The 121896-nt window shown below is 48.4% G+C and overlaps 2 protein-coding genes across 6 annotated transcripts; both read left to right on the top strand.

Moving 5' to 3' along the window:
* The first annotated feature begins 1223 nt into the window (after positions 1-1223).
* UBE2D2 (ubiquitin conjugating enzyme E2 D2) lies at positions 1224-48922 on the top strand. The gene is made up of 7 exons (XM_080674169.1): positions 1224-1831; positions 31722-31785; positions 37934-37965; positions 38045-38122; positions 38209-38314; positions 44077-44170; positions 47253-48922. The coding sequence occupies exons 1-7, from the start codon at positions 1808-1810 to the stop codon at positions 47296-47298; spliced, it is 444 nt and encodes a 147-aa protein (XP_080530295.1). The 5' UTR covers positions 1224-1807; the 3' UTR covers positions 47299-48922.
* Positions 48923-67118: 18196 nt separating this feature from the next.
* CXXC5 (CXXC finger protein 5) lies at positions 67119-100131 on the top strand. Of its 5 annotated transcripts, none has more exons than XM_080674163.1 (3): positions 67119-67677; positions 96580-97650; positions 99093-100131. In XM_080674163.1, the coding sequence occupies exons 2-3, from the start codon at positions 96739-96741 to the stop codon at positions 99135-99137; spliced, it is 957 nt and encodes a 318-aa protein (XP_080530289.1). In that variant the 5' UTR covers positions 67119-67677; positions 96580-96738; the 3' UTR covers positions 99138-100131. The 5 variants fall into 5 exon arrangements, with proteins under 5 accessions (XP_080530289.1, XP_080530290.1, XP_080530291.1 ...); XM_080674164.1 differs by lacking the exon at positions 67119-67677 and adding an exon at positions 67770-67840; XM_080674165.1 differs by lacking the exon at positions 67119-67677 and adding an exon at positions 68549-68896.
* Positions 100132-121896: the final 21765 nt, after the last annotated feature.

Genomic DNA, 121896 nt, shown 5'->3' with positions numbered 1-121896 from the left:
TCCAGTGAGAGTGTCTCCAGCCAGATAGTAAGCACCTCCCAGCTCAGGCCTGGCCTTATATCTCAATGGTCCTGGTGTAGGGCTTGATACAGAGTAGTTGATCAGTGAATTAGCTTTTTGCCTCCACCTCCCAAAAAAAACCCCTCCAGAATAGGTTTTCTAGGCTTGCTCCTGATGGTAATCTAACCCAGATTGGTTTTCTCTCTCTCTGCCCCCCACTTCTCTCTAAAAATCAATCAATAACTTTAAAAATATTAAAAAATAAGAGCAGAAATCAATAAAATAGAAAATAGGCAAACAAGGTCACACATTTTACTGGAGCACACATTTTATTTTATTGTGTACCTTTTTCCCCTCCCCCTGAGGTAATAGGTACAGTACTTGTTTCATCCATCCATCCATCCATTCATTTTAGTGAGAGAGGAGAAGAGAGAAACAACCACTGATTGTTTGTTTGTTTTTAAAATATATTTTTATTTATTTCATAGAGGAATGGAGAGGGAGAAACATCAATGATGGGAGTCATTGATCAGCTGCCTCCTGCACTCCCCACACTGAGGACTGAGCCCGCAACCCAGGCATGTGCCCTGACCTCCTGGTTTATAGGTCCACGCTCAACCACTGAGCCATGCCGACTGGGCCTTTGATTGATTCTTTTACGTGTCCTGACTGGGATTGATCCACAACCATGGCTTATCTGGGCGTTGCTCTAGCAACTGAACTACCTGGCCAGGGCGGTAGAGTGCGTGTTTGCAACAATTTACCAAAGTGAGGTCTGGGCACTTCTACGATTGCCATGTCTGAGACACATTCAAGTTGTCATCTAGCTGAGGCCTTGATCAAAAAAGCCATCTCAGGGCTGCCCGTGTTATAGTGGAGGAACACATTCCTCGTAGGTGACCAGGCTGTTACCATGCGGTTCGGGAAAAGGATCTGGCGAGTCCCAGTTTTGCCACTGTGGAACTGTGTGACCTTGGGCAAGTCCCTTCTTCCTTCAGGAACGCTGCAGTGGGCATTAGTGCTTCCTCCCGGATCGGTCTATGCTATGGGGACGACCAAGTGACCTGGAAAACATTCTACTTTGAACGTTTACTGATCTCTGAAGACACTCGCATGGGTGACCAGAAGAGAGAGAACCCAGGATCCCGGCGCGTGAGGTCCCTCGACCCGCGCAACGGCTCTCGCGAGATCTCCTCCCTGAGCTTCTTGGCGTCAGCCTCTCCGCGGCCGTGGCGGAGGCACGTAAGCTACTCACAGGGGCGGCCCGTATCCCTCCGCCGCCGGCGCAGCCCGGCCCTCCTTCCCTTGGCCCGCCAATCCCCGCGCCTCCCGACCTGCCCCTCGGCCTGGGCCCACCCCGCGCTCGGGCGGCCCCACCCCGGCGGCGCCGCCCGCCCGTCCACCCGCGCGTCCCTCGGTCCACCTGCAGCAGGCTGTCCCTCCGGCTGCGCGACCGGGAGGCGCCGGCCGAGCCCGAGGCCTGGGCTCTTACTCCACGGCGGAGGGATTCGCGACGGCTGAGGAGGCGGCGCTGAGCTAAGAAGGAAGAGGCCCCTACCGCGGCGGCGGTGGCGGCGGCTGCTCGGGCGGCAGCGCATAAAGAGGCCGCTGCCGGGTGATGCGGTGACCGCTGCGGCAGGCTCAGGAGCCGAGTGGGCCTCGGCCCTCAGTAGGTCCCGCCGGGCCCGCGCTTCCGAGCCCTCCATCTTCTCCTGTCGACCCGCGATCACCGAGGCGGCCTCGCTCTCCTTCGCCCCTTCCCTGTCCCCGTCCCCGCTCCGGGGGCGGCCGCCACCCGCCTCCCACGATGGCTCTGAAGAGAATCCACAAGGTAAGCGACCGAAGGTCGGCGGTGGGTTTGGGCCGCTGGGCGGGCCAGCTGAGCAGGCTGCGGCCTGCACTTCTCGCCGTCGCCTCCGCCGGGCTCGCGGCCTCTTCGGACACGGCTATGGGCAAGGGCCTCGCCGGGCGGCCTTCACACCCCACTCCTAGTGATGGCGCCCGCGAAGGCCCCGGCGCGCACCCCGCGCTTAGGCCGGAGGTGCGTTCGTCTGCTCAGCGTTTCTCCCCAGCCTCCTTTCTAGGTTCTACGTGGTATGGTGTCCCAGGGTCTCTCTCGGGCCTGGGACTGCTGCGCTAGAGGGCCATTGTCCGAGCTGCCAGGAGGGAGGGGGGGGCTGGGGCTGGGGCGTGGGGCAGCCCCTTCGACCGAGGTCGAAGGCGCTCACCCCATCTTTGCCCGTTTCCTGGCCCCCTCCACAGAACCACCTGAGCTTGGGGCCGGTATCTCAGATAGACTGAGAAAGCCTTTTTGTCCGATCCACAAGTATTTCTTAAGTTCTCTCACCTCGAGGCAGCACACTTCGGTCCACTCTACTTGTCCAGAAACTGTTAAGAGTGGGAAGTTCAGAAGGAAAAAAACATGAGTCTTTTGATGGGGAGGGAAATAGAGGGAGAAGCATTTTATTCCTTGAGATTGCCAAACGTAGTCAGAAATTAACACTGCAAGTTTGCAGGAATTGATCCAATAGAAAAGCTGTTAAGTTGGCAAAGGTAGAGGTAGAAACCTGAGCATTGAAAGCCACTGGAGAAAATTACGCAATTTTCTTTTAAGATTAAATTAGGTGATACGTTCAGAGAGACCGTTTTAATTTAGTAGAAGGGATTTTGTTAGATTTTTTCCATTAGAAAGGACTTCTTTGCCCTTTAAGACAAAGGGTTCGGTTCTTTATTTAGTTATTTATACGGAGGTTTTCCTAATACTGCTTCTAGAATATTGGCTTGGCTTAAAATTTAGGGTACCCCTCCCCTAATATTGTAACTTCCTAGTGCCTTTCACTATCTTCTTTTTTTTTTTTTTTCCCTTTAAGGAAGTGGGGAAGTGCCACTGGTGATTTTTGTTTGGTGTTTCACTTGACTGTATTAAACCTATCGACTTAGAAGTAGATCCTGGGGTTATATGTCCTGAAGGATGGATGGAGATACAAGGGGAAGAGAACCAGTTTTCACTTTGCCTTAAACTCAGTGAAAATGCAGGTTGTTGGACAATTTAAACACTGCAGCTTAGCAGTTGTTTAATTTCATTCTTGATAAAAGACCTTTAAAGTGAAATTAATCCCACTGGTTACTGTAAATTAGGTTAGATGCATACCAAATTCTTTTGGCTTCTTTGATTTCTAACAAATGAAAAAAGGGCAGAATTTAGAAAGAGTAAATCTTGTACTGAAACGAAGCAGGTTATTTGTTAAAAGAAGCTTGAACCTTAATCAAATATATCTTAAAGAACCATTCAAGGGGCAGGAGCACATGGAGGAATGGTAATCGAAGTAAAAATGTATATGCATTATTTTTAAGGCTTTTAGGAATTACTATGTTCCTATAGAGGCTAGTTGGGAAGTTGTCAATTTAAGATTCTACCTGTAGAAAATTGTGCACTTATTTTAAAACCTGAATAGGAGTGAGTATAATGTGTGATAACTTACAGTCAAGAAATGTAGCCTTTCATCTCTACATTGATTGATACCTGTGTTTCTTTCAGAGAGGAGAATAGCTCTCAAAACATGAATTTTAATTTTTAGGTATATTTGCCCCCAGTATTATGGTTTCTTTGAGTTACTACATATTCTCTAGATTTTCTCTAAAATATGGCCATATAAAGATTTTAATAAGGAAAACCAAGGTTATTCAATGATAATTTGAATTTTTGAAACCCAATATTAACCTTTTTTCTCCCTGGTTTATTACCTAGAGCCTTCCTTAAGTATGGTTCAGCTTCTGAGACTACCAGGGATTAGAAAAATAAAATTTATTTGGTATACTAGTCAATAAGATTGTGAAAACAAAATGGAGGTTTTCCCCTCAAACTTTTTGTGTGACACCAATTTTAAGTTGCAGACTTACCTAGGTATGGATGAGATCATCCTATCTTATCCTCAGCCCTAGTAATGTATCTACAATGGAATCCCCAAAAGACTTAGGTTTAGGTGGCTTATATAATTTGATTTGGTCTTGAACCTTCCCAATTATCATTCTCTGGAAAAACTAGTTCTATTTGAATACCCTCTCAACTATCAGAACTGCTGCATCAGGGTTCTAATAAAATTTTGCTAAGAACAAGTACATTTGACATGTGGCATCTTGAGGAATTCCTTATCTTGTTTCTTTGACAGAGGGAAATAGTATTCTGTGAATTTGACAATGCTGTGTCTTACTTGGAAAAAGCTTTTGATGGACTTCATTTTGATATACACTTTAAGATATCCTGACCTATGTTTTAACAGTGTACCAAAGAGGGTCATTGTGAACATCCAGTGTAGTTTTGTGCAGAGATCGGGACCCTCTGGGATTGTTTGTATCTACAGCAAATGGACCCAGCCTGGTATGTTTTGAGGTTTTTCTGCTGACTTTATAAGTCTTGAGCTTTGATTTTGTTGCTTTGAGTGTTTGCCTCTAGCAGCACCACCCCCAGACTTTTTCTAGTTGGCTGCATCTCATCTGTTGTGGGCTGGGAAACCAGATCACGGAGCTTATTAAAATTATGTCTAAAATAAGATCCAGTAGGCTCTGAATGAAGAGGGCTTCATGTATTCTGTGAACTATGTGGTCTCTTTGGCTGATCAGAGATCGCTTCCTGTTTTTCTTTTTACTTTTGTTATACATATGCAGGAGGCTTTTTGGTGCTCTTACAGTACCATAAGATTGAAATACAGGGTTAATTTCTTTATTCTTGGGAACAGTTTAAGGCTGAATATTTTGATTCCTAGAGGAGTTAAAGACAGATCAGTTAGAATACTAAAAACTTTTCTTAACATCAACAGTGCCTTGTACATTTTAATGGTATTCTGCTAGTTATAGTTAACATTTGTTATACATAGCTTTACTGCCAGGATCATTACTTGACTTAGTCTATTTCTTTTTTTTCCCTTCAAAATATGTTTTTATTGATTTTAGGAAGAGAGAGAGACATGGATCGCATATTCCCTACTGGGGATCGATCCCACATTCCAGGTATGTGCCCTGACCAGAATTGAACCAGCGACCTTTGGTAGATTAGACAATGCTCAACCAACTGAGCCGTACAGGCCAGGACTTGATTTAGTCTGTTACTATGTTGAAGATTTAAAAAAAATATATCTTCCAATTACAGTTGACATCAATATTTTTATTAGTTTCAGATGTACAACATAGTGACTAGACATTTATGTACCTTACAAAGTGATTACCCCTATACCTGACACCATACATAGTTATTACAATATTATTGTCTGTATTCCCTATGCTGTACTTTATATCCTTGTGACTATGTTTATAACTGGCAGTTTGTATTTCTTAATCCTTTTCACTTTTTTTCACCCATTCTCCCAATACCCCTCTCAGTGACCATCAATTTGTTCTCTGTAACCATGTTAAGATTTTTATGACTAACTTCTGTTAAGGCTCCTTAAGAGTCAATAAATAAATAAATACATACATACATACATACATACAATTCTCAGTAAAATAAAGATTTCACACTCTGATGGTTATAAAGGACAGGCAGGTAACCCCAGTGAGCAAAGAGAATTGGGGGGGTGGGGGTGGAGGTGGGAGAGCTATAAGTTGCATGTGCTGTCAAAAGAGGGCAGCTGCTACCCAATCTCTGCAAGTGTTGCTATTGCCAGAATCTGTGAGCCTAATGTTGCCAGATCTGTCTTCCTCCCCTCACCTCCCCTCCCCGGGAAGCTGCAAATCCAGATTTTTGACAACCAATTCAAATTTTAAAACAGCCACCACATTCTTTTGGTAGGTTGGTAGGCACCAGTTTAATATGTGAATTAAAAATAACAAAAGTGAGGTTCAGTAAGTAATCAAGAGTGTAAGAATTAAATAATTTAAACAGTATTTTCTATCTTTTTAAAAGTTTCAAAGTATTGCTTTATGTAGATGGGCAAGATTAGGTAGTTTACGTAAACTTCTAATTAACTTTGCTTAGGTTTTATATGGTTATGTGTAAGGTTATAGGGAAAGCCAACTTAGTAGATGCACTGATTCCATAGAAGAAGTTTACATCTTTTTTTTTAAAATATATTTTATTGATATTTTACAGAGAGGAAGGGAGAAGGATAGAGAGCTAGAAACATCGATCAGCTGCCTCCTGCACACCTCCCACTGGGGATGTGCCCGCAACCAAGGTACATGCCCTTGACCGGAATCGAACCCGGGACCCTTCAGTCCGCAGGCCGACGCTCTATCCACTGAGCCAAGCCGGTTTCGGCAGAAGTTTACATCTTAATCTTAACTTCATTATGATGTGTTCATGTTATGAATCATCTTTCTGTAGGCTGCATACTTTCAAAATGTCTAAGATTTGGACATTACTAAAGGATTCTTAGAGATATGGGAAAGGAGTTGAAACACAAATATACTAAATTTTAAAAATTTTAAAATACTGTACTAGAAGTGTGATACAAGTAGTATTACATTAATATTATCAGAGGTAAGGGTTGAGTGAATTCCAGTCAAAATGATGAAACAAAATTGCAATAATCCCGTGGAGTACTGGGAATCTTAATGTAATCAATGGTTGGCTGAAGATAGCTGCTTGAATTAATTCTGTCTTGGAAAGCAGACATACTGTCTTACTCAAAAAGGTAAGCTTCTTGAAATCTCCAGGAAGTTATTATTTTTATTTGTTTAGAAAAGGATGCTTTGCTTTACAAAAATTTCATTGAATTGAAAAACTTCCTTTGCCTTTTCTAGTTTGCTATTTACATGTAATTTAAATAGCCATCATTGAAGAAGAATTGTTACTAAATCTAGGTTTTCTTTTAAAAACATGTATATATATTATATATATTTATTGATTTCAGAGAGGAAGTGAGAGGGAGAGAGATAGGAACATCAGTGATGAGAGAATCATTGATCAGCTGCCTCTTGCATGTTCCCTGTTGGGGATAGAGTCCACAACCCGGGGATGTGCCCTGACCTCTTGGTTCGTAGGTCAATGCTCAACCACTGAGCAACACCATCCAGGCAAATCTAGATTTTCTTTAAAGTCTCCCCTGAGTATAACTGTACTGTTGCCTGATAAAGAGGAAGTATTGACAAAGTCCATTTCTGGATATTTTAGCCCAGAGAGAGAGGACTGCTAAAATATCCTAGGCAGTTCTTAGGATAGGAATACCTGACTCATGCCTGATGCTGCCAGGAACATCTGCAGAAATGCAGAAAGCACACTTGTTTTTTCTGTAGAAATAAAATTTTGCTGGTTAGGTTCCTAGGCTAACCTTCAAAGCCATAATAAATGATAACAGAAAAATAAAGTATAATTTGTTCTTTTGACTACAGAGTCATCGAGATATCAAGTAATCTATATATATAAAAGCCTAAGCGACCCGCCAACTGGTAGCTGTGACACGCACTGACCACCAGGGGGCAGATGCACAACACAGGAGCTACCGAGCTGCAGTGACTTGGCAGCTGTGGTTCTTAGGTGATGCACCCGGAACCAGAGAACAGGGAGCCTGATTCCGGAGTGCGTCACCCAAGAACTGCTCTCTCGCAATCCGGGACCCCTCGGGATGTCGGAGAGCCAGTTTCAGCCCGATCCCTGTAGGCCAGGCCGAGGGACCCCACCAGTACACGAATCCATGCTCTAGGCCTCTAGTAAAATCATGAATGTTTAGCACTGCAACACATCTCAGAGCTGCTTTCTGAAAAGGCCATGTGACTTACTAGGGTTGGATCAAGAACCTGGATTTCTTGACTGTGTCCAGTGTCTTTTTGGCAGGCCGTGTACCCCTTATATAGCAGTTAAGTTAGGTATGTAAATAGAAGATGCAATCTTTTTCTTTTGTTCAAACAATTGGGTATTTAAAACTATGCTCTGGAACCAGAAGATCTTTTCCTTAACATCTCTTTATTGTTGGAAAGGTATCTCTAACTCCCTTAAAACTATGCAAATTTTGGATGTTGTGTCCTCCATATATTCATGAGTCAAATGAGTTTTTTAATCTCTCTAAAAGATTAAGAATCACTTTCTTGCCTCCTTAAACACTTTTAATCTCAGTAGGTGACCCAATTACCTATTTTACAGAGAAAATAGAAGATTTTTAAGTGTGAATTTTTTTTTGGATTTCCTTTGAGGCCTTTCGAAACAAAAACAAAACCCCACAGCTACCATATTTAGAGTACTCTGTATCAGAATTACTTAATCTCCTGAATATCCCTATTAGAATTCTGTTTTCCCTGGTTAGATGAGACAATGGCGACTTGGAGAAGTAAACAAACTCGCCTATCTATCATTATATGGTTATGGTAGGAAGAGCCAGGATTTAGATTAAAGCATTCTCGACTACAGAGCCAGCCATTGCTCGAAAATTACCTTAATCATTGTTCTTCTTTCTCTTTTCTCCAGCCTCTTTTCTCTGGATAAGCTATACTTTCCCCTTTGCCAAGCTAACTTTGGTTTCCATTTTTTTCTTTCTGCCAGATCCTGTGCTCCTAGTTCCAATATCTTCTCTACTAATTCCCCTCAGCACCCAAAGTTATCCAGGATTTCCCTCAACCTAAAAACAAAACAGACAAAAAAACCTTTAACTCCATTCTCCCACTAGAGCCAATGCCTTCCTCTTCTTTATCCTTCCCATCTCTGGCATTTTAGTGCTAAAAAGTTATTGAAAGAATAGTCTGTTCAAGTTTAGTAAGGTTACTTAATTGCCAGATTCAGTGGATACCTCATTTTTTATTTAACTTTTGTAACATGGTTATCACTCATTTTCCTCAGATCGTGATAAACTGTCTCCTCTTTCCTCATATCTAGTGTTTTCCAACTTTATTAGAATACTTTTCAAACTATTATTATTGATGGGTACAAATGAGTTCATGAAATAATGCACACTTGGCTTAAAATTGACAGCACAGCCCTAACTGGTTTGGCTCAGTGGAAAGAGCGTCAGCCTGCAGACTGAAAGGTCCTGGGTTTGATTCCAGTCAAGAGCATGTACCTTGGTTGTGGGCACATTCCCAGTAGGAGGTGTGCAGGAGGCAGCTGATCGATGTCTCTCTCATCGATGTTTCTAACTCTCTATCCCTCTCCTTCCTCTCTGTAAAAAATCAATAAAATATATATTAAAAAAAAAATTGACAGCACAAATGGTACCAGGTAAATTAATAAAAATACATAATCAAAATATCACAAGCACAAATTTAAGTAAATTATTTAAAAACAAAATGTATTAAGATGGACCTTCATTCATTGTTGTTTTGTTATAAAATAAAATACACTTGAAGAATAGTGTTTTCTTATGTAATAAAAGGGATCCTCATCAGGTTCTGCATTAAATATGTTATTGTATATTGTTTTCATTATAGTATAATATGAAAATTTGTTTCAAACAGGTGCATTGTAGCAAAAGAATGAAAGCTGCAAATTTCCAATATTTATACAATTAGTCTAGTACCAAAATTGTTTCATAGGCCACCTAGTTTAAAAAAAGAGAAGTCTATGCTTTGCTCATGTTTATCTTAAAATAATCTGACTTTGAGTTTAAAAATCGAAGGACTTTGATTTTTATTTACATTCTTTTTAAAAATTGAATTTATTGGGGTGACATCCTATATAATAAAAGGCTAATATGCAAATTGACCATACGGCGGAACTACCAGTTGCTGTGACGTGCACTGACCACCAGGGGGCAGACGCTCAACGCAGGAGCTGCCCCTGTGGTCAGTGCGCCTCCCATAGGGGGAGCGCAGCTCAGCCAGAAGCCCTGAGCCAAGCTCATGGCTGGTGAGTGCAGCGGTGGTGGCGGAAGCCTCTGCCACCTCTGTGGCAGCGCTAAGGATGTCTGACTGATGGCTTAGGCATGCAGCTGTCAATTGGACATCCCCCAAGGGCTCCTGGACTGCGAGAGGGTGCAGGCTGGGCTGAGGGACCTTCCGCCCCCAGTGCACAAATTTCGTGCACTGGGCCTCTAATTAGTTAATAAAATTACCAGGTTTCAGGTATACAATACAACAATACATCATCTGTATATTCTATTGTATGTTTACCACCCCAAGTCAAGTCTCCTCAAAAGTCACATTCTTCTAGTGGTTCCTGGGTAGCCCCAGGTTAGAACCACTTCTTGGTGACATTGAGGTGGCTGAAAGGGTCGACCAGCATCCTATGCTGTGGGAACTTGGCCTTGCTGGATGCCTTGATGGGCCTGGAAGGCGGCTGCCCTGAAGGCGCAATGTACCCAAACTCCTGCGCACGGCCAGTAGTGATTCTCTGCCTCCATCTCCAAGCAGACCAGATTCTGCTTCGCATGGAAGGACAGATTGCAGTAGCTGCTGCTTTTTGATCCACTGCTGGCCAGGAATGCGGTTGTGGCGTGGGAGCGCTGTTAGGAACATGGTGCCAGTCCTGTGCCTCTGCACCCCGGCTGATGCACCGCTGAAAGTGCCAACTTTGATTTTTATTTAAAACTTCCATATTCTAGCTATAAGTCAGTGGGGAATGGGTTACTATATTAGAAATATTTAACATACAATAATTTTATTAAATAACTTCTCAAATGTATATTGAATTATAACAAGAAGTAAGAGAGATTAGTGGAGTCAAATAGTAAGGCCTATGATTAAATGCTGTTTGTGCATCAGAACATTGGTTATCATTTGCTTTGTGTGTGCAAGTTTCTTGAGGCAAGTTATTCCTTTAAATCTGCAGAAATAGGTAATATTTCTTAAAAACATATTAAAAGTGGCCCCAGCCAGGTGGCTCAGTTGGTTGGAGTGTAGTCCCTCACACCAAAAAGGTTGCAGGTTGAATTCTTGGTCAGGGCACATATCTAGGTTGCTGTTGGATCCCCCAGTTGGTTGGGGCGTATAGGGGAGGAAACTGATTGATATTTCTCTCTCTCTCAAATTTGTAAACATCCTCAGGTGAGGGTGAGGTTTTTTGTTTTTTTAAGTATTAAAAGTGGACAAAATTTTAGGGCAAAAAATATTGCCACCTTTATTCCTGTAATACATATTAGTATCTCAAGAGAAATATTACTGTAATGGAAACAGTTCTAATTGGTCCTGCTGAGAATCATTTTCCTATAGTCATTGTACTTTTCCTTATACAGAGAATGTATTCTGCTGAATTCTTTATTCATCATTGAAGATCCAACAGAAATGGCTTCTCTGTGAAGTATGCCCCAGACATGCAGGCAGTACGGTTCCATTTTATAACTGTTTCTTAGTATTTGGACATGATTGATTATTCCCCCCTCTAGGCTGAGCTCTCCTGGTCAAAGTCTTAGTCGTTATATTCCCTTCATATTACTAAATGTCTGATGCATAGTAGGCATTCAGTTTTGCCAACAACATTCAGGAAATGCCAACAGCAAGTGGTGTGGTGGGGACAAAATAGTAGGATTTTGGAGCACCATGCTTGCTGAGTCATATTCTAACACTGTGGCCTTAGGCAACTCACTTAGCTGGTTTTCTTTAGCCTCAGCTTACTTGTGTACAGAATGGGGATAATGTCACATACCCTGCAAGCCTGTAGAGGGTGAGTAGAAAGAAAATATGGACTACATAAAAGGTAGTTTTTGTTTTGAAATCCTTACCCAGTGATGTTTTTATTGAGTGTGTGTGTGTGTGTGTGTGTGTGTGTGTGTGAGAGAGAGAGAGAGAGAGAGAGAGAGAGAGAGAGAGAGAGAGAGAGACAGACATCCATGTGAGAGAGAAACATTGAGAGAGAGAGAGAGAGAGAGAGAGAGAGAGAGAGAGAGAGAGAGACAGACATCCATGTGAGAGAGAAACATTGATCAGTTGCCTCCTGTATGTGCCCTGACCGGGAATTGAACCTCAGCCTTTTTGGTGTAAGGGAAGACACTCCAACTAACTGAGCCACGCGGCCAGGGTAAAACGTAGTTTTTAATATTAATTATCTCTGTGGCTTAACTGCCCAGTAATGTTGATCCATGGAATTGGTAGAATCTTGAAATCTTAGGTGTCAGTGTTGTCTGTTTAGCATTTCACTTCATTGCTACCCCAAACAAAAAAAGAAAAGAAAACACCATGGTGTTGTAAAAGTAATGTCTTATACTATTTCTAAGTGGGAAACAGGACTGAATTCCAAATTTTTTCTTCAGCAAACTTCAAAACATTATCTCCTGAATGTGTTTCTAATACATGTGATATTTTTGTTGGTTTAGAAGTGAATAAAATTCTCTTTAACATCTTGTAATAGAATTATCTGCTGCTGTCTTTTGAGCACTTCCCCCTATCACTTGTAGAGCATCATGCCAGTATAAATGATAGTATTCCTTTGCCAACTTCTTAAGGGCTTATATCAGATGGCATTTTAAAAAAATCAGAGTTGTTTTAGAGAAGTGGCAATGATATCTGTTTAGAAATATATTCTTTAAAGTAATAGTAAACTAATGGGAATCATAGATTTCCTTTAGATTAAATGTCTCCTTATTTATACCATCTATATTAGTTTCATAGGGCTGCTCTAAATTACCAAATAACTAAATGGCTTAAAACAAGAGAGTTTATTCTCTCACAGTATTGGAACCCAGAAGTCCAAAATCAGCAGGGTTACACTCCATCTGGGTTACACTCCTTCTGGTGGCTGGCTGTTAAGCATTCCTTGCTTCCTTAATTTGTAGCAACATCCCTCCAATCTCTGCCTTCATCCTCATCACCGTCCCCACTGTGTGTCTTCTTCTCTTTTGCCTCTTATAAGGACACTGATATTAAATTTAAGGCTTACACATGTAATCCAGGATGATCAGATCAAGATCCTTTATTTTTTTTTTATTTTTATTTTTTAAAATATATTTTATTGATTTTTTACAGAGAGGAAGGGAGAGGGATGGAGAGTTAGAAACATCGATGAGAGAGAAACATCAATCAGCTGCCTCCTGCACACCTCCCACGGGGGATGTGCCTGCAACCAAGGTACGTGCCCCTGACCGGAATCGAACCTGGGACCTTTCAGTCCGCAGGCCGATGCTCTATCCACTGAGCCAAACCGGTTTCGGCAAGATCCTTTATTTTTTTTAAAAAAATATATTTTTTTATTGATTTCAGAGAGGAAGGGAGAGGGAGAGAGATAGAAACATCTTCCAATGATGAGAGAGAATCATTGATCAGCTGCCTCCTTCACACCCCCTACTGGGGATCGAGCCCACAACCCGGGCATATGCCCTTGACCAGAATCAAACCTCTGGGACCTGTTAGTCCACAGGCTGACGCTCTATCCACTGAGCTTAAGGGGTCCTCAAACTTTTTAAACAGGGGGCCAGTTCACTGTCCCTCAGACCGTTGGAGGGCCGGACTATAGTTAAAAAAAACCAACTATGAACAAATTCCTATGCGCACTGCGGGCCCGGGACGAGTCGGCTGCTAAGTAGGACAGGCAGCGGCAACCGGCGGTCCGGATAAATGTCCTCGGCGGGCCACATGTTGTCCTGATACCCCAAGGTTGCAGGTTCAATCCCTGGTCAGGGCACATACAAGAAGCAACCAGTCAATGCATAAATAAGTGGAATAACAAAATCAATATCTCTCTCTCCTTTTCTCTTTAAAAACCAATAAGTAAATTTTAAAAAAATCCTTAATTTAATTACATCTACAAAAGACCCTTTTTTCCAAATAAGGTAACCTTCACAGGTCCCAGAAATTAAGATGTGCCACATATCTTTTTGAGGACCATTCAATCCAGTATATTCTCTAACTACAACCCGGGCATGTACCCTGACTGGGAAACAAACAGTGACCTCATGGTTCATAGGTTGACGCTCAACCATAGCCATACTGGTTGGGCTAACTTTCTAAAATTTTGAAACAATTTCAAACCTACAAAAGTTACAAATACAATACTTAGAATATTTTTTCTTTAACCATTTTAGAGTAAACAGTCAACATGATGCCTCATCTAACCCATATACTTTAATGCGTATTTCTTACAAACAGTGACATTTTGCTACACAATCACATGACAGTCATCAAATTAGGAAATTTCCATTGAGATCTCACTGCCATCTCATTCCCAGATCCCATTCAAGTTTTGCCAGTTGTTCCAATAATGTCCTATATGTACAGGAAAAGATCCAGTCCAGAGTTACCTTGCATTTAGTTATCTGTCTTTAGTGTCTTTCATTCCCTTAGTTTTTCCTTGTGTTTGTGACCTTGATACTTTTAGAAATTATAGTCCAGTAATGTCGACCCCATGAAATTGGGGGAATCTTGAAATCTTAGGTGTCAATATTGTCTGTTTAGCACAGTGGTTGGCAAACTCATTAGTCAACAGAGCCAAATATCAACAGTACAACGATTGAAATTTCTTTTGAGAGCCAAATTTTTTAAACTTAAACTTCTTCTAACGCCACTTCTTCAAAATAGACTCGCCCAGGCTGTGGTATTTTGTGGAAGAGCCACACTCAAGGGGCCAAAGAGCCGCATGTGGCTCGCGAGCCGCAGTTTGCTGACCACGGGTTTAGCATTTCACTTCATTGCCACCCCAACTAAAAAAGAAAAGAAAAAAATAAACACCACAATTCCATGGTATTGTAAAAGCAATGTCTTATAAATATTTCAGTTATTTTGGAGAATGTCTCTCAGCTTGGGTTTGTCTGATATTTTCTCGTGATCAGATTTAAGCCATATATCTTTGGAAGGAGTATCACAGCAGTGCTGTATCCCATTCTTCGTATCCTATCAAGTGATGTATGATCTTGGTTGGATTCTCTCAGGGGGTATGCAGTTTTACTTTGACCCATTACTGGGAATTTTTACTTCCATCAATTGACTAAGGTGATGTCTATCTGTATTCCTCTTCCCTTCATAGTGAATAAGTGATTTATTAGGAGACATGTACTTAATCCTGTTTGTATTTTTTTAAATCTAATCCTACATAGGAAAGTACCCAGAACTTAGCTGCTTAAAATAACAAGCATTTATTGTCACATAATTTCTGAAGATCAGGAATCTGAGAATGACTTAGGTCAGTGGTCGGCAAACTGCGGCTCGCGAGCCACATGCGGCTCTTTGGCCCCTTGAGTGTGGCTCTTCCACAAAATACCACAGCCTGGGCGAGTCTATTTTGAAGAAGTGGCGTTAGAAGAAGTTTAAGTTTAAAAAATTTGGCTCTCAAAAGAAATTTCAGTCATTGTACTGTTGATATTTGGCTCTGTTGACTAATGAGTTTGCTGACCACTGTCTTAGGTGGTTCTAGCTCACAGTTGCCTGGGGCTACATTTCAATACCACAGGGCTTACCCTATAATTCTTCTTTTCAGTATGGGTATTCCTTTTCTGACAGTGAGAAACATGTCTTCTATAGTTCGTAATATATTTATTTACTCATTTGATCAGTTCCCCTGTATATAATCAACCTCCCATTGCTGTGGCTCACCTACATAGATACCATTCTTGCTTTCCGCAGATGCCCTTTATAACTCTGTCCTGACTTGGACATCCCGTACTGGGTCATGCCCATCCCTCTGTGGATGTCCTCACCATTTATTTTTTATTTTTTATTTTTTTTAGAGAGAGAGTGGAGGGGAGGGAGGGGGGAGAGAAACATTGATGTGAGAGAGACACATCAATTGATTGCCTCCCGTTTACACCCTGACCTGGGCCTGGCATCGAACCTGCAACTGAGGTGTACATGCCTTTGACTGGGAATTGAACCCTTGACCCTTCAGTCAGAAGGCTGATGCTCTAACCACTGAGCAAAACCAACCAGTGCTTTTTTTTGTTTTTTTAATCCTCACTTGAGGACATGCTTAGAGAGAGGAAGGGAGAATAAGATAAAAACATCAATGTGAGAGAGAAACATCTATCAGTTGCCTTCTTTACGTGCCCAGACTAGGGATCGATCCTGCAACCTTTCAGTGCACAGGGCAAGCTCAGCCAACTGAGCCAGTCGGACCAGGCACCATTTTTAAAAAACTAAGTAAAACATATGATTTATTTGACATAAATAATTAGATTAAAAACTATTTAAAACAGTAGTGCTAGTCATGTAGAATATAACTTAAAACAGAAGTTCAACCCAGTGATGGTGACCACATAGTACTTTTCCAAGCTAGGGAACATAACATTTTCTATAGCCCATTCTTGGAGAAAACTAAGACCATAATTTTAGTTTAGTATTATTTTTCTGACACAATTTTTGGTAACTCTAGTAATGAGTAGTCTCCTAAAAATACCTGGAGTCCCGAAATTTATCTTTTTTAAAAATATATTTTTTTATTGATTTCAGAGAGGAAAGGAGAGAAAGATAGAAACATCAATGATGAGAAAGAATCATTGATCAGATGCCTCCTGCACACCCCCTACTGGGGATCGAGCTCGCAACCCAGGCATGTGCCCTTGACCGGAATCAAACCTGGGACCCTTCAGTCTGCAGGCCAATGCTCTATCCACTGAGCCAAACCAGCTAGGGCCCGAAATTTATCTTTCATTACGAAATATTTTATGTATAAAAAAGGTTTTAGCACAGCCAGCATGGCTCAGTAGTTGAGCATCGATCTATGAACCAGAAGGTCATGGTTTGATTCCTGGTCAGGGCACATGCCCAGGTTGCAGGCTCAATCCCCAGTGTGGGGGCGTGCAGGAAGCAGTCAATCAATGATTCTCTCTCATCATTGATGTTTCTCTCCCTCTCCCTTCCTCTCTGAAATCAATAAAAATATATATTTTTAAAAAGGTTTTAGATACTGATATGGCCAATACCTATGTACTTTCTGCTTCAATTTAAGATTCACACCTACCTAATTTAGCTTGAAGTGTTAAAGTTTAGTCAGAGCGATGGCTTCTTTTGATAATTAACGAGCTTGACATCTGCATATTTAGAAATATTCATGTTTTGATAAGGGTGCATTGTTTTAAGTGATGGGGAATTACTTCCCCTACTTTACTTATTGCATTAAGGCAATAATATATCATCACTTAATTTAGTAATAGGCCAGATTCCTGTCCATTGAAAGGTTATTTTTATATTTAATCATTGTGCTTCACTTTTGTGAATAATAAATAATAAAAACTTTTAAATTATTGATCTTACCGGGACTATATCGTATGTTTGTACGCTCTTTTTAAAATTGTGAATTGCTATGATAAGACTGATTAAATTGGCTTAAGACAGAAATTTGAATTTCTTTTCAAGAGAGAAATAGTTATGACCTTTATTTCTGTCATATAGGACAAACCTCTAATAAAATCTGTTTGACTTACAGTGGCAATCCCAAAACATGCTTATGCAGTACCTTTTTATTTTTTCAGTGTATGTGTGTTATTTTCATTCTTTGTTGAATCTATAACTTGATGTGGAAATTAAATTGTATGAGGTCACATACAAATAAATAGTATTCCATTGATAGATGGTTAAGAAAATTGTTCAGACTTTGAGGAACAACTTGAAGCTAGCAATGCTTATTGGCGTTTGGAAAGGAGCCAGCTATTAGTTTCTTAGGCTGCACCACAAACATAACTTGATCTCTCTAATCTTAGAGCCTGAAATAAGACCACCAGTAGTGGTGGCATTGTTTTTTACTTTTGTAGTCAGTGTTTTCATTGTCTTCTAGTTTCCAGTATTGCTGTTCAATCCAAAACCATTCTAGTTCCTGATCCTATATATGTGAACAGTTTCATTTCTTTGTCCTTGGTGTTGTAAAATTTCATGATGTGTGGTGGTGTAGGTCAATTTTCATTTATTTTGGGGGGTATTCAGTTGATCTTTTTTGAGCCATAAATGAATGTTCTGAAGTTTTGAGATCTTTTCTTGAATCATTCTCCCCCTCCCCCATGGTTTCATTAGCTTCATTTTCTCTGTTCTCCCTTTTTAAAAACTATTTTTGGATGTTGGACTTTGTGGACTGGTCCCCACCCCCACCCCCACCTCCACCCCCACCCCCCCATTTATTGGGATTTGCTTATTCTGGGTATTTCATATAAATTGCATTATACAATATGAGACCTTTTGTGTCTGGCTGCTTTTGTTCAGTGTTTTCAAGATTTAGCCAAGTTGTATGTATTAGTATGTAATGCCTTTTGATAGCTGAATAATAATAGTCCATTGTATAGATACAACACATTTTATTGTTCCATTTATGATCTGATGTGCATTTGGGTTGTTTCCACTTTGTAAGTATTAAAAAATACTGCTATGAACTTACTTTTCAAAAATTTTGTGAGCATTTGTTATCATTCCTCTTGGATAGATACCTACGAGTGGAATTGCTGAATCGTGTGGTCATTCTATGTTTAACTTTTTGAGAGCCAAACTGTTTTTCAAACTGGCTGTACTATATAACATTCCCACCATCAGTGTATGAGGTTTCCAGTTTCTCTACATCCTCACCAGTTTGTTACTTTATTATTATTATTATTTTAAAATATATTTTATTGATATTTTACAGAGAGGAAGGGAGAGGGATAGAGAGCTAGAAACATCGATGAGAGAGAAACATCGATCAGCTGCGTCCTGCACACCTCCCAATGGGGATGTGCCCGCAACCAAGGTACATGTCCTTGACCAGAATCGAACCCGGGACCCTTCAGTCCGCAGGCCGATGCTCTATCCACTGAGCCAAACCGGTTTTGGCTATTACTTTATTATTTTGGTGATAGCTTTCCTAGTACATCTCAAGTGTCACATCATTGTGATTATGGTTTGCATTTATCTAATGACTAAATGATGTTGAGCATCTCTTCATGTGCTCATTTGCCATATACTAGTATATCCTCTTTGGAGAAATGTGTATCCTTTGCCCTTTTTTAAGTTGGGTTGCCTTTTTATTGAGCTGTAAGAATTTCTTATATATTCTAGATACTAAAACATTATCAGATATGTAATTTGCAAAGTTTTTCTCTCATTTTGTGGGTTGCCTTTTCACTTTATGGCTATACAAAATTTATCATATTCATAATATTTATTTTTACTTATGATTTTAGGGAGAGAGACAGACAGACAGATACCCATCAACTTGTTGTTCCACTTATTCATGCATTCACTGGTAGATTCTTGTATGTGCTCTGACCAGGGATTGAACCCACAACTTTGGTGTATCAGGACGACTCTAACCAACTGAACTACCCAGCCAAAGCTATCATACAATTCAGTGGTAATAAGTACATTTATATTGTTGTGCAACCATTACCACCATCCATTTTGGGAAATCTTTTATCTTTCACAACTGAAACTGTATAGAAACAATAACTCCCCATCCTCTCTCCTCTCAGCCCCTGGCAACCACCAATCTACTTTTTCTATTTTGACTAGATTTCTTATAAGTGTAATCATACAGTATTGAACCATTTGTGACTGACTTAGTTCACTCATCCATTTTTTAAGGCTAAATAGTATTCCATTTTATGTATATACCCCATATTGCCTATCCATTTATCTACTGTTGGACACTTGGGTTGCTTACTTTTTTTTTTTATTTATTTACTAGAGGCCCAATGCACGAAATTCATGCAAGGGGCTCGGCCCTCACAGTCCCCTGGCTTCGTCCAGAAGGACGTCCGGCTATCCAATTTATTTAGCATATTATGCTTTTATTATCATAGATATGTTAATCCTCAGGCAAGGATAATTTTTCCATTGATTTTTAGAGAGAGTGAAAAGGAAGCGACTGGGACTGGGAATCAAACCTGCAACCCAGGTATGTGCCCTTGACCAGGAATTGAACCTAAGACCTTTCAGTTCACTGAGCAACTCTAGCCAGGGCTGGATTGCTTACACTTTTTAGGTATTCTGAATAATACTGCTATGAACATGGGTGTGCAAATTCTCTTTTAGACACTTCTCTTGGGGTATATACCTAAAAGTAGAATTGCTAGATCATATTGTAATTCTATTTTTAATTTTTTGAGGAACTGCCACACTTATTTTCCACAGTGGCTGTACCATTTTACATTCCCACTAACAGTGCACAAGGGTTCCAGTTTTTTTACATCCTCACCAACAGTTATTATTTTGTGTTTGTTTATTTGTTTTTATAGTAACTATCTTTATGGGTGTGAAATGGTGGTCTTTTATCTATTTTACGTTAAGTTTCGTAGATGGTGTGAGGTAGGCGAAGTCTCAATTCATCGTTTGTATTGATTAGTTCTCCTAGCACCATTTGTTGAAAAGACTGCTCTTTCTCCCACTGAATTGTTTTGGCAGCTGTGTCAGAAACCAGTTGGTCATTGATGTATGGTTTTATTTCTGGACTCTCAATTCTTTTCTGTTGCTCTCTCTGTCTGTTCTTATGCTAGTACCATACTGTCTTGAATATTGTAATTTATATTAAGTTTTGAAATCAGAACTGTGTGTCTTCCAACTTTGTTTTCCCAAAATTGTTTTGTGTTTGGGTCCCTTCCATTCGCACATGAACTTGAGGATCAGCTTGCCATTTCTATAAAATAAAACAGCAAAAAAACAGTTGGAATTTTTATGGACATTGTATGGTTTTGGACTAGTCTTCCTATATTTTCATTTCTACTTTCCATCTTTGTCTTTTATCTACTTTTTTTTTTATTTTTCAATTACAGTTTACATTCAATATTATTTTCTACTAGAGGCCCAGTGCATGAAATTCGTGCACTCGGGGAGGGCAGGGGGCAGTCCCTCAGCCCAGCCTGCGCCATCTTGCAGTCCGGGAGCATTCAGGGGAGGTCCAGCTGCTGCAGAGGCAGGAGAGGCTCCTGCCACCGCCAGTGCACTGTGAGCTCGGCTTCTGGCTGAGTGGCGCTCCCTCTGGTGGTCAGTGCACGTCATAGCGACCGGTTGTTCCGCCGTTTGGTCAATTTGCATATTAGCCTTTTATTATATAGGATTAGTTTCAGGTGTATAGCATAGTGGTTAGTCATATACTTTACAAAGTGGTCTCCCTGATATTTTATTTTATTTTTGTTAATCCTTATCCAGATATTTTTCCATTTATTTTTAGAGACAATGGAAGGGAAGGGATGAGACAGAGAGAGAGAAACATCAATGTGAGAGAGACACATCGATTGGTTGCCTCCCATATGTGCCTTGACCAGAGCTGGGGATCCAGCCTGCAACCAAGGTACGTGCCCGTGACTGGAATTGAACCCAGGACCCTTCAGTCCATGGATTGACGCTCTATCCACTGAGCCAACTGGCTAGAGTACCCTGATATTTTAAGCACCCACTTGGCACTGTACAGTTATAGCAATATTATTATTGACTATATTCCCTATGCTGTATTTACATCCCCATGACTGTTTTATGACTGCCAATTTGTACTTAATCTCTTCACCTTTTTCATCCAGCCCCCCAACTCCCCTCCCTTCTGTCAGCCATCAATCTGATCTCTATGAGTCAGTTTCTGTGTTCTTTGTTTGCTTATTTTGCTCTTTAGACTCCACATGTAAGTGAAATCATGTGATATTTATCCTTCTCTGTCTGATTTATTTCACTTAGCATAATACACTTTAGGTCATCCATGTTGTCACAAATGTAAGATTTCATTCTTTCTTTTAAGGCCAAGTAATACTCCATTGTATATGTACCACAACTTTTTTATCCACTTGTCTGTTGATGGGCATTTGGGTTGCTTCTATAACTTGGTTATTGTAAATAATACTGCAAGTCTTTTATCTATTTTCTGTAAGACTTTCTCATTTTCAGAATATAAGTTTATTTGTTTTAAGGATTTTGTTCTTAATTCATAGGAGCAATAGCTTTTCTTACCCTTAAGGGTATTTATGATAGTTTTTTGTTTGTTTTGGCATATTCTTCTCCCTGTATGGTCTTTGTTTTCTTCTGCTTTTTTCCTCTGCATTGTTTTGGTCTTTGAAGGTGTTGCAGATGAATCATTTGGCTAATTCTTTAAGAGTAGGCCATAACAAGCTGATTAAAAGGTCTGAGCACATGGGGATAAGGTTTGGCAACTGTGGAATACAATTTATGGTTTACTGGCCTGGAAATTTCTCCAGATGAACCACTAATGCCAGTAAATTGTATAGCTCTTTATCTTATGTTGGTTAAGTTTTCGTGAGGATCGTCTAATCTCCTGCCTGGAAGGTATAGGCTAGGCCAGTGGTCGGCAAACTCATTAGTCAACAGAGCCAAATATCAACAGTACAACGATTGAAATTTCTTTTGAGAGCCGAAAACCGACTTCTGCGCATGGGCCATGAAGTTTCAATCGCACTGTACGTGCACGCCCACACGTGGTATTTTGTGGAAGAGCCACACTCAAGGGACCAAAGAACCGCATGTGGCTCGTGAGCCGCAGTTTGCCGACCACTGGGCTAGGCTTACAGTGTTCTCAGAACCACAGTGAACAAAGTGTGTATGGAAACATTCACTTAACCTTCCTGTTTTTCATACATCTTCCATGCCCTTGTTAGTGTCTCTTAGTCCTAAGACCTGTTTTATCCTCTCCAGAGAACAAACCCTCCAGCCTGTTGCTTGGGTGGGGAGGGCATTCACTGGAGGAGTCCAGAGTCAGAGAAGTGACATAGACATCATTTTACTAGTTTTACGTTTTAAAGTTTTAAGATTTTTATCCATAAGCAACATAGTGTTGTTTTGAATGTTATCAAAATTTACATAGATGTTAAGGAAATATGCAGATTCTCCTCAATTTACAATGGAATTTCTTTCCGATAAACCCATTGTGAGTTGAAAATGTCCTTTTAAAAATGCATGCAAGTCACCTAGCCTACTGAACATCATAACTTACTTAGGCTAGTCTCTCTTTTTTTTAAAATATTTTTATTGATTTTTTACAGAGAGGAAGGGAGAGGGATAGAGAGTTAGAAACATCAATGAGAGAGAAACATTGATCAGCTGCCTCCTGCACACCTCCCACTGGGGATGTGCCCACAACCAATATACATGCCCTTGACCGGAATCGAACCTGGGACCCCTCAGTCTGCAGGCCGACGCTCTATCCACTGAGCCAAACCGGTTAGGGCTAGGCTAGTCTATCTTATACTTGCTCAGAACACTTAAATTAGCCTACAGTTGGGCACTTATCTTGAGTTTAATCTCAAGAGTAATTGCCTTCCTCTTCTCACCAGAAACAGGAGACACAGGTGGGTGTTTTTAGACATGATGGGATGTAAAAACCCAAAACAATATTCAGAAAATGATAGCAACACAGTACACTGTAGAATATTGGTTGTTTACCCTCATGATCATGTGGCTGACTGGGAGCTGTGGCTCACTGCCACTGCCCAGTGTCATACCACATGTTGCTAGCCCAAGGAAAAGATCAAAATTCAGAGTACGGTTTCTAATGAATGTGTATCACTTTCCCACCATTGCAAAGTCAAAAAAATTGTAAGTGGAACCATTATAAGTCAGGGATCATGTGTATACATTTCAAATAACATGCATTTTCATGGAACACAAATACACCACCAATATATTTTTTTAAAAATTCTTCTCCTATGATAGACATTTGTTTCCAAGATTTTGCTACAAACACTTAAGCTTCAATATTCCCCATACATGTCTCTTAGTGCACATGGGTGTTTCTCTCTATAATCAGTAAAATTGTTTGGTTCTAGAGTGTGAGCCTTTTCATTTTTTTGTAAGATATTGCCAAAATGTTTTCCAAAGTTTTTCAACAACCAACTACAGGATATGAGAATTTGTAATTAACTTTTTAAAAAAATGTTCCTTATTACAAACATAACACACTATAGGAAAATACATAAAGTAAATGTCCAATAAACTGCAATAAGATTTTCAAGCACGATTGAACATTGAGTGTTCCATAACAGATTTCTATGTGCCCTATAATCCATTATTTTGTGTTAATTCTAAATTATCTCTTCTACCCTCACTGGATTATTTTGAACCAAATGTCATATGGTTTTAACTGTAAATAAGTCAGAATCCTATCTAATCAAGAGGGAATATGCTGACCATCACGCCCTCACAAAGATGGTGGCGTCCACAGCCAATAAGGAGGGAATATGCTAATTGACTGCCACGTCCTCAAAGATGGCAGCACCCAGTCTCCTCAGCCCCACTGGGGCAGCAGGCTTGCAGCATGGCTGGGCCCGCCCCCAGGCGGGTCCATCTGCTCCATGTGCCTGCCTCCAGAGTCCCCCAGCCCCCTCAGCCCCCCAGCTGCCCAGGGCCGGCCCGAGGCGCAGGCAAGCCTCGGATGGCGGCTGCCCAGCTGCCCAGGGCCGCCTGAGGCTCAGGTAACCAGGGCCAGCCAAGGCTTGTGCTGCTGGCAGTGGCAGAAGCAGAGGTGTGATGGGGGCATTGCTTTCCCCTGATCGCTGGGTCGCTTCCTGCCCCTGAGGGCTCCCGGACTGTTGAGAGGGGGCAGACTGAGCTGAGGGATCCCCCACTCCAGTGCATGAATTTTCATGCACCGGGCCTCTAGTGTATTACTAAGAGAGATAAGCCAGTGGTTCTCAACTGGGACAAGTTTGCCCACCAGGTGACATTTAGCATTGTAGACATTCTTGGTTTTCACAACTGGAAGACTACTAGGTACTACTGGCATTTAGAAGGTAGTGGCTAGGATGCTGCTAAACATCCTACAATGTATAGGAGAGCTCCCAAAAAAAGAATTATCTGGCCCCAAATGTCTGTAGTACCAGATTGAGAAACCCAGAGATAAGGACTCTAAAAAATTACACGCACAATGCAATGATTATATATATAATCTATACTAATAAAAGGGTAATATGCTAATTAGACTGGGAGACCTTCCGGACAAAGCCAGGAGGGGAGGGTAGTTGGGGGTGATCAGGCCAGCAGGGGGCCAGTTGGGGGCAATCAGGCTGGTGGGGGGGGCAGTTGGGGACAAGCAGGCCAGCAGGGGGGGCAGTTGGGGGTGAGAAGGCCAGTGGGGGGGATAGTTGGAGGCAGGCAGGCTGACAGGCAGAGTGGTTAGAGGTGATCAAGCAGGCAAGCAGGTGAGCGGTTAGGAGCCAGCAGTCCCAGATTGCGAGAGGGATGTCCGACTGCTCTGTGGGATCAGGCCTAAACCAGCAGTCGGACATCCCCCGAGGGGTCCCAGATTAGAGAGGGTGCAGGCCGGGCTGAGGGGACCCCCTCCCCCCGTGCACAAATTTCATGCACCAGGCCACTAGTATGAACAATAATTTCCTGATATTAAATGTCCAATCAGTTAAAATTTTTCTCTTTCAAAAATGATTTTTTTTATATTTGATTGGTTTGAATCAATATATAAACAAAGTCAACTGATTGGTATCTTTTAAGTCTTTGCTAATATATAGCTTTCCTTCTTTTTTCATATGCTTTTTTTTTTTTCTCTCTTAATCCTCATCTGAGGACATTCTTAGAGACAGAGACAGAGACAGAGAGAGAGAGAAACACATTGATGTGAGAGAGAAACATTGATCCATTGCCTTGTGTAATTGGGGACCAAACCCAAAACCCAGGTATGTGCCCTGACTGAGAATCAAATCGGTGGTGCACATGACAACACTCAACCAACTGAGCCAATGGGTCTGTGTCACTTTTTTTAAAGAGAAACATGAATATGATAGCAAAACATCCATTAGCTGCCCACTGCACTCCCCCTACTGGGGATGGAGCCTGCAACCTGGGCTTGTGCCTGGACCGGGAATCCCCAAGCCAGCAACCTTTCAGTGCATGGAGGATGCGACCACGAAAAAACTAAGCCAGGGCTTTTCATACACTGTTTTTATTGTTGAATAAAACAGGTCCCTTATCCTGTATGCTGTCTCACATTTTGCAGATACTGTTGATTGTATCCTCATCTACTTAAACAGACTTGCAAGCAGTCCTCCTGTTTTTATCTCTACTTCTAGGAGTTGCTTGCCCAATCAACTTCTGAGCCTTTGTAAATTAAATTTGGTTCCTTCTTGAGTTTTTCCCATTAATTAGGATTCACCTTCTTTTGACTGCTAAGTCACTGTCACTTATCAGTCTCCTTTGTAGCTTCCAAAAGTGTTGCTGCTGTTATCTCGCTCATTCTTTGTACTTGTGGGTTAAGCCTTAAATTTTTTTTTTCAGTTTCCTCTTATTATAGTAGGATTTTGGGAAAGAGTAAAAGTAATGTTTGTCACTTTGCTTGAAAGTCTGAGATACTTTCAGTGGTTCTTCCTGTATGTACTGTTGTACCAAAATTTATATTTCTAGGAATTCTAACTCTAAAGAAATTGTATTCAAAAATCATAAAAATAGTCCTAGCCGGCTTGGCTCAGTGGATAGAGTGTCAGCCTGAGGACTGAAGGGTCCCAGGTTTGATTCCAGCCAAGGGCACATGCCTGGGTTGCAGGCTCCATCCTCAGTTGGGGGCATGCAGGAGGCAGCCGATCAATGATTCTCTCTCATCATTGATATTTCTTTCTCGCTCTCTTTCTCCCTACCTCTCTGAAATCAATAAAGAAATATATTTTTAAAGAGTCATAAAAATATAGAACCCCTATGTAATTATCCTTATGTAGCTGGTAAAAGTATTGGACATTTACATATTTTATTTATTTTAAAGGCTCAAAGTGGGAATCTCCTATTTTTAAAAAAACACTTTTTTTTTTTTCTTTAATTTCAGAGAGGAGGATGGGGCACGGGAAGGAGAGAGAGAAACATCAATGATGAGAGAGAATCCTTGATCAGCTGCCTCCTGCACGCCTCCAACTGGGGATTGACCAGGGCATGTGTTCTGACCTGGAATTAAACTGTGACCTCCTGGTACATAGATCGACACTCAGCCACTGAGCAACACCAGATGGCAGTTACAACTTTAAATAGTTATTTTAATCCAAATTTACAGTCAGGAACTGGACATTTATTTTTCAAATAGGAAATAAATACACTTGTTATTGAATTTAGAAGGTATAAAAGGACTATATAGTTCCCATTCTTACCCCTCCAAAGTAGGCTTCCTTCCTGAAGGCAAATACTGTTAAGTAGTTTCTTACATATTCTTCAGAAATACTTTATGCATATACAAAGATGGGTGGCTATATGCTTTTTAAAAAATAAACAGCTTTGGAATGTATATTACATACAATAAAATTCAACAACTATAAATACCAGTTTGAGTTTTGGTAAATATATATTTAATTGTGCAATCTCTACTAAAGTCATGATATAACTTCCCACATTTTCATTGTTCTTTATAGTCAATCTCTCCAACTCCCTCCCTCCCATGAACTATTATTGATATTTTCTGTCAATGTAAATTTGCCTTTTCTTGAATATCGTATCAATGGAATAATACAGAACATATTATTTTCTTTTTCAGAATGTAGTCTTTTTATGTCTGACTACTTGCACTTAGCAGAGTGCTTGTGAGATTAATTCATATCTGTGCCTTGAAACAAGGAAGTGTTGAATGAGTGTGTTAAATGTCTATTAGCCTAAGTTTGGGTTAGGTTTTTTAAATTATATCATATTGGCTCATGAAATGGACTAATGAATTTTATATTCATCTTAAATAAATTTAGCTCTCATTGTTAAACCTTGATGTCATTCAGCATGGAAAAAAGTGACTTAATTTGAAACAAAATATTAAGGATAAGTCACAAGTAAAATTTTATTTAATGAACATGGTAGGACATCAGCATAGCTTGTTCAGTTCAATTTTTTTTTTCAATCCTCACCCGAGGATTTGCTTATTGATTTTAGGGGGAAGGAAGAGAAACATAGATGTGAGAGAGAACCTGGCTTGGTTGCTTTCCTTACATGCCCTGACCAGAATGGAACCTGTAAACCTTTTGGTATATGGGACGTTGCTCCAACCAACTGAGCCACACCAGCCAGAGCCAAAATATATTTTAATAGTAATCTATTGCTGTATTAGTAAAAAAAGATAAGATAATTTTTGCATTTTAAATCAGGCAAGCATTCTTGGTTATACTGACCTTTATTACAAACATTTGGGGATGGGCACGGTATATATACTTTTTTCTTGAGTTGGGTATGGAATCTTTTTTGTAGAGAGGTACAAAATCCAAAAATTGAGATACTTGAGAAAATAAATATTGTTAAATCTTTATCTCAATCTCAGCACTTTAAAAAGACAAATTTTATTTCTATACTTTTATGCTTTGTACTCAAGCTTACAGATAGGATAAAACAGAATAATTTAATGTACCTTGAACACAGAAAGGGCTAACATAACTATGGTACTGCAAATTTAAAAGTATATAGTATTTGGAATATTAAAGTCATACCTTGGTTAACTAATTAATAAGATTCTAAACAGTTTTTATTGTACTTAAAAATATTGGATTTTACTGTTATATTTTATTTTTTTTTCTATTTAATAAAAAAATTTTTTTATTGATTTTTTTTTTACAGAGAGGAAGGGAGAGGGATAGAGAGTTAGAAACATCAATGAGAGAGAAACATCGATCAGCTGCCTCCTGCACACCCCCTACCGGGGATGTGCCCGCAACCAAGGTACATGCCCTTGACCGGAATCGAACCTGGAACCCTTCAGTCCACAGGCCGATGCTCTATCCACTGAGCCAAACCGGCTAGGGCTACTGTTATATTTTAAAAATAAAATCTAAACTAGTCCTTCCCCAGAGCTTGATTTTATCTCAAATACCAAGCCAAGGGGAAAGGTAATACAGTATGATTTCCTGCCTTGAATTTTTTAGGCATCTCCACCCAGTAACAAATCTCAAGTTTGTGGGCTCTTACGTTAAAACTAGAGGCCTGGTGCACGAATTTGTGCACATTGAAAGGAAATTAATTAGAAGAAATATTTTAATATCACTATTCGCCCTTTTTCTATAATAAAAGTGTCAACCAAATTCACGATCGACAATGACAGATGGAAACACACACGTGAGATTGGTACCAGCGAGAGCTTTATATCTATACTAGTGGCCCGGTGCACGAAATTGGTGCACGGGGGCGGGTGGAAGGGTGTCCCTCAGCCCGGCCTGTACCCTCTCCAATCTGGGACCCGTCAGGGGATAACTGGCCGTCATACATCCCTCTCACAATCCAGAACTGGCTCCTAACCGCTTGCCTGCCTGCCTAATTGCCCCTAACTTCTTCTGCCTGCCAGCCTGATTGTCCCTAACTGCTCCCCTGCTGGCTTGATTGCCCCTAACCACCTCTGTCTCTGCCCCGCATCCGGGACCCAGAATTCCCTCCTCCAGCCGACCACAGGCACCCGGGATCCGGGCTTCCCTCCCTCTGGTCAGCCATAGGTGCCAGGCTGGCTGCAGCCACAGGGGATGGTGGGCAGGTGGCTTTGCCTGGGCTGCAGCCGCAAGTGCTGGCACCCGGGACGGCAGGGTGGGTGACTTCTCCATCTCCCAGGCCACAGCCAGCCACAGGTACTGGTGCCCAGGACTGCGGGGTGGGCGGCTTTTCCATCTACCAGGCTGTAGCCAGCTGTAGGTGCTGGCACCTAGACCACAGGTGGGCGGCTTCTCCATCTACCAGGCTGTAGCCAGCTGCAGATGCTGGCACCTGGACCACAGGTGGGCGGCTTCTCTGTCTTCCCTGGGATGCAGTGTGGGCGGCTTCGTCTCCTGGGCTGCACCCAGCCTTGGGCACTGGGACCTGGTTTCTCCGTCTCCCCCAGGACGTGGGGCAGGCGGATGTGAGGCTTCTGCTGTTGGCTGCGGCCTGGGATCATGGTGCAGGCGGCTTGTTCGTCTCCCGGGCCACACCCAGGCACTGGTGTCCGGTTTCTCCTTCTCCCCCAGGACGCGGGGCAGGTGGACGTGAGGCTTCTGCTGCTGTCTGCGGCCAGGGATCATGGGGCAGGCGGCTTCTTCGTCTCTCGGGCTGCAGTCAGCCTCAGGCGCTGGCGCCCAACTTTTCCAACCCCCACAGGACCAGAGCGGCGGGGGGCGGGGGACGGGGCTGCTGCCATGTTTTCAGGTTAATTTGCATACTCTGATTGGCTGGTAGCGTAGTGGAGTGACAGTAATTTCCATGTTTCTCTTTTATTAGTATAGATATATAAAAGCCAAAGTGACCAAATGACTGGTCGCTATGATGCACACTGACCACCAGGGGGCAGACACTCAGTGCAGGAGCTGCCCCCTGGTGGTCAGTGCGCTTCCATAGCCAACCTCCCGTGGGTGACCAACCTCCCGTGGTCCCCCTGGCCGGCTGGCCCCGATCACTCCAATAGGGACTGGGTGAGATGTTCCGATGGGTCCCGATCACTGGCCAGGCCAAGGGACCCCATCTGTGCACGAATTTGTGCACCAGCCCTCTAGTATTTAGATAAACTTGCTTAAATAGACCTGCTTTCTGATTTAGCTAAACTTTTTCCAGCCCAGTGAAGCACCCAAACTTCTCTTTCAGGTAGTTGTCAGCAACACAGCAATAAATATCAACATGAAGCAGATTATTATTGCAGATCACACAGGGAGAACAGAGGGTGAAATATTTGTAGCAGTGTTTGACTATATTCTGTGCAATGAGAAAACCTGAAGTTATTTTCAAGTTCCACCATTTCTTCTTTTCAGTCAGGTCAAGTTTCTAAAATTTCTAAATCTCCGTTTTCCGGCTAATGAAAAGAAAATAGGATTCTACCAAGTCTCCTATCTACCTACTCCAGGACTTCTATGAGGATCAAATAAGATGAGGCATGTGAAAACACTTCACAGACATTTGGTTAAAGTGTAAAATTTTTGCACCTGGCTATAAAGCAAGTCATGTTCCTGGGCTGAAGAATCTTCAAGGAGACTAGTCGCTAGGGAGAGGAAGCCAGGCGTTGCTACATGACATCATTACCCAGGCCCATAGCCATCATTTCTAGGCTGGGCTGGGCTGTGGGCTGCATTTTGTGCCATGGGGTCTTGGCAACGTTGGCTGTAATTTGGTGGGGTGTTGCTCCGGGGTGGAAGTGGGGCCTGTGTCCCATTTGGGGGAAGCTGAGTGTTGTTTTGTGGGCACCAGATCCGTAGTGCCATTTATTGTGAAATGGCCTGTCACTAGGGAGAGGAAGCCGGGTGTTGCTACGTGATGTCATTACCCGGCACTCACAGCCACTGTTTCCGGGCTGGGCTGGGCTGTGGGCCGCATTTTGCACCATGGGGTCTCAGCAACGTTGGCTGCGATTTGGTGGGCTGTCGCAGGGTGGTGGTGGGGCCTGTGTCCCACTTGGGGGAAGCCAAGTGTTGCTTTGTCAGTGTGCCAGGTCTGTGGTGCTGTTTCTTTATAAATGGCCAGTGCGTGTCACGGCAGCTCCTGCGTTGAGCGTCTGCCCCCCTGGTGGTCAGTGTGCATCATAATGACCGGTCGGACGGTCGGAGGGATACTTAGCATATTAGCCTGTTACATATATAGATAGCTAAGAAGCTAGCATCTGGTTGTAGAACATTACTACAGATAGACCATCTCTGATTATAAAACTTTATGACAGGTCTTATTACTTCAGCCAGCGTTTTTAATGTATCCTTTTTAAATTCTTTTTCTACTACCTTTGGAACCCTGGTAGTAGATATCTGAAACATCAATATCTTATTAGATGGACTCATATAATTTGGAATATTAATGATTTCAAGAGCTTTAAGTGTAACCTTATAGTTTTGTGACTCTAGTCACATAATCATGCTAACTTATATTTACTTACTGAACTGTAAGTAAAAATGATCCACTATTTAAAACATACATCTGTACTTAAGAATCTAAAATACTTTAACCTGCCCACCCCTCTCTGACTCTGAAGGAGTGTTCCCAAAAGAGCTTTACTGGTGGGACAGAGAATATTGTGATAGTGAAAAATTGTATTAATGGGTAAGAGTTAGATTTATGTTGAATACATTTCTTCTTTCTCCTTTCTTAAGGAATTGAATGACCTGGCACGGGACCCCCCAGCACAGTGTTCAGCAGGTCCTGTTGGAGATGATAGTAAGTATTTAAAAGGAATGATGGAGTAAAAGAGTATAATAACTTGCCTCTGGGAACTTGAGAACTGATGAATTACCTCCCCTAAGGTTATTTTGGGTGAAGGATAATTTTGCTTTAGGAAAGAGGTAGTGTTTACCCTTACTTGTCCATGATAGATGCAGTTCTATGTATATCCCATCATCTTCTGTATTGTTCATTACATTTTGAATCTCTTTTGCCAGACATTGTCTTTGTAATTATTCTGACCCTTTCCTATCTACCTTTCACCCCATCTGGGTATTTTTTTTTTCTTTTAATCCTCACCTAAGAACATGCATAGAGAGGAAGGGAGAGAGAGAGAAACATTGATCAGTTGCCTTCCGTTCGTGCCCCAACTGTGCCCTAATTGGCAATGTAAACTGGCAACCCAGGTATGTGCTCTGACCAGGAATCAGACCGGCAACCCTTCTGTACACAGGATGATGCTCAACCAACTGAATCACTCCATCTGGGTAATACTAGTATAACTAGGTATTGCTCTTTAAATAAGATAATACTAAGGATGATTGTGTATATGCATGTGTCTCTCTCTCTACTGGCTCATATTTGTGAATATGGGTACAATTTGCTTCTTTTGTTATATTTTTTTAATCCTCACCCGATGATTTTTTTCTCATTGATGTTTAGAGAGAAGGGAAGAGGAAGGAAGGGAGGAAAGGAGGGAGGTGGGGGAGAGAAAGAGAGAGAGAGAGAGAGAGAGAGAGAGAGAGAGAGAGAGAGAGAGAGAGAGAGAGAGATCGGTGGTTGCCTCCTTTATGCGCCCAGTGATCAAGCCCACAAGTGAGGTACGTGCCCTTTACTGGGAATCGAACCCTCGATCCTATGATCCACGGGCTGACACTTTAATCATTAAGCATACTGGCCAGAGCCAGTTTGCTTATTTTTAATGTCCAATGTATCTGTTTAATCCTGTCTAAAATAATTTATTAAATCATACCACATATGTTGGATAATAATTTTCTTTTCATTCCACTTTGTCTCAACATAGCTTCCCCCCCCCCCCCCGTATACCATCATCTAGTCTTTTTAAAAGGGAAGATAAGTGAATGAGACTCATTTTTTACACAAAACTCACCAAAAATAAAACATTTAGCAAATAGAAAAAATGAGCATACTTGGAAACATTTGTGTAAGAGAAGTGTATAGATTAAGACAAGTAAACATGAAGCTATATATTATCTTGTGTTTAAAACCTATTTTTTCCTGATATTTCTTAAGAATGGTGTTTATAGCTCTTGCTGGTGTGACTCGGTTGAGCCATCCTCTGATATACCATGAGGTCACTGTTTCCGTTTGATATTAGAACACATGCCCAGGTTGCAGGCTCGATCCCCACTTAGGGGGTGTTTAGGAGGCAGCTAATAGATATTTTTCTCTCCCTCTCCTTTCCTCTTGCTAAAAATCATTAAAAACATATTTAAAAAATGCTGTTTTTAGTTTGCTAAATCTATAAGAATCAAAGTGAGGCCCTATTATAAGAATTGTTTTACAGATAAAACAGATAGATGTTATCCTATATAATAAAAGCCTAGTATGCTAAGTGTCTGGTCGTCCGGTTGTCCATTCAACCAATCAAGGTGTAATATGCTAATGATATGATAAGGCCACTCAACTGCTCGCTATGACATGCACTGACCATCAGGGGGCAGACACTCTGACTGGTAGGTTAGCTTGCTGCTGGGGCCCAGCTGATTGGGACTGAGCGAGATGGGCCGGACATACCCTGGAGCCCTCCCATGGTCCCTCCCTGGCTGGCCAACCTCCCGCGTCCTTCCCCAGCCCCGATTGTGCACCAGTGGGGTCCCAGGGCCTGGCCTGCGCCCTATTGCAATCCAGGACCCCTCGGGAGACGTCGGGGAGCCAGTTTCGGCCCGATCCCGCAGGCCAGGCCAAGGGACCCCCCACTGGTGCACGAATTCATGTACCGGGCCTCGAGTAAAGTATGAGACCAAGTGCATGTGATAAAAAATCCCATTTACATTATTATATTTAGACCTGTCCAGTATGAGTAACTATAGTACTTGATACTAAACAGGATAGGCCAAATACTTAAAAAAATGTTATCTCATTTAAGCTTCACAATAATAGTTTGGATGAGTGGAGTTAGAAGTTGTAAACTATTGTAGAGAAAAATCTAGTGAGAGATTCATAGAGGTTCCCAGGGTAGTCTCATATTTAGGTTTTCTGATTCTAGTTGTCATTCCACAGTATTATATAGTGTACCTGCATTTGTATGGTCTTTCAAAAGTGGTTTTACTTCAGACAAATTCCTCAAAGTTGAGAATAGCTAATCTTTACTTGAAAGTGTTTAAAGTCTGGGGATTAAATTTCATTTTTTTAAGTTCTCTTCAGTGTGCTTAAGTAATTTTCCTTTGCTTCCAAACTAGCTAATGCTATCACATTTCTTTCTCAGATAGAAAACTTGTTACCTCAGAGAGTTAAATAAAACTCTCCCAAAGTATAAGCAATAAAAGAAAAAAAAAGAGAAATTAGAATCCATCAAAACTTAAAATCTAGGTGCTGCAAATGGTATCTTTAAGAAAGCAAAAGACACAGTTTGGGAGAAAAATTTTGCAGGTCATAATTTCTGATAAGACACATTTATCCAAAATACATTTATAAAAACTAAAACTTAACAGTATAAACAACCCAATTTTAAAAGGGGTAAAGGATCTGAATAGACATTTCTCCAAAGAAAATACACAAGTGGCCAGTAAGCACATGGAAAGATGTTCAACATCATTAGTCATTAAGGAAATGCAGATTTCACTTTGTACCCACTAGGACAGCTAGAATAAAAAAGACAAATACAGTGGAACCTTGTTTCTTGAACATCTCCCATCTCAAGCAATTCACTTCTCAACTGACAACCGTTTCATGCTGATACCTGTACTAGAGGCCCGGTGCACGAAATTCGTGCACGGGGGGGGGGGGGGCGGTGTCCCTCAGCCCAGCCTGCACCCTCTCCAACATCCCTCACAATCCAGGACTACTGGCTCCCAGCTGCTCGCCTGCCTGCCTTCCTGATTTCCCCTAACTGCTTCTGCCTGCCAGCCTGATCACTCCCTAACCACTCCCCTGCCAGCCTGATTGATGCCTAACTGCTCCCTGTCAGCCTGTTTTCCCCTAACTGCCTTCCCCTGTAGGCCTGGTCCCCCCCCAACTGCTCTCCCCTGCAGGCCTGGGTCCCTCCCAACTGCCCTTCCCTGCAGGCCTGGTCACCCCAACTTCCTTCCTCTGCCGGCTTGGTCACCCCTAACTGCCCTCCCCTGCTGGCCTGGTCCCTCCCAACTGCCCTCCCTTGGAGACCTGGTCCCTCCCAACTGCCCTCCCCTGCTGGCTATCTTGTGGTGGCCATCTTGTGTCCACAAGGGGGCAGGATCTTTGACCACATGGGGACAGCCATCTTGTGTGTTGGAGTGATGGTCAATCTGCATATTACTCTTTTATTAGATAGGATAGAGACCTGGTGCACGAGTGGGGGCCAGCTGGTTTGCCCTGAAGGGTGTCCCGGACCAGGGTGGGGGTTCCCTTGGGGCGTGGGGTGGCCTGGGTGAGCGGCCTGTGTTGGTTTGCAGGCCGGCCACACCCCCTGGCAACCCAAGCGGAGGCCCTGGTATCTGGGGTTTATTTATCTTCTACAATTGTAACTTTGTAGCCTGGAGCGGAGCCAAGCCTTCTGCTTGCTCTGTGGCAGCAGCCATTTTTGGGGGGATTTATGTATCTTCTATAATTGAAACTTTGTAGCCTTAAGCGGAGGCCTGGGCCAGCCAGGGCTGCAGAAGCTTGGCTTCCTCCATTGCTGCGGGCAACCCTAGCCTCCTGCTCTTTCCAGCTCCGTGGCTGCCGCCATTTCTGTTTGGTTTTATGTATCTTCTATCATTGAAACTTTGTAGCCTTGAGTGGAGGCCTAGGCCCGCAAGGGCAGGTGGAAAGCTTGGCTTCCTCCATTGGCGGGGAAACCCAAGCCTCCGTCCTGCTCTCTGTGGCGGTAGCCATCTTGGTTGGGTTTATTTGCATATTCACTCCTGATTGGCTGGTGGGCGTGTTTTGTGGGTGTAGCGGAGTGATGGTTAATTTGCATATTACTCTTTTATTAGATAGGATGATCAGTCATGCACCTCTCAGGTGACAGAGAATGCATGAATATGAGTCAGTTTACCACTATTAAAATTTCAGTATATTGTGCTGTGAATATTTTCATATTTTTTTGCTTTTGTCGCTGCTTATAATAATTGTTAAATTTTCAATTTTTATGGTTCATTTCCTTTTTGTTAATTTTCACTTACATTTCATGTTCTTTTTGTTTTTAAAGTGTTTATAGGTTAAACAGTAAATACTGTGTATAAGAAAGGTTAAAATAGGTAATCATTGGGGGGTCTGGAATGGCTTAATTCAATTTACATTATTTGTAATGTGGAAAAATGATTCGGTTTTTGAACGGCCTTCCGGAACAAATTAAGTTCAAGAAATTGGGTTCTACTGTAATACCAAGTGTTGATGAGCAGATGGAGAAATTGGAACCTTCATATATTGCTGATCAGAACACAGAAATGGTACAACCAATTTGGAAAACAGTCTGGCAGGTCCTCAAAAAGTTAACACATATGTGACCCAGTGAGTTCACTCCTTAGGCATATATCCAAGAGAAATGAAAACATATGCTCACACAAAAACTTGTATGTAAATGTTCATAGAAGCATTATTTATAATTGCCAAAAAATGTGAACATCCCAAATATCCAACAACTGATGAAGGGATAAACAAAATGTGGTATATACATACAATGGAATATTATTCAGCCACAAAAGGAATGATCCCCAGTAGGGGGTGTGCAGGAGGCAGCCATCAATTTTTCCATCTTTCTCCTTTCCCCTCTCTCTAAAAATCAATAAAATCATATTTTTTAAAAAGTTGATTGGCAGCCCTAACTGGTTTGGCTCAGTGGATAGAGCGTCAGCCTGTGGACTGAAGGGTCTCGGGTTCAATTCCAGTCAAGGGCATGTACCTTGGTTGCGGGCACATCCCCAGTGGGGAGCGTGCAGGAGAAAGCTGATCAATGTTTCTCTCTCATCGATGTTTCTAATTCTCTATCCCTCTCCCTTCCTCTCTGTAAAAAAAAAATCAAGTAAAAAATAAATATTTAAAAAAAATTGATTGGCAGAAAATGGGTATCTAAGAAGGGAAGCCTCAGCAATACCTGTCCTTCATTTTTATTTGTAATAAACAGGCTATTTGTGGGTTCATGCCTCAATGAGGAACAAAAAAATCATAGTCATAGTTTCATATGCAGAGGTAGAGGATATGGGCTGACATTCCAGTGGATTTTCATATGACTTCTTAGTTTTCACATTTCCTCCTTGTGACAACCTAGCTGATTTGGGTTGTTCACATGTAATCTCAGTGATAACTTCTCTTAGTTTGCCAAGATTTTAGTTTGAATGATAAGTGCTGAGTAGCTTGCTTGTAAGTGAAAACTCTGGCTTTTTGGTCTCTATACTGTACTTAGTTACAACACCTTTGAAATGGAACAAGCGTCATTTTTTGCTGTTTGAAGAGAATATTTCATTATTATGCAACTTTATAATTTCTTTGGCTTATCCTTAGAGCTTATAATTAAGCTTGAAGCTTTCAGCTAATTTTTTTAAAATTGCGAAACCAATAATTCTAGGGATCTACACAGAGAGCTTTTAGAAATTGTTTCTCATTTGTAAAAACTATTCTTTCCTAATTTGAGTATTATCTACTTTGGAGTAAATTATATATATTTGTGTTGGGGAAATGATATAACACATCAAAGAATTGAATCTTTTGGCTCTCTTTTACCCTTTGAGCTGAGGAAATATCTGTTTAAAAGTGGAACTTTGAAGCTTGTCAAGAGTTCTGTCTCCTTGACATGAATTTTCATGTTTCAGCCCAAATACTTTTTCATTGAGCATCTTAGTGGGCTAGACCATGCTAGTCCTTTTTCTCACTTCAGGCTCAAAAGATTTGATTTAGATTCCTCATCCAGCCCAAGACTCATCATATTTCTTATAAATGAACAGATTATGATGTAGGTACAGTGTGGATATTGCTTCATGGTAATTTTGTTGTTGTTCTTTTCCAGTGTTCCATTGGCAAGCTACAATAATGGGGCCAGTAAGTATTCACATTAATTTCAGAATAAATAGTTTATGTAATTCATTTATTTTAATCCCACTTTTCTTGTTATCAACAGAACGACAGTCCCTATCAGGGTGGAGTATTTTTCTTGACAATTCATTTCCCAACAGATTATCCCTTCAAACCACCTAAGGTAATTGGGATATGTTAATTGCTTTTAATGTGTTTCCTATGATACTAATAAACCAGTTTACAAAAATGTTTTTCTTTTTTCTTTAGGTTGCATTTACAACAAGAATTTATCATCCAAATATTAACAGTAATGGCAGCATTTGTCTTGATATTCTGCGGTCACAGTGGTCTCCAGCACTAACTATTTCAAAAGGTAATGGAATGGGTATTCAATATCAAGATAAAGCAACTGTGTTTTAAAAGTCTTTTTAAGGTTATTTTTTTAAAAAGATTACTTATACTTATTGTAACAGGAAGTAGCAATTCCCCTTATTTTTAAATAATAGATCTTGAGACCAATGGAGAGCGTTGGATTTTCAAGTATATGTATTCCTTTGTGTTGTGACTACTCTGTCCATTTTGCTATTCTAAATGCTATAGGTTGGAAAAGAAATTTTTATTTGAGCATCTTAACAATCTTTGGTATATAGTTGCCTGTGTGTATAGAGAAAGTTAGTTACTAATTTTGTAATGAAAGATCCAGTAGCTCTTCTAAATAAGACATAATTAATTGCATGAGTGGATGGGGGATTTTTTTCACATTATAACATCTTATTTTTCAGTTACAGTTTACATTCAGTGTTATTTTGTATTAGTTTCAGGTGTACATCACAGTGGTTAGGTAATCATATACTTTAAAAGTGGTCCTCCTGATATTTCAAGTACTCACCTGGCGCACCATACATGGTTATTACAATATTATTGACTATATTCCCCATGCTGTACTTTATATTCCTGGAACTGTTTTGTGACTACAAATTTTTAGTTCTTAAGCCTTTTTTACCCAGCCCTGGGATTTTTTTTTTTTTTTTTTTTTTTATGTCAGTGAGCTGATTGGGTAGTTAATAAACTTTATCTGATGTGTTGATTTGAACTTGTGCAACCCTTCAATATCATACTTAAATGAAATCACAAGTGGATTAAAGTTGTCAAAATACAAATATAAGCCATAGGCCATCCTGCCGGGGTTCTTGTTCCAGCAAGAAGGGTTCAGCAATCTGGAGAAAGGCTGTTTGTAACTGAAGTAAGAGTCCAGAGACAAAAGATAATTTTGAAGGGCATTGAGGTTCAGAGGAGCTTTAGCTAAAGGAGCTAAGTTCTTCTTGTCTCAGGACTCCTTGCTTTTTATTAACACAAATTGTCCTAAGGCAAGGTGGAGATACACTTCAATCAAAGGGTAGGGTTTCCATACAGAAGCAGTCAGAATGGGGAATAGTCTACAGCTGCTCAGGTGTTTGGCCAACTGGAGGCAATAACATGTAGATTAAGATGCCCTGAGCTGTCTGGCAGCAAACAATCATCCTATTCAGGTTTGGGGGAAATGCCTTCACCCATTCCCAACAGGTGATAACATATGTGACTCAGCCCTTGTTGAGTCCCCAAGTTCCATCAACCTTTTGATGAAATTATGACATGCTGGAACTGGCTTCCAGTACCATCCTATATAATAAAAGCCTAATATGCTAAGTGTCCGGTCATCTGGTCATCCATTCAACCAATCAAAGCATAATATGCTAATGATATGCTAAGGCTGCTCAACCACTCACTATGATATGCACTGACCACCAGGGGGCAGACAGTTGACCGGTTGACCAGTTGCTATGATGTGCACTGACCACGAGAGGCAGACGCTCCAACTGGTAGGTTAGCTTGCTGCTGGGATCCGGCCAATCGGGACTGAGCAAGACAGGCTGGATACGCCCTAGAGCCCTCCCATGGTCCTTCCCCGGCTGGCCAATCTCCTGTGTCCCTCTCCGACCTCAATCGTGCACCAGTGGGGTCCCAAGGCCTGGCCTGCGCCCTTTTGCAATCCGGAACCCCTCAGGGGATGTCGGAGAGCTGGTTTCAGCCCGATCCCACAGGCCAGGCTGAGGGACCCCACTGGTGCATGAATTCATGCACCAGGCCTCTAGTAAATAAGATAATGGGCTAATATGTTTATAATACAAATAACATATATAAATCAGTAAGAGAAAAAAAACCTAGATTCCAGTGGATGAGAGGACAGAAGGGAACAAAATAAAGAAATATATAGTTTCCATTATTCACCTTTTTAATTAACAAAGATCTTTCAAAAAGAAAACTAAGTGCTGATAAGGTACATTACAATGAGTGTTCATAGACTATAGAAGCATAGGTTTGTATAGCCCAGGATGTATTAAGAGATGAGACTTAATAATTAATACCCTTTGACCCAGTAATTCTGGTTTTCTTAATTTGTATTAAGAAAACAACCCCAAATAATAAAAAAGCATTGTGTTCAAGTACATTTGTGGCAGTGCTATTTATTTCTGAAAATTAGAAATTATTTACAGGCCCAACCATAGAGGAAGAAATAAATCAGTTCTAACACGTGCATTTAAAAGAGGATTGATCCTTACAGATATTGTGAAAATGGGGAAATGCTGTGTTTGAAAAAAGCAGAAAAGATAAAATTAATGTACACTAACTTAAGTTATATAGAAAAGTATGTTAAATAGGTGCAAAGAAACAGTTTGGGTATTTGGGTGCTGAAATTTGATGTATAAAAATATTTTTGTTTTCTATCTTTTAGTTTATCATTTCTTTAATGTACACATTTAGACAAGAGGCAGCATAGTTTCATGTTAAAGAACATAGATTCATTCTGGTTCTAACTACCCATATTCAGATATCAGCTTCACCTCTTATTGAATGAGACTTTAGACAAATAAGCTTCTGTTTTCTTTCTTTCATCTAGAGAATAGGGATGACAATTACTATTTTATTGTTATTATGAAGATTGAAAAAGCAAAAATGCACTGTTATCTGATTCCTTATAAGCACTCAAATAACTGGGACAAAGGTACTATTGTAGAAAGTGTTGTATATTTGTCATGTTATAACTATTATAAGACTTATATACTCTGACATGAATTTTTTAAAAGGAAACAAGAACTCTGGGGCATTAAATTAAAATTTGTATGTGGGGTGTTGTAGGCAAAAATAAAAAACAAAGAACTAGAGGACCACGTTTTAAAAGATTGTAACATAGTTTATCAGATAAGTAGCCTCTTTTCTTTTTGTAGGCCCCTTGCAAGTCTTTTCTTTTTGTAGGCACCTTGTGAAAGTGTTCATATACTTTCCTTGTGACTTCCTTGCCTGCTTGCTCTTCCTTCACAAAGTAGCAGTTAGCAGTAGAGAAATAAATCTAGTAAAGTTATGGGACCAAGAGAGGTGGAATAGTGTGTATGTGGAGGTGGGGGGGGGGGGGGCATGGGGAGGTCTATATAGCTGAAATTGTTACCACATATTATTTTTTTTCTTCCTCTTCTGTGCCTAGTGTTGATTTTTCAGTTACTCTCAATCATAAGGGCTGCTAGTTTTATTTGACTTATAGCTACTCCTTCTATCTGGGTAGCTATCTTTTAAAATCATTGCAGTGCCATTTTAGTGAATTTGATTATATCAGGGTATCTAGGTTTAATGTTTTAATGATTCCCTTTTGTAAATGGAATGTATGAGCAAGCAATTCTGTGGAAGACCTGAGTCCTGTTGTAAAAATTTTTTCCTCCTTTTTGTTTGTTTGTTAATCCTCACCATAGGATTTTTTTTCATTGATTTTTAGTGGAAGGAAGTGATGGAGAGGAGGGGAGAAAGAGACAGAGAGAGAGAGAGAGAGACAGACAGACAGACAGACAGACAGACAGACAGAGACAGACAGACAGACATCGATTGATTGTAAACCAAGTACATGCTCTTGATAGGGAATCAAATATACAATCCTTCAGCGCTCAGGCCAACGCTCTCACCACTGAGCAATACCAGTCAGGGCAATTTTTCCTTTAATATAATCTGCTTTCAGGGGCCATAATTTTGACTCGAATTTCTCTCTACTTTGACTATATATGTTAGATATCTAAATATATTGAAAACTTAAGCAGATAAATGTGCCATAAAGCCTCTTTGTTATATGTTTTTAGAATTGGAAGTGACTGGGTTATGACACTAATGAAAATGAATATATACAGATGAAGATGTATACATAGGTGAAAAATTAGTTATTTCAGTGAAGAGTCTATACAGGTTGTAGAAATAGGAGTTAGTTTCTTTACAGCGAAAGAAGGTATATAAGGCATTCAGTTTAACATACTGAATTATAAGGCAAAATCAGTTTTCTGAGAATTAAAGGAACTAAGTAGTATACTAAGAATCCTTTTACCAGGTCCAGATAACCACCACTCCAGCTTCCTTTCCTGGAAAGAAAGTAAGACAAGTTATTTCTTTAAAATGTATCTTTTAAAAGTAGTCTTATTGAAATAATCGGAATTGTAAATAAAGAAAATTTTTACCCCTAGCAGGTTTGGCTCAGTGGCTAGAGCGTCGGCCTATGGACTGAAGGGTCCCAGGTTCGATTCCGGTCAAGGGCACATGCCCCAGTTGTGGGCTCAGTCCCCAGTTGGGGGGTGGGGTGCAGGAGACAGCTGATCAATGATTCTCATCATTGATGTTTCTATCTCTCTCTCCCTCTCCCTTTCTTACTGAAATCAATAAAAAATATATTAATAAAAAAAAAGGAAATTTGTAACTGATACTGTTTTGGTAGTATGTCTAATTTTAGGTGAAGAATCAGTTGTACTCTAATTTTAGGTGAAGAATCAGTTGTACTCTTCCCAGTTTGATAGGCTGGACAAGTTTCTTCTTTTTATAGTCAGTAATTTCATGAACATTCAAAAATCTATTACTCCCTGTTGTCATTTCCAGGAAATACATGAAATCTTTCCTAATTGCTGTTAGGATGTTCTGTGCTTGAAGAGGGCATCAGGTGATACACCTGACAATGGGATGAGAAGATGTTTTGGGAATGCCATCTGCCAGAATTGTGGGCAACAGGAATGAAGAGTCAGAAAACATCTTTCCTGATGTTTTTTATTTTCCATATATTCTTAAGGCAAGGAAATAGCTTTTTTGTTAAACTGAATGATAAAGGGCATGTAAACTTTTTCTTTACCTCTCAGAAGCCCTTGATCTCTAAAAAATAGATTTGATAGGAAAATGAATAAATCCTTTCCTGCTGAATTGATGTTTTGGGAATAAAGTGGGATCAGAATTATTATCTCTTGCTGCCAAACATTAAAGCTGAGTTCTGTTAGTCTCAGAATAGAAGGATTGGGATTTATTTCAGTATACCAGAAGCCAGTGTATTTTATGTAATTAGTGGCCTTGGCTTCCTTTTTACATTCAATAAGTACATAAATTAACAACAAATTTAACAGAGGAAATTGTACTATTGAGATTTTCTGCTATATTCCAGGTTGTCACTGAGGAAATGGCTTAGATGAGATTCTAAATCGTCACTGAAAAGAATTTGAGACTTTAGTAGAAGTATATTGTACCCTCTGTAATAAGTATGGCTAGCCCCATTTGGGGGCAAATACTAGCCTTTATGTTCTTGGACTAAATTGTTTTCAACTGAAAATGAAACAGATCCATTGCATCTGAATGTAATATCTGCCATTGAGAAAGCAGTGATTGTTGGATTTCATGTTGGTTGTTTCTGACTAAGAACATTTCATTAGTGTGGTTGTCTTTGGAATTTTGAAAGCCATTTATTCCTGAACCTGGGCTTCTAAAAAATTAAAGTTTATTAGCTCTGAAAAGTGTCATTGGTCTCGGATTTGGAAGACCTGGATTCTAATTTCACTATAATAACTAACTAATGGGACATTGGGCAAGTCACTTCACCAGCCTGGGCTAACTTCCTTAGGGATTTAAGCATAGAGAAATCTTATAATCTTTGTTGATTACTGTAACTATAAAGTTAGGTAGAGCTTAACAAATCTGCTAGGCACTGCAATATAAATAAATTCTTAGAATTTTCTTGTGTGTTGGCACCTCATGTTTCTTTGAATTCTTTGCTTTTATTCTCTACTAATTTATATGTTTTCTTCATTCTAGTACTCTTGTCCATCTGTTCTCTGTTGTGTGATCCTAATCCAGATGATCCTTTAGTGCCTGAGATTGCTCGGATCTACAAAACAGATAGAGAAAAGTAAGTATGGCCACCAGACAGAAAAGTACCTGTGGTAGGGTACAGATGTTTGGGACTCAAATCTTTCTTATAAGGGCTGGGTATGGGTCAGATATTTAAAATGAAATCCTAATACACTCACCTGGGGATAGAAAAGAGGAGTATTTGCATTGAGTATCATTATATTTAGATGACACTGATACTTTTTATTGATTTCAGAGAGAGAGAAACATTAATTTGTCACTTATTAATGCATTCGTTGGTTGGTTTTTGTATGTGCCCTGACCAGGGATTGAACCCACAACCTTGATGTATCAGGCCGATGCTCTAACCAACTGAGCTTCCCAGCCAGAGCTGGTATTATCTCTTAATTATTTCATATGACTCCTACTGTCTAGAGCAGTGGTCACCAACCTTTCGGACCTCACAGACCACCAGTGGTCCTCGGACCACCAGTTGGTGACCTCTGCTCCAAAGGTTTCCTTAAACTAGCGGTTGCCAACCTTTCGGACCTCATGAACCACCATGAGGTCCGAAAGGTTGGCAACTGCTGGTCTAGAGAAACTTTTCTGCATTATATTTTCAACAGTTTTATGTCTTCTTGGCTTTTGATATATAGCTCATTTTGCATCAAGAGCCCAATTTTCTTAGGTATTTGAAAATTAATGGGGAAAGAAAATTTTTTTTCTACCATTTGGTATAATTTAAAAAGAAAGAGAATAAATGCCACCAGACATGAAAACCCAAAATTTCCTTCAAAAAAATAAAACTTAATGTAAAATTAACATATTTTGGAATTGTACTATGAACTATTAAGAATGGTCAGGATATCCAAAGAAATAGGAACTAAAAGTATTCTGATCTTTTTTTTGGGTATATTCATTAAAATAGGAGGGAATAGATGGGGAAAAGTGGATAATTTTCTAAAGTTAAAATATAAAGAATTATTTAAATTCTGGATAAGAGAGGCATATAGATACAATTTGTGTGTGTGTGTGTTTTCTTGATCTTTACCCAGGGATTTGTTTTTTGATTTTTAGAGGAAGGCAGAAGTAGGGGGTGGGGGTGATGGGAGGGGAGAGAGAGAGAGAGAAAGAGAAAGAAAAACATAAATTGGCTGCCTCTTGTACTCCCCCCCAGTTGTGGACTGAAACTGCAACCTAGGTATATGCCCTGACCAGGAATTCATTCTGCAACCTTTTGGTGTATGAGACGGCACTCCACCCAACCGAGCCACACCAGCCAAGGCTAGATAACATATTTTTAAGTAGGGCATTGGGGGATTGTAACAGCAGTTGGTTATTAGTTTTGTCTGTATTTAGGTCTGAATAGTCTCTGTAGTCATGTATTTCTGGCTACATTCAGAATAAAATTAGATCATGCTTTTTTCTATTTGTGAATTTATTCAAATACATTTTTTTTTTTTTTTTGGAGAACCATTTTGTCAATATCTGGAATTGTGGACATAAATAAAAAGGCATTTCCTAAGACATTGTGGTTGTAATGTTCAGAAGAACTTGCCTGCATTCCTTTTTATTTTTTTAATCGTTTTTTTAAGTATGTTTTTGTTGTTAATCCTCACCTGAGGATATTTTTCCATTGATTTTTAGAGAGAGTAGAAGAGAGGGGGAGAGAAACATCAATGTGACAGAGACACATCAGTTGGTTGTTGCCACACGGGTCCTAACCAGGGTGGGAATCTAGCCTGCAACCAAGGTACATGCCCTTGACTGGGTATTGAAACTGTGACCCTTCAGTCCATGGTGCCAATGCTCTGTTCACTGAGCCAAACCAGCTAGGGCTAATACGTTTTTATTGATTTCAGATAGAGGAAGGGAGAGGGAGAGAGAGAGAAACATCGATTGCTGCCTTCTGGAGGTCCCCCCTTCCCCCTCCCCTCCTTCACTACTGGGGATGGATCCTGCAACCCAGACATGTGCCCTGACTGGGAATTGATCTGTGATCTCCTAGTTCATGGGTTGACACTCAATCACTGGGCAACACTGGATGGGCCTGCATCCCTTTTTAAATCAAAGAATTGTAGAACCTTTTGGCCTCCTTATTTTTACTACTAGAATGTTCTGGAGCAATAGACCTATTCATTTTATTTTTTTAATATTTTATTGATTTTTTACAGAGAGGAAGGGAGAGGGATAGAGAGTTAGAAACCGCAACCAAGGTACATGCCCTTGACCGGAATCGAACTTGGGGCCTTTCAGTCCCAAAGCCGACGCTCTATCCACTGAGCCAAACCGGTTAGGGCAGACCTATTCATTTTAGAAACCAAATTGTTAAAATACATTCTGCCAGAACTAGTGATTTTATTGAGACAGAGGAAATTATTATATCAATTTAATCACTATGAGTATATGATTTCAAGAACCATACAATGTAGAAGTATATAGTTTGAAGAACTCCAAGTAAATGAACAAGGGTTGAAGATCTTTCCTAGAAATAAGTCAGTCAAGTGTAGAATAAGGGTATGCCAGCAAATGCTAAAATTGAATCAGAGCCCTCTATTACAGAGGCCGCCAACCTTTCAGACCTCATGGACCACCAGTGGTCTGCGGACCACCGATTGGCAACTGCTGCTCTATTAGTAGCATTGACAGGACATTGTTTTTCTCTTAACAGCTTTTTTCCCCACTATCATTGAATAAACTGGGGTAAAAGGTGGTTTCACTTGAATGTACATTTTCCCCCTCAAGTTATTCTATGGATTTTTGTTTGTTTTTGTTCATCCTTACCGGAACATTTTTTTTCCCATTGATTTTTAGAGAATGGAAGCAGGGGATGGAGGCGGGGGCGGGGAAGGGGGGAGGAGAGAGAGAGAAAGAAACATCAATCAGTTGTCTCCTGAATGTGCCCCTATTGGTGCTGGGGATGAACCTGCAACCCAGGCACGTGCCCTTGACTGGGAATCGAACCTGAGACCCTGTGGTGCTCAAGTCAGCACTTTAACCATTGACCACACCTGCCAGGGCACTACATGGGTTTTTAATAAAGAACACTAGAGAGGATAAAAATGTTACTAGATGGGATAATGAATGATGCCTTCTGACTTCTCACCTGTGTTAAGCTAAGCTTCTCTTTGTGTGTACAGGTACAACAGAATAGCTCGGGAATGGACTCAGAAGTATGCGATGTAATTAAAGAAATTATTGGATAACCTCTACAAATAAAGATAGGGGAACTCTCAAAGAGAAAGTCCTTTTGATTTCCATTTGACTGCTTTCTATGAGCCCACGCCTCATCTTCCCCTGTGCACATGTTTACCTGATACAGCAGTGCTGCGTGTTGTACATACTTCGAACAACAAATAGAAATACTGTACTTCGGTACCAACATTGCCTCCTAGCAGAGAAGTGTGTATGTGACAAGCCAGTTCTTCAGACATAACCTAGGTGTGAGACTAAAAGCTTTCCTATTGACTTAAATTTGGATAACTGCAAGTTGAGGGGTGGTGGGTATGTTGTGTGCTTGGATGGGAAAGAAAAGCCCACTGACCTGTAGGAGATGTTTTTTAAGTGGAATCCTTTTAAACTCAAAACAGATATGAAAAGCAAGGCGAAGAACATGAAGCTGTTTCTGTATTCGTTTTATGCTGAAGGACCTACGTCTTAGGTGAAAGTTATGGCCAACCAGATTAAAATCTACCCACATCCTGTATTTTAAGGTCTAAGTTTAACTGGATTGGAGCTATTAGTATATAAAGTGTGATGGGCTTTGTTCCCACCTCTTACATTTCCCCACCCTTTAATCCTTGTCCTTTCAGCCCCTCTTTCTCTCTTCCATATTCTTTGGTTTGTATGTGGTTTCTCAGTTAATACATAGCTAATAGCTCTTATTTTTCTTATGTTTTTAACTGCTTAGGTCTTTCTGGATGTAAGGGTGAAAATTCATTTGATGGAAATACTTGTGTATATTTAAAGACCCAGTTGCTCCTCTGGAGCTTGTACGTTCAAGAATGATTAATCTGTGTAATAAACTGATTACTACAGTCATTACATATAATTTTGTGTGAATAGGCTTTTTGATTTTAAGAACTTTATCTAGCTGAAATTAGTGGTGGATTTTGCCCTTATTCTTTAAATGTCCACTGCTTTTGGTTTTCATTTATACTGGTTACATTTCAAAATCATGAAACAATTCCAGTTTACATAGTAAAAAGAATATCTTGAAAGTAATTTCACTGAACAAGATAAGGGCATAAGCTTAAAAGCTTTTCCATGAAATTTATATGTATAGTATTCCAGGAACATGACTGTTAAACTAAATAAGAAATTTGCTTTATTAATGAAACCAAGCTGCATTTCACCAAAACCTTGTGACATTCCCTTGGTACATAGGACATAAAACAAAGGCATTGCTAGTTGGTAAGTTAAGCTTCTGTGATTGTAAAAGAGCAACATTGACCAAACCTGGGAAACATGAGCACAATCTTGTATTGGAGAGTCTTCATAATTACTTTGCACTAACATTGCAGGATGTTCATTCAATTTTAAATTGTACTGTATGTGGCTTTTTTGAAGTCTTCCCTTGACTCTAGTAAAATGTAGTTTGAAACTTGTAAACAACTGTGTTTGCCAGAAACATCATTCGTGTGAACTAGGCAAGTTACCTTTTTTCCCCTCCTTCTAATCTAATTGTAAACCTGGCCAGCCTGAAGGCCATGGCTGGTGCTCACTAGCCATTAGGTTCTTTCAAATGCATCTTTACACTCTTGCACAAAAATTGAGGAATAAATGTCCACTGCTTTTGGTTTTAAACTTGTTCAACTTGTCTTATCTTCCGTGTCACTACTCTCCCATCTCAGAACTAAAGTGTGACATAACCTGAAAACTATTAAAGTGTTGCATTTTAGCTGCTGACTACTTATTAGTATTTATAGCATTCTTGACCTTGCAAAGAAGGTTTGACTGTTAACAGTTGTGGGGAAAGGAATTAAAATTGAGCTCTAATTTAAAATTATCTTGTATTCTCATTATCGTGGGCAGGTGGGAATTCATCAATTTTTGACTTGCTATTAACTATACTGTTGACTATGGGTCAGTTGCACACATCCTTAAAGCTGATTCTTTGTTATCTTAGAGAGCTGCCAGTTCATTACTATTTATTATGTCAAAATGTAAATATTTTTACAAAAGGTTCCGTAAGTATTTTTTTAAGTGCTAAGTAAGACATCCTGGTGTGCAAGTTTCTGATGAAAGGGTTTACATAGTCATAAACATTAGACTCTTAAATGCAGTTTGGTTTTGCTCATTTGAGTATGGAGCATATTTGGTCCAGTTCATATATATATATATATATATATATATATATATATATATATATATATATATATGCCTTGGTCAGAATGAAGGCTCAGTCAGGGAGGCCACCTTCCCCACTCACTAAATAAATAAATAAATGTGTCACTCAGGATGGTTTTCACATTGCTTTTTACAGGAGTGTTTCAGCTTTATCACATGTGAAAGCTTGTTTGCAATAACCCTGATTAGCTTAGCGAGGCAGTGGTTATAAGGGAATGTCAATTGTATGGTTTCCCTTTGCTTTGCTTTGCTTCTCAATTACATGGAGTGCTGGGTCAAGTTATAGTTGGAGTAGTTTCTTTTAGTGAAACTACATGATTTCAGATACTTACATGGTCTGTTATTGGCCAGTGGTCAAAGTTAGCTTTGTCCTGCTGGTTTCTATACTTTGGGTAGTACAGAGACTTGGAAGAAAGGCTGTTGGGGTAGGGAGTGTCAGGGAGGTCTGTAGAGAGAAGGTTATGGTGGTGGTCAGAGAGAGGGATTCATGTTCTCTGTCCTGATCTAGCAATAGAGGCAATCATTGTACTTCCTACTGCTCCAGTATTACACTTTTTGAGTCATTCTTTGCCTCAACAAATTATTTTGAGCCCTAGGTAGATTGTCATGAGAGATGAATTATTTCTACATTACAGCTGTAAACTGTTCCTTATTTGCAATTAAGGTGAAACTGTGGGTTTTGTTTCAGTCTGCTCTACGGTACCCCTTAACACCTGGTGGCTAGATTTTAATAGAACTTTCTTCAGTTCTTGGGTCTTCTGAATTATGAGCATATATTTTCTTCCTACTCAGAGATAAGCATCTTTATTGCCCTTGCAGAAAATAGTCACCACTGTTAAGGACCCATTACCTCTTGATTTCATTTGTGAATACTCTTTATTTCAAGTGATGATGGGTTATTTTGTTGTGTGTGATATTATATAAGAGAAAGCAGATTTTTAATATGAAAATAACTGTGAAGGTAGTAGACTATCAAATATGCATTCATACACATCTAAGGAGAGAAAATAGACCTTGGGGATATTCCTGGAGCCTGTTCCCTATTTAATTTTTCCTTATGTGTTGTGTATGCACTTAGATGAAAAGTGGCTCTGAGTTTGCTACCTGACAAAAGCCTTTCTTTAAAATCTTTTTCTAATCATACTTAGCCCTGGCTGGTATAAGTGGTTAATATTCAGGCCCTCTGAATATTTCCAGGCCAATTCCTGGGATGGGCTTAGAAATACGAAAACTGGCCATGGGATCACTTTGCCAGGGTTAATACTTACAATATTCATTCCCCCATTGTTGCCATATTTTATCTTAGTTAATATAAGTAGGGAAGTTCAAAAGATGGGACTACTAAAGCTTTAAGGCCTTGGGTCTCAGTGGCTGAATGTATAACAACACAGTCACCAACCAGCTTTGCCCTTTCTCAGTGATTGTTCCTGGACTGGTTGAGACAGGCGACATTTTTCTTATAAGTGGTCACTTTTCATCTTTGAATTATTTGTGGAGCTGCACCTGATTGAAGGCAAAGTATAATCTGCCTCTTAGCAGGTGGTAGAGTTATGAATATCTTAGCATCAAGACAGCAACTTAATAGTTTTCAATTGAGTGAGGTTTTTGTTTTTAACTTCCTGTGTAAGTTATTGGTAGAATGCCTTTTCCAGGGCTAGGGCTCATGATTGCCCTACGGTGTACTCTGAAAGCAAATGGTTGACTACATTTGGAAAGGCCGAGAAAAAGCCACTAAGTGCCTGGCCAGGCCTCTGGTAACTGCTGTCCAGGGAAGAGCAGTGCCAGCCTTGGTAAATGTGCTGTGTATTATTTTCAGACTTCTAAGGATATGAGTGGTGGTAGCTACCATTTTTCCAGGAACTAATCTCTCCTTGCTTGGGGTCACTTGTTCTTCTGTTGAATTTCTTCCTAAGTACTGAAAAATCTTGACTGCTTATTAAAGGGTACACCCCTGCCCTAAATTGTAGGACCCCTAGGGAACGAATATGAGTAGGGAGGATTTAGTTTTGCTGACCTCAAGACCAACCACTCCCCAAATCGCCAGCTTTCTCAGCTTTTGACGTTTTCCATAAGAAATTAGGGTAGCTTTGGAAGCTCCAAAGTTGGGGCTCCTTGGAGGTTTTCTAGAACCAGTTCACAAATACAACCTGACCCAGCACCATCTTGGGTGACAGCAAAAGCAAGGCTGCCTATCTGTTAGAAGGGGCATCAGAACTTCCCCCAGCTAATTAGAGGCAATACTGGTTAGATCTTTCTCAGCAGTTTCCCCTACATCCAGTCAGCATCGCTGCCTTCTTTGAAAGGTGTGAGTGTTTGCAGGGTGTTGTACTGATTTGAGGGGAACTGAACTTGTTTCAGAGGACACCCAGGATTTCAGTGTGACAGGAAGAACCAGGGAACTAAAGCTTTTTCATCCTTTTTGGAAGGATGGCTCCAGGTCATCTCAGTCTATTCCTCCTTTGGGAAAAAGAGAAGGGCATAAGAGAAGGAGTGAGGGGAGATTATGGGATAGGTAGTTTCCTTGAGGGTAAGATCAACCTCCAAGCTGGATAGAAAGGATACTTTCTTTTGAAGTTTCAGGTATAAATTTTGGGGAGAGGGGCTTAGTGATTTCTCTTCTGATGCACTGTGTCACTGGGTTCATTCTTGCTTATTCTGCCCCACACCCACTGACTATAGATGATAGATGGGTTGAAGTTTCTGTGCCCACTGATGGAGAGGATGTATCTGAAGTGCATTTGCTTAAAGTGGATGCTAGTACTTGAGTGGCCAGCAGAGGGCAGTGTTGACCCACAGCTGTAACAACCGTGAGGTGGGTGATCAGTAAATCTGCTTGGATAGAATCTGAGAGGGGCTTTTGTTGGGGTGTGGAAGCCTGTTTGGGCTTGGCTTTTTTCACAAGTTTATCTAGAACTGGGTGAGTCAGTGCCTACCTCAGGGAGGCTCCATCATAGGCTTAGTCAGGAAACAGGTTAATATTCTAGCCTTAAAGCCTGCCAGAAGAAGTATCAAACTGCTAACCTTCCTCTCCCCTCCCCATTAGTATAGCAGCCATATTCTTGTGTGTGGATAGGTTAGTAAGGTCCAGACCAGGACCTTTGCCCACTTGGCTGCAGGTTGCATGAGGGCAAAGGTCTGTCCATTGCTTTATGTGAACAAGAGGACTCTTTATTTCTGGCCGCTCTCTACATGGTGTCACTGTTGCCTTTTGCCAGAGGAAGGCAGTCCCTGTGACTCCAACTTAGCCCAATCTCATTTGCCTGCCCACTTATTTTGGGCAACCAGAACATAGCTTTTCATACCCTGAGGGATGGTGGCCTGGGGACTGGAGTAACAGAACTGGGGGCTAGTGATAAAGCCTAGGAAATGTTCTTGTCCTTTCAATCTATCTTGTGTTTTGGGGTCCTGGGCTCCCCAGTCTTCTAGCCCAACAGCTGTGAGCCTCCAGAGCCACTACCCATAAGCCAGCTGCCTCTTCTTGGGGAATTCTTTGAAATTCCAGACTTGGCCATCTGGGTATGCAAATAGCTCCAGATCTGCTGAGTTCGCCAAGTGGCTGTATCCCAAACAGAGCTGTGAGAATTAACCCCTACTACCCCCAGATGGGGAAAGCTGCCTTGGGGCTGTTGGTGCCTGGAACCCAGGCTTTCACCTGCTGAAAGATTCTTAAGCGGGGAGGGAGAGAGGAGTCCTGGAGACTCACAGATCCTGCTCTAGCTCCTAACTCTATAAGAGATTTTACATCCAAAAGGTGGGTTGAAAGACTTTCTGGAGCAGAAATTCTAGACCTAAGAAAGTCTTTGAAATAAGGAAGAAAGCCTTGGGTCTTCTAGCCTGTCTAGAGAAGTGGAGGATCCCTGCAGGGAAAGCTAGCTCCTACCATGCCATACCCAGGCAGTAGAGCAGTGTTTAGGCAGTCCAGAGTAGGGCCTGCAGCTTGGCCCCCAGAATGCCTTGCTCTCCCCCTGGCCTCCCCTTGGGGCTGGTTATCTGGCTGCAGCAGGAATGTGTGCTCTGAGTAGGGAGGGGGGCGGGGGTCAGGGTCAGGGCGGAAACCTGGGAATGTGGACTGCCTGCCCCTGTCCCTGTTGGAGGGAGGGAGCCGTGGAGAATGTGGCTGACAGGCCTCAGGCGTGGGAGAGTGTAGACTGTGTGTGTGTGTGTGTGTGTGTGTGTGTGTGTGTGTGTGTGTGTGCGCGCGCGCGCGCGCGGGGTGGGGGGGCTGCTTGTGTGTATAGGAACTTGTAAGAGTGTGAAAATTGTGAGCATGAACATTCCTTAGTGTTTATGCATATGGGTGTGAGCCTAAGCTGTGTAGCCTTTGAGGAGCAGGAATTAAGTCTAGTTTTAAATTACAGGCCCATGACTTCAGTTGTATATTCTTAGGCAACTAATTTATTTCTCCTTTGTTTTTTCATCTAGAAGATACTCCTCCTTCCATCCATAGGCAATGCTTGGTGGAAAATGTCCTTATCAAATTAAAGGGTTGTGGCTTTGGATGCCTGTAGGTTACGGGAGGTAGGCATGGACAGTGGGGCATCTTTCCTGGGTTCCTGTACAAGCCAGAGATTTGCTTCTCTTGGAGCAGGACTAGCTCCTGGCATACCCAGGGACCCTAAAGCAGGCTGTCCAGGCCCTTTTGGGACCCACTTGGCAAGGCTTGTAAATATTCACAAGCAGAATGGGTAGGCATTTGGATGGATAAGCCTAGCCATCCTGTGTGACTGTGACCTTGCCCAGGGTCTGTCTGTTCATTTGCTTCTCTTGGGGGACAGAGGGAAATCCAGCTATCTCAGTAAATAAAAGCCTGAGCTGGTGGTAGGAAGAGTTGCCTCCAGCCATGGAGGTAAGGGGGTAATATGAAGGGAGGCCAGACTTATTTGTTTCCCAGACCTACCCTGAAGGATGAGAGTAAGGATAAGCCATGGATGATGTGTAGCATTGCCTACAGCCCAGGATCCTTGCATTCCCATCCTAGGTCACAAGCCACCTAGTGGACCTACAACTCTCCCTGGTTAGTGTGTGTGTGTGTGTGTGTGTGTGTGTGTGTGTGTGTGTGTGTGTCTTGGATCAGCAGGCAGGATTTGGGATCCAGGCACATACAGTTTGGGGAATTAGCTAAGGTCACAACCAGGCAAAACTTGGGAATCTTGGAAGTCTTTCCAGGTAAAACCTTAAGGGGGAGCACCCTGGCTGCAAGGGACTCCTGGAAGCCCTTGGGGAGGACCCAGGCCTTAACTGGAGGAAGTGGCCCTACACTGGAACAAACTACAGGAATGGCCTATAAGGGTGTGTTGAAGGAATGATCATCTGGCTCTGCTCCCATGCACATGCACCACTGGGAATGGGGGTTGGAGGGGGGATGGCTGAGATCAGGAGCTACTCCAGTTTCCTGCTTTGGATTTGGACTAGGGAGTGTTTTTGATTTTTTCGGAGGGCTCTAGAACTGATGCCTCAGTTTATGCATGGGGAAATAATGGATTACAGAGAGTGACTGGTTAGGGATGGTCCTTAGTAAGTTTATGTGGGAGGTTCTGGGACCCTATGTAACTGGATCACTGTTGGGTGGGAGGTGCTTTGTGTTCTATGACTTCGTGAGAGTGGCAGGAAATAGGGTCAGTAGCTATGTACCTGGTAAGAGATTAGGGGTGGTTTCCCTAACAAAGTCCCAGAGAGTGTGTGGCTGTTCTGACTTTACTAGGGGAAGTGATAATATGTGGCTATGTGGATGAGTGCAGCAGGGCTGCCCCACACAACCATAAAGTTGGTCACACTGTCACACAACCACTGAGTTGTGTTTGTGACACTTGAGTTATGTTTTCAAGGTGTGTGTAATGGTAGATTATTATGATATGTATAATAATGGTAGATCCTAAGACCCTCTGTGTTTTGAACACTTACCAGGTGCCTGGCCCTGTGAGTTGATGCTAGTTTGCCTGTGCCACAGTATTTGTTCATTGTGCCATGTTATACAGGGTGTCCCCCAAAAATGTGTACAGATTTTAACAACTGATAGCTCAATTTTGAAAATGAAATGTATTTTAATAAACACTGCCTTTATAATTATTCCAAGTGTATGTATAGCCTTAGCTGGTTTGGCTCAGTGGATAGAGCATCGGCCTGTGGACTGAAGGGTCCCGGGTTCGATTCCGGTCAAGGGCACATGCCTGGGTTGTAGGCTCGATCCCCAGTGGGGGGCGTGCAGGAGGCAGCCAACCAATGATTCTCATCATTGATGTTTCTCTCTCTCTCTCCCTCTTCTCTGAAATCAATAAAAATATATTTAAAAAACAACAACAAAGTGTATATACATTTTTGGGGACACTCTATATTTGTGTTAGGGGATATGAAACAGCTGCATCTGTGTCTTAGTTGCGGGGGTACAATTTGTGCTGTATGGCTCTGTTTTGGGCTCATGATCCTGTGTTGCCAATATGGGACACCATTGTATTGTTGCATAGTGTGATACCCATTTGACTGTTTTGTTTTTAAATTGTGGGGATGATGTATAATTTGGCTGTGTAACTTTTTTGCTTTGTTGTGTGACTTTGTTGTGCAGCCAAAGTATATAACTCCCTACTGTTGTGTGGTTGAGACCAGCTAGTGGAATGTATGACTCATTTTGTGTCCTGGTGATGTAGGTGTCTGGTATAGGGTAATCCATTGTGGTATGAGGCCCTGTTGTGGTGAAGTGAACTGTTGTGTGATAGTGTGACCAACTGAATAGTTGTATGTATGTGACCCTATTGTATGTATCCATGTGGACCATTTGTTTGACCCCAGTTGTGTCAGACTGTTGTGGTGTGGTGTAACTCCTTGTGGTGAATGTGCCTCCTTTGTGGTGGCAGTGGCCCAAATTGGTGTTTCCCTATACAGATTGTGTGTCTGTGTAACCCCTCTGTGCTGCTGTTTCCCTTTTCGGGTCTGTGTGTTGTTTGACCTCAGCCCCTGTCGCCCCTCCCCCGCACTGTCCGCCAGAGCCGTGCAGCAATCGATCGCCATTGATTGTCCCTGACGAGCTGCTCCACTTTCCAGCCAATGTCAGGAGGGGGGATCTCCGCCGCCCTGGCGGTGTCATTTCCACACACTCCCTGGGCTGCTGCCAGTGTGGGCGCTGCCAAGAGCAGGCCTGGATTGCCCAGAGCATGGACCGGAGTGTCCATCCGGTCCACACCACCCGGACAGCATACCGACCCTTGCCTGCCTGGCCTGCACCCAGGCCCCTCCCCTTCTCTGGGTGGGTGTCTGTTGTCACCACACCAGTTTGGGCGGGGCCTTGGAGGGGGGTGCTAGTCCTAGTGCTTGCCTGGGTGGGGGCAAAGCGGGCCTTTTCTTGCGGGTGGAGGCTCTGGCCAGCCAACTTTGCTGTGGCCTAAACAGATGCTAATGATTTTCCTGGAGGCTCTGGTTATCTCTGGCCTCAGCCAGCCAGAGTGCAGGCCTGGGCGGGCACAGACTGCTCCCCACCCCCTCCTCACCCTCCTGACCAACTGGCCCCAGTGGACAGTAGGGGTCACAGGCTGCCCAAGGGCAGCCCCACACAACCATACAGTTGGTCACAGTGTCACACAACCAGTTCATCCCACCACTCTGGCTGTGTGGGAATGTTTGCTCTTTATCCACCCAGTATGCTATACTGTATCCTCTTTTGAGCCCCTTCCCAAAGCCGTTGCCACCCACCCACACAGGAGAAACTGAGGCTCAGAGAAGCTTGGCCCAAGGTCATAACACCCTTTGCCTGCTTGGCTGAGTGGGTCACCCACTCTTTAGCCCTCCCTGGTCCCCCATTGCCCAGGGGCCAGAGTCAGTTTCCAGGCTCCCCGTGGAAGTGCTGACGTGGCTCTGAGCAGCTGTCTGGGGCCAGGAAGCAGGGCAGATGTCACAGTGCCCAGGGGAGGAGGTGGCTCCATGGGGAGGGTAGGCAGGGCCTCTTGCCTGGCTAGACAAGTTTCCTCTCCCTCCAGGCCTGGTTGGCTGTCTGGGGTTGGGGCACGGCCATGGGCCAGGCTGACCTGCCTCCAAATCTAGCTCCAGCTCCTCTGTGTAGCTGCTGACAAGTGTTGCAACCTCTCTGAGCTTCCTTCCCTGTCAGAGGAGAATAACAGCATCTGCTTTGGATAGGTGTGAGCCTCAAATGAAAGCAGAGATGTGCAAAGCTCCCAATTCCATGCTGGGCACTCTGTTCCTGCTCAATAAATGTCAGTTATTATTGTCTTTGCAAGTGAGAATTTGGTGTGTCCAAAGGTAAAACTGGGTCCTTAGGGTACCCGCTGGCTTCAGAGGTCATTCTAGCCAGCCTCTTGCCTTGCTGCCCCTGGCCCTCTGCATTTCTCATGCCTGTCTAGCTTTGTTCCTTCTCATTGAAGTGTCAGTCCCCCTCAGTTCTGCCTGTTGCCAAGCTGCCCCCAACCACTCCTATCGGTGTGGTTTCCTCCTATCTGGGCTACACATAGGGTCCCTCAAGCAGCACAGCCCCATGGGAACAGCAATCGATGGCGCGGAACAGCCTCCCTGACAGATGGATCCACGGAAGCTGGGCTGCTTCAGCAGAGCTCCCTAGGAAACCAGAGACAAGAGCTGAGCCACCATGACTGCCTCCTAAATAGAAATGGAAGATGATAGGGAAATGAGGAGGAGGAGGCCAGAACTTCCAAACAGCCACAGGTTGGGCCAGCCCTCTGGGAATGGGAGGGGCAGGGCAGCCCCTATTTTTTTCCATAGGCCCAGAATCCTCTTGGGGAGAGGGCTCTGTAGAGCTTGCCTAGTGGGTGGGATATGTCTGAGTCCCCCTCCATGGGCAGGTAAAGAATTTTGACAGCCTTCTCACACACACATTGTGGGCACACTTCTAACAAACCCAGAGGTTGGTGGGTGGGTAGTTGAGCAGGCAGGCTGCACACCACATTCCGCAGTCCACAGGCCTTTGAAGCCAGAATGGCAGAAGGACCCTCTCTGATTGTGGGGTGGGAGATGATGAGCCTAGCCACTGTGTATGTGTAAAATACCTCCTGCCTTCTACCAGTCTCCCAGATTAATCAGGGAAGTTCTTCCCAAGGTTTTTCAACCTCAGCACTATTGACATTTTGGGCCATTTAATTCTTTGTCTTGTGCATTATAGAATATTTAGCAACATCCTTGGTCTCTACCCATTAGATGCTAGTAGCAGCAGTTGTGACAGACAAAAATGCCTCCAGACATGCCTCAATATCCCTTGGGAGGCAAAATCAATTATAGTTGGGAACCATTGGTCATGAAGACAAGCCCTCCAGGTTGGAAGGGGCAGCCAGGAACCTTGGGAATGCCAAAGATCCTCTGCAGTGGAGGGGAAAGTTTCAAAAATGGCCCTGTTCCTAGATATCTCAGGCCCAGGAGGGTGAGAGACACCCTTTTCCCTCAGCCTCCATGGCCCCACCTGCCAGGTTGGAGGGAACTATGCTTGTCTGTGATGGCAGGGCTGTTGGTGTCACTGCTCAGCTGCACCAGGCTTGGTGCCAACAACTCACTGCTGGACTACACAGCAGGGGGGTGAGGAAGTGGGTGCAGTCATGGGGGTACTCAGCCTGCCTGGACGCCCTTCTGTCCAGCCAGCTTGAGGTGGGGGGAACAAGCATGGATGATTAGCCTCCTCACTTCCCTTGGTGCCCTGGCAATGTCTGCTGGTGTTGGGCTGGGTAGGGGTGGGGCTGACAGGCCTCAGAGCCAGTGGGGGCTACTGCCTAAAGTAGAAGGATTATAGACACAAGTCCAGCAGGCTCAGCCAGCTGACAGCTGGGCCACCTGAGTGCCAATCTGTCCCCTCCAAGAAGGGAGTGGGGGTGGGGTGGGGGAGGGAGAAAGGCACAGTGGGCTGGCTGAATGGTCCCTGAGTCCCCTATCCCATAAGTCCTTGAGCCAGACTCCCTCTGGAGTCATCGCCTTCCTTTTCCTGCCCAAACTGACAGGCAGGCATTGACGTGAAGGAAAGTTCTCTAGTGTACAGTCTCACTGCTGGGAGGTCCCTACTTATATCTAAACTACTTCCTTTCCTTCTATAGCATCTACCCTATCCTGGCCTGCATGCTCTGGCCCCCACAGTCAGAGTCCAACATTTCAGTTTCTGTGGCCAGAGTGAATCCTTAACTCTAGTGGAAGAGAACCCTTATCCACAGGGAGATTCAGTCAGAATACAGGCCAATGGGTCCCTCTGTGGGTAGAGGAATGAGAGTGCCTAAGTGGGCAAGACTAAAGGAATGGAGAGAGGCATTGATGCCAATTGACAGACTAAGGTCCACAGAGAGAGCAGGGTTGCCCACATTGAACCCAGTCTAGGGGGCTCCCAGGGTGGAGAGGAGGAAGTGGCTGGGAGGTGGGCAGTGGCTTTGTAACCAGAGATGGGCCAGGCTGGCTGAGGTGGCAGTTTGGGGCTGGGGTTTAAAATAGAGCCTCGGCCTGGCCGGGATCGGGTTCGGGTCACCCACAAGGCAGCGTGGCCACCACCATCCGGCTCGAGTTTCTTGCTTTCCTTGATGATTTGATGGAAGCGAGGGCTATCAGGCAGATGGGCCTAAGAAAGGGGGTCTAGGCACTTGCCATTACCGTCCCCTCACCAGGCTCTGGCCCATCTCCCTTCTCCACACCCACTCTCATGGGACCGATTGCCCAGCCCCTCCTGATTTTCTCCCTCCACTTCAATAAACATTTAACACCAACTGGGGACCAGGCCTTAACCAAGCATGGAGATGCATAATAAGACCTTGACCCTGTCTGAGGCCCCAGGAGTCCTGGCCTCTAAGATTGCACAGAATTGGGAGGGTGATCAGTATCCAGCAAGGATCTTCCATGTTTCACTAATGCCCTGGCCTCTGAAAGCCCTAGGCATGGGGAAAGCAAGGAGTAGAAAGACCCCTGCAGGCTACAGGACAGGAGGGTTAGACCTCAGATAATATGCCTGCGACCAGAGAAATGAAGGTGGCTACAAGGGGAGGGAGAATGTTCTCTTAAGAGCTAGTGATCATCCTTGAAAACTGCCCCCCCAACCCCACCATGGGGGAGGGGGTTCACTTCCCCGTTTTCCCTGGAGAGAGGAACCAAAGGAATGACTTGCCCTCTTCCCCAAGGGCAAAGCCCTGAGATACAATTTTGAAAGGGCATTCTGGTCCTGTGTCCAAATAGGGCACCCACTTCCTCAGGTTGATCCAAGAATTAGGGGAAGGGGTCAGGGGAAATGAAGGGGGTCCCCTCTTTAGTTTTTCAGGGCAAGTATGTAGTTCTTGCCCTGCTACATCCCATTATGCTATTGGAAAGGGGAAAAGCTCCTTGAAACACTAAAAAGTTCTGCTTAATCCTAATCCCTTCTACTCCACTCTCCCTTACTAGAGTCTCTGGGCTCCTGGGGGCAGTGGCAACCTCTGGACAGTGGCTCCTGGGGCCTGGCAAATAAGCCATGGGTCTGAGTGGGAGGAGGTGACACTGGAGGCCAAGCGCCAGCTCAGGGCCAGATCTAACTGGAGCAGTGGCCAGCCCTCCTGATAGAGCTCACATATATCTAAAAAATTGTCTTGTATATCTTAATGATTTCTCAACAGCCCCTGATTGAAGCATGCCCAATTTAGCCATGCCGTAAGTAACTTTTTATATTTCCTCAGGGAATCATTTCACTTATGAATCTTTTCTGAATCTGCAATCTTGATTAAAAGTTGAATTTTATTTATTTTTTGTCTCCATCTCTTTGCTTCTGAGATGGCTCCCTAGCGAAAAGGGTGGTAGCACCACCATTAATCCTTCCTCATTAACTTGTCTGGGGCAGGAGAATTCTACTGGGGGTCTGGGGAGCAGCAGTCAGGCCTCCCCTGTGGTAGCACCTGGGGGTATGTGACCTAAGGGAGGGAAGATGGCCCAAAGGAGAGGCTCACAGAGAGTGGTGGGGGACATTGCCAGTCTCCTGCCCACTATACTCACCTACCTGCCCCATCTCAGCTCCTCCCCCACCCCACGCACACAAACACTACTGAAGCGGATTAACTAGCCCATTTTGCCTTTAGGGTGTCTCCTCACCTGTAGTTTAGTAATTTGAGGAGACAGAACCCTTCAAGGACTCAGCTTGAGAGTACAAAATTGACTAAAATCCTGGCCTTGATCCTGTACAGGTGACACAGCTTGGGTAAGTCACCGCTCCTCTCAGAGCCTCAGTTTCCTTATCTGCAAAATGGGAATGTGATTGCTAAACAGATTACTAAGCAGGTAAAGGGTTTACTTAGCACAATGCCTCTAGAAAAGCAGCCTTTATTATTTCCCTTGGAGGACCCCAGCACCAGGAAGCAGGGTTGGAACAATGCTAAGGATCCTATCCCAATTCTGACCAGTATCTAGTTTTTTTGCTCAATCCATTCATTATGTAGTCCTGGTGACACTCCTTGAGGTAGAGTGAGTGGGACTGGCATAATTATCTCCTTGAAGAAAATAAAGGTCTGATGGGGTTGGGACTTGCCCAGGGGCTGCCCTAAGAGGCAAAGGTTAGGGCTGCAGCAGGAAGGCTAGAGGGCAAACTAGGATGAGAAGCTCTGAACTTAGAAGTGCCTTCCCCATAGGCACCCTCCCTTCCCCTCTTCCCCCATAGTTGGAGGAGGGTCTTGCTCAGGTGCTGGGACCTTTGGCTTTTACCTCTAACCTCTGACTTCTGGCCTGGGGTGGGCTCTTTGAGAGCCAGAGTCACAACTGGGGGTGGGGCCCAAGGGGACAGGCAGTGGAGGTGGCAGCTGTGGGAGTTAACGATTTACGAGGGGCCCCTTCCTGAGGCCTCCCTCCCAAGCTTGGCAGGCAACCCGTGACTTCCCAGGCGGCTAGACACAGAACCAGTCCCGCCAGTTCAAAGAGCAGTTCATTCCGGGCCCACCCCCAGGCACTGTCTGAGCACCCCATTCTCAGGAATCTAAGGGGAAGGTAAAGTAGGGGCTGGTGCGTGGAGTCCTCTGATGCGAGGAGAGAGGCTCAGTTCTGTTTTCAAAAGTCCCAGTGTAAGGGGCATTTACCACCCTTCCCTGCCTTTCGGGCCTGGTCTGTAAGAGGAGGTTGAGACTCACCCCTTCAACTTCAGCAAGCCTTCCCCATTCCACCCCACCCTAGTCTACAGGTCTTAGGTAGGACACTCTCAGGCCTGGCTGGCTTTTGGATGCCCAAGGCACCCCTCCCTTTGGGCCTGGTCTGGGGCCTCCAGGTTTGGGACACTGTGCCCTCCCCCAGGCCCCATTCATTTACCCCTAGGCTCCTCCCTCTTCCTGACAGGGAGGGGATGGGCCCTGGAACCACAGCTTTGGTCTCTGGGAACACGCTGTCCATTCCTATAGGAGAGACAGTTGAACCATGATTGTGCATAGAAAAGTCAAGAGTTACTGTCAGGGACAAGGCGCCCCCCCCCCTCAAAAGAAAAACAAAAAACCTGCCCTCACTCCACAAACAGGCTGAATTCCCTGTGTCTGGCAGAGATTGGGGCTATGTCTGGTTGTCTGTGGCATGTATGTAGCTGTGCATGGGCTAGGGGAAATACGAAGTGTAAATGTTGGCCTGATCTCTGCTCCCTCCCAGCCTCACCCAGTCATTTTGTTCTGGAACTGGAGTCCCCCTCAGCTCTCCTCCCTTCCCCCCTGTTTACACAGCTCAGGGCCAGTCTTGGGCCACCAAACTAACTTCTCAGGAATGGATGAGCCTTGGCCTCCTAAGAGACAGACCTGACTTTTCTGATTTTCCCCTCTAGTTTCACAGATCTTTTGTCCTTTCAAAGATCATGGGGGCTGGAGTAGGAAGATTTAGGACTAATGGCACTTATGTGAAGGCTGAGGCCCCAAAGGCCCGAGCCTGTGTCTTTTCCCCTGCCCATGATTGCACTCCCAGGCCTGCCCTGGGATTTTGGTTGAAGTAACACAGTACACTGTGACTCCACTGAAGACTTACTGTCCTGAGTCAGGGTTCCAAATGACCCTGTTCCCATCCTCTGTGTTACATTGTGGGGGTGGGGGGTGAGACTGGGGCCCAAGAGGGGTAGACATTAGGCCAGGCTCTGGATTGGCTATCTTTATTGGACACTGTAACTCCTATACTTCTCTTCATGCAGCCATTTCCCAGTCATTGAATGTTTAATCAATGACCGACATTAGCTGATAAATGGTGGTCGTGGAAAAGGCAGATCCCTCAGACAAGGCATGGATTTAAATCCTGGTTTTGCTACTTGGTAACCTTGAGCAGGTGTCTGAGCCTTATGATTAAGTAAGCATATACATGTAGGGTAATTAATGTGATGCCTGACATATAGAAAGTTCTCAGAAGATGTTGGCTACAATTGTTATTAGTGGTACCTACTTAGTGCCCAGGCTCCAGGCCCAGGACAGGTAGATTTTCCCTTACCTTCAAAGAATTTTCATGGGTGGTGGTAATGAGGGGGTGGGGAGACAACTTAGTAAATAAAAGCTATTTTTGTGCAGTGTGGTCACTGTGGCCATAGGAGGGAACAGATGAGGGGCCCCAAAGCCTGGCCAGAGAGTATAGTTCAGTGCATGCACTGCAAAAAGGCCCCTGACAAAGGACTAGGAAGATTGAAAGACAGTTCATGACCTGCTGCCAAACGGGTGCGTATATCTGCCCAAAGGGAGTACTGTTTTCTAATTTGCACAAAGGCTAATGGTGGCCCTGTAGATATGGGCCAAACAGGCTGGGAATCAGAAGTTCCCAGTGGAGGTGACACATGCTGTTGGTCTTCATTGAGGAGTTCATGAGATGGGCTTGATTATGGCCCTTCTGGGCAGAGGGAGCATGTAAAGCCATGGAAACTTGAAGGAAAAGTTTTGGGGTTTCTGAGGGAACCACTAGTGTTGGGTGTTATTGGTCAGCAGGGCCCAGGGATTTCAGGGAGGCATAGGGCTGGTTAGTGAAGCCAGGTCCAGCGGGAAAAGGGGCTTGGGATGAGCCTGCTGGGCTCTGAGGAATCACTACAGAATGTAAAGCAAGTGAACCTCAGGGCAGATCTGTATGTGAGAAGCCTCACTAGGATAGCCAATCTCAGAGATTAGGAGAACAACTTTGGTTCCAGTCTCACTTCAGTTTCCTCATCTGAAAAATGGGGATGATACTACTGCTGGGCTGATGTAAGGCTTAAATGAGATAATGCACCTTAGCTGTTTAGCACAATTCCCTGCCCCGAGAGAGCATTGTGCTAAACATACTCCTTCCTAGAAGACAGGCCCCTCTCTTCTCCAAAGGTGCTGGAAACTTAAGGAATTTGTTTCCTGAATCTAAACTGACTGAATAACAATGTGAAACTTAAATATTTCTCTTTGGAGGCAGGGAGTAAGGATAGAAATAGTGAATCAGGGTGGCTTCACATCCTATGGAAGGGGGCTAAAATGGGGATGATCTCCCCAAGGCCAGACTGGCACTGGATCCTTCCTGGGTGTCCCCCACTTGTCTCATTTGTGATGGTGGAGAGTTCTGTGTGGATGGTTTGCACGTGACATTTCCTGTTCATGTTGCATTTTCCATGTCAACAATTCTGCCCTTCTCCCCTCTGGTTCCTACCTGGGTGAGATACGAGAGGGTCTGGATCTCCCTCCAGTTCTTAATTTCCAGGAGCAGGGGAAGACTCCTAGATCCATCCTCTAAACCGGGCCAGGTGTGCACCAAAACCCCTACTCCGAGAAAGTCACCTTTGGAATCACCTGGCTCATCTCTATTGCAGCCTGCAGCCCCATGGCTTTGCTCTTCTGAATTGGGGGCAGAAGTCTCCAGTAAAAAAGTGGATAATACTAATTCCCTAAGGTGGAAGCCACTATCCACCCTCCCCCATGAATGCTAGCATGAAGCTTCTTTTAGGTGTGCAGACCTGATTCTGCACTGACCCTTAGCTTCAGGAACTCTGCAGGATTGAGCTTCATTTCTTGGATCCTAATCCTCTGAGGCCTGCTGCTAACTCTTGGGGAACAGGTGCCTCCTCACAGTCTGTGCCTCAGCTTCCCCAGAAAAGGTAGATGGAGGTGGGCTAAGTGTTTGGAGATCTGGGACCCTCCCTCCTTTTTCTTTGTATGGTCAGTGCCAACATGGTACCTCACATCAGGGTGGGACCTAGAATGTGTTTTTAAGTAGTTTAGGGGTGATAAGAGGTGTTCACTTTTCTTAAAACTGTGTTCCCAGAGCAAGTACCTTGCTTTTGCTCACATAGTATGTTTGCTTGGGTTGACTTTGAGGAAGGGTGCTGGAGAGGAGAGGAAAGGCTAAACACCTCCCCTAGGGAACCATTCCTTGAATAAAGTTAAGAGTACACTTGGAATTTGTGGAAGGAAGGGAGGAAGTGTCCACAATGTTTGGGGAGGGACCACTCCTTATGGCCCAGGTGGCCAGTAGGGGTAGAGAGGCAACAAACACATTCCAGGTGAACTCTGCCCTTTGACACCTCTCTCACTCCCCTACCTCCTGGCTAAGTAAGTCAAGGTCCCAGCACCAAATTTAGATTTGGAGGGTGGGCAGTTGTCTGCTCCCTTAAAAAACCGGCCTCAAGGCCCTCCACTGCCTCCTAGGAGACAGGCAGGCTGCACAGAGGAGAGGAAGTAGCGAGGTGGGAGCTGGTTTCGCTTCTCCCAGGGCTTCTCTCACAGAGGCCAGGCTGGGAGGCCTGTGGCTGGAGGCACCCGGGTCACCAGAGTTAACTCCCTGTTATCTGGGCCCCAATTGATCTAGGGTTGCAACTGTTTAACTCAAGGCATTCTTCCCCCAACTGCTCTGCTCCCTATCCCCCCAGGGTCTGGAGTCTGGGGGCTGTGTTTTCTCTGCCTCAAAGAAACACAAACCCACCCCCACGAATTCCACCGAATTACAGAAATTTTTCACTTTGGGAGTATCTGCAGTTTGGAATTACAGCAGCCCGGGGCTTTACTCTATGGATCCCTGAGATGGCGAAAAAAGGACTTCTGCCATATCATCAGCCCGGCATGGATATGCTGGATTAAATCTGTACCGGATGGGTTTTTATAATCTCTTTCAATCAGTGTCTGCTGCGCGCAGTTTTAAGATAGGCGCTGTTTTATCCTTGGAGTTTGTAGGCCACGGTTTCAGGGCACCACAATGTGAGTGCCTTAGCCCCAGGACTCAGGGCTTCGGGCTGCCACTGGCGGCATAGGACGCAAAATGTCTTTTCTTGGGTCAGTTTCTTTATCTGTGAAATGGGAACAGGAATCTCTGCCCTTTTTCTCCCTGGGAACCAGAGCCCACCCAGTTCAAGAAAGCGCTCTGGAATGGTGGGGGTCTTTGAACCGCGTCTAGCTCCAAGAGACCTCCGCTAGGAGATACCGGACCTACAAGCATCTGATCTGAGGGGCACGGCTGAAGAGGGACGGCAGATTTTAAAGTATGGTGGGTGTCCAAGCCTATGCACCCCTCATAAAACGGGGAGGTCCTCTTATTTTTGTAAAGTTGTGGGGAAAGAGGTGAAGACGGGGCGTGATAGGGAGCTGAGCCTGGGCCAATTCGTCAGAGCGCGGGGAGCTGGAGGCGCCGCGACTGCGGCTCGGGCCTCAGAGCCTGCGGCGTCTAAGTGGCCGGTGCTGCGCTGGGAGGGAGGTGGAGGGAGGAGGGAGGGGAGCGGAGGTAGCGGGGGTGGGGTGGGGGGGGGAGGAGCAGCGAGTCCGGTCCGGGTTTTGCCGGCAGCCCCCGGGCAGCGTTCAGAGCTCCTGCCCGGGCGGGCGCGCGGCGGCGGCAGAGGCGGCGGAGCCTGAGCGGGGATGTAGAGGCGGCGGCACTGGCGGCAGCAGAGGCGACGGCGGCAGCGAGAGCAGGCGCCCAAGCCTAGCGAGAAGAGCAGCCGAACCTTGCCCCCGAAGCCGGGCCCCGCGTCCCAGCCCAAGCCAGCCCGAGTCCAGCCATGCGCGCCGCCTGCTGAGTCCGGGCGCCTCACGCTTCGCCCTCCGCCCGCCGCGGCGCGCTCTGCTTGGGGGTGATTAGTTGCTTTTTGTTGTTTTTTAATTTGGGCCGCGGGGAGGGGGAGGAGGGGCAGGTGCTGCAGGCTCCCCCCCCTCCCCGCCTCGGGCCAGCCTAGGCGGCGTGACTCCGGCTCCGGACCCGGGCACGGCGGACGACGGAGCTGGAGAGGAGCGCACCGCGGCGGCGGTGCCCAGAGCGGAGCGCTGCTCCCCGCCCCGCCCCTCCCCCTCGTCCTCGCGGCGGCAGCGGCGGTGGCGGCTTGGACGACTCTGAGAGCCGGTAGGTGTCGAGCCACGGCCCTCCCCCGACCCCCCCAGAGGCCGGCCCCCTCCCCTTCCCCGCCTACCTCCCTCTCCTCCCTCGGGGCCCGGTGCGCGGCCAGGGCCGGAGTTCGCTGCAAGTCGGCGGAAAGTTTGGCGGCGCGGGCTCCCCCGAAGTTCAGGTGCGGAGAGCCAGGGACAGGGAAGGAGGGGTCCGTGTTTGGGAGGGGTGGGGGACGCCTGCAGCCTAAGTCCTGGAGCCCCAGAGGCTGGGAACCCTAGCGCCTGTGATCGCTCGGTGGCCGCTGCTGTACCCAAGCTTCCCCTAGCCGCAGTTGGCGCGGTCGCAGATCACTGAGTTCAGACAAAAAGAGGGGTTTTAGGGTCGGGACTGCGGGTTGGGCGCCCTGGATTGGGGCTGGTGCTCTCCCTGCGGGGGTACCGTCCTCTTCCCAAGTACTCAAGCTGGAGGGCGTTGAGGTGGCGGGACCCGGGGTCCTCACCTCGCGGTGTTGGGCGGGCGCTCCGCCTGCGGGGGCGGCTGATTGGAGATCCCTGGCGCGCACTCCCCCATCTGACCCCACTCTTAGCCCTGTGTTTTGGGGGCGACGGTGACTGTCCTGGACCACGCGTGGCTGAGTCTCCCCCTCCACTTGGAACGGGCGGCGGCCACATTTTCCCCTCCGGCTCTTCCCCACTGCCCTCAGGGTGCCTGGCGGGCTGATCAAGTTTGACCTTTTTTTCCCGTCAGTGTATCACGCCCCCCCTTCACCGCGCCCCGCGGCCTCCCTTCCTCTCCAGCCTGGCGGGGGGGTGGTGGTGGTGGTGGTGTCTTTCAGGCTGTCTCCCGAGCCCCGCGTGGCCAAGCAGCGCGCAAAGCAAGGGAAAGAGAATGGGGGGTGTTCCTCTCCCTGCGGAGCTGTGGGAGGCGGGTGTCCCAGGCTCCCGCCTCGCGGTTCTGGCCCCACATTTACTCAAGAAGTTCGGCCCCGAATCACCCTCCTCTTGGGTACCCCTGAGCGGGAGCGGGGCGGGGTGGGGGGGGGGGCTGCGTTAAGAATGTGTTAATTTTCTTGCTGGGGGAAGTTGTCCTAGCCTGGAATGGGCTGCTTTCCGAAGGGGAGTGCGGGGTGCGCCTGGCTTTGTTTATTTGTAGGATCGACAGAAAGTGAGTGACCCCAGTTTTTAAATGGGGGGCCGCCTCCGGAACCTGTCAGAAGAGCTGAAGCGCCCGATGTGTGAGCAAGATCGCATTTTGTTGTTTTTTCCCCCCCTCCCCTCAGGAATCGGAAGGGGTGCGCAGAGTTGGGTTCGTGTCATGATCTTCAAGGAGGCACCGGCAGATTTGGAGGGGGGGGGTTCTGTAGATACTCATTCGGAAAGATCCTCTCTTGTCTCTTGCTACGGGGGTCTGTGGGGTTGGCAGCCGCGCCCTACTTTGCCCCTGGACGCTGGGTGGTCTGAGAGTTGCGTCTTCGGATGGGGGGGCTGCTGGGGATCCCGGCGAACCAGCCTCTTGACCTCCGCCTTTCCCCGTGCCGCGGGTGCTGTTCAGTTTTGTAGCCCGCCCTGCCTTCCCTCTCCGCATTTGCGCAGGAAGCGCTGGGGAGGGGGGCGTGTGTGATGGTTCAGCCCTCGCCCCCGCCCGAGCTGCCCCAGGGCGGCCGGCAGAGTCCCTTTCAAGTTTTCCGCTGGGGCCGCCTGGCGGGGGCTGCGTGCGCGGTCGTTGCGGGCTTGTTTGGAGCGCTATTTGAAAGCCCGGCGCCACCTCAGCTGCCCCGGCCCGCGGGGGCGGCGGGGGGGGGGTGTCCTTCGTGCAATTGAGGAGCATTTAAATTAGACGTTTTAAGGGGGTGTATTGGCCTCAGCTTGTCCTGATCCCCTCTCCAAAGACCCCGACCCGCAGTGGGAAACCCAGAAACTGGGACCTGAAATCTCCCAAACCCCTTTTTGAGATCGCTGCGGAGAGACTGAGGCCGGCGTTACCTGCTACTGCGTTGTGTTTGATTTAGCAGTTTCTCTGGATGAGACTCAAGCAAGACAGGGGGAGGGGGGCCGAAGGGGGTTAGTGGCCCGCTCTGCAGCTGTCACCCCCCCCCCCAGAACGGAAATTGTTCTCTCTCCTTGGGGAGGAGGGAGAGGGGATGATTTTTGCCCTGAGAAGGGGTGGGAACTGCTTAGGGAGTTTGGTCTCTGGAGATCTTGGTAAAAGCCCCCCTAACCCCCAATTCTGGCAGATGCTGAAGCTCTCCCGGGGAAGCCCCTAGCCAGCCTTGCACCTCCCTCCCCCATGCCACCTCCTTTTTCAAGGTTCCTCTGCAGAAGACAGACCCTTGGCTGGCTGGCTGGCTGTCCGTTGGCGCCTTATTTATGTGTGTGTGTTTGGGCCCGGCTGTTTTCTCGGCTCAGCAGGTGACCCTGGCCCAGGCCTCCTATCTCCCCCGACAGAGCCTGTTGACTTACCCGTGGGCCAGCGGCCTCTTCTTTATCACGTGAGGCCTGGAATGTCCACCCGGCTGGGCTGGGCTGGGCTGGGCTGGGCTGGATGGGGGAAGGGGAGGGAAGGATTCTGCATCCAGGGCCCAGGCCAGTGCAGGCCTATGTTCTGTGGGCTCTCACTGTGACCCACAACTCTTGCTGCCTCTTTCCAGCTTTTAGCATGCCTTCTACCCATTTAACAAGTGTGGAACTGAGGCTCATAGGAGTGTGGGGGTGGGGTGGGCAGAATTGCATCTGTATAAAGAACCAAGTCTTTGGGAATTAAATTCCCCACCTTCTTTAGGATCCCACCTAGTTATTTATGGAGATGGGGTTCTCCTTGGGAGCGAGAATTGTGGGCTTGGCTGAGGCCACCTGACTTTCCAGGGTGCAGGATAAGGTAGAAGAGGGGAGGATCGTGATGAGCCAGACCTAGGCACGCTTCCTGAGCCCCTGTCTGGAGGGATGACCATGATGCCAGAACTCCCCAGGCCTGGCCAAGGATGGGGTGGGGCTCACTTATTGTTATTACTGTTATTATTGCCTGCTCTCTCTATATAATTCACTTATCCATTCACTGGCCCAATGTGTGTTTATCCAGCACCTACTTTGTGTCAAGCCCCACCCTTCTGAGGGGTGCAGAAATGAATCACTGACTCCGCCCCTGCTCTGGAGGCAGGCCCAGGGTGGAAGCTCCACCCTCTTTCCCCACCTCCTGAAGTCCTGATTGGGGCTTTTCCTTTTTCCTTCCCGCCCCCCCTCCCTCTTATCCTCATCACCTGGTCCCATTCTAGCCTCAGCCTGTGTGTGTGTGTGTGTGTGTGTGTGTGTGTGTGTGTGTGTGTATGAAGTGTCCTTGATTAAGTGTATTAATAGTTAAACTCTCACTCATAGCTGGAACTCACCAGACCACAAAAAGCCTCCCCTGTTACTCACGCACTACTGCCCAACAAGAATATCCCACTCAAGTTTTTTTTTTTTTTTTTTTTTTTTTTGCTTTCTCTTAGTTCCCTCTTAATTCCCCCCAACTCTGAGCCCACCTCCCAGGCTTCAGGCAGTGAGAAAGGACTGGCCCTCTCAAAGACCCAGGAATCGCCAACCATTCCACCTCCTCCCTACAGTCAGCCAGGGTCAGCTGCTGGATAAGGCTGTGTGGGTATAGTCTGTTGGCCTGGGGTGTGGGAATCTAGGCTGCCGGTGTGCTTATGACTCAGGACATGTAGATCTGTGAATGTGTGTCTGTCTTGGGGTGTGGTAGTCTGAGCGTGTGTATCTGAGGCTCTAGGAGTTGTGTGTGTCTGCATTGCATTTATTTGTCCCTGTGAATATGGGAATTTGTATATTCTGAGTTACGTATGCTTGGAATTTTGTAGAGTGTATATTTATGATTCGTGTATATCTGTGTGTTTGTATATGCTTGTAAATCTGGGAGTGGCTGATGCTCCCAAAGTGGTGTGTCTGAATTGTGAAAGTGTGAACATGAACCTGGGCGTATCTGAGCTGTGAGGGCTTAATCTATGTCTGTTTTTGGTGGCTGGTGGCTGTGTTCCTTTCTCTTTCTGTATCTCTGTCTTCCAGTCTGTCTTTCTGAGTCTCTCCCACCAGGTCCTTTCTTTCCCCTGCCCTCCCTGGCAGTAATTGGGCAGCTTCCCCGTCTGCCTGCCTGCTGGGAGTTTTGGAAGCTGTGGAGGGAGACAGGCTGGGGCCGGGGTGACAGCACGTATCCACGTCAATGGCAGCCTGTGATTACAGGAATAAAAGGATTTTAAGGTCATGGGTGTTTTTTCTTTAGTCCCCCCCACCCCCACCCCTTTGGAGCCAGTGGCAGCAAAGGGCCAGAGTTCTGTGTCTGCTGGTTGTGACTCTGCCTCCATACAAGTGAACATATGTGGGGCTTTCCTGGGAATATGAACACATATGTGTACATGCATGAACAGAGCCTGTGAGAGCATGTGTTCCTATCTGCCTGCTTCCTATGTGAGAGTCCACAGGGCTCTTGGGTGTTAAATGGAGCTGTCCTCTGTGTGCTGAGGAACCTTCTGGCTCCAAATCCTTTCCTACCTGTCTTCTGCAACCCTCCCAGTAGGGTGTCTCTGGCCAGAGACTGGCTAAGCCCAGTCACCTGGGCCAGGCCACATCTCAGGGTGTCAGTGCCCCTGGCCCTGCTCCAGCCCCTGTAATTGCATTCTGCCGCCTAATCCCCCGCCAGCTCAATTAGATCGCAAATTCTTCTTCATTTCCTGCCTCTGATGCTGGCCTCCCTCTGGGCTTGGAGGGCCTAGAAGGGAAGGAGGGGATCCTGCCCCCCCTTCCGCTAGCACTAAGGGCTCTTGGGTGGGGTTAAGATTAGTTCCTGGCACACTAACCCTGGGGTGCATGTTGGAATCTTGGGGATCAACAGGACAGGTTCTGATGGTCCTTTTTGGACTAGCCTCAGTATCCCCAATGCTTGGAGAGGGGGCTAGTGTTATCTGGTACACAGGCTGTGGGTAGATCAGGCAAATCACTCTGGCCAGGCCCCTGGGCAGTGCCCTCACCTCCGGCCTCCACAGACTCTGCCCATCTCTTGTTCCCAGAAAAGTTGCTGGCCATTCCCCTAGCACAGGGGTTATGACCTTGTTTTTACTTTTTCGTATCCATTATGGGGGCCAACAGGATCACTTAGCTCCCTCCCCTCTACTGAGCCCTCCTCACCCAGTCAAGTGTGTTTGAGCTCTGGCTCTGGAGTCAGACCTAGTTTCAAATCCTGGCCATGTATGATCTTGTGTTCTGTGATCATCAGCTTCCTTATCCCTGATCTGGGATAATAAGAGTGCCTGATCCACAAGACCATTTTCAAATGGGCACAAAGATGATGGTGCAGTGCCTAGTACCAGTGGCTAACCCACAGTCAGCATTCAATTGAAGTTGGCTTTTATGGAGAAGAGGACTTCATATACCCCAGTGAAAAGGAAGAAAACAAACACGAGGCTCAAATTTAGTCTTTTGGTTTCCCTTATGTTAATCATCAGGTGTGTGACTTTGGGCGAATCACTCTACCTGTCTGAGTTTCTTTTCCCCATCTGTAAAATGGGACTGATGATAGGCTTGACCTCACAGAGGCTTGGGAGGATTGTCTACATGCAGGTACTTAGTCCCAGGTGCCCCAGCAGGTTTTCAACATATTACTTACCTTCTTTCTTTCCACTCACCATGCCTGGGTTGGGTGGGGCTGGTGAAGACACAGGCTCAAGGACAAGGGGACTGACCAAGGTCATGAGGCTGGTAATGGGGCGTGGGTGGGGTGGGAGGGCTAAGGGATGACCTGCTGGCTTGCTCGTAGGCTTACTCGCTGGCTTAGCTGAGCTTTGAGGTATGGCCTTCCCTCCCCGCTGGTCTCTGTGGAAAGTGGTAGCTTGGCTGATTTTTTTCGTAACCGAGAAGCTGGAAGTCTTACCCCTTCCTCCCCCAGGAGGCACCGTGGCAGTGGCTGTGCTGACAGGCCTCCTGGCCTTGCTAGGGTGGCTGGCAGCTCTAGAAGGCCGCCTGAGCACAGATCAGCCAGAGGGAAGAGGGAACTGCAAAGGTCCCTTGCCATCACTAATCCCCATGGCCCCTCCCACCCTCAGCCCGTCCTCTAAGGGTGGAAAGACTGAAAGGAGCCACAGCAGGAGGAAAGCTGGGGAGACTGGCTCTGCTGGAGGTGGTGGAGAGGGACAGGTGGTGTGGGGCGGGGGTCCCCATTTTCCCTGGCAAGCCTCCTTATTTCTATGACCTCTGTCACTCATTGGCCTAGGATCTTTAATATTTCATGGCCCATGGAGCCAGCCCCCTGCCCCAGCCCACAGGCCCCCTTTGTCTGCCTGTCGCTGAATTGCTGAATTACTGACCAGAGGCTGCCTCTGCCTTCTCTCAACTGGCCCTGACACCTTCCCTGTCCCTCCTGACCTGCCTCCCTGACACCTCTACTTGTCACACCCCCCATGTCTCATACTTCTCCTCTCCCCTTCTGACCATCTCTTTGCCCTCTTTCTCCATTTTCCTCTTTTGTTGGCCTCCTCTTTCCCAGTGGAACAGAAACCTCAGCAACTGGTCTGCCTGCCTGCCTGCCTCCCCTCTCCTGGGTCCACCCCTTCCTGCCCCCTTTCACCGCTCCCCCCAACCACCACCCCCCCCCCCCCCCGCAGCAGTGCTGGCCGTGAGAGCTGGTTTTATTTATTTTTCTGTTTGTTTGGGAAGAGGGCAGTGGCAGTTCTGGGCCCTGGCTGCTGTGTTCTGCCTAGAGCAGCGGGCAGGCTGGCCGTCCTGGCCTCCCAGGAATGTGGCCGGGACGCCCCGCGCTATATTTACTCCCCTCCAGCTGCTGGCCCCAGCAGGGCAGAGCCAGGCCTGCCTGGTGGCCCCAGGGGGAGCCCAGTACCCACCCTCCCTGTCTAGCAGACCCCACATGGCCCTTGGGCCCACTGTTCCCTCCCTTTCCTATGACCTCCTCTGACCTCTTAGGACTTGCCAGGCCTACCAGCAGGAACACTCTTACGTGGTGCCAGTACAGGCATAAAGTGTGGGCTCTAGAGCCTGATTCGTGTGGGCCAGCACCTGGAAGTGCCTTCCCCAACCCCCACCCAGGGCCTAGCCTAGGCCTGTAATCTGGTGGCCAGAACTATGTAAAGCATCTTTCCAGGCCTCTCCCCACCGGGCCTGGTCCTTGCTCTTGCCACATCCCCTGATCACAGGCAGGGGTGGGGTGGAGTGGAAGGGGGAACCTTACCTGGTGTGAGCAGCTGTGTTCCCTGTACTGCTGCCCCACTGCCACATAATTTGCCCTCTGCTGGAACTCCCAGATCCCTCACATGCACAAACATCTGCACATCTAAGTGTTTGTACATATATTGCAACATGCATGAACATAGGCTGGATTGTACCTTCCTTGGAGACAGGGCCATGCCTCCTGTCATTGACTCCCTCATCCATCAGATGCTTGTGGGATCCTTTGAGCCCGCTCCTTGCCAGCCTTGCAGTGGGATGTGGCAGTGATTGCTTCCCGTTCTCCTATGCCTGGCACTAGCTAAGTGTTTGAAGAGCTCTAGCTGTTGCTCTAATCAATTGCTGTCCCCCCAATTATTACAATAATAAGTTGTAACAATGGTAATGACAAGGGCTAACTGGCACTGTGTTTCTAGTCTTCACTTCCTCTAATCCTCACAAGTAGCTCATTGAGTTGGGTGCTGTTAGCATCCCCACGTACAGATGAGGAAACAGGCTGGAGAGTTTGTGACTTGCCCCAGGACATGCCACTGACAAGTGGAATTAGGTCCTAGCAGAGCCCTTGCCTGGCTGTGAACACCATGACAGCCAGGGGTGGTCTGCATATGGTTTTTCCTACAACTTCCACACTGCCTGGCACACAGCAGGGATTCCCTGAGTACTTGCTGACTTCAGGCTTTACACTTTCCTTCTTGAGATCCCCATATCCCTGTCAAGGGTCCTGGCATATGGTGGGGAAATGGGCTGATTGACCAGTTAGGTGAATGAAAGAATGAATTAATGAATGACCAGATGATTAGTTGTGGGAATGAGTGCTCTCAAGTGACACTGGGATAGGAGGTGTGCTTATGATCAAACTGGTATGTAGAGAACCACTGGTCCTGTAGAGAATCCTGGGAAATGAGGCAGGGGACAGGGCTGAGAGATGTGGCCAGCTACCAGTAGGCTGCTGGGGCTGAGCACTTGGGGCAGGTCACATCTTCTCCCTGGACCTGTTTTTCTATCAATGGGCTTGGGAGCCTTTGCCCTGGGGCTGCGTGCTGGCCTGAGTTGGGGCTAGCCTGGGAGCCTGAGAGGTGAGGGGACTGGTGGGAAGGAGGAAGTAGTGGGTGGTGAAGACAGGAAGATGAATAGTGGAGCTTGGCTTGGAACCTGAGAAGCAGAGACCAGCCCTGACCTGACGCCTGTCCTCCCTCTAAGCTGCAGGGTGGGGGTGCAGCTCACAAACCTCTAGTTACCCACTCCTGCTCTGACAAGGGCTGGGCTTCCTGACGCCTGCAGTGTCAGTGGCTGTGTGTGCCCTGAGGAGCTGGTCTGTTCTCCAGGACTAGACCAGCTATTATCCACAGGCCCTCTCTCCCCAGCCTTAGGTCCAGTTCCTGTTGACCCTGATGGGAGAGATCCAATCTCTCACCTCACCCAAAGCTAGATAGGAAATTGATTAGCTGGATCCATAGCAGGAGGTGGTAGTGGGCTTGGCCATCTTTATTCCTTTGAGTGTCAGATTTTGGTGGCCTAGAGTTTTTAGTCACAGGAATCTAGAATCATAGAACACTCGGAGCAGAGGAATTCCTGTTCTGGTGGGATTCTAGAATCACAGAACCATGGGTTTTACTGCTGTAGGAAAGCATGAATGGTTTCAATCTTGTTTGATGCTAGGGGACATTGAGGCTCTAAAGGGAGGGGCTTCCCTGTGGTGCCCTCAGGTGACATGAGTACATACCTGAGACAGAAAACCCAGTTCTGTCATTGGCCTACTGCTCTTTGGAGATCTATCCAGTGTGGGGAGTGGGTTGTGTGGGCCCAGTGAGGCGAGCAAGGGGATGTGGCTGACCTGCAAGCACAGTGGGGGTCCTCTTGGTGGTACCCGCCTACCTGCCGCCCACACTTCCCAAGACACCAGTATGAGGAGGAAATGTAGGCTGTTGCTTCCAGCGACAGCCGGCAGGGCCGGGCAGCTTCCCAGCTCCCCCTCTGATTCATGGCTGTCTGCAGCTCCCCCCTCCCCTGGGGGCCTCAGCAGCCCCATCTGTGCAATGGGAGAGGAGACCATCCTATAGTCTAGCTTCACAAAGACCGTACAGTTGGAATTCTTTTGTGGGAGAGTAGTCCAAATTAGCCAGCTGGACATTTGGACCCAAAGCACAGAGATACCCTTCTTGGAGTCACCCTAATGCCTGCAGTAGCTTGGGAGGGCTGAATTGGTTCCTGGGGCAGAAAGTGTTGGTGTGGGGTAAATGGATAGAGAAGGGACCTGCAGTTAGAGTCTCTCTCCTTCAGGAAGAAGAGCAGTGAAGGGTGGGCTAGCTTTCCAGGCTATCTCCTGACCTTAGTATAGCCATCTCTAAAATGGAGGCTGTTATTCCATGAGGTCATTCATTCAGGGTCTGCTTTGTGCCTGGATATGTGCTGGGTGCTGTGGATACTGGGGAATGTCGAGGCAAGTGGCAAAGTGGTGGGGCGGGAGGGGAGTTCCTTGGCTGTAGACATGGAGTGGGAGTGGGATTTGGCTGAAGGGGTGACTCTGGGAGAAGGAATGAGGTGGGGGAAGATAAAAGAGCTGGCCAGTCAGGCAATGTCCATCGGAAAATCCCTGTGGATCTCAGGAAGTGTTTCCTCCACTGGTCTCCTGGGAAGGAGGCAAGGCAAGCAGGAAATAGGGTAGCTGGGGGCAAATAAGGCCCCCCAGGCAGTCCCAAGTGAAGACATGCCAGGCCTGGCAGCTGGGCGGGTGTGCCCCTCATACTGCGGGAGGGCTGGAATGCATTGCCTTTCCCCCCTGCTCTGAGGCTGGGCCTTTGGTGGGGGGCCAGGGCTGCCATCAGGGGCAGGGCCATAGTCCAGATTTCAAAGCCTTCCCCAGGGGCCTCTTGTGCCCCCCCACCCTGTCCTACCCTGTCCTGAGCTGCAGCAGCGGGGGTGGCAGATGCTGTTTCATCGGCTGAGGCGAGTGGGAGGCCTCCGGAAGGTCCTCCTGGGAGGTTCCGGGGGGCAGTGGGGGCGTTGGCAGCTGCCTCCCAGCCAGGGCTGGCTCTAGTGGCCTTCCAGGTCTCTCGGTCCCCCAGGCCTGGGGGTGGGGGATTGGCGCCTCAGAATTTAGACTGGTCCCTCCTGCCTTCAGTCTCCCCACTGCCCACCAAGCTTCTTGGCTCTGGCCCCCTCCCATCCCTGGCTGCGTCTGCAGAGCCCCCCTGGGGAAGGCAGGGGAGGAGGCACAGCGGGCTCAGAACAGCGGGTGCCCGCGCAGCCAAGTATTTGCTCGAGCTGTCAGAGACAGACAGGCATGTGGGGAATTTGGTGCGTGTGGGACTGGGGGAAGCAGCCGGGTGGGCAGGCAGGCAGGAGGTGGGAAGCTGGGGCTGCCTCCCCCGCCTGTTGAGCCCTGCAGAGACCACCATTCTCCCAGTCCAGATCAGAAGGTATATCCAGCAGCTTCTTTCTTCCCGTAGCAGTATAGCGAGGGGAGTGGGACTGTGACCCTGGCTGGGCCTGATGACAGAGCTGACATTGGGGAAGGGAGTGCCTTGTTAAGGGCCTGATCCTGGGAGAGGCTGTCTGGTAGAGTGTGGAGCCAGGCAGGAATCCGGGTTATGCCCGATGGTGGCCTCCAGGAAACAGCAGCTGTCATGCTCCCAAGTCCCCTCTCCCCCTCCCCCCCAAACCTGGCACAACTTGTTTCCTGGCCAGGGTCTGGCTGGGGTAGATTGGAGGAACCTGGTATTGCCCAGCCTGGGTGAGGAACAGGCAGGGTAGAGGGGGCCATGTTTATAAGCCTAAAGGTACTTAGGCTGCGGGGTAGGGGCCCCCCCCCCACCCCAGTTATTATTTTGCTGAAGCAGATTGGAGTCATTTTGGAAGAGGGGACCACAGCCCTTATCTCCCTGGACAAAGACCCCAATTTAGTAGCCTTTGTGGTCTCCTTTCCCATAGTGCCCGTTAGGCAGGTCAGTACCTAGAGCTGAATAATACTTGGTGTTTTATAGCTGAGAGCCCAGAGAGGCGAAACACTGGCCCAAGGTCACACGGTGGGCTCCCAGCCTTCTTCCTATCCTCATGTGGGTGGAGCCAATGGGAAGAGGTGAACATTGGGGGTGGGGGGGGCTATATTTAGTCAGTCCTTTAGAGCCATAGGGCCCCTGGGAACAGCTGTTGGTGGTGGGGGGTGCAGACAGAATCCTGGAGCTGCATTTAGTCTGGACAGAAATATCCTCCCCCCACCCACCCACCCACTGGCTCGGTGGCCAGGCTGCGGGCTTGTCCCCTGAGGGGCAGCTTGCCTGGGCCTGGCGGCCGGCGGGACAGGCAAGATGACCCGATAGGCTTTTCCCAGCTCAGGTTTCGATGAAACAGGAACCGGAGCCGCAGCCTGGGCTGTGGGGGCCAGGGCAGCCGGAGCCTGGGGGGCCAGGGCTGCCTCCCCCTACCTCCTCCCCCTTCTCTCTGTGATGCAGCCTCCCTTTCTCGGAGGCCTGGGGAAGCAGCAGGTTATTTATCAAGCCAGCCTCCCTGCCGTGTCTTGCGCTGGCGGCCATGAGCCCAGCAGAGCAGGGTGAGCTGGGCGGGCGGGCGGCAGGATGAGCTCAGGAGACGTGAGTCACCCCATCCCCAGCAGCCCCACGAGGCCCTTCAGCCTGGCAGGCAGAGCACACTCACGCACTCTCCATGTGGCACACCCAGGGGCACACACTTGGGACAAACATAGTCATTTAGCTCATACAGTTCCACATGACCTGCACACACAACTGACACACATATTATGGGCTTGATCACCTTTGCCCTGGACATTCCAGAAGCACACTCGCTGTTACACTCACAGCCCCAGCCTCTGGTGCATACACACAATGGCATGTATATCAGCAAATGGACATACACAGTCATACATGTGTGTGACATGCCCCTGGGGGGACCCCACACACTGCTCCATAAGGCAGTTGTGCGTATGCCCCATCCTGTCACAGGCTCAGGCAGTCATCCTCAGGCCAGAGCTCACACGCAGATGGTGCCACAGCGTTGGATCAGGAGCACTCACACAGTAGAGCCTGGCACATGCACACGAACTGGTTGGGCTCCTCTCACCCAAATGCCCCCTGTTTAGGCTCACAGAAGGGAGGCTCAGCAGCTGAGTTCTGTCAGGTGGGTGTGAGAAGGAAGACGTTTTCCCCCAGTCTTCCAGACTGGCTGGCCCTCTCTGAGGAGGAGGCCCAAGTTTCAGGCATGGAACTGTTACACCCAACCCTCTCTCCAGGATGGGGCACTCTGGCCATGGCAGAGCTGGTTGGAGTAGATGGGGAGGGATGCAGAGGAGCTAGGAAGAGGACACCCTAGAAAAGGAAAGCTATGGAAAACGGATTTTTTTTCCGGGAGTGCCAAGTGATCAGCTGCTCCTTCCACTGTTGTGCGGTCTTTGGGAGATTGGGGAGGCCAGCGATTGGGACCCCTTTGATCTAATGGGTTGTACCCCAGGAATCTTGTCTTCCCACCCTCCCTGCTTTCCTCTGTCCCCTTCATTTCCAAGTCCCTCATTATTTCCCCCCAGTTCTTAGTCTGTTGGCCTGCAAAATGGTTGCAGAGCTGGGCTGCTGGGTTGGAGGGATGCCTCTAAGCTTCTGCTGCCCACTGGGACTAGGACCTGCCTTCCCTGGACTAGGCAGAACTGGGGACATACCCATTTTTCATTTACTCAAAAATGTACCATTTTTCAAATGAGAGAATTGAGTTTAATGGGGATGGCTTCATAGTCACCCAACACCCAGACTACACATTATTCTGGGCCCACTGGATTGAGACAACCCAACAGGGGTCAAGGAGCAGGTGGCTGTAAGGCCTCAGCCCAGGCTGGCTTCCACTTTCTGGTCAAGTATCCTGAGGAAAACAAATGACAGTGGCCAGTCAGGGGGACTGGATGTCCCCTGAGCCATGGATTCTTGAGTTGGACAGGCTTGGTCACTGCCTGCTGTGCAACCGTGGGCCAGTATGCTAACCTCTCTGACTTCGCTTTTGCCACTTATAAAGTGGCTATGAGCCTTATCTCCGTCTCAAAGCTGCAAGACCTGAAGTAGATGGTGGGGTGTGGTTCTCATCATGTCATACCTGAATCCCTAGCCTTCCCCCCACCCCCTCTCCCGTCTGCTCCATTAAAGCTGGCATTTTCCTGGGAGTGGTACCCCACAACATGGACTCTTTAATTAGAATGTCTTGGATTTAGCCTTCTCAGATGGGGATGCTGAGGTGTGGGAGAGAAGAGGCTGACCTTTGGGCCACAGGGAAGGGGAAGGATAGGAATTGGTTGGACCCAGGGCAGAGGGACCTAGGTTTCTTTGGTGTCTGATCATTCCTGGGGGCTTCAAAGTATGAAGAAACATAAAGAGCCAAGGCTTTCTCTGTCCCCCACCCCCCAACACATAGCAAGGCCACATGTTAGTTTCAAATAGGGACTTCCAGGTGGCAGATGAGGCCTTTGCAGGGTAGTGAGGAGCTTGGCACATGCCTGTGTGGAAGAGCTGTTGGGACTGTGGGAGATTGAAGTGCTGACAGAACAGACAGGGCTGAGGGACCAGGGCGGGAAAAGGAAGTGTAAGCCTAGACAGCTGAGTGCTGCCCTCCTTTTAGCCTTCAGACCTCTCCTGTGTGCTCATCTCCCCATGTTCTTGCAGGTAAGAGGCTGGGGAGGGGAGAATGTTTATTTGGGCTAAGGAAACTGAGGCACAGGGATTGGCTCAGATTCAAGGGCAAACAGTGGCAGAACGGGCCACAACCTAGGTTCCCCAACACTCCTGGCTTAAGCTGTCCTTGACACTCATGCTGGCTGGTGATGACACTAGGATGGAGCCTGCAGAGTGGAAGAGGAACCTTGACTCCATAGCCCTGTGGGCCCTTTCATGGCCTGCATCTGTGCCTTCGGAGGCTCCCACCCATTCCCAATGATCACACACTATGAGTAATGTTCCCAGCTGGGCCAGCCCCCTCTTCACCTCTGCCAGGTCCATGACGCTCTTAGGGATCTCTGCTATTGGCACTCCCCAGGTTGGAACCAAAGGGCTTTGGACTGCTGACCCCTTAGGCCTGGAAAGAGTGAGCCCTGTTGGCCTTGACTTCAGAAGAGGTTCACTGGGAGTGGGTCAGTGAGTCAGGGATGCCCCAGGGAGAAGTTTGCCGCCATGAGTGATCTTGCAGACAAATTCTGGGACATTCAATTGTGAGAGCCACCTAGGGGCCTGATCAGGGTCGCTCACTGTCCCCATCCCCCAACCTCCCATCTTCCTGGGGGCTCCTTTCCCCTTCTGGGGAGCCCTGCAGGGAGTCGTTGAGCAAGTGCCCTTGAGATGAAAATACCTTCCTTTTTGTACACAGGGATAGTCACAGTGACCCCCACACCCACTCCTGATCAGTGTGCTGGTTAGCCAGAGATAACCAGGCACCATAGTGGCCCTGGGTTGGGGCTCACTAAAGGTCACTGAGTCAAGTTTATGTTGCTGGAAGTTGGTGCTATCCTCAAATGGAGGAGCAGACTCTGAGTTTGGGGCCTTATGCCGTGTGGCAAGTCACTTCCCCTTTCTGGTCTCCGTTTCTACATCTGCTCTGTACACTCTCTGAGGAAGGACACACCCACATGCCCTTCCACTGGTGTCCCCAGGTCTCCAGGCTCCTGCAGCTCCTGCTCGCGAGCACAGGATCCAGGGGCAGCTGGGTGGCCTGTAGAGTTGAGCCAGCCTGGATTTTAGTCTCCCTTCCACCATCTGCAACTTGGGTGACTTTGACTAGTCACTGCCCCACTCAGCTCTGAACCTCAGTGTCCTCATCTGTGACATGGATGGACCGTGATGCCTACCTCTTTGCACCTGGCACAAACTTGATTGATGGTAGTGACATTGTAACACTCCCCCGCGCCTCCTCCCCCCCCCCCCCCCGGGGTGGCGGCTGTCCTGGTTTTGGTCCCCCCAGCCTTGGTCTCAGGGATTCTGGGAAGGAGACAGTGCCAGTCTGCTGGCTCAGCCAGCTTGGCCACTGACCTTCAGAGCACCCAGGCTGTCAAGGCCACCTGACTGCCTGCTGGGCGGGCGGTGGCAGGGGTGAGCGTCAGCCAGCTCCTCGCCTGACACTGCCCTCCCCTGCTCCCACTCTCTCTCTCTGCGCCTGTGTGTGAGCTAATTAATCTCAGCCCCTTTGGGAAATTAGAACGCTGCAGCCGAGGCCTCCTCAGCCTCACAGTGCCTGTGCTGCTTCTGGTCCCTGCCAAGATCCACTGTGGTTTGGGGGCATGGGGTTAGGGATGGGGGCAGCAGGAAGAGCTGCACAGTCATGGGTCTCCCTGAGCCCCCCCACCTCCTGGCTGGGAGGGGTGGCTCTGGCTTCTCAGCCCCCTCCCCTTCCAGACAGCATCCATAAGGACATGGGGCAGTCCCCTGCTTTGATGAAACCCAACCCCCAGCACCTCTCTGACCCGGTCCTGGGACTGGTATGGCTACCCCCTCACCCTACATTCTATCTCATTGTGGGGTCCTCTTACCTGCCCAGCTTGGACTGAGACAGATGTAATTATGGAATTTTGCTTGGGAAATTAATTCAAAAAAGTTAATTAATTGACAGTTCCAGAGGTGGCAGTCTCCATACCCAGCCAGTCCTACTGACATGAGTGCTGACCCACCCAAGCCATGCAGCTTCCTGGGCAGGCTGGGAGCGGGACCCCAGGGGCCTGGCGGGCAGCCCTGGGACAGGCAGCAGATGCACAGCGAGGAAGAAAGCACAGACTAGTGTTGTGACCCAGAGTGGGCACCTGGAAAGGGTTTGTCAACTGAATCTGCTGAGATAAACTTGGCATCCTGAGAACTCAGCCACTTGTTTGTATAGTCAACAAGCCATTGTCAAGCTTCTACTGTACACCGATCCTGTTGTCTCAAGTGCCCCCGCTGACATAGACCACTGAATGTTTTGTCCAGGTCTTCCGAATCCCTTTTCTCAAGGAACCCTCTAAACCTGTACCGAAAGTCTTTTCCAAACGGCTCAAGGGACATTGTTGGGCCCATTGTGCAGATGAAGCAACTGAGGCTCAGAGAGGATGTGACTTGCTCAAGTCATTCAGCTGTATCCTCCAGCAGGATGGGGTAGGGGTTCTTCCCAAGGGCTGAATGCTCCCTGATCCACCTGGCAGGCAGTGTTCTGAGTGTCCAGCCCCTCCCAAGTGTCGGTGACAGGAGCCTTGAAATTGACTCTCTTTCCCAAGGAGAAGGCCAGAGAATATGACCAACCCTTTTCACCCTGACACTCCTGGAACTATTGTGTGCACCCCCCCCCACACACACACACACATCCCACCCTCATATATTTCTGTGTACATGTAGGGGCTTCCCCGTGACCCCACCCCACCCAATCTTTAGGATGACCCAGCTAGGCTAAGGCAGGAAGCCCCATATCCTAGGGCTCCCTCAGTATACAGGGGCCCCACTTCCAGGGCCCCTCATTATAACAGCCCAACTAAGTTCATGTGTCTGGAGGAGTGTGGGCTTGGTACAGTCTTATCCAGATAGAAGAGGGTCAAGGCTGGGGCAAGAGGTGGCTAGGCCAGGGACAGGTCAGAGATCCTGACTGCAGGAGGCCAGCAAGGTGAAGAATTGGGCTTTCAAGAGGTTGTGTGACCTTAGGCAGGTCCTTGAGCTTCTCTGAGTCTCATCTTCCTCATCTGAGAAACAGGGATGGCCATATATACCACTCAGAAGGCTCTGTTCAGGTGCAGGGAGGTATAACTCTTTGAAGCATCTGACCTTGGCACTGGGCTTAGTGGGACAGCAGGGAGCCAATGGGACAGCAGGGAGCCATGGCCAGCAGGTTTGGGAGCTAACAGCCCAGAGACCTGGGGCCTCTAGGGGGAGTCAGTCTATACAGCATCCACTCAGATTTGTTTGATGCCATACAAAGTTGTCAACTTAAAAATTAGCCTGCTGTACTTGGTCAAACATTTAATTAACTCACCTTTAATGCCTTGGTAGGGCCAGGCCAGATGATTTCACGGGCTTTATACAGCCTGTGGGCCAGACGTTCCCCAGCCCTGGTATAGGCCTTGCCTGTCATAGTGGTTCAGAATAAAAGTGACCATCATCAGCAAGCTAGCTGAGCACTTTGTATTCCATATCATGGATGTGGTCTGTAGTTCTGGGTTTCTTCAAGGACTGACCTCGAGTCTTGGGTTTAAGTGGGACGTACCCACTCCTGAGCATCCTTTGAAGCTTCCTCTGCCCACCTCACCTCCTCCAAATGCCCTCATTGGCACCAGCACCAGCACCCACTCCAGTACGTTAGGCCATTGCCTGAACACTTGGGTTTCTCTGCATAGACTGTTAACCCTTCTCTGTGTATGTCTGTCCATTTTCCCCCTAGACTGGGAGCTTCCTGAGGGTGGGGTCCATGGCATCTTTCTATAGTCCCATGCCTAGCACAGAGTTTGTGCTGGACTTGGATTATAGGGCTCCTGTTTTCCTGTTTTACAGTTGGCCCCGTGAGGATGTTGCTCAGCTAAGGTTACAGTTTTTTGGGGGCAGAGCTAATTTGGCCAAGATGGTTGTGAAGCTGCTGGTTCCTCTGGGGTCTTCCTGGAGACCTCAGGAACTTCCCAGACTTCTTTGGGGCCTGCAGCTCCAGATCCAGCTGGCAGGCAGTGTTCTGGGTGTTCATCCTTGAGCCCTGTGCTCCTGAGAACTTAGGGAGTGAGGGGATTTTTGACATCAGGTGGCGGGCCTTCGTTTCTCCCAGCCTCTGTTTCTTTATCTGTAAAATGGGGATCCTGGTACCTCTCTGTGGTAGTGCTTGGTAAGGAGGGGATTAAAATAAATAATGGATGCCTGGAACTTAGTAAGAACTCCTATCGTTATTATTACTAACACTGTTGTTGTTATTATTTTTTTTCCCATCACATTATTATTCATGCTCCCAGGGCCCTAGCAGCTGCAGTGGCTCTGGGCCTGGGCAGAATTCTGGTCTGCAGAGAAGTTGGTTTCTAATTAGTCAGTGCCCCAAGGAGAGGGCCTGGATTTTTATTTTTGCTGGAGGATCCCACCTGCCCAAGGCTTCCACAGCCCGACATACACTGGGCTTGGGCTGTGCCCCCTCTCCAGCCTCAGGTAGGGGGCCTGGCTCCAGGCAAAAGCCTCCCCAAATTTCCCCTGCCACTCCCTCTGCCTCCCAGACCTCCAGGGCCATGAATCATTTATGAGGCAAAAATGAAACCAATTAAGGACAAACTTTGAAAGCCTCTAATTGCTGTGCCTGGTGGCACCCAGGAATGAGGGGAGGCAGGCCCGCCCGGTGCGGAATCTCCTTGGCCCGGCCTTCCCAGGCCTCCTGTCCCACCGCGTCGCAGGGCGCCACGGCTCCCCGCCGCCTCCCGGCCGGCCACGGACGTGCCTGCGCGGCTCCGGCGGCTGCTGCTGCGTCTGCCGCCCCGGCGCCCGCCGCCCGGGTCCCAGGCCGACTAATTAGGGCCGTCTCCCCTCCCCGCGCCGCCCGCCAGGCCCGAGGTGATGGCGGCTGTTCCTGCCGTTCTGGGGTCTGTGACCCAGAGCTGGCTGCGTTTCTCGGGCGGGAGCCAGCTCTGCTCGCCTAGCTTAACCCCGACAAGCCCAGGACTTCCTGCTCCTGAACTAGGGAGGCTGGGGCTCCCTGTGCCCCACTGTGGGGTACAGGTTTGTGTAGGCTCTTGGTAGTGCTGGGGTACATGGCTTGGACAGTTCCATTCAGTCTCCGGGAGAGAGATGCTCATCCACCAGGAGAGCAGAGGGGGCTGGGAGAATAACTGATCAGATGGAAGCTGGAGGGACACAGGGGAAGGGGCGGGATGCGGGGTGGTGAGCTCCTGAGGTGGTGCCTTGGTGCAGCGGGATTTAACTCTTCCCCTCAGCTTTGCCACCAACAAAGTGACTTACACAGGTTCCTCAGCCTCTGTTTCCCCGTTTGTAAACTATTAGGGCTGACTCGTTTTCTTCTGGATTTGGAATTTGAGGAGCTAGGTTTTATTTGCCCCCCACTCCCCTCTCTCGGGGGCTGCTGAGGAGGTGAGGTCAGGGGCTGGATATGGACCCAACAGGGCCTGCCTGGCTGCCAAGAGCTCTGGGCACCAATGACCAGCCTGCTCTCTGTGCTGAGGGCCAGGCAGGCCCTGGGCACTCAGGCACGTTGTTTGCTGAAACCGAATTTCTGTGCTTGTGTTTTTCCATAATTATATTAGCAGGTGGGATTTTTCCTCGGGGAAGCGGTGGGAGGGGGAGCGCCATGGCAGTGTCCCCGCCCGCTCTGAGCATGAGCTGGGCTCTGCCCGCCTGCCCGTAATGATTTTTTAATTATGCAGCCAGTGCTCGGAATTGCTAATCCACCTCCAGCGCGCATCCCCTCCTGCAGCTCACACCCCAACCCCTCACTGGTGTCCCCAGAGTGGTGGTGCCCAACCCCACGCCCTTCACCGATGCCTGTGCTGGGGACCGCCGCCGCCGTGGGCGAGGGTAGAACAGGAAGGGCTGAAGAGGCACCTCTCCGGCTGCTAGTGAAAGAACTTGGTGGTGGTGGGGCCTGTGTCTCTCTTTGCCTCCCCTGCCCCCAGCATGGCTTGCACCCTCCAGGACAGCTGTGGCTCTGGAAGGGGGAAGGGGAATGATCAGTGCCCACCCCTGCGTGACGTGGCCACACCAGTTTCAGGGACATCAGCCCATCTCCCCAGCCTGTGTGAACCCCAAAGACACACAGAAGTATGATCTTTGATTTTGTCACACTCAGTTTACTCCCTTTCCCCACACACACTCAGCCTCACAGTTACACAGGCACAACATCACACTCTTATGTTTCTCGTATGTAGAGCCATACCTGAGGACAGGGCACCCTCGGGAGACCTCACTGCTGCTTTCCCTGCCCTGCAGTGGCCCTGCCCCCACTCCCCTGTCTCCATACCCTCCCACACCCCCACCCCTTACTGGGACCCATTCAGGTCTCCCCGCTCCCACCTGGTGGGGTGGCTTCCTGTGGCTGGGGCCTGCCTGAACCTCCATCGACCTGGCCTGGGGGAGGTGGAGGGGGGTAGGGGGATTTTGCAGCGCTGTGGCTGCAGCTCCTCTCCAGGCGCCCAGCTGTGGCATCTGTCAAGGTCAGATAGCGACTCCGGAACCAGCCGGCTCGGCCCCACGGCCCCTCTCGCCTCATTATTTTTGTGTTCCGGGGCTGTGGCGGCAGCGACACCTCCCTCCTCCTCAGCCTCCCGCCTCTTGCCTGCCTCCCCCACGCCTCTGCAGGGAGGGCCTTCGGTCTGGGGGCTTTTGTTTTCCAGTGTTTTTTCATGCTCAGGCCAGGCAGGCGGGTAGACGCTGGCCAGAGCTGTTGGGTTTTGAATGCAGACAAGGCAGGTGCCTCCCTCACGGCTGTGACAGGCTAGTGGAACCCTGGATTGGTTTCTCAGGGGGACAAACTGAAGCTGGGTGGAGCCCAGCCTCACCACAGCCCCAGTGCACCTGTGAGCAGCTTCCTGTTTCCATAGGGGCCCAGCACCTGGCATCAGTTCCTGTCTTCATCATCCCCAGCCCAGTTGGGCCTCAGACTCACATCCCAAGACCCCTTAGAAGCCCCGATACTACTCACAGTACACACACACACACACACACACATACACTGGTGTGCACGTGGCAGAGATGTGTTGACACCCACAAGCCAGAAGAACCCACAAACATACATCTATCCATCATGTAAACCATTATACTTGTACGCATATTCTCGGGCATTCAGGTACATCACCGATGTAGATGGCACACATTTCACTTGTACACAGGAAGGTCACACAAAGACCTCTACCTACACTGGTATACTGTATAAGCTCCATGTACACATCAATGCTGAAGCCCACATGCACCTAGGCACACCCACAGTCCCCGGGCACACCCACAGCACCCCAGACACACGTATGCACGCAGCATGCCCGGGTGTCTGACACACCTCCCAGGTGGACACACAAAGCTGTACTTGTCCATAGTGCTGCTCCTCCCAATACTCCAACCTGAGCTCACTCCTTGGGGCCTAGTGTTCCTTGCGCACAGTTATACCACCCCAGGGGCTTTTGTCCCCTGAAATGCTGAAGTGAGCTTGACACCTCCCCCTTGATGTGCTCTGTTTCCAGGAAGCCCCTGGACAGTGGGAAATGGCAGTTGACAGATGGCTGCTCTACCCACATGGCCAGACTCTTTATGTACACCACCCTGAGCCCAAGAGCACCAAGATGGAGTGGGATGGGGTCCCAGATGGGGTCATGATGGACTTGGTGGCTACTGGCAGAGAGGGCAGGATCGGGGGAGGCCTTTCAGGCACTGTCTCTGGGTCCTTCTGCCTACCTCCAGCTCCTGATTAGGGTGTGTATATGTTGGGGGGATGAGATGTGGGCAGACTCCAGGCCCCTAAGGGTCTCTGGGGTATCCCTGGCCATCCTCTCACTTCCTCCTCCAGCTGTGGACTGCTGTGACCGCCCCTGAGAGGGGGAGGTAACTGGAGGTTTAGCAGGGGCAGGGCCCCCACCCCCCAGGAAACTCAAAACCCTGGGCCAGCCGCGGGTGGCGGGTTGGGGCAGGCACAAAGAGGGCCTCTGTGCGGCCCGGCTGGGCTGCCCACAGGATTCTGGGGGAGGAGGCAGGAGCCGGTTTCCGTCCCATTCTGCTTCCTGCGGAGGCCGCCGGAATGCCCGGAGCTCTGGCCCAGCCTGGCCTGTCCGGCCCACCCGCAGCCCCTTCCCCTGTCTTTTCCTGGGCCTTAGGGTACAGCTGCAGACTTTTCTGCAACCGTGCCCTAACGTGTTTTGACCAGAGCCTGAGAGCCAGGACCCATGGGAAACTTAGAGAGTTCCCCTAGACTGGGAGCTGAAATCCCTTCCTCCATGTGCCTCAGAGCCTTGGGCCTATGTTGGAGAGCCAGGCCCTGTAGTCACACAGACCTGGTTTCAAGTCCTGGCTCTGCCACGAATTGACCTTGTGACCTTAGGCAGACCTGGTGACCTTAGTCAGGTGACTTTATTTCCCTAAACCTAAGTTGCCTCATCTGTAAATGGGGATAATAATTCTAACGTTATAGAGAGAATTCAGTGAGTAAAATGCTTAGCACCTGGCAGAGGGTATGCACTCATTATTAGGGCCTGCCATCATCAAGTCATCTGGGAAGATGGAGGCAGGAGGGAGCTGAATGCTGCTCACTCCAATGAAGTCTCATTATCATCTGGGGTTTGGTCCCAACCCTATGACCTAACCCCGAACCCTTCTCTCTAGACCTCATTTCCCTAGCTGTAGATCACCAATCGAGGACCAATTTAGGCCCTCTGGGATGCTCCTAGGATTTGGAGAAGGACCCTGTCACTCTCTGGAGTCTTTTTTTCTTTTTTTTTTCTGTATTCTCTACCTCCTTCCCTCTGGGCCCCTCTGGAATCATGACTCCTGCAGTTTGGGATGAAGAATAAGAACAATTCTCCATTTTATGATGGGAAACAGGTTCAGTGTTGGATAAAGGTTTGGTCACAGTTAACAGGAAGGGAAAAGATGGAGGCACAAACCTAGACCTCAGGACTCCAGTCCCCTAGCCAGTCATAACCTCCCCCCGAAACTGCAGAAGAACTGACCCCCCAATTCCTTGGGCCAAGTGTCTGAACTAGCCTTCCCTAGCTTGCCTAGTAGTGAGACCCACAAGCAGGGAGGTCCTAAGCAAGTGTATGGGCTCTGATTCCAGGTTGATGTCACCACTTTGCAAAACGTTAGCTAAGGTCCAGGTGGTTTTAAATGGGGAAGGCATCATTTTCTCTACATCACAACTGCTTATCAAATTAACTGCTCTAAAAGGGGCAATAATAATACTTCAGAAAGTACGTATGAGGATTCAATGAGACAAGGAATGAACAGTGTTTGTCACACAGGGAGGCCTTCATTCATGTTAGCTCTTACCTTCACGGTCCCATGTTATAGATGGGAAAATTGGCTCAGAAGCCATAGGCCAAGGTCACAATGCAAGGAAGACCCCTCCTCATCCTTTCACTCTTCCAGAGAAGGAACCTGGCTGTTGAGGAAGGCCTTGTCTCTTTCAGAGGTGTCCCAGGCTCTGCATCTCACTCCCTTGAGCCCCAGGTCAGGGTATACCTCCTGGGCCTCAGTTTTCCTATCCATGAAATAGGCTAATCCCCTCTTCCAGAACTTTTTGGGAGTTCTGTGAGGAAGCACAGAGCCCATGTACTCCTGGGGTTTTCTCAGCAGCCTGTTTCTGTCCCCAGGCAAGGGGGTTGTGCCTGCCCTGGGAGGAGGGGTATAAGAGGGTCAGGGGGTATAGAATCCAGGGAACATGATTGCAGCCCCCTGTTCTGTCCTTGGCAGTCAATTTTGGGGTAGTAGTCTTGGGGACACCCTAGTGTATTGAGGGCATGTCCCACCCCAGGCCATCTGCTAGATGCTAGGAATGGTCAATGTGTCCTTGTATGTGTGTCCATTCGTAGCTGGACTTGTGCTCTCTGGCGAGGTCTGCACTTCTCCCAGCCTCCAAGACCAGTGTCCCATGGGCATCTCCTTGGGCCTGAGTGGGGCTTTTGTTCCCTCTGGAAACTCCCCAGGCTGAATCATGGAAATCAGAGACGGAACACCCCCCCACACACACACACTCACACATGCACCCAATTGCTCAGCTCAGTTCAACCACCATAGCCTGTGGTCTACTGCCTGCCACCACTGGCCAGTTTTCCATCAGTCTGTCGGTCCATCTCGCCTCCCTGGGAGGCCAAGGAGACCAGCCCACCAAGGTGGGTGGAGGAGTCTAAGAGGGTGGAACAGGGATGTCAGGAGTGAGCATGGAACTGTGGGGGAAGGGTACTTCGATGAGCCAGGGTATGCAAGTCTGCAAAGCTGGCTTGCCCAGGCGATGGCAGCTCTGGCTCCCCTGCAGGGTCCTGAAGGCCCCACTGAAATGCAGCCTCCTCCAGGAGGCCTTACCTCAGCAGAAGGGACAGCTTGGAGGCTGTTCCAGTCAGCAAAGAAGAGAGGGAGGGAGGGTTGGCCCCTTGTTCACACTCTGCTCTTGGTAGTGGTAATTGTACAACTCTGTAAATTTATTAAAAATTATTGTCCAGCCACTTATAAATGGCTGATTTTTATAGTATATTAACTATATCTCAGTAAAGCAGTAAAAAAAAAATTTAAAAAACAATCTCACAGCCACTTCTCCATTTCTTAGGAACCCTTTCAGGCCTGAGTCCACCCCTGGTAACCTCTCTTTTATCCTTAACTCACAGGCGACTGGTCCCTTCTTCCAAGAAGGCCCTTCATTCCGCGCCCCACTCGGTTCCCCTTCTTGTTCTTGTTTCACATTGGGTGGTCCAGCTCCTGCGCACTTTTCCAAGAGGTCTGTGTCCTTCGTGTCTCTCAGCGGCACAGGGCACGGGGTAGGTTGTTGGGTAGGTTGTGGGGCTGTGTGTAACTGAGCACTAGAACATCTCACTGTGGGCCACCTGTGTGCATGTCTACATGCAGATAGCACCATCCCACACCACGGTGCCCCAGTGCCCCACCCCCTGCTGTCTGACTTGAGAAGCTTAAGACAGAGCTCTATTGGGGGTGAATCCTGGTTCCTCTGGGGCTGAGGGTGGGGTGAAGGTACAGCTACCACCTCTGGTGACCTCATTGTCAGCTGGCATTATGCTGTCACTGGCCCAGCATTCTGGGTTCCTGCCTGGGTATTTCCAAGCCCCCCAGGTGGGGGTACTCCCCTGGGGGTCTGTGACAGCTCACCCCCTGACCACGTAAAGGTGACAGGCATGGTAACAACTCTGGGAGATGGAGGCTGTCTCGGGGTAGCTGGGTCACCTTGCTCTGGACTACTCTGTCAATTGCCCAGGTGAGCAAAGGGCAGTCACCAGAGCAGGGTGGCAACTAACACTTGAGCTCTGGGTTCAAGTTCTACCCCAAACAGCACCAGCTGTTTGACCTTGACCTGGCAGCTCCAATCTCTCTGAGCCTTAATTTCCTCATCTCTAACATTGGTTAAAAGTTCCTCTTTCCCAGGTTCTGGAAAGGAGTCAAGGAGGGAGAGAAGAATGTAAAACATAAGAGCACAGGGCCTGGGACAAAGTAAGTGCTCAATAAATGCTAGCTGATAGGGTTGGTTAGTGAAGGGAGCTTTAGTGTCACTCAGGGAGCTGGTTAGAGAAAGGCAGAGTCTGTGCCTTCTGGGGCTGACCAGGGTCTGGGGTTAGAGGCAAGGGGTGGGGCCCCACTGACAGGAGATTGGCCCCAGCTTTGATTCTCTCTCTCTTCCTAGCCCAGCCAGTGAACTTGAACCCACAAGAAATTGGTCCCCATGGCCAAGCCCTGAGGCCTCCAGCCAGAGCGGGCTGGGGCCCTAGGGAGGTGGGTCTCATCTTGTCTCCCCCAAACCTCCCCCTCTACCTTCCTCTTCCATGGGTATGACCAACTGCTTTCTCTTGGTCCCTAGGTCTGGGATTCTCTCCTCAGGGCTCTGCCTCCATGTCGCTCAGACCCGGGTCGGTGCGCTGGGTTTGAGTCTGGCCGCTCATCCTCTGCTTTCTGTGATGCTGTGTCCTCCAGCCTTTACCATTTGCCACATCCTCTCCAAGTCCTTCTTTCTTTACCCACCCCTCAGCTCTGTCTCATGATCCTCTATCCCCACCACCTGTCCCTGTTCTTTGGCCCCCATGTTCCTCTTTGCCCCCCAGCTCTCTAAGACTGATCTCCCCCACCCCCCTACACCCCCCTTGGGCTCTGTCCCGCCCGTCAGCCCCTGGTCCCAGCTCCTGGCCGGCCCGGCTCCTGCATGGACAAAGGGGTCCTTTGTGGGCTGACCGCGCCTGGCGGGGCGGCGGGGCGCTGGCTCCACATTGCTGATGAAACGGAGCCCTTTGTTGTCCCTCCTCAGGCGCAGTATTTCTTTTTGGGGGCTGGATGCGTTCCTGGCAGGGCCGATGATGGATGCGCCCGCCGCCGCCCGCCTGCCCGCCAGCTTTCCCTCCCGCTCATTCCCGCTCCGCTTCAACGCAGCCCCAGCTCCTCCCCTGCTGCCTTGGCACTGCCAGGCCCTTTCTGGCCTGGGAAGGGTTGCTGTATGCCCTGCAGTAGAAGGCTGGGGCCTGGGAGATGGCCTTCTCTTATGTCCTCCTGTTCCATGAGTAGAGTAAACGGGCCCTGTGGTCAGGGGTCCACTGAGACCAGGGCATCAGCTTTTTCCAGGGTCTGAAGGAGGGGATGAGCCAGGTAGAGGGGCAGATTTGGAACATCTTAGGGACCAGGACTTGGGGACTAAGTGTTGGTATCTGCCCACTCTGGGCTTTGAAGATAGTTAGCCTGCATGCCAGTTCCCCTTGTGTACGCCCCATCTTCAGTTGCTGTGGCTGAGAAACCACAGTGTTCTGCCTGCAGCACCTGTTCAATGACATATCACGTCCTCTGTTCCTGAGCTCAGCATGTCCCAGGACCTGGGGGGCTGGGAGAGGGTAGTCCCTGAGGAAAGACAGAAAAATGGAAGATTTAAAGAGAGATTCAAAGACAGGGCCAGAGATGAACAGAACATGAGGTTTGGTCCCCATCACAAGAGACTCAGGATGGAGACAAAGCTGGGAGGTTCAGCCAGAGCACCAGCCCTGAACGCAGGCCGGGCTGTGTTGGAGGGAGCTGACTTCTAATTGACCTGCCAGCCCCGCACGCAGAGCCAGATCCTGGAGCTGGGAGGTGGCGGTGGGGGGTGGGGGGGGCGGGGGTGAGTAGAGCAAGAGCAGAGTTAATGCCGCTATCGATTTCTGCCACCAGCCAGCAGGCCGCAGAGGCGGGGGGGATGCGCACAGGGGCTAGGGCACAGATTGCTCCCCTCCCCAGCTCTCCAACCCGCGGGCGTCTTCCTTCTCCTGTCGGGCTGCTAGGAATGTAGTCTAGGGCTGGGTAGTTGAGCTCAGATGGGCAGGGGCTCGGTGAGTTGACTTGGGGTGCTGGTCTCTGGCCTGATCTCACTAGCCCTAGGCCCCAACACCTAGCCAGGGTCACTGGTGCCTGGAGGGAAACTGACCTCTGAGGAGAAAGGCCGAAGAGCTGGCCTGGGCTTGGTCCTTAGGAGGTAGGGTGGAGCAAGGCTATCCTTGGGGATATATGACCCTCTTTCTCTTACTACAACTCTGACGTCTGTGACACCTGAAGCCCAGCCTGGACAGGCCCTCCCGGGTTTGTCCTGGTGGAATCTGCCAGCTTGCCCAGCTCTTCCTCACCATTCATCTACTTTCACTAGGAAGGAGCCTAGGTGGGCTGGTGCCCACTGGGGCAGGGCAAAGAGTGTCTGGCTTTCTACTAATGCCTGCCATTTGTCTCACCCTGGAGATAAGTGTTTCCCTTTCCTACACTTGCTCCTCCTTGTTACCACTGCTTAGCAGTCTTGGGGCAGAGGCCTGCCTGCTTGGGGTCTCGATTTTCCTCTCTGTGTGTGCACAGGGGTGGACTGGATGACCTTCTGGGACACGCTGCGTCCTGTGACTGGGGGATGGTGGGGTTGCCTGGGGACAAAGATGCAGTGTGTGCCGCCCCCAAGGCCAGGGCGGGGCAGGCCCAGCCAGATGTGCGCCTCCCCCTTGATCCACCAGCTGCTTAGGCTGGGCCCTGTCCTCCCGCCTCTTTTCTGGGGGTTGCTAGGCCAAGGCAAGCAGACAGGGAAGGAATGCTAGAGAGCCAGGGCTGCTGAGGAAACTGCCACTCAACTCCATCTGGAATAGTTCCTCCCCGAGCTCCTGGCCAAGGAGCCTGGCTGCTCATGTGCCTTAGTCTTGGGGCCTGAGCAGAACAGGTCCTGTCCTGGGAAGGGTCACACCTAATCTCAGTTCCAACTTGTACCAGCCAGAGCTCCGTCCTGCCCACAGCCCAGGTCCATCTGGAAGTCAGGCTGGAACACAGCAGTGAGGCCTGAGTAGAGATAAGAGTGGGGTCTGTGGTTTGAGAGTGAGAAGGAAGTGTGTGCTGATGTGTGCACAAGCGTGTCCCCCACTCTTGCAGGCGAAGGCTTGTCCTCTGGCATAGTATCCTGTCTGCCCTGTAGCAGGAGGATACATGCTCCCTGAAATAAGGTTTCTGAGCTCTATTTGGCAAATTCTATTAAACAAAAGCAAACTGTTTCCTTTACCTGCAGGACCTAACAGAGCCTTGAGATAATTGATGTGATAGGAATATCCAATGAGAATCCAGGGGCAGCTTCCCACACTTTTTGGTCTACACCTTCTGTTGGTCTAAACTTCAGAGGCTGTTCCAACTCCTCTTCTCTATAGTTGGGTCAGGGAAGGAAGATTCGGAAGTAGAAGGTGACTTTATAATCTCCCCAAGCTTAATAAACATCTCCAGCTCTCAGCCCAGGAAGGACTGCCTGCCTCCATCAGGTCTCCCAGATCCTAGCAAGGCAGTTCTGGCTGAGCCACTTCATTTATCATGCATGGGCTAGTCAATTCTCTTAAACCTTGTCTTCCTCATCTATAAAATAGGATATTACTAGTCACTACATAGGGTTCTTGTGAGTCTTAACTGTGATAATTCAAATTTTAAAATCCTACCTATGCAGGCGGGCTGGCACTTATTGAATACCTAGCGGTTGTTAGATATTGGGGTGGTGGTGGTGGTGGTGGTGGTGGTAGAGGAGGAGATGTTTACCACTGCTCTGACACTGTATCCTCTTGTCCTGACAGAGTGAAGACACTTCCATGTGAATAGCTGACCATGTGCCTGCCCTGAGCATCGAGGCCCACCAGGCATCGCAATTGTGGGCAGCAGGGCCCAGCATTTGTCTGAGGACTCCCATAGTTGGCAGGCTCCCCCAGCACCCGGGTCTGGGCCTCGGCCCCACCATGTCGAGCCTCAGCAGTGGCTCCCAGGACACCAGTGGCAGTAGCAACACCACCAATGGCAGCAGTGGCAGTGACCCAAAGGCAGGAGTGGCCAACAAGAGTGCAGTGGTGGCTACTGCTGCACCAGCCTCCGTGGCCGATGATGCACCACCCCCCGAACGTCGGAACAAAAGCGGCATCATCAGCGAACCCCTCAACAAGAGCCTGCGCCGCTCCCGCCCTCTCTCCCACTACTCTTCCTTTGGGGGCAGTGGGGGCAGTGGCGGTGGCAGCATGATGGGTGGGGAGTCTGCCGAAAAGGCTGCTGCAGCCGCAGCTGCTGCCTCCCTGTTGGCCAATGGGCACGACCTGGCCGCAGCCATGGCTGTGGACAAAAGCAACCCTACCTCAAAGCACAAAAGTGGTGCTGTGGCCAGCCTGCTGAGCAAGGCTGAGCGGGCCACGGAGCTAGCAGCTGAAGGACAGCTGACGCTGCAGCAGTTCGCGCAGTCTACGGAGATGCTGAAGCGCGTGGTGCAGGAGCACCTACCGCTGATGAGCGAGGCGGGTGCGGGCCTGCCCGACATGGAGGCCGTGGCAGGTGCCGAAGCCCTCAATGGCCAGTCCGACTTCCCCTACCTGGGCACCTTCCCCATCAACCCAGGCCTCTTCATCATGACCCCGGCGGGTGTGTTCCTGGCTGAGAGTGCGCTGCACATGGCGGGCCTGGCCGAGTATCCCATGCAGGGTGAGCTGGCCTCTGCCATCAGCTCAGGCAAGAAGAAGCGGAAACGCTGCGGCATGTGCCCGCCCTGCCGGCGGCGCATCAACTGCGAGCAGTGCAGCAGTTGTAGGAACCGAAAGACTGGCCATCAGATTTGCAAATTCAGAAAATGTGAGGAACTCAAAAAGAAGCCTTCCGCTGCTCTGGAGGTAACGGCGCCTTAGAGGGAGGTGTGTGGGCTCTTGTGTCTGTCTGGCAGTCCAAACCCACCCCCAGCCCCACCTTTCCTGCCTGGGTGAGGGTCTGGGGGACGCCCAGTCCCTGGGCTCTGGGGTTCTAGGCCAGTCTTTGAGACACCAGTTCACTGCCCCCAAAATCAGAGCCACATCCTGACATCCTGTTAGGTTGTAGTTTGCAAGGCAAGCATAAAACTCCAGGCAAGGGCCTCGCATTCCCAGCCAGGCCCCCCCAGGAGTTCTGGGTCAGGTATTGAGATTCCCATACACATCCCAACTTTCCAAATTTCAGACATGTCCTAAAGCTTCCCGTCTGTGACCTAAGATTCTGGGACTTTACCCTGTCCCATTTGACAGGGTTCTGTCTCATGGACCCTGTGGCTTTAAGGTAACCCTATCACTTGTCCGTTCAGAGCCTCGCCTTTCCCCCAAGGCCACTCAAGGATAGAGCAGCTCCAGTGCTGGCAACCCTGCTCTGAAGCCTGGAAAAACCCTGGTTCTAGGTGCCTCATTGACATATTTGGGGTGCCTTGAGGCCCCAAGATCAGTCTGGCTGCACAGCTGATGACCTGGAGTTAGGTGGTGAGCCTAGGGTGTGGGCAAGGCCTGTGCACTATGGGATTGGCTTAAAGGAGGCCAAATGGTTCCCATATTGCTCTCTCTCTGCCTTGAGGCCAGGCCTGTCCCTGTTCCCCCAGCTGTGTCAGCCCAGCTGTGGTGCCAGGCCTGGGTACAAAAGCATCTTTTCTGCCTGCTGTCCCCACCCCTCTATGAGTGGGCTTGATGCAAATGTCCAGAATGGTTGGAAAACAATAATGGCATCTCAGCTGTGGCTACCCACCCCCTGAGCCCCAAATCTCATATATCTGCTCTCCTGCCCAGAGAATACACCTATATGCACACAAAGGCACCCACTCTTGTCTATTATAAACACACACACACCCCAGTGCACATAGATGTAGCCTCTTAATAAACATAGCAAGTATCCTTTTTCCCCACCACAGCTCCAAACATGCTACACACTGTAGCAGAGCTCAAGGCGTACATCCATATATGTGTTCAGTGCACACGCTTACACACTCATTCGACAGAAACCTGCACACAGCTCCCAGATGCACCACAGCCGCCTGGTGTTTGTGGCCTTTGGACCAGGGGAAGGGTTGTTTCTGTCTGGAAGGAGGCTTTCTGGGCACAGTGGTTCAGGAGGCCTCAAGGTGCTCCAGGCCTTCAGCGACCCAGGGGGTCAAGGCTCCTTCTCTGGCCTGGTCAGGATGGCAGGAACTCCACAGGGTGGCTGCCTTTACTCTGTGCCCATCCCTCCACCATGAGACCATCCACGGGGAACATCTTTGCACCAGACCCAGCCGGACCCTGACTGAACTCTCTCCTTGTTTTTGTCTCCCGCCCCCCGCCAGAAGGTGATGCTTCCGACGGGAGCCGCCTTCCGGTGGTTTCAGTGACGGCGGCGGGAACCCAAAGCTGCCCTCTCCGTGCAATGTCACTGCTCGTGTGGTCTCCGGCAAGGGATTCGGGCGAAGACAAACGGATGCACCCATCTTTAGAACCAAAAATATTCTCTCACAGATTTCATTCCTGTTTTTATATATATATATTTTTTGTTGTCGTTTTAACATCTCCACGTCCCTAGTATAAAAAGAAAAAAACATTTAACTGCTTTTTCGGAAGAACAACAACAACAACAAAAAAAAAGAGGTAAAGACGAATCTATAAAGTACCGAGACTTCCTGGGCAAAGAATGGACAATCAGTTTCCTTCCTGTGTCGATGTCGATGTTGTCTGTGCAGGAGATGCAGTTTTGTGTAGAGAATGTAAATTTCTGTAACCTTTTGAAATCTAGTTACTAATAAGCACTACTGTAATTTAGCACAGTTTAACTCCACCCTCATTTAAACTTCCTTTGATTCTTTCTGACCATGAAATAGTGCATAGTTTGCCTGGAGAACCCACTCACGTTTATAAAGAGAATGTTGATGGCGCTGTGTTGAAGCCCCTCTGTATCCATCCACGTGGGCAGAGCTGTCTTGAGCTCACAGAGGGGGAGGGACACCCCAACCCCCAGGCCCAGGCCAGGTGTGCTACACCCACAGTCCCCACAATAGGATCCCCCACCCCAACAATGATTTTGCAAAAATGAAAGTTCTGTTTGTTTATTCATTGAGATCTGGGAGCCCATGTCTCGATAGTTCTGATCATGATCATGGCTACTTCCCTTAGAGAAAATAAGTCCATTTTTTCCAGCCTGGCTGATGGCGACAGAAGAAAAGGGCTTCTTTGCGTGGTCCCCTGCCAGTGGGGGTGGGTGCCCAGGGGGGTCCCCTTCGGCCTGGGCCCTCTTGCCCATGGCCAGCTTCCTGCTGATGAACATGCTGTTTGTATTGTTTTAGGAAACCAGGCTGTTTTGTGAATAAAACGAATGCATGTTTGTGTCATGAAGACCGCTGGCTTCTTGCTCTTGGGTTTGGGGGGCTGCTGCTGGGCAGGGGTTGTCTGGGATCACCTTGGGGAAGAAGAAGAATCACTCAGGGACATTTAGAGTGGGATCTCTTGGGAAGTGAGGCCCTCTGGATACACAAGGAGCAGCCAGCCTGGATGACAGGATGGAAATGCTATTAATCTGGCAGTGGCTGGTACTAGACAGAGCACCTCCCCTGCCTAATTGTACCCCTGCCTCAGAACCGGAACCTCCAGGGACTTTTCATTCACCTGGGGCCACCTTCTCTATTCATCTAAAGTCAACAGCACCTGATCAGTGCAAAGCAGCCAGCAGTCCTGGGGGTGGGGCTTGAGCTGCCTGTTCAGGTTCTTATCTCTTCTTACTTGCAGGGATCTAGTGCTCCCCCAGCCACTGATGCATGTCCCCAGGGTTCATAACCAGCACACACACACACACACACACATGCATGGACCCCATGCACCCCTCTTTAGGCCTGAGGGCTATTGAACTGGGGCCTAGGGTATCCCTGGCTTTGTCTCTTATGACTATCCCCACCCCCAGAAAATTTGTTGGCACACGGTTGTCTGAGACCTCAGAGGTCAGATGACGGGAAATCACGCACACAGAGCCTCATGGTCTAGGCCAGGGAGCCTGAACCAGAAGAGATGGCTGCTGTACACCCCCACCCCCTACCCTACACATCACAGAGGCTGGCTGCAGGATAAGGCCTATCAAACACTGGACAGGGAGGCATTCTTCCCACCCAGCTGCTTGGAGCCTGGCTGAGACAGGCTAGACTTGAGGAAGGTCTTCCTGAAGATGTTGGGCCTGGCTTCAGGTGGGTGAGGGCTTTGGGGATGGTGGAAGGAGCTACTTCTGAAGCTGAGTGGGCAGAGAGGTGAGGGACATGGGACGGCTCTTATCATTTCCGGGAGGGGAAAAGCAGCCATGTTGGTTGGGGGTTCTGACCCTCAACCCTTTCCCGTGTGCCACAAGCTCCTTTCTAGCACCAGGAGCTCAGCAGCCTGGCCTGGCACAGCGGGGGAGGTGGGAGGCTGCTTTCAACTCCATCTCTGCCTGGGAAAAATTCCCTTTCATGTGGCTGCCTGTGATCTCTCCAGGCGGCTCTGCCAATGGGGGCGTCCAGCGGGGAATAGAGGGAGGTGTTGCAGCGGGGGCACCCTCACCCCCTGCACAAGGCAAACTGCAGCACCTCAGAACCTTGAAGGGATGGAGAGGATCCTCCTTGGGGGGGGGGGGGATGGGAAGCCTGGCCAGCAGGGGACACCAGGCTGGAGGCCCCTGCATGCCCCCACCTGGCTGCTGGCAACACAAAAGCTGCAGATGGCCTCGGCCAGCCCTTAAGTGCGGAGTGGATGGCTCCTGTGCCAGCCCCAAGGGGGAGGGGGGTGCCGTGACTCAGCCAGTCTGTACCTTGTAGTGTGCCAACTTATAGCCCAGCCATAGCTCCCGCCCCCCCTACCCCCCCCCCACACACACACCTACAGAGAAGCCCTCACCTTGAAGGCCCTCACCTCTTCCAACTTCAGCCGTTTGTGCCCTGCTTTGTGGAAATGGTAGGTCAGCCCCCAGGCGAGGGTGGGGATGGCTGTGAGTCTGGACACATGAAACCTCAGTTACCTCATCTGGGAAATGGGGACAATTAATAGTCTCTCTCCCATAAAGTGGCCTTCAGATGAAATGAGATCACTCTAGGGAAGGGCCTGGCTCATCTTAAGCGCTTGATCAATGGCAACTGGTGGTGGTATTTTATTTTTATTTATTTTTAAATGTTTTTATTGACTTTAGAGAGAGAGAGAGAGAAGCATCAATGTGAGAGAAACATCAGTCCAATCCCTCCTGTATGTACCCCGACCAGGGACTGAACCTGAAACCTGGGCATGTGCCCTGACCAGGAATCGAACTGATGACCTGATGAACGGGACGGTGCTCAACTAACTGAGCCACACTGGCCAGGGCTGATGTTACGATTTTAAAACTATTGACCTAAATCTCACCAAGATGTCCCCCACCTTCCACCCAGGGTGTGTGTCTTCCCTAAAAACCTTGCCATCCCACCTCCCACCTCACCCCTTCCCCAGCAAGCCCCAGCCCTGTCTGTCTGCCTGTTGCTCTGGCTCACTGCCTCTGAAGCTCTCTCCTGATGGTCTCTGACTCTTCTGTCTCTGAACCTCCATGTCTCTCATGTTTCTCCATCTCTGTATCGTGTACTTCCCTGCCTTTCTGTTACAGGTTCATCCCTGCTGCTCTCCTGTCTGACAGAGAAGTATTTAGGGGTGGCTTCCCCATGAAGTATGCCCAATGCCACTCCCCAGGAGGTGCTCTCAGCTCCGCTCTGCTACAGTTGGGAGCCTGACCTCCTAGTGACCCAGGAGCCTTCACCTGGGTGGCAGGGAGTGGTGTGATAGGCTGGAGGGCACAAGGGGCTGGAGTCAAAACCAGCCTCCATGCAGCCAAGTGGTGTGGGGTGTGTGTGTGTGTGTGTGTGAGAGAGAGAGAGAGAGGGAGAAAGAGAGAGGAAGCGAGAGAAAGAGAGATGCTTCAAGGCCCTGACAACCATGTGAAGCCTGTGTGACACTATGTGTGACACTGAGTGTGTCATGCAATGGGTCTGTGACAGTGTGTGGTAAACTATGATGTGAGACCTCTTGTGGCTGTGGGTTAGTATATGATGTCAGCAGCCACACTTTGGGATATCCTGTGACATCGCATGTGTAATTCTGTAACATTGTACAATTCTGTAACAGACCCAGTGTGATGCCAGGTTGTACAACTGAATGTGTGACATTGAGTGATTCTATATGTGGGACATTGGATATGCAACATTGATAATGTATGGCATACATGACCCTATGACAGACACTGGATGATTCTATATGGTTTGTGACATTGTATCTGGGAGGCCATCAGGGTGTGGCCCTGAACTGACATTAGCGATTCTATATGATTGTGTGATGCTGGCTTGTGACCCTGTGGTAGTGCTCTGGGTGTGTGCTCATGACATTGTGTGTCAGTGTGCACCTGTGACCCTCAGTAATGCCGACACTATGTGCCTTGAGTGTCTTTGTCTACAGCATTTCCTGGCTCTCTTCCCTGACAGCCATGCAACTCTGGGGACAGAGTGGGGCCCCTGGCAGCCCATTACCCCCAGCCTGGTTCTGAGGCCCAGTCTGGGTGGGAGAGCTGGCGTGGGGGCAGCAGGCACAGTTCCCACGGCCACCACAGCCCCTCTCCCAGCCCCACCACAGGGCTTCAGCTCCACAGAATATCCTGGCAACTCCAGCCTCTTTGTTCTCTGTGGCCGCCAAAGGCCTCCCCCACCCCAGCCTGCCCAGTGCTTGCCAGGCGCCCCCTCCTCCCCACAGCAGCAGGGCTTGGCCTGACCTAGTCCCTTGCTGCCCTTATTCTCCCCTCCCTGTCTGGGGCCCCTGTCTCATGCCCTGAACCTGACTCAACACTCCATACTGAGCCTTTGAACCTCTGCAATGAGCTTGCTATGGTCGGTCATGTTGTGCAGGAAGAAGGATGCAGGAAAGCTGTAGTGTACTGGGTAATTATGGGCCAGGAGCTAAGCTCTCTTATATGGGTACTTCTCAGCCCAAGGCTAGTTGAAGGCTGCCTTCAGTCTGGGATAGTTTCAGTCGTCGAGTAAGTTTGCTTTTTTGGCTCCAGAAAGTCATCAGGATGGGGATTATTCTGTATTTTATAGGTGAGAAACTGAAGCCCAGAGAGAGTATGTGACATGCCAGGTCACAGAGCAAGATGGTAGCAGGGTCCTAATTAGAACTTGGCTCTTGGCTGCCAGACCCCTGCACCAGACTAGGCTGCTTTGGAAGAATCAGCTTCCTCAATGGACAGAAAAGGGGGTCTGGGAATCTGGACACATTGGTCCTCTTTATTTCTTGGTCACCTGGTCACCATGTGTCAAAGTCATGGTGTGTGTGTGTGTGTGTGTGTGTGTGTGTGTGTATGCACCCTTGCTCCTATGCCCTTCCTGGATGACCTTGGCCAAAAGCCCTTGCCTCTCTGTTCCCAAGAAAGAAGGGCCAGAGGTTGTGGGGTGGGGCACGGGCAGGGTGCTTTGCGGAACAAGGTCTCCTGATAGTGCCAAGACACACAGCTCACACAGCTTCTCTAATAGGGACATGGGGTTGGTGGTTCAGTGGGATAGATTCTGGCTTGAGGCTCCAGCCTTTATTCCCAGGCTAAACCTAGCTCTGCTGTCACAAAGAAGGAGGTGGTAATGGCCGCACGACTCTGCGTTAGTCAAGGCCACTTCAGCCTGACCTGATTGCAGCATCAGCTCCCACTCCTTCCCAGGTGCCGGAGATGGATGGATGGATGGAGGTCATTGTGCAGCCCGCCCCAGCCCCCCACTGCCCACCCGAACCCTTTGCTGACAGGCACTGCTGACAACATCCTCGGTGGGGGAGGACAACCAAGGCGGGGGAGGGCCAGGCAGGCACCAGCATGTTAATAATACAGACCTTGGCCCAGGCACCCTGCAGGCAGGTAATGGCACAGAGAGGTCCTGCTGTCCCACCAAGGTCACACAGCCCTCCAATCCAGGGAGTTATGTCCCAAAGGTCCACAACCCCCTGAGAACCCCGTGAAGGCTCTTTCAGCCACTGAGTGGAGATGGCTGGGGAAAGTGGAGGGGGTGCAGGAGGGTCCCCTGAGGCCACCGACCCAGCTGCCAGAGCGGACACTTTCATCTTTTCGCCTGTTGACCTGCCATCCCTCAGCGGCATTAAATTCCCCTCCTGCCAGAGAACAAGGGCTGCCTCAGATTCCAGGCAGCAGGGCGTGAAGATGGGGCGGGCCCAGGGGAGGAGAGCCAGGTCCTCCAGGTTCCAGGCCTGGGTGCAGAGCTCCTGCGCTGGGGGCAGGGGATTTGGTCTGTGGGTTCTGGTGCCCAGCTATCCCGGTCGGATGCAGTCTATTTCCTGTTGCCTTTTCCTGACTGATGCCTTCCTTCCCCTTCAGGTGCTGCCTCCTCAGGAGCCTTCTTAAGCCTTGCAGGCCAGGTCTACTGTCCCTGTGCTACCCCCATCACTACACTATCACTCTGGGTGACATCACCTGGCTTCAGGGGTGTGGTCTACAGCACTGGCACCAGAAAACCTCTGTGGACTGAATAAACATCTTATCTCCTCTTTCTGGGCATTTTTTCCTTGTGCATTTCCAATTCTAATTGGAGTGTTGTTCACTGGTAAGGGGAAACTTATTAGAAAGAGCTCCTTTCCTCAGCCCCTAGCTCACTGAATCCTCACAGTGAGTTATCCTATTTTATAGATGAGAAAGTTGAGGTTCAGAGAGGTAGACGTAAACATACACAAGGTCACACAGCCGGGCTCCTCTGTTTTCAGAAGCTGGCTTTTAAACACCTGGTTATGCTTCAGGCTTTGACTGGAAGGAACCCACACCCCCACCCCACTTGCTGCTTGTGGTCCTGCACAGGCGTGGAAATAGGGTCAAACATGACTTCCTCTAACTTTTCTGCACTTTCTGACTTCTTTTTTTTACAGTGAACATACTGCTTCACAAATCAGAAAACTCACCCTAGCTGGTTTGGCTCAGTGGATATAGCATTGGCCTGTGGACTGAGGGGTCCCAGGTTTGATTCTAGTCAAGGGCACATGCTTGATCCCGGGTAGGGGGCATGCAGGAAGCAGCCAATCAATGATTCTCTCTCATCATTGATGTTTCTATCTCTCTCCCAATCCCTTCCTCTCTGGAATCAATAAACAAACAAACAAACAATAAAGCCCAAACGTTCTTAAGCCCAGGAAGGTTTGGAAACAAAGAGGACTGTATGGAGTGAAGGTAGATGGGTGGTGAAATAATGAAATGACAGGATTTGGGTATTTGGGTGCAGCTGGACTCTACAAAGGCCTCCTCTCCTCTCCTCCCTGGGGCCTTTCTACCACACTCCCAGCCCCTCACCCAGCTCAGGCCTGCCCAGGAGTGGGCACCACCCGTGACTGAGTTTTGGCTGTGTCACAGTGGGATCCACAGGCAGCTGCTGGGGTCCTGGAGGAGTGGCTTTGAGAGTGAGGGTAAGGGTGGTGCCCACTGTTGATAAGGCAACAGAGCCTTCGGTAGCCAGGACACAGTGAAGCCATGGAAACGGGGCCAAGGTGTGAGGCTGGCTCAGCTGCTTCCCCCAGGTGGCCGCCTCCCAGGCCTGGCGGGGGCCCAGCAAGACAGGTCCACCCACTCCCTGACCTCCTGCCAGGCTTGGGCAGGCGGCTGGGCAGGCTTGATGTCACCCCAGCTCACTTTCCCCAGGGCCAAGCTAGGGTCAAGCTTTGGATCTGAGAGGGGAGAGCTGAGGACAGAGGCAAGGGTGCTCTGAGTCCTGGATCCCAAAGCTCCCTGACCCCATTCAGTCCCTCCCACCTTCTCCCACTCCCCTTCTTTCATATAAATATGTGTACATTATTTACCTTAAGCATTTTGATAAATCATAATAGCAGAGACATCTGCTGTCAAAACTGCAAACTGCATTTGGGGCTCAGCTGGCGACCAGGGCTTGAGGCCACCAGGGGTGTGAGGGCTCTGATGGCCTGAGGGGGATAATATGGACGACCCCCACCCCCACCCCACATCCTTCATCTAGGACTGGGCCTTGAAGGGGACCCAGGCCCCATCCTTTGGGACCCCTTCTCTCCAGCTGCTGACCACGAAACCTTCCCAAGGAAGCCCCCCTCCCCACTGTGTTTCTTCCTTCCTGCTTCCCTCTGCCTCAGAATTAATGCAGCCGTGACAGCGGCTGTGAGAAGTCCCCGAGCGGAGATTAACTCCCCAGGCAGTGCGGGCGGGGTTGACCATGGGAGGCTGAGGAGTGGGGGGCTGACGCACAGGCCTCACAAGATTAATCACCCTGCAGCCAGCCTCATCACGAGCCTGCCCTGCCTCCTGCAGCCCCCAGGCCCCTGGTCCAATTGGTGGGAGGATTTTGGGAACCTAGACTGAGTTACTTTCTCATTTTCTTTCTGGTTCCTGGGCTCTCAGGGACCCTGAAGGCCAAGCAGCAATCCTGTGGCTTCTTTCCCTCCCCTTTTGCCATGTTGGCTCGCAGCTCGGGAAGGGGGAGGCTCTTACCCTTGCCTGCGTACCTACCTCCTGCTGGTCCTACTGGTCCCACTGGCCTGCTAGTACCCCAAAGCAGAGCTGGGGTTGGGGAAGTCAAAGAAGAGTGCAGTGGATCTATTGGCTCTAGGGCTGATGGGCCTGCTGTCCAGCCAGCCCCCTCTAACCATACTGGTGGGCCTGTGAGGTGGAGAGAGGGGATCCTGGGTAGATATAGAGTAAAGATGCTGGTTGATAAAGCACTGGGGTCAAGGATCTGTGTATTGGCCTTTCTCAGCCAGTCACCTACTTACAGTCTTTTAGGGGTTGCAGCTAATGGGATTGAGGTTAGACACGGGAGTAAAATTCCCCAGGAGGACAGGACCTAAGGGAGGTTGAGCTGTGGTTGGAGTCAGCCTTGACTCTGCAAGTCTGGCTGGAGAACCCTCTCCTGGGCACCTACTGCCTCAGGGGTCCCTGGGCTCAGGAACTCTGCTCGGATCATACTGGATGAATTCTCCTGTTTGCTTGCTGGTCTTCCCAGTTAGAAGGTGAGCTCCCAGGGGGAGGAGATTGTCCACCTGGTATGTTAGGTGCTTAATATTAAATAAACAGATGAATTAAAGGTAGAGGACATTGGCTGGCCCTCGATGTATAAGGACCTGGAGAAACAAACTGCTTGGTGTGAACTTGAGGATTCCAAATTCAGTGCTGCAGGCCGGTCACTGCCAAGAAGGGGCCTCAAGAGAAAAGGGGGCCTGCAGCTGGGTACCAGGTTGACACTCACAGGCTGTGTGACGTTCTACAAGAGGCTTCCTGCTCAGCGCCTTGGTTTACTCATCAGCAAGTAACATCACTTCCCAGAGATACTTTGGGGGTAGCATGGGAGTCCTATGTGAAAGGGCCTTGTGAACTCTTAAGCCTTGTACTTGATGAGCAATAGATCTGGGTGGATCGGAAGAGCTAAGAAGGCTTCTTGAAGCAGGTATGGGTGGAGCTACGATTACCTAGGCCAGTGGTCGGCAAACTCATTAGTCAACAGAGCCAAATATCAACAGTACAACGATTGAAATTTCTTTTGAGAGCCGAAAACCGACTTCTGCGCATGGGCCACAAAGTTTCAATCACACTGTACGTGCATGCCCGCACGTGGTATTTTGTGGAAGAGCCACACTCAAGGGTCCAAAGAGCCGCATGTGGCTCACGAGCCGCAGTTTACCGACCACGGACGTAGGCAATCTGAAGACTGGTACTTCTGGGACAGCAAGAAGACCACACTGGAGGGAGCTTAGAGGACTGTGGAGTCAACCTCAAGCTCCAGGATAAGTGATATCTTTTGTCTTGGGGACAGTGGGGACCAATGATGGTTCTGGAACCTGGGCAGCTTTTTGAGGGACTCAAGTCTGGAGTAAAGCCTTCAGTCAACCTGGGTATGCGGGACAAGTTCCCAGCCCCACTCTGGGCCCCTGGAACTGGAGTGGGAAGTCAGAAGGAGGCCTTGATCCCTGCCATGTCCCAGTCCAGAGGAACTACAACATATTCTGTGTTAGAAAGTGGGGGCTAGGCTTGATAAGAAGTGACCTGTCAGTTTTAGGGCCTTGATCATTCATTATATGACCGAGAATTCAAGTTATAAAAAGGCCAGGCTGGTTGAAGGGCTTCTGGACCCATTCACTTCCTAGAGATGGGGATAAGGCAGCTGTGGGCAAACTACAGCCCACAGGCCGGATCCGGCCCGTTCGGCTGTTCTATCCGGCCCGCGGAGCCGAAAGAGCGGAGGGTTCTCTTGCTCTCCCCTCCACTCCTTTACTTTGAATTTATATTAGTTCACACAAACACTCCATCCATGCTTTTGTTCCGGCCCTCCGGTCCAGTTTAAGAACCCATTGTGGCCCTCGAGTCAAAAAGTTTGCCCACCCCTGGGATAAGGGGACATCTGGACCTACCTCTTACCCTCTTACACCCTTGCCTAGAAGCTGCAGAGTCCTGGGCTAGGAAGCAAGGGTCTAGGACAGGGGTGGGCAAACTTTTTGACTCGAGGGCCACAATGGGTTCTTAAACTGGACCGGAGGGCCGGAACAAAAGCATGGATGGAGTGTTTGTGTGAACTAATATAAATTCAAAGTAAAGGAGCGGAGGGGAGAGCAAGAGAACCGGATAGAACAGCCGGATCCGGCCCGCGGGCCGTAGTTTGCCCACGGCTGGTCTAGGATTTCTCCCTACCTGGCTTCGTGATCACATGACCAAAGGATAGCCAGCCCTTCCTATGCCCAGCTTCCCCAATCATTGTAATGGAGTCCCTTCCACATCAATCAGCCAAAGTTCTAGGCCAGTGGTTGGCAAACTCATTAGTCAACAGAGCAGCAAACCGCGGCTCACGGGCAGCATGTGGCTCGCGAGCCGCGGTTTGCCAACCACTGTTTTAGGCTTTTCCTTGGCGTTCAGGCCTCAGAAGGGAGCTGTAATTTTGGGGTCCTTCACTCCAGCCTCTTCCGCCACCTGTGTGCTGGGCCCCCTCCCTTCTCCTGCTTTGCCACCCACACTCCCCTCACCCATGACCCTGTGGCCAGTAGCCTCTGCTGTTGTCATGGGAACCTCACAGCTCTGATCTGGTGGTACAGGAGAGAGCTGGCCTGGAGCTTCTAGCAGGGGAAGCTGAGGGCAGCAGAGGGTGAGATGGAAATGCTTGTCCCTGCCAGCTTGACTTGGTGAATGGGGTACTGGAAAGATGACCCGGAGGGACAGTGCTGGGGTGCAGGGTCTCAAGGCCTGTCCCCTTCCAGTCCCTGAGGTAGCTACTCTTTTCCAGGCTGGCCTCCCACTCCCCCAAAATCAGCTCCAGGCTGATGGTGGTAGGAAGGGGTGGTGGGGACCATCCCATTTCCCTCACTGCCAATGATTGCTCAAAGCCCTGAGCTCAGCTTATTCTTGAGGCTAAAAATACCAGGGAGGCGGCAATGGCAGCTCCCCTGACACCTGTCCACCACCTCCCCCCCACTAGCAATACACACACATACACACACACACACACACACCAGTCTGAGCCAGATGCTGAGGTGTAGCTTATTCCACACAGTACTATGGTCCATGGAGTTGCCTGAGGTCCAGCCCCTGTGTGAAATCCAGAGCTGGGTGCCACTTCCACCTCTGACCCCAATTCGCTCTGTGACCCTGGGGCAGGCCTTTGTCCTCTTTGGGCCTTCGTTTCCCTTCTTGCGTAATGAGGGAGTGACAAGGAAGAGGAGATGCACAGGAATGGAGTAGATGGTCAAGCCCTGGACACCCCATCTCACTGAACTACCACAGCAGTCCTGGCAGCACCTGGAGAATGCGCTGGGTCATAACCTCCTTTTCCAGATAAGCACACTAAGGCTAGAGAGGTAAGGATGGCTTAAGGGGGCACTAATCAGGTCTTTGGTTTCAGGGTGGCCCTCTCTAGTCTTGCAGTGGCAAGTTGAGTTTTTGGGACCCCATTTTGTTGAAAAAATAAGTCTGTGCCCCCACAGTAGGGCAGGGATTAGCACCCACAAATCTCAGAGGAGTTCCCGGTACTGAGAGCATACTGGGACTGGGGAGCACTCTACCCTGCCTCCATCTGGGGTCTGGCTGAGGCTTGAGGTGAGGGTCCACTTGCCCACCTAGGGTTTGGTGAAGTACAGGTGAGTGTTCACATTGTCCATCTGCCCAAGGCCTGGCCGAGGTGTAGAGTCACTGTCTGTACCACTCATCCTCTTGGGCCTGACCAAGGCTGAGGCAGCCTGTCTCCCCGACCTGGCAGAGGCTGAGTTGAGGGTCCACACTGCTCATAAGAAGCTGAGGCGAGCCGAAACCGGTTTGGCTCAGTGGATAGAGCGTCGGCCTGCGGACTGAAGGGTCCCGGGTTCGATTCCGGTCAAGGGCATGTACCTTGGTTGCGGGCACATCCCCAGTGGGAGGTGTGCAGGAGGCAGCTGATCGATGTTTCTCTCTCATCGATGTTTCTAGCCCTTCCTCTCTGTAAAATATCAATAAAATATATTAAAAAAAAAAAAAAAAAAAAGAAGCTGAGGCGAAGGTCAGTATCCACACTGCCCACTTGCCCTGGGCCTGTGTCTTCTTTGCAGCAGCTCTGAGCTTAGATTTCATTTTGGGTTTCCTACTCTCTCTTCTCTCTTGAAAACCAGAATGTTTGCTCATCTGCTCTGCTCAGTCTCATCTGGGGACCAATGTGGGGAGGAAAGATGGGTGCCCTGCTATTTCCAGGACCCTCCTGGGGCCATGGAATCCACCATGGAAATCACAGCCATTGGGCACTGAGAGGCTTGGAAAACCAGACCCAGATCGCAGGGATCCCTAGGGGATCAAATGCTGTAATACCGAAGTCAGTGAGTTCCATTTCTCCCCACTGGCCCTGTCACCCAATTCTTCTGACAACCTGAGAACTACAGGGCACACACTTCCCCATTGATCTAAGGTCTCAAGGTTTAAAACTGGTGTCTGCAGGACCAGGGCATAAATTTTCTGAGCGGGCTCCAATCCCGTAGTGGGCTTTCAGTCATGCACCCTAAGTTTGCAATGCCAGTTCTTCCCTTCATTTACTATGTGACGCTGGGCAGACACTTTATCTTTCTAGGTCTGTTTGTCCATCTGCAGAACAGGTATTAATAGTACCTGTCCATAAGGATTAGTGCAAGAATTAAATGAGATGCTCCTATAGAGTGTCTGGCCAAGCAAGCACTCAATAATCATTCTTTATGGAGGCTGGCAGGGAAGGAGCAGGCTCTAAAAGGGTTCTGGGACATTTGTTTATTAGTTATTTCAGTGTCCTGAATTACATGGGCTGCTGGGTCTCAGGGCCTAAGGCCCCAGCTGGGATCCCCCACTCTGAACCAGAGGCCTCCAAAAGAGAAGCATTGGTCATTAATTTTGTAAACATATTTTTAGCCCATAAATGGATGCTCTTAGGTAAAACATTAATAAACTGCATCACATTGGTGGGGAAAATTAAATGTAAATTAGATAATTAAAAATGAAGCTGATGCCCGCTGCTTGGTGCTATTACCTCTTATTAAAAGTTATGAGAGGGGGACCAGGGTGAGGTGGGAGGGAGGCTGGTAGTGTGGTTCCAATGAAGGTGGGGGCTACAAGAGGTCACCGCTAGAGCCCAGTTTGGTCCTTTTTTTATTTTTAAATTTTATTTATTGATTTAGAGAGTGAGAGAGGGAAGGAGAGACGAGAGAGAGAGAAAGAGAGAGAGAGAAAGAGAGTGAGAGAGAGATTTGTTGTCCCACCTATTTGTGCATTCGTTGGTTGACTCTTATATGTGCCCTGAACAGAGATCGAACCCACAACCTTGGTGCATAGCGATGACGCTCCAGCCAACTAAGCTACCCTGAACCAACTGAGCTACCTGCAAGGGCCCAGTTTGATCTTTAGAAGATTCAGTTGAAGAGGATGTTCCTGCATGGACCCTGGAGAGCTCTGGGTGCTGGGACCAGAGCCCTGGGTGTGGGCTGAGGTTCTGCCACTTGTGGGTCTCTGGGTCAGTGATTTCCCCTCACCAAGCCTCAATATTTCCTCATTTGTAAAAGAGTAATAATAACTTAATTCACAGGACTGAGGCAGAGATTATATGAGATCATGTCTATAAAGTACCCAGCCTGAGGCTTGGCACATAGTAGGTGCTCATTAAATAGCTGTGATTACTAGTAATATCATCACCATCATTGTTGTGATTGGGTACCTCTCAGGGGCAGGCCCTGCTTGAGCTGAGAATTTTTTAAAATATATTTTATTGATTTTTTGCAGAGAGGAAGGGAGAGGGATAGAGAGCTAGAAACATGGATCAGCTGCCTCCCGCACACCCCCCACTGGGGATGTGCCCGCAACCAAGGCACATGCCCTGGGCCGGAATCGAACCTGGGACCCTCCAGTCCGAGGGCCGACGCCCTATCCACTGAGCCAAACCAGCCAGGGCGAGCCAAGAATTTTACAGACAAAAGTTTCTTCATATGCCATCCCTGTTAGCACGTGGGGCAGGTACTTTATTCCCACTGTATCAGAAGAGGAAAGCAAGGCTCAATCAAGGGGAATAAGTGATCCAAGGTCACCCATCCTATGAAGCAGGTGGCATTGTTTATTATTCCAAGGTCACAGAGGAGCCGGAGGAACAGTATCCTCCACAGCTTCCCAAACAGAGCAGGTTACATTGACTCCTTTCTTTTTCCAGCACCTGCCCTGCGCTCCAGGCCCTGTGCTGGGTGTGGGGACCCAGAGGTGAGTCATTCTGGAGTGAGAGAGACAGCCGGAGGGGTTTAGTCCCAATGAAGTGTTCTAACCAGAGCAAAAGACCAGAGAATAGACAGGCCTGGGGAGGGGCCTCTCAGGACTCCCCAGGAGGTGCGATCTAGTTCAGTATTAAACGAGATTGGTAGAGACTGGAGGATGGGCTAGGCAGGTAGCAGGACCAGGCGGAGCAAAGGCAGGGAGGCTGGAAAGCCGGCGGCCAGGCCTGTGGTGGGCTGTGGAGGGTGCAAGATGAGGGGGTGGGAACACGGAGCGGGTGAGTCACCGTTTCTGGGCCAGGCAGGCGGCGGCTGCGGAGCGGGGGGCGCATTCCTGGCTGGCAGGGCGGCCGGCACTAATGTCTTTCCCACATGGCCCCGAATTCCCGGCTCGGCACGATCACACGGGCAAGACGCTCCCGCGGCCACCCCCGCCCCAGCTGCCTCCTTCCCACAGAGACGGGAAAGGGGGAGTGCGTGTGGTGGAGGCTGCGGAACTGGCCCCTCCTGGGGCGTGGTGGGGGCCTGCGGCGTGGCCTCCCAGGGGCCTATGCCTAGGGCGCCCTGCGCTCCGTGAGAGACTACGAGCAGGGCGGTTTCAGTGAAAATAAGAACAGGGTCGGCTTGTGGAGCAGGGGAAGGAGGGAGGCCGGAACGGCCATGGATCCTTGGCCACGTCCCTGCTTCTCTGGCCCCCATTCATCCGCCCCCGCCCTGTGTAAGGCCGAGTGGGCTGTGCGGTTGGAGGGCGCAGCAGCCCGATTGGCGGCAGGTCATCCACAATTTCGGCAGCCTTAGATCCAACGCCATCTGCCCCCGCCCCCTGACCCTTGGGCACTGGTTGGGTGGGGGATTATCTGAGGCTGCAGGGCATTCGGTGGGAGACTGGGGCGGGGGTTCCTGGAAGAGGCCACACCCAGTCCCTAATTCCTTGGGGCGGAGGACAGCCCTAGCTCAGACTAGGGGACTATGAGCCACTGCTCTCCCACGCAGCCCCTGTCGCCAGGCCAGGCCCCTGGGGGGAAACTGAGGCTGTGAGGGCGGCCCACCCAGAGCTCCGTCTGCTGGGGAAGTTGGCGGTTGTCCCTCCCAGCTGGGCTCAGAGGCGCTAATGAGAGTTAAATGTGGGGCGTGAGTCAGCTCAGAGTGGGGGCTGGAACCACCCCCAGATGTGAATCCTGGGTGGAATGGAGGTTTGACCAAACTTCTCTGCCTCCCCCCACTCCCTTGTGCTTCATACCCTACCCCTTTGCAGAGTGGGGCATGGACTCCTGACCTAGCACACCTAGGCCAACCTCCCTCAAATATCTGGCTGCCTGGGAGGGGTGGAGGGTATTGAACCACAGGGGGATTCTAGATTCCAGGGACCCAGTACCCCAGGAATTGGGGGATGGATCAACACCTGTCATTGTCTAGTGCCTGTGAGTCCTGGGGTATGGTGATGTGTCTTGGGAGGGGGTGGGGTGGGCAAAGAGCCCAGGCCACCCGGAAGGATCCCCTCACCCCCTACCGCCCATCTGGCCTCCTTCAGACCACCAAGCTCTGACCACACAGGGTGCCTGTCCTTCTACCCCCCCCCAACCCCCCCAGTCCTGACCTCCGGCCAGCACAGGGACTTCAGTCTGCAGTCCTCATGGCAGGGCAGACGTCTGTGTTCACGTGTGTGTATACATGTGTGTGCCCCTATGACTAGTTCAATTTTTCCCGGTGTATTTGTGACTGAATGTGCAGGTGTCTATACTTGTGTGATGGGCTGTCTGTGTGGGTCTCAGTGTTGCAGGGGGCTTGAGAGGGAATGTGGGTATCTGCATGTGTGTATATCTGTGTGTCTCCTTTATGCTCTGAGTGGGTCTTTCTGTGTGACTATGAGTGTTTGTGTCATTCAAGCCTCATCCACAGGAACTCTGGCTCCTCCTCGAGCACCCTATCACCATCACCACTAGGAGCCATAGGGTTAGGGAAGTGGATCTGGAAAGGAGCTGTGGGGAGATGCAGTGCCCGAAGTTCCCAGAATGTAATGGACTGGCTGGGTGGGCAGCACCAGGGGGTGGGCGTGGGCAGCCACAGGAGAGCAAAAAAAGGGGATGGGGAGGGCCCTTGCTCAGCAGTCCCCTCCCTGCTCCCTCAGCTCCTAGCCCAACGCCTCCTGGCAGGAGCTTATTTGCATGGTATTTACATTTCATTTGCATCTCGTTCAATTAAAAACCTGACCAGCTCCCGCCTGCCTGGCGCTGCCTGCCCAGCCTGGTGAAAACATTGGTTGGGCACTGCCTGCTGCCTTCGCTACCCCCCACGGATTGACTGATATGGGAGGGGTCCTCCCCTCAGTGAGATCATCCAAGTCACCCACCCTAGAGAGTGCTGGAAGTACAAATGGAGAAACTGAGGTAGGTCCAGAAAGAGCTTTGGGGAGCTACAGGCTAAGGGCCAGTCTTGGACAGAGCTAGAATAGTAAGAGCTACCCCTTTATGGAAGAGTCACCAGGCCAGTAGTAGATGCAGTGTCTCATTTGAACTTTGCTATACCTTGAGGCCTTGTATTATCCCCATTTTACAGATGAGAAAACCAAGGCTGAACAGGGCAAGCCCAAGATCACTCAGCTGACCCCCAAATCAAATCTCTGTCAATGTGACTTCCAAGTCCATTCTCCAAACTCTGAGCATGACTACCAAAAGAGTGCTTCCCTCCTCCTCCCAGTGACGTTAGCTCTAGGAGGAGCTACTGCAGCAGCATTCACCCTTACCTGGGGGCTGGCCTGGATGTTCTCTTGCTTCCCAACACTGACAGCCATGCCCATACCTAGCTACAGGGTGGAACACTCTCCCTGTAGAAGTCCTTCCTGGCACCTGGCCACAGTCTTTTCTATTGCATTCCTGAAGGTCAGAGCTGGTGACTTTGTAAAAGGCAATTAAGGACCCTGATAATGAAACAAACTCTAGGGGAAACTTATAGCTGGCCTAAGGGTGAAGGATGGGTAGAGAGATCAGGTAGGTCTGTGGAGCAAACTAGGGTAGGGGAAACCTCAAGGCCTTCCTGTGCTGGGTTAGGAGCCTTTCTGGAGCCCCCTCTCACGTTGCCAGAGCTGATCTGATGGATGTCATCTACACAGGTGGGAACTCTTGGATTTGGGGACATTAGGGGTCCTTAGGCTGCCCAAGGAGGAGTCATCCGGGGCTCACAATCCAGCACTGGAACTGGGGAGTCTTGGTGTTGACACACCTCCTCCCCCCTTTCCCTTCTCCCACCACCTTTAGGGCTCTAGAGGGATTCTATCAATGGTTGGTGTTGAGAGACCTGGCCAATCAGCAGACTCCTTCCTGAGCACAGGGATTAGTTCAGAGATGGACATGTTACCTGGCCTGGCCAATCAGGTTGAATCCCAGGGCTTTGGGTGGTCTCTGATGTGGTAGCCACCACCACTTGGGGAGAGCTATCCATGGATGAAACCAGCAGAGGGAAACTGATCCTTGTACTTGAAGCCAAACACTCTTCCCTTTGAGCCTCAGAATGAACCAATATGTTCCAGTTTAGCTTAAGCCAGTGTGTTGGGTTTCTTTCACTTGCAACCTGGAGTTCTGCCTTGTTCATTTTTGCCTTCAAGCCTTTGCCCATGCAATTCTCTGCCTGGAACACCCTCCTCTTCCCCTCTCCAGATCATTCATACTTGTGTTCAGAAGTCCAACTCGCCTCTTCTCTAGGCAACTCACTTCTATTCTGTCCCCTATCCCTCCTGGCTCCATTCACTTGGGAGTGTTACCTGGAACTTCTGACCCCCAGCCTGGTGCTCAGTGTCTATGCCCAGAATTGCTTTGTTAATTCCCTTTTCCAGGGCTTTCCTCTCATTGCTCCAAAGTGGATTGAAAATACCTAAACGCCATGAGCTGAGTCTCCTCCTAGGGAGAGGAGTGGTTAGATCCCTGGTTTTGGCATCAGGCAGCCTCAGTTCAGATTCTAGCCCATCTGTATGATCTTTGAACCAGCCCCTCTGCTTCTGTGCCTTAGTTTCCTGTTCTTTTTTTTTTTTTTTAAATATATTTTACTGATTTTTTGCAGAGAGGAAGGGAGAGGGATAGAGAGTTAGAAACATCGATCAGCTGCCTCTTGCACACCCCCTACTGGGGATGTGCCCGCAACCAAGGTACATGCCCTTGACCGGAATCGAACCTGGGACCCTTCAGTCCGCAGGCCGACGCTCTATCCACTGAGCCAAACCGGTTTCGGCAGTTTCCTGTTCTTTAAAATGGGTTGTTGTGAGGATTGAAAGAGTCTGCATGAAAAAAGTACTTAGCACAGTAGCCCACAAATGTTTACTGAGCACTCCACTCTGTGCTCATACCTTGCAATACCCAGAGCTGAGGGTTCAGCTGTGAAGCACCCACAGGCATGGCACAGTCCCTGCCTTCAGAGCTGCTGAGGGTGGAAGTTGGGTAGTGGCCCCAGCTAGAGTGGTCAATCAGGAGAGTGGGGGCAGTCTTCCCCAGACTGCTAGGGGGTCCTCTCAGAGAATAGGGGCCCTTCCTATCCCCCTTTCTTCCAAAGCCCTGGGGCCTTTGGTCGGGGGAAGCATGGTCATCCCCTCCTCCTTCCCCTCCTCTCCCTGTAGTCCCTGGGAGCCGGTGCTGCTCAGAGTTAATCTCCTCGCCCGTCAGGGGGTGACAGGAGGTGTCTGTCATTCGGAGCCGAGGCCGTCAGCCTCGCTGGCTAATTGGGACGCAGGCGCCGAGAGCACGGGAAATGGCCGGAGGGAAGGAGCGGGAATGAGGGAAGGGAGGCTGCCCTCACCTCCTTCCCGCCAGGCTTGCGGCTGATCCACAGGGCTCCAGAGTGGAGGGGGAAGGCCAATCAAAGGAGGAAGGGGTTGTGGGATGGGGACTCTGTGACCTTGGGCATATTGCTATTCCTCTCTGAGCTTCTTATTATTATTATTCATAATGACAACAGCAAGCCTTTATTGAGCAATTACTGTGCAAATCAGTTCCCAGCATGCCTGCTGAAAACCTCCAATGGTTTTCTATGGTCCTTGGAATTAAAACCATTAAAATCTAACTCCTTCCAAGGTCCTTGAAGACCCCTGGTACCTATGCCTCTGCCTTCCCAGTTCCCACTGCTTTAGCCACACCACCCTCCCCACAGGGCAAGCTCTTCCTGCCTCAGGGCCTTTGCACTTACTGTTTCTGGAATACCCTTCCTCTGCCTCTTACTATGATGGACTCCTCATTATTCAGATCTCAGCTCAAATGACACCCCAGCGACAAGGTCCCTGACCACCTTATCCAAAGGCTCTGCCCTCTACCTACAGTTACGCCATTATGTCAACTTATTAATTACCCTATTTATGTTTTCATAGCATTGTCATAATGTGAAATTCTCTCCTTTACATATTTGTGGTTTAGATTCCTTCTCCCTTTCTAGAATGGAAACCCCTGAGATTTACTGCTGAAACCCCAGTGCCTAAAACAATACCTGGCACATGGAAGGCACTCAATAAATAGAGATTAAACAAATAAAATTCAGGCATTCTGTTAAGCACTTTCAACTTAATTCTCAGAAGAATCTTAGAAAGTTGGTGTTATCTGCATCTCAGGTGAGGAAACTGAGGCTCAGGAGAGTCTGTGACTGTAAGTTATGGTAACTGGAATTCCCCCAGGACTCTGTGCCCTAGAGTATATGGGCTGAGAAGATGATTGTGAAGGTCTCTGCCAGCCTGGCTGCTCAGCTGAGCATAGGCTGGTGATGGGGGCATACACAACCAGAAGAGGCAAGGGGCCAGGAGCTGCTACATCAGGGTGGAAGGTTCCTCTGGGAGCTCAGCCTACAGCACCTGCTTGTCAACGTGCTGGCTCCTAGGCTTGGCATTCAAGGCCTGGCACAACCCACCTCCCAACTTTCCTTTCTCCTAGTCTCTGCTATCCCCAGACATCCTGAAGCAGTCCCTGCCCACGGTGCCTTCAGCTACATGGCTTGTCACTGTGTCCATGCATCCTTTGGAGCCCAGCCCCGGGATGCCTTCTCTAGGAAGGGCTCCTAGGGCAGTGTTTGTGCAGCGGTTGTTTGCAGGCGTGAGGATCTCTGCCATGCTGTCAGCAATCTGTATTACCCTCAGCCCCCATCACATGGCTGGCACAAAGCTGTTCAGTAAGCATCCTGCTATCTCCCATTCATCCAAAGACCCCACGTGAGACCACCATTCTGAGTTCCTGGATCTCTAATTACTATTCAGCTTCTCGGTGCCTCCAAGCCTGAAATCTCAACCTAGAGTGGAGGAAGGGGTATGTGTGGGCTGCAAGATGCCTCTGTAAATTAGTCCTCAACTGCCAATCAGATCCCCAAATACTCATTACAATTGTGTCTACAGTTAATCAGGATAGGTTATTGGCCTCTGTTAACTTATGTGGGCCACATCTCATTAGCCAATCACAGCAGCTCCCTCCTCCTATGTCCCCATGACAGGGTCTCTAGGAGGTCCAAGCTCGAGGCTGAGTCCAGGCTGTACATAGTCTCTCTCCCTCTTCTTCCAAAATTACAGAGCCACAGATTCCTTCTTTCTAGTCCTTGCTACCATCCCATTACTGATATCTCTATTTCTTCCTGTCCTTTTCCTCTCCTCCCTCCAGCCCAAGTAGCCATATCAGAAGTGTGTATAGGTGTGTGGTTGGCTGTGGGGGAGGCAGACTCGCCTGGTGTGAGGAGAGGCTGAGGTATGAGGATGTGACTGGGGATAGCCCAGCCATCAGCCATGTTACCTACCAGCAGCAACGCTACAGCATCACCTCCTCCTTTCCCTTCTGCTCAACCTCTGTCATGGAGTGACAGGCAACCCAGACCCCAGATGTTTCCTGCTGCGTTGCTGTGTGTGTGTGTGTGTGTGTGTGTGTGTGTGTGTGTGTGTGCCTGCATTGGCCTGCCACTGGCTTCCCTGCTCTGACCCACCACACATCTCCCAGTAGGAGATGGAAGGGAGGGAGGAGCAAGGGTAGGCAAGAAACTTCCCATCTCTGTCTCCACACATTGGAAGTAGACAGGTTAGGGGTACCCTAAATAGATACTCCCCCAAGCCTCTCTTGGGAGGATACCAAGAGAGGGAGTAGGGTACCAGGGCCTGGCCTCTGTGCATTTTGATGTTATGTGAACAGCAAGCAAAGCAGATGCAAATATTCTGAAAACTAGAACATTTTTTTTTTCTTGTCAACAACTCTGACAGGCTCTGAAATGGGTTATAGGGGAACCCAAGGGAAGATGTGGAGGTGAGAGTAGGCCTCATCACTGCTTGCCAAGAGGATGCTACCTTGTTCAAGCAGTACTTGAGCACCTACTGTATACCTGACACCAAGGTGGGCTTCTGAGGAATCAGGTGAAGCCTCAGGCACACAGGGAAGTAAGGGCAAAATCCATTTGCACAGGACTTTGGAGGAAGGCCTTTTGGAGACACCTTTGCATTTAACAGCACATGAGACCAGCTCCACCACAATCGCTGTGTGATCATGGGCAAGGCACTTCACCTCTGGAAGCTGCTGTTTATTAGCTCTGAGCTCCTAGAGAACCAACAGCAATTGTGTTGTCCAAGCATCTGCCTGAGGACAGGGCCTGGGTATGTTTTTCTCTGTCCCCACAGCAGCCAGTTCCTGGAGGGTCACTCAACTGACTGAATGAATGATATTGAATGCTGACTACTGCTCTGGCAGGAGCGGGGCAGGCCCACCTTGAGACCACTGAGGGACTTGGAGGGTTATTTGGAATAACCCTTGGAAGCAGCTCCTTCATGCTTCCAAAGGCCAACATGGGTTCAAATCCCGCCTTTCTCACCAAGCTTCTGTTGCTCTACTTCACCCCTACACCCACCTCATCTGCCAAACTATATCACTAATCCAGCAACCTCTCCTCCACCCTTTTCTTCCCTCTAGCCCATCTTTTCCCCCTCTTCCCTGGTCTCCCTGCTTGTACCGTTGCCTGACTCTGATCTATACCACAGCTAGAGGGATCTTACAAAAATTTGTCAGACCTTGTCACTCCCAGCTTAGAACCCACTTTGCATAAACCCTGACACCTCGCCTGTTTTGAAAAGCCCTGCGACATCTGCTCCCCCTTTGGGCCATGTCCACAGTGGCTTGCTCTACACCAAGCATGTCAAACTCAAAGGCTAATATGGGCCAAATAAACACGGTTTAAGTTTATGTGGGCCGAAAAAAACCAAAAGCTTCATTTTCATAGAAACGTAGGTTTATTTCGATAGAGACATGCTGAATACAAAGGGCTGAAATAAATGAGTAATCGTTAACATAAAATAATAGAACATTTGAATAAAAATTCATTTTTTCTTGAACATTAACTTATCAGACACTGAGTAACTGCACAAATTAACAAGCGTAATGCAAATAAACCTATTTTTCTTATTCTCCAAAAGCGAAA

The sequence above is a fragment of the Plecotus auritus genome (assembly GCF_963455305.1).
Source record: "Plecotus auritus genome assembly, chromosome: 6".
NCBI lineage: Eukaryota > Metazoa > Chordata > Mammalia > Chiroptera > Vespertilionidae > Plecotus > Plecotus auritus.
The sequence above is the reverse complement of the archived record's forward strand: the minus strand, read 5'-3'. Positions and strand labels throughout refer to the sequence as shown.

Excerpts from the sequence above, each read along its gene's own strand:
- CXXC5 (XM_080674163.1), top strand. The coding sequence starts at position 96,739 with ATGTCGAGCCTCAGCAGTGGCTCCCAGGACACCAGTGGCAGTAGCAAC. Across the intron at positions 97,651-99,092 it reads AGCCTTCCGCTGCTCTGGAG|AAGGTGATGCTTCCGACGGG; the intron begins GTAACGGCGCCT and ends GCCCCCCGCCAG.
- UBE2D2 (XM_080674169.1), top strand. The coding sequence starts at position 1,808 with ATGGCTCTGAAGAGAATCCACAAG. Across the intron at positions 37,966-38,044 it reads AAGCTACAATAATGGGGCCA|AACGACAGTCCCTATCAGGG; the intron begins GTAAGTATTCAC and ends TGTTATCAACAG. Across the intron at positions 44,171-47,252 it reads TACAAAACAGATAGAGAAAA|GTACAACAGAATAGCTCGGG; the intron begins GTAAGTATGGCC and ends TTGTGTGTACAG.